The sequence below is a fragment of the Paramacrobiotus metropolitanus genome, unplaced genomic scaffold (genome assembly GCF_019649055.1).
Source record: "Paramacrobiotus metropolitanus isolate TYO unplaced genomic scaffold, Prichtersi_v1.0 Parri_scaffold0000027, whole genome shotgun sequence".
NCBI lineage: Eukaryota > Metazoa > Tardigrada > Eutardigrada > Parachela > Macrobiotidae > Paramacrobiotus > Paramacrobiotus metropolitanus.
In genome coordinates, this window is record NW_026570247.1 from 1 (window position 1) to 141459 (window position 141459).

A 141459-nucleotide genomic window follows, 5' to 3' on the forward strand; every position below is an offset into this window, starting at 1 on the left:
TAAATTACCAATTCAATTATCAATATTTATTATAATGCTGGTCTTTTCTAATAACTGATTTTATTAATTTTTTTTTATTAAGAGATTTATTAATCCAATTAAGTGATTTATTCGCTATTTATTAGTACTAAAATTATTTATCTATTTATCTAACAACAATTTTAATTAACATTTTAATTAAACTTTTAGTTAATGAAGGAGGGCACCGCCTGTCGGCCGGCGGCCAGCGACTGCGACCTGCCCGAGTACTGCAGCGGCCGCGACAGCCGCTGCCCGGTGGACGGCTTCAAGAAGAACGGCCAGTACTGCGAGGACGGGAAGAGCTACTGCTTCAACCGCACCTGCCAACACCTGGACGGGCAGTGCGCCGCCATCTGGGGCGCCGACAGCGCCATGGCCGCCCTGGACTGCTACCGCAAGTACAACGCCGAGGGCATGTTCAACGGCCACTGCGGCCTCCATCCCGACGGCACCTTCCGGGCCTGCGAGCCCGGCGACCTCCTGTGCGGCAGTGTGCAGTGCCAGGGCGGCACCGCCCACCACGACCACTTCACGGCGTCGGCCTCCGTCATCACCCACAAAGGTCACCCGCTGGAGTGCAAGACCCGCACCTCGGAGGGCGTGCAGATGGACAGCGTCGACGTCCTGCTGGCCGCCAACGGCACCAAGTGTGACGTTAACCGGGTGTGTCTCGCCGGGCGTTGCGTGGACATTGTCCCGCTGATCCAGGCCGGGACGTGTCCGGGGAGTAACGCCGTGACCTCCTGCTCCGGACACGGGCAGTGCAGTGACCTGAACCAGTGTTCCTGCGACGCCGGGTACGGCGGCGACGACTGCGCCCGGAAGACCGCCGCCCGGCAGGACAACACCTCTGCCCACTCCCGCCACGTCCCCAACGCCCCGCCCATCCGCTCCAGCCGGCTGGAGTTCAGCGAGCTCATCGACAACTTCATGATCCCCATCATCATGGCGTCGCTGATCGCCTTCTTCCTGGTCTTCTTCCTGGTGGCGCTCTTCTGCTACAAACAGCGGACCAGTGACGGGTACGACGGAACCCTCCCGGAGCCGGAGGACATCAGTCTGGTGGCGACGAAGCCGCCCCTGCGGAGTCCGGTGGCGAGCTACGCCTCCCTGAAACGCAATGACCTTTCCTCCAGCCAACTGAACCCCGAACGCCGCAGTCTCCTGTCGGACGCCGGGACCTACCGCAGCTACAATGGCAGCTTCAGCAGTCACCACCGGACCTACGCGCCGCCCTCGTCCACCTCCACCCAGCAGCTCCTCCCCATGGAGGTCCTCCGCGGGCACAAAGACGCGGCGGTGTCGCCGTTCGTCAAGCGGCGGCTCTCCAGCCGGCACAATCTCACGGTCCCGCCCTCTCCGGCGTGGGGACACGTCGCGCCGGACGAACGCCTGTCCGACGAGTGGACCTCCATCTCCGACGAGTTCAACGGCACCCACGAGTACTGCAAACCGGGTTCGCTGTACACCGAGACCGCCCTGATCACGCCTACTCGCGAGACCTACCGCGACTCCCTGCGCCGGAAGAACCGCCACAGCCCCTCCAGCACCGTCCCCCCGGAAACCCGGGAGGTGGCGCTGCAGGTCAACCTCGACGGGTTCCCCGCCGGGGAGGAGCGCCCGCTCAGCGGGTACCTCCCGCCGCTGCCGCCGGCCATGCGCGACCTCACCGTGACCCGGGTCATGAACCCCCTCCCGCGGGTGTCGGTGCAGCGGGCGGAGAGCCCCGAGGCGTTGTGGCACGCGGGAGTCTCGTCCCGTTCGCCACGCCTCCTTCACCATGTCAACTCCATCATCCTGCCGCAGCAGCACGCCCCGCGCCACGCCCCCTTGACCGGGTCGCCGCGGCGGCGCACCCCGGCGTACGTCATGCAACCGCCGCACGAGGGGCAGTGGAGCGACAGCGACGAGTCCAGTGATAGCAATCATCTGAGTGTCAACCATCTGTCGCATAACGTTCGCATGTAATGTCGTGTACGATTCGCTGGCTTCTGATTGGCTCAATAAAGTGTCGTAATAATTGATCATTAGGCGCGTCGCTTCTCATTGAGACACTGAACACGCACATTAACAACTCGCGCAACCTTTATGTACGTACAACTGTCTTGCTTCTGATTGGCTCAATAAAATATCACAATAATTAATTAATAGGCGAGTCGTTTCTCGTTGAGACAGTAAGCACAGCTAACACACACACTCCAGAAAAACTCGCGTAACATTAATTCAGAGTGAAGGAGATTGCAGAGCGGAAGATTAGCTCTACACCATCGTGTAGCGGCAATACACGCTGACCCACATTCTACCCGGCCACAGCCGCGTTTTTTTACCGACACATACCAAACAATTCTAAACACACACACACATCGGCCATAAACAACGTTGTCCTCGTGCTGCTCTGACAATCAGCGCAACAAGTCGACAATCCAACGATTATTCTACCGGTACGACGCGCTGTTCTCACGTACATGCATACATGGGAAAACCGGTTTCGCCGTGGTGCAGTTAAGCGCAGCGAATGTTTGTTGCTTGACGATGCAGCTGTCGGCGGTGAGCGCGCACGTGAAGCTGCATTTCATCTTGACGCTAGAAATCGAGACTATAGAGTTTGGAACGCCGATGTGCAGGATCGTGTAATCATAGTTTCCTTGTAAATACTTGCAACGCTGACGCAAAATTCTCTGCCTTTCATTATTATTATTATTATTATTATTATTATTATTATTATTATTATTATTATTATTATTAATTTTAATACGCCCGAAATTTTTTGGACATTGCAGTGTATCGGATTTGTCGGATATTTTTTAATAATTTATTTTCCTGTTTTGAAATACTGCAACCGCTACCACACATTCTCTTGCCTTCATTATTATTATTATTATTATTATTATTATTAGTACGCCGAAAATTTGGAGGATCTGTAGCGTATCAGATCCGCCGGATATTTTTTATACGATTTATTTCCTTATCCCGAAACTACCGTGTATATAAAGTGTCTCTGTATCTGGCAGACGGATTAATTGTGAGCCCAATACATATCATAATATTCTCCGCACTTCCTGCTGCTGGGTTTGGCGCCTATACGGCAACAGGCAAATGACCTCGTCGGGTGGCTGTGTGTTTTTTGCATAGATCGGATGCAGCGTTAGCAGTGCTACCTGCAACACTCCGGCCTTTCATTTCTCTCTCTGTCTCTCTCACTCTCTCGCGCAATTCATCAAGCCATGAAATAACAACCTTGAGCTGCCGCTGCGCCGCCACTGTAGCCGACCATTTTCTAACACACAACCCACTGATATCATTTTTATTTCCTCCATCAATTTCTCCACACCCGTGTGTGTTGATCATTCCCCGCGTTTCTCTGGATAAATATTGGGAATTACACCGGAAATGTACGCTGCCGTGTCGCCGGGATAAATTCCTCGACGGAGTCACGAGGCAGGTTTGTTTTAATCAGACAGTCGGAATCCCCTGGTCCGTGCCAGTTGTGAGTTGGCTGTTATATGCTGTATTGATTAACCTGGTTTTGGCAGCTTCGCGACCTGATTGAGGTGGCGCTCGAATGCACACTATAATATCGAAATACTGCACGTAGCGCAGCTGGGCCAGAACGTAATGGTCCGAATTTTATTTGGACGCAGAAGAGTGTTATATTCTCCCGGGTGACAGTAATGAGTGTCTCTGACAAGCGAATATAAATTGCCCATATATTCCGTGCCGGTAGAATCTTATACTCTCTTCTTTAACACATTTATTCGCTGTAATCATTATATTATGCGGACACCGCGGGAGGCGGCTACCGGCCGGCGTAAATGGCTGACCACAGGAAATAATGTTATTGATGCCGCCGCGGTGTGTAGCGAATGCATAAACAACCGCCCCATCCGAATATTATTTTGTGTAATTATATGATGCCGATAACGTTGACACCGCGGCTTGATCGAAATAATTCATTTGCGCCGGGAATGAATATTTTGTAGCGATTATGCGCAGCGTCCGAATGCTGTGCGTGTCGAGGACGAACGGTGGAAATGCAGTGTTGTCCCGGTGTTGACAAACATTGCAATTGGTTCCGCTACTGATCACCGCTATAAAATGCGTGTATTCGCTAGCATTCCACCGCGGTGCTTTCGCGGCGTTCGCGCATAGCAGGTTGCAAGTGACGGCGAGTTACAAGCGGCAATTAAGAATGTCCTGTTTGTTGACGGCGGCGCTGGTTGAGAAGCCAACCAGCAAACGTGTTAATCGAAGAATTTTATAAAATTAAAAACGAAGTCGCGCAAAAAGGTGAAATCGGCCAGTCGGTCCGCGGTTTAAAAATTGATTAATAAAATTAGAAACCGTGCGCAATATGAAAAATTCGAACCGAGATGCCCTCGTTTGAGCAATTTGTGTTAAAACGAAGCATCTACTTTTTTCGTCCGACTTCATAAATCGTTTGGCTATTTAGCGGGTTAGGGTCTCGTTCGTTATCGTAATTAACCAGACCACAACTTAGAATTAAAGAAACTGAAAAATCAACCGATCGGTCCGCGGTTTGAAAATTAATTATTAAAATAAAAAATACCGTGTGCAGCAAGCGCATAAATCGCCAGCGCCGGGTTCGAACTGCGAAGCGCTTGTTTGCGCAATGTGCGCTGAAACAACGCAGCCACGTTATTTTAACATTGATATAAATTCCTTAATATAATCGCACTACTGTAGTATTTTCATACGTGTTGATGTAAAAGCACGTCTAGCATAGTCAAAATGGGAAATAAAAATAGCAAATTAATGTGCAGCGCTTGATTGGCGCGGGACGCTGTTGGGTGCTTGTAAACCGGCTTGGCAATGGAATGCGGAATAGATATGCTAAACACGGCGTGATTAGTCCGTATTTGCCTAATCCAATAACCAACCAGCACGTACAATAATTATTAAGATTTTCCGGAGAATGTCTGTATAGTGTCGCCGGCGCAATATTAACGCTAGCGTCACGGGAGATGCTTGGCCGTGACCTGCTGCACCCGTACTCTTCCCAGCCCGCCCCCGCAGGCGGCGGCAGTAGCGACAGGTGCAGTTGCCGCGACTGCATAATCCAATTATAAACGGCTCATCGCCATGCTGACGAGTGGAGAGCAGCCACTCAAAAATCCTCATTATTTCGGCAGTGTACATGTGTTGCCGTGAGTGTGCGACATATTCCGGCGTAATGGAACCGGTTGTCAGTGCGCTGTGTAATGTGTATGCGATTGTAGTCTACATTGTTTTGATAAAGTCGCTCGTCAGTTGTCTTGTTAAGGATCGGGCATTCTGAAGTATATATCTCGGAAAAGAATGCCGCAAAGTTTAAAATTACACGTACGGAGAAAAACGCGTCAAGATGCTTTCTGCGGATGATTGATCAGCGCAACAGCAGGTTTATTTTTAAATACATCGCAACTTAGTAACTATAAAATTGCTTATACATTCTATCCACAACTTAACAAGTAATTAGTTAATCGGCAATATCACAGCCATAGTCACAACAAAGCTGCGTAACGTGCAATTGTTTTTAATCGGTTAACACGACTGACGAATACTATGGTAGAAAAAGGTTAGGATGCTGTGTCATTCAAATTGTTTTGTGTGTCTTCATGTACTTTAGCAAGGGCTTTGCTGGTTGCACGCAAATTGTTAGCCGCTGCTACGGTAGTGGCATTTCTTCAGCAGGAAGTCATTGTTGTGCACGGGGCGATAAGCAGGTCCTTTCTCTGTGTGTTGTAAGAGGAGGGCCTTATCATTTCAGCACTGATAAGCCGCGATTAGCCACAATTCCAGCATGCGCAACAGCAATTACTCGGTATACACTTCATGTACACTATAAGCAACAATTAGCTTCCGAGCTGATTGTCAGCCTACAACAGGCCCATCACATACGCGCACATCCCACCACTTTGTAACTATACTGTGTATCTGATATTTTTCTGGATAGTTGGGCGAATTTGCTAGTTTACGGGATTAATCGCCTCCAGCATCTTCAAGCTGTTCCTGTGCAGGTACAGAGTAATACAGGGAACTAGGTAGTACTGGCTTTCGCGGCCATGTACACGATTTTCTTCCGCTACACTGTATACAGTTCCTAGCATCAGTGTTTTTATTACAGTGTTGTATTAATTAAGTCTTGTTACCTGGAAGGAGAAACTACCGTAGTTTACCGTACTTTTATGTAAGGTTTTTGGATGGGGAGGGGTAAAAATAAGGGGGGTACTGGAAAAAAGAAGAGTAGCGTAGGTCTTTATTTCAGGATTCGTTTAAAGCGGTTGGGTACAAGTTACAACAGTGTACTCTACTTGATAAAAAGACGATATTACTGGAGCTCGTTAGCAAATGGTTGTTTCTCCTCTACCAGCAGCTGCTTTTTGTCGTGATAGGAAGGTACTGTCATGAGAACCCGGGACAATTAATTTGCTGCATAGATAATCAGCGTGCGGAGTTATGATTATAAGCGTGAGTCGGTGCATCGATTCAACGATCAGTCAGTCAAAATCAGCTGCAGCGGAATTCGCTCAACGCGTACGGCAAGAATATCGCGTATTAATTAATGCTACACTATCATAGCATTTCTGTTTGTAGAATGGTGATTGCCGGTTTGGTATGATCGAAGTTCACACACACACACTGAAAGCGTATTGCCCATGCTAATTCCTACCGCATAACAGACACGCACCGCGGATTATAAAGCCGTACCATGTGTCAAGCTCCAAGACTTTTCAAATTTTAAAATTCTGAACAGTTTGTATAGTTTAATATGCGTGCCATGCAGTGCTAGCACGGCGGCCGTTGATGAGGCGGACCGCAGATCAGCGCGCCGAACCGAATGAGTAAGAACAGTACACTAAGAAATTAACGGGTCCTGGCGCCGGCATCGAACGGACACTCCGCTGCCGTTGATTAATCAGCGCGCACTAATTAATACACGTATATTAACACATACGGGTATTGGCTGCAAAAACCGGCAATTTTCACCCGTTATTTTACATACTACCGGTCCAAATAACGCCGCGTTGTGAAGCCGAATAATTGCGGTCCAGAATCGCTGAATAAATTTGTCACAAGATACTTGTCGAATTGAGAATCGAGCGGTGTGCAGTTGTAGCGCGTGTAACAGTAATAAAGTGCGTTTGATGGATGGGTTCGCTCTCAATTCTTCTTCAATGTATCTTGTGATAGGCGACAACTAATGACTCACGGTCACCCGGCGCGTCTAAATGTAGGTGAAGCGCGCGGATTCTGGTCATAACGTTACTACACGCTTTACACAACAGCCACTAGATAAATATTTTTTTCTATTTTTTGTTTTTATTTGCTGAATTTTAGCGTGTTGTAGGTTGAATGCCGGTATAATTCGCGGTGGACGGCGAACGTGTGCGGAATGAGTCGCGACAACTCCTACGAAGGCCGACTGCCCCACGGGGGCGGCGGGGCGGGGGCCAGCGCGGGGGCCAGTAAGCTGGCGCTGAGCAGCATGAAGGCCAACGGGCACGGCCATCTCAACGGCCACGCCTCCCACGCCCGCCCCGCCCACAGCGCCAGCAGTGCCGGCTACTATTCCGGTACGTCCTGTGTAAATCACTTTCCTGTCCAGCATAACTAGATTTTTTAAAAAGCACTACGTTGAAAATTTCTAGTGAAATAAATCCAGAAACTTTCGCCGCTTGAAGCCATTGCAACCGCTCGGTGTGGCGGCGTAATGTGAATCTGATCTTAAATTTTTTTAAACAATTTCTGTTTTTTCCTTTTTGATTTTTGTCCGAAAATTTAACTTTCTCTGCAGGACTTTTCATATAAAAATTAAGACAAAATTACAAGTATGTTGTAAATGTGTTAAATGGAACCAGACTGATGCAAAATCGAACGTAGAGAAAAACGCGACATAAATCGAACGTGAAATAGTGCGAGTGTTAATTAGTTATGCCGTACCAAAATTGCCGGTGGATGGCTGAGTAATATAACGCGAAGATCCCCGGCCAATTGCCTATCGTAAACAAACTTGTATCGTGTGATGACAATGGTGGCTGCAGGTCAGTCCGGCAGTGAAGACGGCGCCCTCTACACCGTCGACCATCTGGCCACCTTCACCGTCGGGGAAAGTTACGGTGAGTGATGGAATGAAGCGTGAGCAAGACAACAAACAATTTCTCGTTATGGCGCTGCAGCGCAATTAAAGCCAATCATCCGGCGCGTATATGTGCGATTCGGCGCTTATACAACTCTGGTGTAGACGAGCTTATCATCATACCCAACGTATTCGAATCCTCCTTACATATAAACATATTTATGTTCATGCTTGTGCATTCAACTAAGGAAACATCTTTCGCATTACGCAACGCTACGTTTGCAGAGTTGGTGCATCCGCAGGACGGGCTACGCCGGCTGCGGCAGATGGAGAAATCCAGCGGGATCTGGACGCAGCGAATGTATCTGCGCGTGGAGCATAACTGGCTGGTCATTATCGACTACGAAAACGGGGTACAACCCTTCCCTTATTTAATGTGGAATTGTTAAAATTAAGCTAATCGGTTAAAGGACACCGTGGAGCGCTTCCCGATGGAGTTAGTGAGCCAGCCCAGCCACTTTTTAAGCCAGGATCCCAAGGAGCTGTACAACAACATCCTCTTGTTCACCGTCAAACCCGATCCGCGCTCCAAATTCAACGCCGGCATCTCGGAGATGCACTTATTCCACTGCCTCAAGACCTCCGCCCAGACCATCGCTGACAGCATCACTCTGCTCTGCCGGACTGGGCTCAACGGCGCCGACAAATCTTCCTCGTAAGTTTCGCCACCTGGGTATATATGCGCTATATAAAGAGTATAATATACGCACGTTGAATTGACCTTTCCTCGTTTATGTGTTCATATACTGTCTAAATCGTATAAGATCTGTACTAATGTACTATTGTATCTGTACTGTAATTATTGGGTTAACTTCTGCATATACATACACGGTACATAGTGCATACATATATAAATCGTACACGCATATATAGATCGTATATAAAAAAATCGTATATACGCACCTTTCTCTCTCCACATACAGTGCCAAGCGGAAAGGCGACAACGGCGTCCTAGTAGGCGCCGGCCTCCTAGCCATGTCCTCCATCCCTCCGCCGCCCGCCAACCCTCCACCCGAACCGCCGCTCCAGGGCGGTGTCAATGTTAAGGAGCGGGTCGATGTCTTTAATAACATCCTCGGTACATCCGCAATTAAAATGTTCATATAACGACGGGGGATCGATGAAAAATTGTATATAGGAGAGTCGCGTAACGGCCGGCCGATGGGACGCAGTTACCTGCTGCAGGAGGCCGACAGTGAGTCGCAGTCGCAGCGCAGCGACAGTACCAGCACGAATTACGAGCGCGACGTGGCCATCCTCAATCACTGCTTCGACGATATTGAACGTTTTATCGCGCGGCTCCAGTACGCTTCGGCGGCCTACAAGGAGCTGGAACGCCGGCGCCGGCAGCGCAAGAGCAAAAAGAAGGAAGCTGGCGGTCAGTAAACGAACAGCTGTATACAATTTAAAAAAAAAATTAATAAAAAACTTAGTAAATTTTAAATTCAAAATTTATTAAGTTTTAAATAAATAAATTGAAAATTCAAAATAAAAAATGCTTTAGAATTTGAAATTATAAGCTGTTAATCAAGGTTTTCTTCGTTCAAAACAGACGGAATGCTGTTAGTCCGCGCACGACCGCCCGCGGAAGCCGAGTTCATCGACATCCTGCAGAAATTCAAGCTCAGCTTCAACCTCCTGGTAAGTCGCCCATTCCCGCGCATTTCCCGTCTGCCGGTGATTTTTCCATGATGTTCTTCCTTAGGGCAAACTGCGCTCGCACATCCATGACCCGAACGCGCCGGAGCTGGTGCACTTCCTGTTCACGCCGCTGGCGCTGGTGGTGGACGCCAGTCTGGACGCCGAGTACGGGCCGTCGCTGGCCGGCAGTGTCGTGGCGCCGCTGCTGACGGAGGAGGCCAAGCAGCTGCTGCTCAACTGTCTGACCAGCAAGGAGAGCGACCTGTGGCTGTCGCTGGGCGAGGCCTGGAGTCAGTCGCGCGGCCACTGGCCCGGCCATGTTCCTACCTACCAGCCAGTCTTTCATGACGGATGGGAGCCCAGTATTGACCGCGACCTCACGCAGGCCGGGGCGCTGTATAATGAGCGGCTGCGCGGACGCCTGGAGCACAACTGGAAGGAGGTCCGTCGCGTCTACAACGTGCTTTTTTTCAATAAGAAAACATAAGAAAACATAAGAAAGCATAAGAAAACACCGAACACGCATTCTATATATTAGGAGCGGGATTTCGAGCAGGACAGCAACGGCGAGTATCCGCCCTACTCCGACTACCGCCACCATCTGGACTCCACGCCCTCCCCGTCACCCCGTCAATACTCCGAAAAGTACCTCGTTTATTGCCAAGAAATTATATCTAACGTTACTAACGGTTGCCTATTTGTCTGACAGGGAACGAGACCGCGACCGGCACAGCGACTTCAGCGACGGTGTCGGCTCGGAGAACGATTATGAGCGGCGCCAGCGCCGCTTCGCCGGTGACCTTTTGGAGTCCAAAGCCGCGTCCTCGGCGTCCACGGCCAAACTGGTGCAGGTGCAGCACGCCCGCGCCGGCCGCAACGACAAGGAGCTCAGTGTGCAGGAAGGCGAAATCCTGGAGGTGGGTGTGGCTCTGCCGCTAGTGTCTATGACCTTTATGGGTGCTCGACATCCGAGGTGACCTTTATGGTCCCGTCTTACGTTGCGCCTTAAGCTGCAATGACCTTTAGGGTAATATGAACTCGCGGTGACCTTTAGAAGAGGTTCCCGGGGTCCTTGAGATTTACGGTGACCCTTACGGCACCAAGGGTCTGAAGTAACTTTAAAGATGTCGTAGAAAATTTAAGGGTGCTTGGAGCCCAACGTGACCTTTAGGAGTGGTTCCAGGTGGAATTCTACTAGACGGTGCGCATATGTGTTGCAGGTGCTGAACGACAGCCGAAAGTGGTGGCAAACCCGTAACAGCCGCGGCCAGGTGGGCTACGTGCCGCACACCATCGTCCGCGCCTACGCCGGCGACACGGCCGACGACGCCTACGCCTCCGGATACCCGGGTGCCTCACCGTCGCAGCGGAGCCACCAGCGCTCCGGCGGACAGCTGAGCGGCAACCGTTCCCACCGCGACCGCCACCGCTATGATTAACGCGTTTCTTACGATCGTTATTGTCGATATGAGCGCTAGTGTCGGCGTGATGCCGGCTGAGCGTGTTTTTGTAGGTTTTTTTGCTCGGGCGTGAGCAACTGCTGACCGGTGCTTTTTTGTTTGTCTTACGCTGTGCAATATGTCGACGTGACGGGGCGTGTCACGCAGTGCCGTTTGTTCTGGTTGTAATTTATTGTTGTCCGCTGATTACAGAGAGACACCGCGCGATTTTACATAATTTTGACGGCTGTCTGTGGACGATTGCTATTGGTCTTAGTAAAAGATACTGGTTTATTTAGGGATTTGACCCGGTACATAGCACCAAATGCGTGTACATCCACGGGAACTTTCGCTGGCGCGCACTCGCAAACACGTTTTCTGCATTGCTTAACGATATTTTGTAGAGGTAGCGCATTCGAAGCTCTGGCGTTTCGTTGGGTTTCAATCGATTCCTAAGTGTAGCTACAATGTATCTGGAGTATGAATGAGTGATGAAAATAAAATTATATGCTGAAAACTATAGTACAGCATTATTTTTACTCGCGTAATCAGCTCATAATATGTCTTTGCTACTCTGTATGTACATCGCAGTAATAACCTTAAAGCTGCAATTACACAACTTACTTGAAAGCGAGTTAGTTTCACCTGATTGTTGCAGACGTTAAAGCGGATTAAATAAATAGTCAGTATAAACAATAACAACGCTACTTGCAATAAGTAATGGGTCTGTTAGTATTATAAGCAGTATATCTTATCGGCATACTGCAGACAGCGCTGCGGTGTGCCGGGCGGAAAGTAGGGAATCTCCGGGCAGCTGATGCCGTCGGCCAGTACATAGCACTCTTTGGCTTCGGCCAGGATGTGGCTGCCCCGGCATAGCAGCATCCCCGCCAGCCGGACACAGCTGCCTAGATGGTCGCCGCTGAACGGACGCCGGGGCGGATCCAGCGGCCGCTCACTGTCCTCATCATCCTGCGCCGCGGTCTCCTGATCGATCCAGTCGCGGTAGTAGCTGACTTTGGTAAAAGCGTCCGCCGTTCCCGAGTGGCACCTGCGTATAACGTACAGAATAACCACACACTGGGCTGTTACGGGAGATACTGTCCGCTTACAATTCCACTCCGTGACTGGTGATGCCGATTAAATACGGGCCGTCACGGCGCCGCTCCACCAACGGTCCGCCACTGTCGCCCTAATCAAGAACAGAAGCCATCACGCTGACACACTGCGCTACGTCTGATAAACCCAAGAAACGTTCCTTGCACCACCAGTAGCATATACATACACATTACACAACACACATATATACATATACATATATCATGTACATATACACACATTTAATTATACAAAGTGTTAATCGTAACTATACATACAGTATATAAGTACGTACATATATCGAAGTATATAATTATTATATATATCTAATCCGCAGACCGACTGGCCGATTTTCCCATTTTGCCCTACATTTGTACATACATTACACGTGCCGGACTGGGCGTTGCCCGTGCAGATCTGGCTGGTGGGGATGTCCTTGCTCAGTGCCGCACCGCAGCGCTCGCGATCCACCACCCGCAGACTGGTGCTCAGCAGCGTCGGGGAGCCGGACGCCTCCTCTTGGCCTTTCTCCGTGACGCCCCAACCGGCCGTCTGCAGCGCTGTCCCGATACGCGGGTCCGCTTCGCCGCGCGCCGGCAATCGGATCCCGGAGACGCGCGGGATGCCGGCGGCGCTGCGTTCCAAGCGCAGAAGGGCGATATCGTTGGGCACGTTACCCGCTTCGCTGAAGCGCGGGTGCACCGTGATGCGGCGAACCGCGATGAGGTTTGAGGCGCGGATGTTCGACTGCTTAGAAACGCCTACCGCCACGCGCAGGCGGCTGGCGGGCGTAGTGTAGCCTCTACAAAATAACTTTCTTGAACCTCTAAAAGATAATTTTCTTATACATGAAGATCGATTGACCGCTTTCGCTATATATTTCGAACAAAGCGAAAGGTCACCATGGCGGATGGGAATATATTAACGCCATTTTTTCCCCCGTGTAAAGTCCTCACTCTTACCGCTGCTGCACACAATGCGCGGCCGTTACCACCGTCTGTAGATCCATCAGCAGCGATCCGCCGCAGTTGTGCTCGTAAGTCCCCTCGAAATTCTGTTGCACACTGACGATAAAGTCGAAGGCGTTGGCCGCCGCAGGCGTCCCGCCTATGGCATAAAAAAGGCTCTACCGAATCCATCAACATGAGAGTTGAATCGTATACCTAATTACTGGAATTAAGTAATCGGTTACCATAATTATGGTTAATACAGACCGTATTGCAATTAAACAACCGAAGAAATAATATAATTACTAAGAAACCTAAATTGTTGGTCTTATTGTATAAGAAACGGTGCTGGCAGCCCGTTTTTTAAGTAGAGACACCACGTGACCAAAATGAACGGGACGGTAATGTACCGATAATCCGTTGGGAGCTGCTGCGGAAGCCGGAGCGGCGTGTGGCATTAACCGGCGCTGCCGGACGCGCGTAGGAAAACTTGACGGCACCGCCGGCGGCCGGGCGGACATCCTCCCGTATCCGCGATGGACTGCCTGCAATCATCCTGGCTGGCTTAAAACAATTAGCCTGTTAAGAGGACAAACGTACCGTGACAGACAACCAGCAGGCATCCACCCAGCAGCCCGGCCCATCTCCACCACGCCGTAATCTCCAACATTGTAAATTCGTTATGTGCGTAAAGAAAGACTGACCGTGAGATTTGACCGCTTTTTCTGGCTTTATATTGCTTTGTTTATGGGCGTTTGTGACGACACATGCGTAAGCTTTCCGATGGCTATCTTGGTGGAAATCACGCAAGGCCCGTCCGGATGGGTGATGTCATGCCGGTTCGTCAACGGCGAACAGCCGGCGCGCGACTGCGTCATTGCACAGCCACAGCCACAGACGACACAACGCGGTACAATTTGTCCAGTTTATAATAAAAATACAGTTGATGTACAGCTTACAAAGCGGTGATCATGATACAGTTCTTCGCCTACAAATATTCCTTCAGTGATTAGTATCGCTGCATATATACCAAGCAGCACTTTGCGCTAGGGTACCATCGTGACCGGAAGTCACGATGCACTTCATGCAGGCTCGTATATTGTACTCTTAACAGCCTAACCAACGTCTGGGTGCTTTAATATCAAAACTATTACAACGTAGACTGAAACGCTACGCACTGGATTGCCTTTCCGGCGGCCCAGTCGCCAAACTATCCGTAACTGTAATCAACTATGATGGTGTAGAAATAACGAGGATAAGGGAACGCAGGAACAACGGCTTTGGGCGGTAGTTTAATAACGTTCGGTCGATCGTTCGTTCGTTAGAAGTCGTAAGAACGGAATCCAATGGATCCCGTAAACAGTAACAGACTGCCATTTTATAAGCGAAGAAACATGAGTGTTTGGGTAAGGCTAATTGAGATGGGATAGGTTTCTTTGATTTAAGATTACATTCACATTTTACTCATACAACAAGTACACACTCGCACATTATTAGTTACACAAGACATTAACGCTATACTGTCCATAACGGACGCTAGAGATTTGCGACAGATTTATTTATATAAAGTACAACCATTTTCAGTTCCAGATTATTTATACAGCCATTATTTCGTACTTCCTTTTTCTCATATTTCGGTCAGTTCAAAGTTCAAGTGTAGAGTTTCATTTTTCAGTCACCTGATGTTAAAATTTCCTGGCAAACAAAGAAACCTAAATGAAAAGTTTTCACAGTAAAAACTTTGCGCATGAATTTCGAAGCACAAACTTAATACGATTTCCAAAAAAAGCATTTGAACGAGAACCGGAATTCGACGGGGTGCAGTGTAAAGAACCGCTCGTCCACGTTTGCAAATATTACACAATTCAAACCACTACATTTTCAATTTTGTTTTCGTGACTAGAGTAGTCTACCGACCAGTGAAAAACAAATCCAAAGATCACGTTGTGCGATTAGCAGCTAGCGGTTCATATAGCGCGCCATTTGGGTGGTGTAAAACTGACCGGTGACCAAAATATGAAACCATAGGCTTAAAGTGACCGAAATCCGCGAACAATTCTGGATGATCATCATCAGCTGATCGTGTACACTGTTCACGGCTGATTTCTTGTAGTAATTTAATTCCCGGTAAAGCTAGTAAAAAAGCGCGTTTTGCATATGTGTTTGTCTGAGCATTATCTCCTTGCACAAAACCGAGGATGATTTTCCACAACATTTCTCATGATCAACAGTGTAGCTGGCACGCTGGACTGCCGCCGAATGCCGCACCACAACAATGCGTGTTGACAGCTGGTGGAAGGCGTGTATGTTGACACAAATGAATCGGCACAAAACGCCGGTATAGGTAGGCGCTGTTCTGCCGCGTGTACCGTGCATGCGTGGCAGTGTTGGCAAACAAGCGGAACCGAGTCAACAGGAGATACCTGGAGCTGCTAATCCACCGCAGTTGTTCCTCTGCCGCGTCAGCACAACATCCATTGATGGGCATGGGGGAACGGTGCGGTGTTGACACTATTCATTTTACTATATAAACCATCATTGACGCGCCAGCTCCTTATTACCCAGGAACACAGTCTGCAATAGCAAAATACTGTTCAGTTCGCAGCTTTAACGCTCCGACATGGCTGTCGCTCGTCTCCTCTTTCTGCTGGCCGTGCTGGCCAGTATGATGGTCTTCCAGCTGGTATCCGGTAAGTGTGACCTTTTGGCTGTATGCATTAACCGTCGGGGAAGGTGTGCGTTAAAGCCGTCTTGATGGCATGCAGGTCAGTACTACGGCAGCTACTATCCGTACACCTACAGCTACGGCTACTATCCCTACAGCAGCTACTCGGCCTACACCTACCCCTACTACAACTACTACAGCTACTACCCGTACGCGGGACGATAGACGGTCGGACGCCATGGAACAACGTGGAGAACCGACGATTAATGTATATATTCAAGCCTGATTTATGCACGTACATCAGACTATCGCTGCCATAGGGGCGTGTAAGAAAACGCTAAAGGTCACTTATGCTACTGCCGTAAATTACACATGTGTATCGCGGGTTTATAGCGGTGTAGTGTGCCATGGTCTACGTACTGCGTACGTGCGTTTTAATGTCGTTGTGTTTTATAAACGCCAGCAAATTAACGGCCGATATACCGTTCCTGTATACGAATAAAGTAATCATACCGTGACCTTTTTGTACCGTAGTAAGCATTCTCTTTGTGCGTACATAGACAATACTGCTGCTGTATACACAGCAGCAGTATGCTATCATAATATCTTCAAAGAGTCCACAAGGCGGTTTTTTTTAATCGGTGTATATATCTGTACATCATTCGTCTCAACGCGAGCAATCACACTAAGAATACTAAGAATACTTGCATATTGCACAGCAACAGGCACACTGAATTGTCAACCACCGCAATTTCTCCGCATCACTGTCAGACGCACTTCCGCTGAGCAAGGACAAGACGACCAACGAGTTGCTTATCGCTTGCCGAATCCGTAATAGGGATAGCCGTATCCATAGCTGTACCCGTACGGGTACCCATAGCCTCCGTACCCGCCGTAGCCGTAACTGTACGGATACCCGTACCCACCGTATAATCCGCCAAAAAACTGCCCTAAAATTTTTCCAATGAATATTAACAACCAACGCTAATTCAGCGGCATTTTCTAAAGGTCAACGTACCGGTCACCGGGGAAACTAAGAATACACTGGCTAGGAAGAGAGCGGCAACAAGGAGAAGCAGGATACTTGTGCTACGCGATGCCATTCTTGCCGGTTTGAAAAACACTGCGTACAAGGTGTGCACAGAGAATTAATGGAATTGTTAGCGGTGATTGTATGCATAATGTATGTGTTCCCCTGTGCATATATACTAGCGGCGCGTTAATACGCTGATTGCTCTCTACACCGAATGACCACGATGTGTTGACGCGGCGTTTCGCGGTCCAAGCCGTCGCGGTGCGTCGCTGCCAGATCGTTGCTCGGCATAAGTGCGTCGGCTTAGGAGATTACTTAACGCCGCAAAACCTCTTAATGCCACAACGGTAACCACAATGCCGGGAATCCTGATGCCGACGTTTTAAGTATCCACAATATATTGTGTTCTACAGAATTTACGCCAAGCCGCGCTGCATTGACCGCTCATTTTATAACACGCTTGTTTTAACTGTGCCAAAAATTACATACAACAAATTCCCCACGTTTTTCTCTTCAGAATTTTCCATTTTTATAACTGTTTTTACACAACGAAAAATGCAAATAAAAGCCAAACAACATAAAAACAAAATAAAGCTAAAATAAACAAAAATAAACAAAATAAAATGAAAATAAAATAAGAACAAAATAAACTGGAACAAAGACTACAACCAAAAATAAATCTATTAAAATGTAAATAGACACAGAGACCATAGAAATACTCGTACATAAAAAATAATTGAACCAATCAGAATTAATTGCAAATTATTTGGATTAAATTAAAATAATATAATTATAATGGACAATATTCTACCGGATGCCGGTAAGGAGATTGTTAAATAAAATGAAGCGTAATAAACGGGAATTTAAGACGCTGGGGCGCTCTTGGACTCTGTCTCCCCCGCGCTGCTATTTGCCGCCGCCGAGCCCGAGGGCGGGCGGTTAGAGTGGGCCGTGACCTGGGAGGCTTTGGAGGCGCTGTTGCCTTTGCCGTGCGTGATACGGTGGAGGTAGACCGTCATCCAGGGACTCAGCGTGCAGCCTGCAATACAACACCCAATATAGTATTACACAGCATTGATTTGGTATCCCGTGGCAGGGCAATCGGGGTCATGTGTCGGTTGCACACAATCGCCGATTGTCCATACAAATATCCCCTTGCATTTCCACGTCATGTCGACGGCACACATCGCCGGTAAACACACAATTCCCAGCACTACTTCTGTACTAATTAGTAATTACTACGGTAAACCGAAATATTATATTACTGCAACGTTGCGGTTAAAAACAATATTAGTGGTCCTAACCGCGGGAAAAATATTCAGAAAATTGGTTCAAAATTAACAGGATCAACAGAGATTTATATCAAATTAACCAGGATTTATATAACCAAAAGGAAAAGAAAACGCTCTATGAATGTGAACACGTGCCGCAGCAATGTACCGATATAAAGAGTGCGTAGAAAAATCGACAATAAATTCTTTATTTAATAAAAATTACTTAATCAATTTTGACCAGTTTTCATGTCATCAATCCTGGTATACATATTTATAGTTATTTATAGATGCATGTTAAGGACTAGCATATAAAGTACTGACTAAATAAAAAAATATTTTGATAATTTAGATAAATTTCAATACTACTCTGGTAAATTAATCAACTAGTTAATCAATCACGTTTTATTTTTATATTAGGTTACTGAATATTTAAACATTTTGGCGCGTAAAGAAATAAACGAATAACCATAGTTTATTAAATAAAATAATTACTACGTAACGACGCCGTACTGACCGAGCCAGTTGAGGATGCCCATGGCGTTGCTCAATTGCGAGTACATCTCCTCGTAGCGCTGGATGAAGAGCGTGCGGACGGTGACCGGGAGGTAGCAGGCGGAAAAGGTCACGCAGGCCACGAAGGCCACCTTGGTCAGCTTCATCTCCAGCCAGGCGTTCTTCAGGCGCCACAGCGTCTTCTTCCGGCGCGGCGCCGCGGCCCCGCCCTCCGGCACCACCGTGGAGGTGGCGGTGCGGATGAAGCGCGCCCGGACGCGGAAGACCCGGCAGCAGATGGCCGCGTAGCTGACCAGCATCAGCGGGAAGGCCAGCGCCGGCGTGGCCATGCGCACGAACACATGGTAGCCCGGCGAGTGGGTGGCCGCCAGCATGCAGCGGTCCGTCATGCAGTTGTACCTGTACACGTGTAACGGTTCAAATAATGCCGAATTATATGACCGTCGAAGCGTTTAAATTAGACCAACACCGTTTATTAATATCAGCCGTGTAATGGTTAATCACATAATAACGCGCTTAACGCCCATTTCATGATATGCTCATTTTTTAATAACGCTCTGATTAATTATTGTCATATCCAGTTCTTGTACTTATTAATACTTTGATGCAGTCTGAATCTGGTAGATTATATTAGATAATTTAGAGTGAAAATTAACTAATAAATAAAAATTAACCACCAATAATAAACAATTGTGTAAATAAATAAGAGATAAACAAATCACTTGTTACTTGTTAGTAATAAGTACAGAGGAACTAATAATAAATAAATCTATACAATAAAAACAAAACAATTCTTTATCAGTAAATAAACCGATATCCAACAAACTTAGTTATTTAATATTGCCGTTAACTAATTCAAATTTGTAAAATCGAGACAGACCAACGATAGATCAGCAGAAAACTGAGGATTAATAATAAATTAATACTAAATAAATTAAATAAGCAGTCAGGAATATTGTTTTTAAATTAAGCAATAAAATGAACAAGTTATTAGTAAAAAAGAAAATAACAAGTAACAAAAAAGCAAATAATATTTTAAAAATTAAAACAGCGTATGAAATAATAAATTAATAATACATTCAATTATTTAATATACATACATACGGACATACCCCAATTCCGCGCCGATATGCGCCAACGGCCAGAGATTAAACAGCACAGCCTCCGCCCACGGGGCGACCGCCAGCGCCACCAGCACCGCCCGGGACTTCAGTACCGGCCGCCGCGGCGCCAGGACGACGATAAACAACCGGTGCAGCGCGATGACGGCGTGGTACGTCACCGCCGCCTGGGTGGTCACCAGCAGGAGAAACCCGATGGCTTTACACAGCGGCTGATACGCCGGCGTCGCCAGGATATTCCGCGGCCCGGTCAACGTCGTATAAATGTGAAAGGGCAGGACGCCGGCGGACAGGAGGAAGCTGAGGAGCGACATGCCGTCAAACAGGATGTCCATGGATAACGACAGCGACGGTTGCCGGTTGCGGCGCAGGGTGTACGCGCACACCCCGCTGCCGAGTAATCCGCTAAAGGTCACCGGTAACAGCATGAACCCCGTGGTGTAGAAACGCGGGGGGACGCCGGGGGGCGGTAGTGGGCAGAGGTAGGTGGTGTTGTTCATCGTCGAACAAAATCGTATAATGATTGCTCGATAGTCGGCAAAAACGGGAAGTGGGAATATGGGAGCAGGTGGCGCGTAAGGCGAGTCGAGAATGAATTACCGGAACCGTTATATCGGGCGTTTTTTTTTGTTCCGCTGACACCGCTGGATCAGGATACGCTGCCGCGTTTAAGCGGGAAGATAACCCGCGGATTAATGGTACCGGGAAAACCGCAGTGTACAATATGAGCGGGCGTGGGCGGGGCTTACCGACAAGTATAATTCGGGATGACGCGCTACTTTAAACCCGCGTCTTTAATTACGCCGAGTGCAAGTGTACAACTACGTACGTTGACTACAACAACGTCCAATGTATCCAGATTAATTACCGAATCTATTCACTGCAAACTTAGCAAGTCTAATAATTACATAAATTATTAATCATGTCAATCATATACTAAATAAAATATTAAAATATATTTAATTAAGGTATTTATTTTATTAAATACTAATTATTATAATTAGAATCTGCAATATAAAGGGACTATTTAAAATAATTTTTATACATATAAAATGATTAAGTAAATTAAATATTTATTTGTATAACAATATTACGAGGGCGTCATAGAGGGGGTGTCAACCGGCAATTTTTCGGAGTTTGACTCCCCCTGTTTTTCAAAACCGATTGCCCCCCGTCAAAATTTAGAAGAGAACAGACAGAGTAATACTGAAGACAGCAGACAGAGTATGTTTTTCAAAACCGATTGCCCCCGTCAGATTTTGCCCCCCCCCCCGTCAAAATTTGACACCCCCCTTTTGCCGAACCTGTGACGCCCTGACAATATCATTCATATTAAAAAGCTATTATTATCACTATAGGGTTCAGTTCGGTTACTGAGTGTGTGGCTAATCGCTAAATAAACCCCGGCATACAGAATGCATAAGTACTTCCGGTGCATTTGCCACGCAATGCCTGCGTCGTAATATTAGCCACGGTGAGCCGGTGCATCTTATGATTAAGTGGAAACTGACGCGCTGTGACAACTGATAACCAGGACACACAAAGCCCGCATCCACGCCAGCGCGCATTGTCCGCCGGCAAACAATTTGAGCGAATCGGGAATCGGCACACACCGTACTTAACTGATAACACCGCGCTGACGCATCTAAACACACCGGTACTGTTTATCCACCGTACATACATCATCCGCACGTAAAATATCCGTAAAACGAATTATTCCACCGTGATATACACGACGATGCCGATGACTGCGTTATACGCGCATAATTATTACAGCCTAACTGGAACCTTATTTTATCGCCGGTTAATATTACTATCAGTACAGTGCCAGCCCGGCTAATCGGCCGGAAACTGCCGTGCGTTGTTCGCGTATGATAAGCGATACGTTATCTTTATGGTGTAGTAATCATTAATTCTTTCAAGGACAAAAACATATCCGATATACAGCACGCAAGTATTTCACCTGTATACGCAGGCAGCGGTGTGCGCGCTCCACTTCGCCACACATCCGCCGCGTTTACCAGCGTCTCCGTCGTTCGCTTATACAACCGGAAATCCGTGGTTTTTCCTACGTTTATTTTTTACCATTGGTGCGACAAAATGTAACGGACATTCGGCGATTACTTCTCTGGATATTTAATTAATGAATTATTCATTCGGAATTAATCGGCCGCTTAATTATTGTGCTACGTCAGAATGGGCGCGGAGCACCGGAAGGACTCGTTGCATTCCCATTCCGACGCGTCCAGCCATAATGGCTCGCTCGGGCCGAAGACCGGCGATATCCGCATGAAGCGTTTGAACGGTACGATAATTATCATATTTTTTTCAGATTTATTAATGACTTGTGTGGTTCGTCGTTGCGCTGTAATTTCAGCAGAAATATTTCCTTATCGGTGGAATTGTTAAGCAGTCCGATAAGGCGCTCATTAACGGGGCAGCTGATACAGCATTACATTTTACAAGCATCAACAAGTGTGAGCACGTGTGTACAGGCTGTGGCGTGTTTGCAGGCCCGAAAGGCATCGACAACCAGAATTTCCTGGACGATGAGGGCCGCGTCAATGGGCATGTACCGCGGGTGTCGGTGGTCAGCAGCGAGATCGAGGTGGTCCCACCGGAACAGGGCCGCGACGAGGTGGACGCCTGGGAGAAGATGCCGGCGGCGCAGGATGAGGAGGACGGTCCGCCCTGGTCAAGTGCGTATATATGTACAGTGGTATAATTAAAAAAATTAATAAATAGTTCTGTTACACACTTTATATTAAATGACATATTATTACACTTCTATTACATATAATTACATAACTAATAAATCTTTACTTAAACTAAAGATACATCTGTATGTATATGTAATTATATATAGCTTTATATTTATCAGGGATAGGGTATTCTCTGCGTTGTCCCACGTTAGAAAATGTAAAACTTTTTATTTATCCAGTGTACAAGCTTGTATAAAACGATAATTATCAAGTAAATCGTTATCACATTTTCGAGTATGTGCCATGTGGCACAACGCGGGAAATACCGAGTCCCTGGCGTTCGGTACGCGAAATCCATATAGTGAAAATGTTGGGAAAGCGAAAAACGTCGAAATATTTTTGAATAACTCGTACATATGTATTGTACATATACAGACGCTTATATTATTAAGTTAATTATAATATATATAAATGCGAATTAAAAGTAGATATTTACAAATAAGAATAAGTACATTTCCCGAGACCATCAGATATCTTTTAGCAGTATTGTACGGAAGTCGGTACAATTACAAAGTAAGCTCAGTATCCCCGTATGCGCATGTATAATTAAGCGCCATTTGCGCGGAGAAATAAAATTAATACAGTTCCACATTAACATACAATACTTAAACCGTATTTCATCTGTACCCGTATTTATGGATCTGTCTCTATGTACGGCATTTAAATGGCCAGTTTACTGTAACTGTATGCAGATTATATAGGTCTGTTGACGTAGGTTTAACGCCGAAGGAGAAAGCCCTGCGCATCCTACTCAACCTGGCCAAATTCGTCGGCCTCCTGGGTCTCCTGTACTTCTTCATCTGCTCCCTGGATCTTCTAGGCTCCGCCTTCCGTCTGATGGCCGGCCGCGCCGCCGGCGACATCTTCCGCGAGAGCGAACTGCTGGCCAACCCCGTGACGGGTCTGATGATCGGCATTCTGGTCACCGTGCTGCTGCAGAGCTCCTCCACGTCCACCTCCATCGTCGTGGCCATGGTCAGCAGTAAAAGTATGACGACAGTGCATTCTCCTCTGTCTATATGCGCCGTTACGTAACGCTTGCGCCTGGTGATAGTTCTGCGCGTGGAGCAGGCCATCTTCATCATCATGGGCGCCAACATCGGCACCTCCGTCACCTCCACCATCGTGGCCATGAGCCAGGCCGGCGACCGCGACTGCTTCCGACGGGCCTTCGCCGGCGGCACCGTGCACGACATGTTCAACTGGCTGACGGTGCTGGTGCTGGTGCCGGTGGAGTGGGGCACGCACTATCTCTACTACCTCACCGAGGCCATCACCGACACCATGGGCAACAGCAGTGATGTGCAGGTGGGCGAGCTGCAATTCCTGCAGGCCGCCACGCGGCCCTTCACCGACCTCATCGTGCAGGTGCGTTGAACAGCGCTTTCATATCAGGATCAGTTGTATCCTCATATTCCGTGTATACTAACGGGAAATGTAATGTTCAGGTGGATGAAGGGGCGCTGGAGCATTTCGCCGCCGGCAACACCGATGGCCGGGTGCTCAAGACGGAGTGTGGCCTCGAGAACGTCACGCTGTCCAACGGCACTTCAATCAACCAGATCATTCCTTGTACGTACGGCGCTCTGGCGCGGTTAATAAACTTAATATTGTACTGGTCAACTGCACTGTAGTTTAATTGGCTGGCTTGTCGTACAGCTTTAATTATACATGTGCTGATGTACTGATTAAATTATTGTTGTACTAGGCTTTACTGATCAGTGATTGCGTAGTACGTACATCCTGTACGTACTTGCTGAAAAGTAGAGCCGTGCATATCCGCTAACAATGAGCTGTACGAAAAGCAGACAGCCGCATTCGACGCTGTATTAATTAATGCGACATTCGTCGCAACCAATCAGCACATTGCACTCGCATTATTAATCTCGTGGGCTTTCAAACTGAATAGCTGTAGACAACAACGTATGTATGGATTATTTCGCTGTATTTGTCATGATAAATGTCAAGATGTCCGTGGTATGCCGCATTCATGCAGTTAAAATATGAAACCACACTATTTGCAGGTACACACCTGTTCATGGACTCGGGTCTGGAGGACCTGCACATCGGGCTGATCATGCTCTTCCTCTCCCTCTTCATCATCTGCACCTCCCTGGTCCTCCTGGTCAAACTCCTCAGCAGCGTCCTAAAGGGCGCCGTCGCCAAAGCCATCAAAAAGACCGTGAACTACCGACTACCCAAACCCTTCGGCTTCCTCACCGGCTACATCGCCATCCTAGTCGGCGCCGGATTAACCGTCATCGTCCAAAGCTCCTCCGTCTTCACCTCCACCCTGACGCCGCTCGTCGGTCTCGGAGTCATCGAGATCGAGCGCATGTACCCGCTGGTCCTCGGGTCCAACCTGGGCACCACCGCCACCAGCGTCCTGGCCGCGCTGGCCTCCAGCCCCGCCACCTTCCACCAGGCGCTGCAGACGGCGCTGGTGCATCTGTTCTTCAACCTCTCCGGCGTCCTGCTCTGGTACTCCATCCCCTTTATGCGCAAGGCCCCCATCGGGGCCGCCAAGGTCCTGGGCAACACCACGGCGAAGTACCGCTGGTTCGCCATCATGTACATTATCCTCATGTTCCTCGTGGTACCGGGGGTGGTGTTTGGGTTGAGTATGGCGGGGTTCATCTATCTGGGCGTGTTCGGCGGGTTGTTTCTGCTGATTTTCATCGTGGTGATCGTGATCAATATCCTGCAGAGGAAGAAACCCAAATGGTTGCCGCGCTGGCTGCGCCACTGGGATTGGCTGCCGTTGTGGATGCACTCGCTGGAGCCGCTGGACCGGGTCATCCGCGCCATCTTCTCCGTGTGCGGCTGCTGCCGAAATGTTCTCAATCCCGCTGTACAGTAGATTATACAAACCGCGTCTCTTTCCCTGTATCCCATTCACAGCCAATCAAACCGGCCGATTCACCCGGTTGACAAATTCTTTTTTTATCATATAAATGTCTATTATATATTTCCCATTTTTATTAAGATTTTTTTATATGGCATCCGAAAAAAAGAAACAATCGCTCGATGATCGGCGCTATTTGCTTAATACGAAAGGTCACGGCTGAAGTGGATCATCCGTAATCCTCACATCACTGTCCTTAATCCTTAAACCACAGACATTATTGTCCCGCTTAAAAGTGTAACCAGATCCGTATCGAAACCGGTTTTAGTACGTACGCCGTTTCTCATTGCTGATTCGTCATTTTCTAGCGCAACATCGCGCGCGCGTACGCATCGTCAATCATCCATTAAAGCTGTCATAGTGTCATTGAAATTGCTCTTCTCGGCGTACTCTCAACCGGAACCTGAGACGCTTGTTTACCTAAATCCAGCTACGAGCCACTTGTACCCGTACAACATGCACAGCGGGTACAATTAATGCAGCGCAATGCACAACCGGCACATTGCGAATCTGCGCCTGTCTCTCCTGTTCTTTTGGCGGTTCCCCTCTTAAATATTTAACCGCCGGCATGATTGTATACACAACCGGAGATGTACTGCACGTGCATCTCCCATCGACAATCGATTACCTTCGCGTCTTTTGTCCCTTCTCACACAATCCCCGGTACATATAATCGGCTAATGCGTTTGTCAGCGGAAGTTGATTGTATCCCTTGTAGCCGCACAATATCGTCTTGTGATGCTGTTATATATATATATGCACATGTGCGTAACGCTGTTGTCCTTCAACAATCCGCTATTCTCCCACCCTTACAAAACACGCATCGGTATTCACAACATTTTCCCCTGCTCGCGGCTTGTGATGCGTCTGTCAGCGTTTTGTAATTGGCGTTTTTATGCTGCATCGGGAATTAATTAAGCATCGCGTTGCCGTCGTTTATTTAGACATTTCTGCGCCTCGAAAAATAATGCGACGGTTATTTATGTTGTGCCGGCTGAGTATGCAGTTATTTTATCAACCCATCAGTGATTCGGTTTAACTAAGTTTGTCGTCTAGAACGCGGTAAAGTTCAGCTATAACCGGGTTTAATTATGCTGTGGTAATCATTCTATCCATCGATTAATCGATTAACCGGCATTTACACTATGATCCGACTGATGATGCGCAGCTGCTGCCGTTCCCAGCATCACACCACCGTGCGATTTTGAAGGGATACCCTTTAATCCCTCCACCATCTAGCCTCCTGCGCCCACCAGAAGTCGACCTGATGTATGTTGTTACATACTCGTAGTGCAAGACTACCGATTCCTAATGAGACTTTACTTCCAAGTTGTTTCTAAGTCGAACGAATCGTCGTGATTTTGCAAGAACATACCAGCTATGAAATATGCATCAGAAATCATCTTTGAATTGGTCTGTTGCATAAGGTACTCGTGATTACCCATCACACAGCAAAAATGCCGGTCTTATTCATGCTGGCGGCCAACCGCACCAACACCACCCTCCCCGGCCCCGTCGACAGCGTGACCCGGGAGGTGGTGACCCTCCTGATCGGGGCGGCGATTTCCCTGTCCAACGCCTTCAGCCTGGCCGTCTTCTGCCGCACCCTGCACCGCCATCCCACCGTTCTGTGGTTCCTGTCGCTCTGCTGCTCTGACCTCCTCTTCGGCCTGTGCTGTCTCGTCCACCTCCCGGCGCTGCTGGTGCTCGGCCGGCCCTTCCCGCCCATCACCTACCCCACCGTCCTCCTGGCCACCGTGACGGCCAACATCTCCCCCTGCAGTCTGGCGGTGCTGAGCGCCGACCGGTGGGCGGCGGTGGAATTCCCCCGGGGGTATCTGCAGCATCTGGCGGGGCCCGGTCCGCACCGGGCGCTGTGCGCCGGGCTGTGGGGGTACTTTGCCGTCGGGGCGGTCATCTGTGTGACGTGTATGCCGGTGGTGTTCGTCCATCTCCCGGCTATCAACAGGTTGGCCAACTTTTATCTCAAAAAATCAAACCAAAGAACTAGTCGTATATAAAATTTTATATAGAACTATGTAAGTTTGACTCTAACAAAGATTCCAATATCCTGGTGAAATATCTCCGCTGATGAAGTTTGATTATTCTCTTGTACCTAATAATAATAACTTTTCCATTTATTGTTTAATAAGATACATGGCACCAAATCGTGTACTGGCCCACATTCGTGTACTGCACACGTGCGTTTTGCTTTCTCGCAGAGCCTTTTTTGTATATTGATTTGATTCATTGATTTGATTTGTTGTTTTGCTTTATATCATTCTGTTGCCATATGGTTTGTAAACATTGCCGTAAACACTCTTTGGGCACGCATCATCTCGTTGACGGTTTATAAGTAAAATAAGTTACCAGAAAATTTAAACGCATTCAGGTGTACTAGTGCCAAACGTACCTTCAAATTTTCACATAATTATACGCACAAGTCGTAGTCGTAGTCGCACGCACAAGTCGTTTCACATTTACATACGAAGTTTGAATGCCTTTTCTACATCGAACCAGAATTACTTACCTTAAAATGGATTTAACAGTGATTTCTGAACCTCTGTAGAAAATTTGCAGCAAATCCTGGTTCGGTGTAAAAGCAGTTCACGTACAATCGGTGTCTGGCCAAATGTACGAGTACACAAATCATCTGGCTACAGAATGTCATCAAAACAGTTGTTATCAAAAATGTTTCGGTAGTACTAATAATAACTGCAAATGCAGCACCTTCCTGGCGACCTGGTCGACGTGGTACTCGGACTGGTTCTTCGCATTACCAGTACCGCTGGCCAGCGGCGTACTACTGGTCACCCAGCTGCGGCTGGGCTATCTCGCCGGCAAATGGAAATACCAGCGCCTGCTGCGCCGGAAACGCTCGGCCTCGTTGCTGCTGAAACTGCAGGCGGCGCATCCCCACATCACCATCATCTCGCATCGATCCCGGCTGACAACCGGCACCGGCAGCTCGTCCGCGGAGAGCACTCTCGTCGTGGCGCTGACGGATGCGGAGCGGGAGCACGGTGAGGCGCGTGCCTGGGTGTACACGGCCGGCGAGGGAACACCGGCGGGGAAGGGCGCTCTTTCCGGTAAGCGGCTGTCAAGGGCCGTTAGAAGCGGCACTTGCGGCCTGTTCACTGTAATGACGGCGTCTTCATTTCGGTAATCCCGTCAAGCGCCGTTTAATGCATTTTGCCGGTGTCTCGCTCAATGCAGCTGCGCTCTATAGAGCGCATCGTCAAAAAAAAAATTTACATCTGCCTGGTTTCGAGTATATAGCTATATACTCGAAACCAGGCAGATGTAATTACGTTCGATTCCATATATGTATTTTTTATCAAAATTTCGATGCGCTATGCTTTAAAGTCGATCGTCGCCTGTCATTTTTATACGCAAAACTTCCGTACAGCACAGATTTATATCGAACAATAATTATGAATTATAGAATATTAACTTTACCTGCATTTGAATTAATTTCCTTGAACACTGAGAGGAGTGAATTTGTCATTGTGGGTGGCGCAGTGTAGTATCATGCTAAGCGCAAATTTGGCGCTAAATTACTACGTGCTACGAGTAATTTACGTTAGAAATGACGGGACCAGCTTGTAGACTGTTATTTCTAATACCGTACAAATAAATAATCTGAAATAGAGTATAACTGGGACGATGTAGGCATGCGGACGATGTGGCAGCTGCGGCGCACGGTGGTGGTGGTGTCGGCGAACGTGCTGATCTACCTGCTGAGCCAGCTGCCCATGTTCATCGTGCTGCGGCTGGAGCCCTCCCCCGGACCGGGTCCCTACCGGGTGCTGCTGCAGCTGGCCACCTACCTGACCATCGCCAGCCACCTCTGGCCGCCCTTCATCACCTACTCCACCTCGCTGCTCTACCGCCAGCAGGCCCACCAGCTCCTGGCCAGCGTCCTCCTCCACCGGCGGAATAACACGTAAACCCTACTTTAACCGGGTAAATCGGCTCGGTGGCATGCGTGGAATTGGCGTCCAGCTAATGTACGGTCCTCCGTACGCGTTGCCAAGACGGGTACCCAGGCACATTGTTCAATACGGCGTCGAACCCTTTAATTTTGTATTCGTGATTGATCTCCTTTAATTGATTAGCTCTATTTAGAACGCGATCGATCTTGTGGCGGCAGTTGAAATAACGGCACTTAATACTGGTTTGTGTACGTACGTTACAGCAAGCATCACAAATCTGCATATCTTAATTACGGCTAATTTATTGCGTATCCTTCATGATCATTATTTTTTTATGCACGATCGACTCAGTTTATACAAGTACTTATCTGCAGTGATTCTGCACGAACACGACTATATATAGATATGCATCTGTACTTTAAGTATAGCGATAAATTCATATGTAATAACATTCTTTGTTTTCCTGAAAATATCTCCTAATTCGCGACCAACCGCTACGGTGTTACCATTCTCGGGTATTACGCGCATAGTACAGCCACATTTTTCTCTTTGCTTCCCAGTGACTTCACAACTTCACACCGTGGTCCAGGTTATGCTGGATACCGAAAACTTTTTATCGTTTATATTCATGCGTTTATGCAATGTTTTCGTTAATAATGTACCGTTATACAAAATTTACACGGTACACAGAACATGTACAATCACTTACCTGTTAGTTTCGCTTAATTTGCGCACGATATTTAACCGACACCGTATTTACGTATTGCTGCGTCATTTTTGGGAAAGAGCCATCTTTGCAGATTTTGTAAACATTTGACTGGAACATTCGTTGTCCAAAAATTGTTAATCCTACCAATCCTACGTAATAATTGTGGTGCCTCATCACCGCGTGTTGCATGTACGTTGCATGCGGCACGCACAGGACCGGAAATAGATTATAATACGGTATATATTATCAACTGTATAATCCTTATAATTATCACGGTGCTTCGACTGAAATCATAAAAATGTAGATATAATAATTATAATATTATCTATACGATCCTGCATGTTGTATTCTGCAAATCACAGACAACACATACAAGTACAAACTTGTACGATACTTGTATATTGATGCTAACTGTAAGTGTCAGTCATACTGTACACAGTACAGATACATGTATCTGTATACTTAATTTAGAATGAAATTATTATTTCCATAAAATTTGTGTACACCATACCTGTCGATAATACCATATTCGTATTAATAATCCTTTTATTATTAGATAACTTACAATTAATAGATCTGAACTACGTATCAGGCAGCTGCATGGGCACAAAAAGCCGTAGATTGAAATGTTGTAGATTTTAATATGCAATCAGTGCTTCCCTAATAAATTGCACTTATTTATAACTATATAGATACAATGATAAAATTCCTCTTTATATAGTTAGAATCCACATGTATTGCGCTTACTATACAGTATAGAGCCAGTACAGATCCTTAAAAATAACTGACAATACCATGTACTGTAATATATAACAATAGTACTGCATGATTGCATCCATGTAAAAAGGTAAAGGCGCTGCGTAAAATAAAATTATTACAAAATTGACAAAATAATAGAGATATGTATGTACTTAATTACGAAGCTAGAAGTGCGTAGTGCATGACAGTGATGACATGATGACAGTATCTGCCAGAAATATGAGAAAAATTCGCTTTGACAGATTTTTTCCATAAATGATTTTAATTTTCAGAGTGGCGGTACGAGTACCAAACATTCAAAAGTTATAACAGCTGTAAAAGCAATACTGCAGAGTAACCCTGCACTTGACAGCTTTTTCGTACGATATGAGCTATACGGCACTGTAGTACTGACAAACGTTCAGCTGGCTCAGAGCCGACTGCACTGCTCTCACATGTGCTGCCTGCCTAGTCACAGGCAACACATGTGAATGGTGAATGTGCTCGTACAACGTACGTCTCTCTGGGCTGTAAAAAAAGCTGTCAAGTGCAGGGTTAAGGCCTATTTATACTTCACTTCAGTCACGTTTTTCTTTACGTCCGTCAGAAATGCATTTTATGTACGTCCTAATGAACGTACGAAAGAAAACATGGACATAACATAAAACGGTGCTAAGATCCGGCTTATGTCACGGGCATTCAAGAAGCGGCTTTCTGGTTATACTCCAGAAGTCACGTTCGTCAAAAACTCAAATTTTGTGCCAAAATTAAATTTCTGAAAATTTCAAATCGTTTTGGTATCCTGAACTTTTTCCTGCTTGGAGCAAAAATGGTTGCCTATGATGCCACTGTTTTCAAAATTCTTTCCTGGTTTTGGGAATTGCGTTTCTCTTAGCCCGAAGGCGTTCTCGATCGAAAAGCGAAGGTTACCGAGACGACTGTATATGCGAAAATTTTACAAAGAGCGAGCTGCAAAACTGAACTGAATACCATGGTAAACGACCTGCGTTCTGATGATCCCGAACTTCATTATGAGCATTTTCGGATGACCAAGGAACGTTATCAGCATTTGTTACAACTGGTGGAGAAAGATTTGACCCGGAAAAAAACCCATCTAGTACCAATTACTCCTGACGAGCGGCTTGGGCTTACACTAAGGTTTGTCTGTGGTTCTTTAACACACTTGATGAGCGTACTTATTTCCTTTTTTTCGCAGCATTTTAGTTGATGGTGTTCCGCAAAGTAGTATTGCGCGGCGATATCGAATGTCTAAAAGCTCTGTCAACATTATTTTCGCGAAACCTGCAAAGCGATTTGGGATAATCTGGTTGAGGAATATGTGTCACCTCCAACAACGCATTTATGGGGAGAAATTGCTGTGCGCTTCTGGAACAAGTGGCAGTTCCCGAACTGTGTTGGAGCGATCGATGGCAAACATGTCGAAATCACAGTGAGTTTAGTAGGCCATTATGCTAGTATATAAAACTATATAATATATTAAGTACTATTTACAACAGTAAAAAATCGTCACTACAATACGATATATATAATTATATATATCATATATACTACATCTGTACAAGTGAAATGTTGTTACAGGCGCCAAATAATTCCGGATCGAAGTTTTCAATTACAAGGAGTACTTCTCTATCGTATTACTGGCATGCGTAGATGCTGATTATTGTTTTCAAATTGTGGATATCGGCGGCTACGGTCGGCAGAGTGATGGTGGTACTTTTGCTGCTTCGGCTTTGGGCAAAGCTCTGGACGCCGGCGAGCTTGGTCTCCCTCCTCCGCAGCCACTTCCTGGAACAGAAGTCCCAACACCGCACTTATTTGTAGCGGATGCTGCATTTCCACTAAAAGAAAATCTAATGCGCCCATACCCGGAAAAGAATCTGGACGATGCCAGCCGAATATACAATTACCGGCTAAGCCGAGCAAGACGCATCCTAGAAAATGCCTTTGGCATTTTGGTGAATCGTTGGCGCATTCTGGCTTGTCCACTCCAGTGTGACCCCGAAACTGTTGATATTATTATCAAAGCTACCGTGGCACTACATAACTATTTGATACGCACAGAGCAGACTGCTGCCGTAACTAGCCGGAAATACAACCCTCCCATGTATTCGGATCTCATACAGGAGGATGGGTCAATTTCGGAGGAGCCTGGAGACAGGGAATAAACCCGGACCAATCTTTGTTTCGACCACAGACGTCAAACTATTCGAATCGTGCCGCAACTTTACCCTTCAAATTCGTGATTGTTTGCGAGATTATTTTTAAGCGAGCAGGGTAAAGTCTCCTGGCAAGAACGTATGGCACTTGGGCGGAAAAAGTAATACACCATGGTTTCTGAGTTTTTTACTAGCAACGACATCAAGGTTGGTTGTAAATAAGCCACGAAACATTTGCAATTACTTATTATCCTACTTACGGCTACCTGTGCAATGTATATCAGCGTGCTAATACTGTACTTATTAAAGATAGAAACCATAACAACAAATGCACATTTAAACTTTTAACGATAAGCAATAACCAACAAATTATTTGTTAAAGCCCACCTCCATCTACCTTTGTTAAACTCCATCTACCTTCTACTGGCGTAATTAGTATAAGAGAAAAGTCGAAATGAAATTAGTCATCCAGTTCTGACATTTGGTACTCGTGGAGCAAGTCCAACACCCTTTTTTTAAGCTCCAGTTGATTGCGAGGGCGCAGTTTGACAACTGATGCCTTTACTAAATCACCTAAAAACAAAATTTTTTTAACATGATGTGTCCGCTTTTATGATTATTATAGTTTTTTACATCACTTTGCCTACTTACACCAGCTATTCGTTTCCGAGTCGGTGTTCTTGTTTGAGTCCAAATGTGTCCCCAGTTTATCGACATAGCTTAGAAATGCAGCTTCCAGCTTATCTTCAGTTGCCACCTTAGACAGTTCGTTTCGGGACTTTTCGGCGTTGGGGTAGATGCTGGTTGCGATGAAACGTTCTCTTCGCCGACTGGAGTGTTTGCTATAAAGCTGGTAGCTTCCAGAACCGTTGTGTCTGAGCTTTCCGGTTCATTTTCCAGGCGCCGTTTAAGATTGGTTGTGGTTCTGAATAAAATTTAAATAATATTATATTAAAAATTCAAATAACGCAAGATATGTACAAAAATAAATATGCCGTACTGTATAACTAAACCAATGTAAATAAAAAATGTTTGTATGCTTACTTGCGGGTTTCTTTTACCGGTCTCAGGAATTCCATTTCTTGAAAATACTGCCAGGCTGGTTCTTTCTTTTTCTTCCCTTTTTGGTTTGCTGCAGATCCGGTCGGGAGCTTTACCGGCTTCGCCATTTCTTTCAGCAGCTTCGTATAGTAGTCCGTAAGCTGCGTCCATAGTTTTTTGCAAACCTCAGCTACGACAAAATCAATAAAAGAGATCAAGATAACATGCTTAATATTATAAAACATGGAATTAAAATAAGATTACTTTAGATTATGAATGATTGTCATAATGTGGTCACAATAATCATGTATAATAACCGTATATCATTAAAAGTCCCGTTTAAAATAATACGGAAACCGTTTTACCTGGATCTCCAATGGCCGCTGACACCTCCTCCCACAACAGCTTTTTCATACTCCTCGTGATTTGTATTCAGCGTGCGAAGTATCCCAAAGAGCAGGTCGTTTACGCACTTCTTTGATCAAGAACTCCCTTTTCATATCGTCGTCGGCTGCTTTCATTTCTTCTCGTTGTTGCTCCTCATCAAAATCTTCGTCGCCCAGCGTGGTCATTTTTCAGAAGTTGTGAAAACGTGTTATAAAAGCGTGTTATATAAAAGTCGATGTTTTAAATATAAAGTCGATCGAAATACCTAATACAAAAGCCGGCATAAACTGCGCTGCGAGTACTTGCAAACTTTCGGAACCTTCGCGAATCTTTTGCGAGAATAAAGAAAGACGTGTGCAGAAAAACAGAATTTGACGTCCGTCAACTTGAAAAAATAGAACCAGTTCTATTTTCGAATTTTGACGGACGAAACCGGATTTTGACGTCCGTAAAGTTGACGGAACTAATTTCCGGACACTGTCCGGTTATGTGTTTATACTTCCCAACCCAGTCACGTGCACTGTGACGGAGATGTGAAAGTGTGTATACTCGTGAAAGTTTATCAGTTCCGTGAGATGTGACGGCCTTACACCCAAGTATAAATAGGCCTTTACTCTACAGTACTGTACATGTACGAGGTACATAAACAGAAAACATCCATCACGCGGCTCAGTCTCACTGGGCGCCCGCACCGGGTGGCCGGTGTCGCCGTGCCACCGCATGTAACCGCTCGGCTCACTACACCACCAGTGAAAACTGGGTCTGCGTCGTCTGCAGACTGCAGTGCACGTTGTTTACCAGTTTCCAGTTTTATCGACTTTTTCACTGACAGTCTCCCCGTTTTCTGACGTTTCCCAGTTCCTGATCTTTCTTACTCCTTGTTGTAAACGTTGAGGAGTGCAAGTGTTCCCAGTGCAAACGGCACGGGAATCCCGTCGGGTGATTGTTTTTACGGAGAATCCACGAACTGATCAGTACTGCAGTATGGCGACGGTGCTGTACTGTGTGTGCCGTAGTGCTGCGTCGGATCGCTTCATGATGTAAGTGGCCCGTCTGAGCGGGGCCCCCCTGCCCTGTTTCGCCCCTTCTCCGCGTTGACGGCGGTGTGTTGCGTGGTTGCAGACAGTGCGACAAGTGCGAGGAATGGTTCCACGGGGATTGTGTGCGCGTCACGCAGACGGAGGGGAATCGCATCAACAACTACTTCTGCGCCACCTGCCAGGGTTCGTGCCTCAAACCTATATCTGCCATTTCACTTTCCAGTGCTTTTGATTTAGTTGGCAATTTATTTCAACAATTATTCCCGTGTAGCAGTTTGCATACGGGTCTTTGCTGTGGTATTTGACTGTGTAGTTGATTTTCTAAGTTTTTGATTTCAGATTTAGCGTTTTTAGCAGGGTTCTTCGATTCTACGAGCTGTTGTTTATTTTTTTACTGGTTTCTAACCTGGAATGCGGCTGCTTGTTTAATTCGAATTAATTTTATTTTTAAATCGCAGGTGAGGTTTACTGGAGAGGATTTACTGTTTAAATGATTAATTTTCGAATAAATTTTTATTTTGAAGGATTTAATTTTTTTAAAAAGCCACTGGTTTTCGGGTATTTTTATGTTAATTTTGAGAAGCCCGTTAAGGAATTTTTTCCTGCAAGTTTGGTTGAAAAATTTAAGAGCGTATCCGACTATCCGTACATGAATCGATTGAAGATGAAAAATATGCGTACTGCCGTAGCGCTGTAGCGCGCCCCTAATATTTACGTACTGCATAGTGCATATCGATATAGCCGATAAATCCGATTGCGTGTGCATGTATAGCCGACATATCCGGTTGCGTGGGTGTTCGTTGACATCGCTGCCGCGCTTTATCCGTTGTGCACTGCACAGATAGCATCTCCATTGTTTCGCTGAAATAATTTAAATCCTCTTGTAAATTCCAAGAATACTAACGGATAACGCTGCTATCGAAAATCACTGAATTCACTGCTTTAAATTTAGCTAGATAAATCTAGAAATTTGTGTAAAAAGGCCAAAAATACCCCATGCAAAGTTGGCGTGTGGTGAATATTTTCTTTGTAAAATTGTCGTTTTTTTATGGCAAAAATGCCTCCATTTCGGTCGTCGCGTAATAAAAGCCATATTTCACTAGAAAAAGACCCCTCCCTGAAGATCACCTACAAAGCGACGAAGAAGCGCAGCTCGGAGAAGAAACCGCGCAAATCCTCCTCCAAGAAGGAGCCCAAGCGCACGGCCGCCTCGCCCCCCGCCGACGCCGCCGCGCCGCGCCCCGCCCCCGAGGCCGGGCAGCCGGGGGCGGCGGGCGGACCGGGGAACGGGCCGGCCAGCACCTCCGTCTCCGCGTCGGACGCCGAGGACGACGGGGACTGGGAAGCGGCCGGGGCGGGGCCCCCCGCCGGCGCCCCGCGGAAGGGCCGCGCCTCCGTGGAGCACAACGGCGCCGTCGCGGTGCGCCGTCCCGCCAAGGCCCGCAGCAAGACGCCCAAGGGGAAGGGCAGTCCCGCCGGCAGTCCCGCCAAACCCGCCGGGGGGAGGAAGACGCCGGCCAAGGCGGCCGCCATCGCCCGGCAGTCCTTTGAGAATACCAAGCAGTCGCGGAATTTGGCGGTAAGTCGAATTGTAGAATTAAAACTGATTTAAATAATAGTTTATCCGTATCGTAGAAAATTGCTGGATAAATTTGCAGTATAGATTTATAAAAGATTAGGGCATTCGGACGTGCTTGTGCAACTGAGCAGGGAAAAAATGCAATAAACATAGCGTAGAAGTTAAAAATATAACAAAATATACGGAACAGTATAGCAGAATCGAAATATGTGTTTTAGTGCTATTTTATAGGAAGTGTAAGATTTATTTAAGTAATAACTATCAAAAAACCGAAATGAATTGAATAGGAGTTAAAAATAAATATCAGTAAAAATTTATAGAAATTAGGCAACTGGAAAATAAATTCAGAAAATAAATTGAAACTGAAAAACAGAAATAAATAGCAATAAAATAAAAATTTTAGTTAATGATTTTGATGGTCTGAAGAAGAAAATGCGTTTTTTTGACAGTGTGTGGAAAAAAGTCAACCGTTTGTTTTTAGAACAGAACAGAAAAAATTCAAAACAAACAATTCCGATTAGAAAATAGATACTGTAATTTAGGAAGCATAGAAATACATGGATAAATAATGTAGGAAGCATGGAAATACGTGCGTAATGCATAAATAATCCGCATGAACAATTCAGCCATCAAGAAAATACGTGACAAAAAATAGCAAAAATAGTAGGAAAAATATCCCCGGCACCGTGAACGGCAAAAATAACAAGCGAAAACTGTGGGTGCGTGGTGGTGTGTGGGGCGGGGCCGGGCTAGACGGGTGTGAGTTGAAGCAACCAACCGTAACCTTGACTGCAGGAAGTGGAGAACGCCCTGGCGCACGGGATCCCGCCGCCGCTGCCGGTGCCGCCCGAGGTGGGCGCCATCGAGCAGGCCGCCTTCGCCGGACCGGACCACCCCAACTGCAAGGTGGGGGGCGCGCTCACGGGCACGCTGCTCGCGCTGTCTTGTCAAACTCTTATTCTCGCTCTCACTTTTCTCTCACCGCTCGCACCCCCCGTCTTGTCCTTGCACGTGACGAGTGAACTAACTGTGCATGCCTCACGCTTGTCTGGTTGTGGTTATGATGGTAATAATTGGAGTGCGGGTGTGGCGGTGTGTGTTGCAGAAGAAGGGCGCCGGGAAGAAGGCCAAGGCCCCCGTGAAGGCCGTCACGCCGCCGCAGGCCGCCGTGGTGGCGGGCGCGGCGGCGGGGGCGGGGCATGCCGAGGAGGAGGAGGGACGGGAGTTTGCCGGGTTCGACCGGAAGAACATGAAGCAGTGTCTCGGACCCAAGTGCTGCTTTGCCGCCGCGCCCAACTCCAAGTACTGCTCCGAGGAGTGCGGACGATCGCTGGCCGCCAAGTAAGCTTTTCTCATTTTGCAAGTTATGTATTAAATCAATTTCGTTTGAATTAAACTGAATTTCTGTTCCATTTAAAATGATTTTCCATTAAATTTCCCGTTTTTTTTTGAATTTTATTTCTGTACTGTTTGCCGAGGAATGCCGACGATCACTGGCGGCCAAGTAAGCTTTGCGAATGTTGCAGATTATATTTTTATTTTATTCAGTAAATTTTGATTGAATTACAACTGATTTTAAAAATTTAAACACTTTCAGTTAAGTTTCCGTTTTTTTTATTTTATTGCTTTACTGTTTGCCGAAGAGTGCGGACGATCCCTGGCGGCCAAGTAGGCGTTACGTCGTTTTTTTTTAAAAATCGGCTAAATTAATTTTTTAATTCAGCTTGAATTTTATTCGCTTTAAATTGTGAGTCAATTAAATTTTCATTAAATTTCCCATTATTCCATTTCAGCGCTTACTGTATATTTCTAATGGCTTCGTAATTTCTTGATTTGGTTTGATTTGAAAGTTTTCAATTTGACTAACCGCAGAAAAATTCTGATTTGATTAGATTAAAATAAATTTGCTCTAATTGAACTCTGATGAAATTTGAATGAAATTAAATCCATGTAATTTCATTAAATTTGAATAAATTAAACTTCAAGTTAAAAAATAAACCAGTAAATTAACCAGTTAATTTTGACTTCATTTATTGTTTATTTGCACGGTGCAGTCTTTAATCGAAATTAATTGAAAAATAAATTTCAACATGGCGTTTAATTCTGGTTTTCTTTTGTAAATTTTCTTTGCTGTTTGTTTCTTCCGTGCAGCACAATGTGATGGGAAATTATTAATTAATTATTTCCCACAATGTGATGGGAAAATAGCGATTAAATGATGGGAAATAATTACTGGGATAATTATGTGGTTCATTGGCAGGCGTCTGATGACGATCATGCCGCAGCGTCTGGAGCAGTTCGGTCAGCACACGTACGCAGCCACCCTGCTGAACCAGAAGGACATGGACGGGATCCGCAAGAAGCTGGCCGACTGCAAGGTGATGCTGGAGAAGCTGCAGGCGCGCAAGGCCCACCTGGAGGCTGACATGCGATTAGGGAAGCGCACCCCGCCCGCCGCCGACCAGGAGGCCGAGGAGGACGCCGTCAAGGACACGCAGGACACCTCCCTCATCTGCATCACCTGCGGCCGTCTCGTCTCCATCCGCACCGCCCTCAAGCACTTTGAGGGCTGCTCCAACAAGGTAACCTGTACTTTGGAATATCCTCGTATTTATTGCCATTGATTTTAGCGTTAATGTCGTAGTGTAGTGGCTAAACGTATATTTTGTCTGATTATTCTTATCTCTGGTGAGGCTAATCTTTGGAATATTTTCGTGTTTATTACTGTTGATTTTAGTGTTAATTTCGTAGTGTAGTGGCTAAACGTATATTTTGTCTGATTTTTTCTTGTCTATGGTGAGGCTAATAATTAGTCAGTAATTCTTTATGGTGCAGGAGCGCTGCCGGTCCCAAGAATATTTTATCGGAATTGTAATTTTTAATGCTGAATTTACGTAGTAGCATCTATTTCAGAGTTGACTAGTTATTATTCTGTTTTTTTTTTCGCGGTTCATCATGTAATAATTGTGGATTTATTATTGCGCAATCGTAGCGTTGGTTGAATTTGTAACCGTATGCGCTGCAATAATTAATATTATTTTTTGGGGTAATTTGAAGCGGTTTATCGGTTGCTGGTTTCTTGTTACGGAGCCAATAATTGTGAAAGAAAATCAAAATAATAAAAAATTCAGTGAAAATAATGAAATAAAAATAAAATCAATAAGTGTGAAAAATTTAATAAAATCAATAATTGCGAAATAAAATCAAAATAATAAAAAAAATCAGTCAGAATGCTAAAAGAAAACTAAAATCAAAAAGTGCGAAATAAATTCCGAATAAGAAAAAATCCAATAAAATACTGGAATAAAAATGTAATAAAATGCGTAATAATTAAAATCCGCGTGTGTAAGAGAATGTGTAATAAAATGTGATTGATTGGCGTGAACAGTTGGAGAACCAGACGTCGTACGGGTCGGCCTTCATCACGGCCACCTCGTCCAACATCTTCTGCGACACCCTGAACCCCAAGACGATGACGTACTGCAAACGGCTGAAGGTCATCTGTCCGGAGCACTACAAGGAGGCCGTGGACGAGCACGAGGTGTGCGGCTTCCCGCTGACCGCCGGCGACGAGGAGGCCGGCGGGGAGCGCCGTTTCTGCTCGCTCTTCAAGAAGAACTGCCCCAAGCATCCCTCCTGGGAGCGCATCAAGCAGGCCGAGATCGATCTGGAGACGCTGCGCACGGTAGGCAACGGGATAGGGCGGCTGCACTGGCGACACTACTTGTTGTTATTTATTATCCTGTAAAAACTAGAAAATATTAGTGAAAAATGGGAATTAATGAGCAGGCGTCAGTGAAGAAATTTCCAGGTTAACAGATTTTAAATGTTCATAATTGGAAAATGTCGGTAAAAAATAGGAAAATGTGGAGAAAGACAAAGTTATAAACAAAAACACAGGTAACAGTAAATAAAAAAGGTGTACTGTAAATTGGTAAAAAATGAACAAATGTAAATGTGGGTAAATAGAAAGGTCATTTTAAAATTTAAAAGTGTTAAATGAAGCAATAAGTAAATGGGGAAAATTCAGTAAAAGAGTGCATTAATAAATGAAAAATGCAAAAACAGTAAAAATCAAAATAAATTAGAAATCAAAATAAAAATCAAAATAAATTAAAAATCAAAATAAAATAAAAATCAAAATAAATTAACAGTACTGGTAAATAAGAAAAAATTAAGAAAGAAGTAAGTTATTAATTGGTGGATTTTGTTGTGTGTAGTGGATAAAAATGGACGAGCTGGTGGAGCAGGAGCGCATGATCATGGTGGCCATTCAGTCGCGCGGCGGCATCTTCCACTGCATGAGCAACTACACCCTGCCCGTCCGCCCGCCGCACCCCGCCCCCGCCGCCGCCCCCCTGCCCCTGGAGCGGGGGGAGGGGCCGCGCGAGCGCAAGGCCTCCCGGGGCCACAAGAGTCCCGCCAAGGCCCTCAAGGCCGCCCCCTGAAGGCGGGCGACGGGCAGCGACAGTATTGGGCCGTTTCCTCGTTCGTGTGGTGCTAAGCGGGTGTATAAGTGTGTACCGTTTCATCTTCGCTTTATTTACTCGGGTTTGCTTGCTGTGCAAGTGATGGTTGAGTTCTTTTTTATTTCTGTGCCACCCACTGGCTAAACATTTTGCTGCGGTGTATGGGGGTATTTTTTGACATGAACTTTTTATCTTCTCTTATCGCTGTATTACTGTACTGTATCTGACCATAAACGGGAAAAAAATAAACGGGTATCAACAAAACTGAAAACGATGAGACACGGATTTGTGATTTTGCAGTGAAATCCTATTATTTACTAGGCGTATGGCACAGAAAAATTAAAATGACAGTACACTGACACAATGAGATCAATATCTTATAAATTTTACATCAATTAATTTGCGGTTCACAACTTCACATCGATGTTATTTTGCCAATAATAATTTTTGATTATATTTTTACTGTTATTCGGCAATAGCCACTTCATAGAATAAAAAGCCAGCGCTGGTACTTACATACTAAATAAAACGATAGAAATTTAACCGTTAAAAAAACACCATGATCATTGTTGTTGTTGATTATACTTAATATTACATAAATAATCACTTCCAGATCGTACCGTATCGCGAGGTGAATGACCAGCCATTTAACATGCAAGTAAGCAATTCCGCAGATTGCCCAGGGCTTTTGATTTCGTTTGCCTGCCCAGGGTAGCTGGGCTGCTGAATTGTGCAATGCCGCACGTGGCAGAGCAATGGCCGCATTCCAACATATGCGAGTCGGATTTTTCTGAGAACAGCTGATCAAAATTCATAAGGGGTAAGTACTGTACTCAGTGTACTGTTTTTACCAGCCTTGTGATTGGTCGCGACTGTTCAATTCCTGTGCCGCTGTGCTTGTACGTACAAGCAAAGTCGCGTACAGCGCGGCTGCGGCGCGCTGTACGCGTGCGCATACGCTCGTACAGCGACTTCCGTGCGGATATGCGCAGCGGCGACCGTGCAGCGTGTACACATCGCTGCGTACACTATCGCGCAACACCCGGGGCAATTTATCCGCCCGCGTGCAGCCGACCGAGTTGCCTCGTTGCGGCTGCGAGACGCCAATCATCAGCACACCGCATTTCATTTTCATCCAAGCAACTGAACCGAAAATCTTTGGGCTGTCTGAGCCTGTCTCATCGGGAGAAGCCAGTTCGTCGTGTTTCGTGCGGGTTTTTGGGGTTTTGGCAGCGTCCATCGGGCTGCTTCGTGGTTTTCCGTGATTCTTGTGTGTGTAAAGTTTCGGTTTTCTTCCTAGTCCATCTCAGGTACGTGGATTTGAAGTTTGTAGAATTATTTTGTGGTAGATTGCTGCGTAGAGAGCCGCGGTGATCCGTCTGGGTCCTCCGCGGAAAACCGGTTTCCTCGCTGCTGTTTCGACTTTTTCCCGTTGATTTTGTAATAGAAAATTCACAGACTGTTTATAGGTAATTAATCAGCAAAATTTTTCCGTGTAACTGCTAGTGATTTTGCGAAAATTCAATTTGAAATGAATAGGAAGATTACGGCTTGGGTCGCCGCCGTATAATGGGATTTCCCCAATGTTTTTTCTTTTCCCTGTTCTTTTTTCAATTTAACTGCGATGTGATCAGCATGTTGATAGTGTGGAACATGGACAAGAGCGACAGCAGCGGCAGTTCCGATGGCGAAGTAGTCCATGTCGGCGGCGTCATCCAGGTGCCACCAAAGTGGAACGGTGTGGGCTTCCGTGTGTTAGTCCGCGGTATCCCGGTCGGGGTCAGTGACCACCAGGTCACCCAGGCCTTGAATACCTTCCCGAAGGTGGGCAACGTCAAGGAACTGTGGATGTCGACCAACAGCGACTCGCCGCGCTTCGGCTTTGTGGTCTTCGAGGTTAAACGGGATGCGGAGAAAGCCGTCGACGAAGGGCTGGCTGTGGGCGGCACACCGCTGGATGTTTCATGGTCCACAGTTCGGATTATAATCGGAATTGGTAAGTAAATGTTTATTACCATAAATCACACGATTTTTCTTTAATAAATAATAAATCGCAGATTTTCTGGTTTTTAATAATTTTTTTTTCTTCGAATGTTTCTGGTAATTTAATTCTTTGACTTTTTATTATTTTATAATTTGTGTTTAGCTTTTATTACGCCGCTTATTTTCATGTCGGTTTCTCTTTTTATTGGTGTGGTTCGAAAGTGTAAATGGTAGGCTATTTTTTTGCCGCTTAACTTCCGTTAATTTTTGAATAATAATGTCCGTTTTGCGCTTTATTTTCGAGCTGAAGAATTCCTCTCCGTAGTAGCGTAGCATGGCATGTTTTTTTGTTACGTAATTTCGTAATTTTCCGGCCTTGACTAAAAAAGAGAAATATTCTTCTCTCTGCGGTGGGTGGGAACGTGTTTCTCACACAAATAATTTTTAGTAATATTATTTGGGCAACCTTTTTTTTGCAGCTGCGGACAACTTCGATAAGTTCAAGGGTCTGGCTGAGTTCTTGAGACGAAATCCGGCACCACTGGCCAAGAAGCTCCTACAGCAGCTCGCCGCGTGGGAGTATTACAAGAAGTACATCAATAAGTATGTACGACCCGATGTGGACCACGTAGGAGGAGAGTTCGTTTTTTACGGCACGCGGGCACGTCGAAGCCTGCCGCGAAGGCTGAATCGTAAGTACTTGACTTTCCACATCATTCCCATCTTCAGCCCTGATTTGTACCACTTTGTTTTCAACTGCAGTTAGGACGTACGTGCAGGCTAACATTTTAGTGTTTCATTTGTCTTTGGTTTCGTTTGGTAAATAAAAGTGATTTTCAACGTCGGTTTTGCGAGTACCAGGCCATCTCCAACCAGCTTAGTACAACATTAGTGCTCTAAGCCATTTTCCCATTCATCGCACTTTGTGTATGGCAAATTAAAATTTCTAATATTTTTAGGGATTACATGAAATCACTGGGAGACCTGGAGAAGTTCGTTCGTGTGAAGGTTCCAGCCGTGTGTGACAGCCCGCAGAAGCGCGGTAGTGGCAGCCCGCAGAAGCGCGGTAAGTCGCTGAATTTTTTTATTAGTGTCTATCACCGTTGGCGTGAAATGTTAATTGGTTATTGTCCGAATAAAATATAATTCTTATTTTATTTATTTTGATGCATTCAGTTAATTCAGTTTTTTAATTCTGTAATTTTCGTAGAATTTTATCGATAGGCAGTACCTTTACGGTAGGAATAACTGATTTCTAATTTATCCTAATGAAAAGCCGGTGTTTTACTGAATTTTTTCTCGTTTTTTTGTATTTTTAAATTTTGTAATTTTGTCCCTCAAATTTTTTAAAATCGATTTTAATAAGTAGTTTAATTGATGATTTTCTTCGGTAGAAATATTTTTTTTGAATTTACTGAAAATAAATCCAGGATTTTCGTTTTTTTATTAGTGTAATTGAGAGTGCTTTTTCGGTGGGAAATATTTATAATCTTGAATAATGTTTTTAATATTTTCGTTACATCGACGAAAAATTGACTGCTAAATAATGTCAGGCATAAGCGGAAAATTCAGCCACAATCGTTAACCTGCCGTTTTCATGAATGTGTGTGTGTATCTTGTGCAGGCGGCGTAGGAGGAAGCGGCGGCGACCGCGCGTGAGGCCACTCCCCGCAACTGTCCGGAGAACGACGGCGGCGGCCGTGGCGGTTATTAGGAGGCCCTCCCCCCTTCATCCAGGCATCCTCCCCCATCGTATCATCCGTGTTTAAGCTCGTGGGTCGTTTTTTAACTTCCATTATATTTTTTTGATAATAATGTCCGTTTAGCGCTTTATTTTCGAGCTGAAGAATTCCTCTCGTAGTACGTGTGCGTGTTTGTACGAAGCCGCACCGGTTGTTTGTTACGTATAGAATGTCGTTTTCCCGGCCTTGACCAAAAAAGAGAAATCTCCTCTCTTCGCGGTGGGTGAGAGACGGGTTTCCGATGCTTATCTTTCTGATCTTGAACTTGATGTTACTAGTTTTTTTGTGATAATTTTATGATGAAATCGTTGGTGATGGATTTATTTTCTGCAGTTAGATCTCACAGATAAAAAAAATCTCCAAAGTTACCCGATATTAAGGACACTCGTAGGGAATTTCTGTATTTTTCGGGATGCATTTGCAAAATAAAGCAATAAAAGCGTAGGAATTTAATGGCCGAAAAATTGCAATTTCTGTATTTTTCGGGATGCATTTGTAAAATAAGGCAAAAAAAGCGTAGGAATTTGATTGCCGAAAAATTTGTAAATAATTTATTTTAAATTGGGGGAAGTTGGAATTTGCTGATCTGCAATTAATCAATTGGAACTACTTGTGCTTTAAGAAATTAAAAACTGAATTTGCCGTTTTTTTGCGGATAATTGCAGTACTGTACATGATTTCAGATAAATAATGGTAAAAATAAGCAACAACGAAACCCGAAAATAAACAATTTATTTGTGATGAAAAAATTAAAAGTGCGGCATTTTAGCGCATCATTCGGGATTGAATTTTATGCACAACGCACATTTGAAAAGTAGTACCTCACGAAAAATGATTGAAAAATTATTTACTGCATATTTTTTGCGCTTCATTGTTTATTTTATCAGCAATTCTCATTTTTCAGATTTTTCTGCTTTCGCGAGCAAATAAAATCGGTAAATACAGGTAAAATTAAAGCGGCGCATACAATGAATGTCCAGTACGTAACACTGCAAACCGAAGGCTGGCAACAGAGAACAGCGTGGGAAGAGTCCCATTAAAGCCCCTTGACAGCGCTGAAATCAGTTCAGAAATTATGTTTTGGTTTTAACATTTTATTCCGATTTAATTTAAAATTAAAATCGTGGATTGTAGCCCAAAATAATTATTATCACTAAATCGAGAATGAATTTCCATTTTTTATTCCTGCGCATCAAAAAAGTAAGGGGCAAACAAAAGCAGCGCATGTAGCGAATTCACCGTACACAACTTCCGGCTGCCATCGTCAGTGTGAAGGTGCACAACGGAGACAGCACGGCCCGCGCAGCGTTTACCCCACTTGTGCACTGGCCGAACGCAAACACGTTCGCCGTTCTGCCAGTCTTTGTTGTTGTCCGACGCGGTTGGCTCGTTTCCAGTTTGTCTCCGTAGATTCCGCCGTATATTCCCGTTTAAAATCTCTATCTTTTAGTTTTAAGTTTTTATTCCGGATTGCCCCGATGCCCGCCGTGGCCCGTGCCGCTGGTGTCAATGGCCCGTCTGCTGACGCTGCTCGGCAGCAGCAGAGCAATGGACGCAGCGTATCCGGTAAATCCCCTGTTTGACTGTGTAGCTGAGCGCATTATTTACGAGAATCTTGTGTGTTTGTGGAGCGTCCTCCCGGCCGCGTTTTGGCCCGGACCCGCAGCGCGATGGCCGCGCGGTGGTTGAGACAGGGGAGTCGTTGGCCTGGACGCCGTCTGCGTCGTCAGCGCTGTCGGCCAGCAGGATCGCTGAACTGCGGCGCTCGCTGTTCATTCCCTGTCTGCCCGACGAGATCGAGCTGAACGAGCTGGTCGCGCGTCTCACGCTGCTCGGGAATATTCAGGAGATTATTATCAAGAGGAATCAGCGGGTAAGTTTTGCCCAAGACGGATTTATCATTTTTTTGTAGATTTTAAAAAATTATTCTGCGTGAAAAAATGTGGGGAAGTAATTCAGTTATTGATTTAATTAGTCATTTTTTATTCGGTCGAATTTCGTCGCCATTTTCCGTTCTCGACTTTGCGTGATGTGGTGTTGCCATAGCTTTTCGCTTTTCTTGTCAATTTCGAGATGCGGTTGTTCTCATGGTAAATGACCGTAATTTTCTTGGGAATTTGCTACAATTATGGTAACATGCGCAGCACCGCAAATAATTTTTTTGCCAAACATTTTAATTATTTTATTATTTTCGTACGGTACGTACCAATTAGCAATTCAAATTTTGCTCCGAAAATACGATTTTTATTACAGCATTATTTTTGGTCGGCTTTCGTTGAATGTTCAGTTTTTGGTAAATCCTATTTTTAATTAGGAAATAATTTTTACTCGCTGAAAGCGGATTGTGGTAAATTGAGGCGTATTTTTGCAGGTGTTTTTCTTCGATTAAATTGAAAAAGCGATTAATAATTATTGATCAGTTGATTTGCAAATTATGAATCAATTATTAAGCAAATGCAGTCGATTATTCGGTGCATTTTTTGTTGGTCGGTTTATCTGTTTTCATATATTTTTGAAATTATTCTTGTAGTCGCGCTTGGCTTGCTGATAAATTAATTGTGATTTGTGAAGTGAAATGACATGGCACGACGCATTAATTTTGCGTGTGTGGGGTTTATTCCAGACGGATCAAACCGAATCCATTTTTCAACCATTAATAATTTAATTCTTAAAAATTGCCAAAGATGTGTTAGTACTTGTTCGGTTTTTCTGGTTCGTTTACGGATTAAAGAGTGCTTGTGAAATTATTTTTGTACCGATTTCTTGTTTGTAGAAGTGACTCGCATTTGTACTAATTTAAACACATTTGTAATAATTTTGTGTATTTGCTAGATTAATCACGCAGCAGCTAAAATTCGAAACAGATCGAACCGAATTATTTTTTCAACCATTAATAATTTATTTCTGAAAATTGCCGAACACTATCCGCTCCATTTTCGAATCGCCGAATCGGACCAATTTGTACAAAGCGTGCCGTGTCGTCTTTATTGGGTTATTCGAGTGAACATTGAATAGAAACAAAATTACGCGTCACATCATTTCAGTACATAATACACTTCATCCAATCTCTTACCAATACAGAACGTTTCCTGAACACAAGCAGCATTACCCCGCATCAAAGCTATACTGATTCTCTGCTTCAGGAATAGAGTGGACCGTTTCTCCTGTGTCCTCTCATAAAGCATCTTACCGAGCGTAGACATCTTACATTTAGATTCTTTACTCCACACGCCCATTGTTTCAAAAACCAAAGCAGAGAAAATAAAGTTAGCCCGTAGATATGCGTGCTTATTGTTTTTCTTTGCCTCTGCCATCGTGGCGGCCGCGCCGGCTTCCTGGGACGTCTTGGCAATGTAAGAAGTAGCCATGGTATCCGGGCACGTTACATCCCAAACCCAAGATCTGCCCTGGCTAAAGGGGACTGAGGTCATACCGTCCGGTCGTTTCAGGGTATCGCGGTACAGTCCTGGCGGCTCCAGAACCGAAGGGAGGCTGGCCGAGCCACACGCGCGATGGATAACATCTCTGATTTCGTTGTGACGGGAAATCTTCGCTTTAAGGCGCTTGCATCCCAAACCGTGATATCCCCACATCAACAATGCTGCCGCATTTGCACCGGTGTTCGACACATACTGGAGCGCCGATGCGCTGCGCAATCGATATTCTCACTTCGGTATTTGACAACAAGGTACCAAGGCTTGCCACTGGAACCGCGTTGAGCCACAGTCCAGATTCGGGCTGGGACACGGCTAGCAGCCGGGCTTTCTGATTAACGGAGTTGGTTTGACGTAATACTGCTTCTTTCTGCATGAGAACAACCGGTGTGTCCCAAGCACGCTGAGAGGCACGCAAGTTTTCTGCAGGAAGTTCCGTCACCCCCATTGCTTTCCAAGCTTGTGCCGTGCCGTGTGGAAATTGTAAATACAATGTAAGACTAAATGGTCGCATAGCCCCATACCCAGCATTCTGTACGCAAGCGGTGCAGTGCACTTGTACGAAACGGATATTTTGAACTCAGTCGTACAGTGCACTGCGCTGCATTCGTACTGAATGTGGAGATGTTGGGTATGCGACCATTTTGTCCTAAGCTGTACTCTGCGTAAAACGCAGCCAGAATTAATTGATTTAATTTTGGAATGATGTAATTTATTTGTCTGCGACCTGGCGCTGCGCCGATAAGAATCCCGTTGCACATAAATCATAATTATATAATTGGCAGGCGGTGCGCTTCGGCATCGTCGTCTTCGTGGAGGAGGAAGCGGCGTTCGACGCGCTGCAGGCCGGCCTCGTGGTGCAGGAGCAGCGCGTGGCCATGGAGCCGCGCCGGTCGCCGGACGGGCGGCCGCACCCGCCGCGGCTGCCCCGCGACACGCCCACGCCCCTCATCGTCCAGCGCGCCCCCGGGGGCCGCGGCGTCCCCCTTGTCCGTGCTGCCGGCGGGCGTGCCGGTCCTCAGCGAAGACGAGGCCGACGAGCACCACCGCACGGGACGGCCCCCGGGGGCGGTGGCCTTCCGCGCCCCCGTCCTCCACAGCTGGCTGGAGTTGGTGGAGAAGAGGCAGCTTTTTTTAATTCTTAACTGTGCAATGATGGCCGTAGTTAATGGAACTATGACTGTAATGTCGCGATTTGAAAATTAAACCAAAACCACTTTTAAAAAAGAGGCAGCTGGCCGTGCCCGTGGTCCCGCTGTCTGGGGAAGCGGTTAAGAGGAAGAAGGCGCTCCACCACAAGGTCTCCTTTCTCACCGAGACGGAGGCCAGGGTCAAAAAGAGGGAGGAATTTTGAGAGGGAGGAATTTCTGCGTGGTCAAAAAGAGGGAGGAATTTTTGAAGCGAGGGAGGGAGGAATTTTGAAATGGTCAAAAAGAGGGAGGAATTTTTTCGAAGTTCAAATGAAGTACTTAGGGACCTCGAACCCAGGTCTCCGATGTCGCCCCCAAGATTCTCTCATTATATACACAGTTTGAAGGGCTGAGTTGAACGGAAGTACTCGGGGACCTCGAACCCGGGACCGCGAGGTCGCCACCCAGATTTCCTTACCAAGAGGAATCGTTTGGCTCGTCCTCGTGCCGAATTCAAGACATGTTGAGGGTTCGATGAAACAGAAACACCAGTGACCTTTAGGTCGCCAAGTGAACTTTGGGTCGCCACCGATTTTCATAGTGATTCCTATACAGTTTGACATGCTGAGTCGAACTCAAGTACTCGGGGACCTCGAATTGGGTCCCGAGGTCGTTATTACGACATGTACCACATATACACAGATTGCTGTGCTGAGTCAAACTGACGTGCTGGGGTTCTCGGACCCGCGTCCCCCAAGTCGCCACCACGATATAAATTTTATATGCATAGTTTGATGTGCTTTATCAAGCCACTGCTGGGGGACGTAGAAACCGGGAACATTTCTCAATATTTTTAAATGTTTCTAAAAATTACTGAATGTTTCTAAATATTTTCACTAATATTTCTTGTTATATTTCTACATATTCCTAAATATATTTTTAAATATTCTAGATATTTTTAGACATATCTTTAACTATATTTCAACATATTTTTTGATAGTTTTAAATATATCTGTAATTATGTCTTAACACATTATGTATATACTTTTGATTAATCTAGAATTAAGTTTTCTGATATTTCTGTACAGATGCATATCTGTACAATTTCTAAATATTTCTCAATATTTCTGGATGTCTCCAAGTACGGGCTAATACATTAATAAGTATTACCGTTTTACGACTAGTCAGTACAAGATAACAACTAAATGAGAAGTACAACATCTAAATCGCAGCAACAGGGAATAACGGACAGGTGCTAAGTCATCCTTTGTATCGTGGCTTTCATGATATGCCAATAATCTCGTGATATGCAAATATACCACAATTTCTAAATACTTTAACTATTTGGTAATTTTTCTCAATATATATCGATATTTTTTTCAATTTTTCTCATGATTTCTGTGAATATTTTTTATTATATTTCTACATTTTTCTAAATATATTTGTTTTAGATTTTAAATATATTTCTAGATATCTTTGAATATACTTAGTGGTATTTTTCGATACGTTCAAATATAATAAGTTATTTCTTGATACATTTCTGAATATATTTTGAAGATTCTAAATATTTTTTTAATCTGAAAAATATTTAATATTAATAAAGAATCTGAAAAATATTTAATATTAATAATTTAATATTATTTAATATTAATAAAGATTCTAAATATTTTTTTAATCTAGTATATCTGAAAAATAAAATACCGTAAATTTAAAACTGTTGAATAAAACAAGGTTTTTAAGAACTGGCATTTTACTTTAAAATACTTAAGTATCAAAATACTTAACATGCCGAATTTTATTTAACTATAACCTCTACGTTTTTATCTCTGCTGATTATGTTCTAATCAAATTACTTTATGTAACGCTACTGTAGAGATAAATTCGAACACTACTTTCAAATCAAATTTCTTAACGGTTACTTCAAGCTTTGGATCATAAATTCAATTCCGAAAGGTGCAACGGAATGGGAATTTTGGCACTGCCATGATTAAGCGAGCACAATAAGGGCTCAGTATGTCGCAGCGCAAAGGTCTTTACCACGCCTGCTTTGGATGCCATATCGCAAACCAGTCGCCGGTATGGTCAGCAGCGTCTTCGACTGAGCGCGACAAGCTAGCAGGACTGCAACGTAAAGCTCTGAAAACCATCACTGATTACAAGATGCCGGTAACTCCGGAACTGTATCAGAAGTTGGGTTTTCTTCACATATTCGACCGATGGCGTCAGAGCGATGCGGTGTGGCTGTTCAAGTTCAGGAACAAAGATCAGTTCTCGCTTCCGGCCTACCTCCTGGACATGATTCAAGTAAAAGATAATGCCATGAGCTACAATTTGCGGAAGCCGGCCCGGATCAATGCTATGCGGGCAAAGAAAGTTATCGGAGGGTGGACTATGGAAATGCGACTAAAGCGTCTTCTTGATAAAATTCTTGCTGTTAATCCTAAAATTCTCGAAGCTAGTTCTGTACCTCCTTTTAAATTTGTACTCAAACCTGTTGAGCTGTCCTAGATGTTTTTGTTAGCAGAAAAATGTTTTTGTTCGACCAGACTTGAAGTCCCGTTGGGTTGTCTACTCTTGCGCCGTAATAATAATAATAATAATAATATGATATTTTGATATAACCTTTTATATTTTATCTTTGTTTGGATTCTAAAATTGTAGTGGGAATTCGACGTCTTTGTAGAACGGCATTAAATATTTGAAACACTGATTTTTTAAAGCAAATCTACAACGCATTTCTTTTATCTGCCGATGACACATTGCAGCTCAACGTCACATGACACAATGTTTCGTAACGAGACTTTTTGATGTACTGGTTTCTTACAAAACGTTCGCGCTCATTTAATGTACGGATAGCCTCTAATTTCCACGATTTTTTAAAATTATTTTAAAGAATTATGGAAAAACGATTAACATCTCATTGTATAATTTCAGTACACAGCATCATCAAAGTTTTGTTCTCGGAGTTTCGCATACATCGTAGTTTCTTCCCAGCATCGCTAGTTTCTACCGGGTGGCCGAACAAAATGGCGGTCTGCTTTACCTGAGTGCCGCTGGTCTGTCAGATGCTTGACTGACATCGTTCTAGTGTCATTTGAAAGAGCATCTTTACTGCATACAAAAGTTAAAATAAACCGACATTGTAAATAGGTTTATATTTTTTATGAATTCTTTTATGCATTTCGGTTTTTAGCAGAGCCAGAGACTCCGCATATTTTTCGTATATTTTTCGACGCATGCAGCATCTGCGGTATATGGTGCACACTCCGAATAGAACGTCCATTTTATTCCTCGTGTTTGTCTCGCATTCGTTCCTTATAGCGGAATCAGACTTAAGCCCAGACTTGGGCGCCTTTTTGCGGAGCGGAGAAATTCTCAGCGGTAAAATTGAATTTACCGAAGATCAGAGAAAAACATGAACACTGTTTTCAAAACCACATCTACGTACATCTGGAAATGTGGTTTCTGCCATAAACGGAAGAAACATAAAAAGCACCGAAAAAACTTATGCCTATATTTAATATGTATTTGGCGGGTGGCGGAAGATTAGGCAATGGCGGGCGGAGCCGCTGCGGAAGTGCGAATTTTTTTTGTTGCGGCGGGGCGGAAAATTTTTAGTAAGAGCGGGGAGTGCGGAAAGCGGAGATCTCGAGGGCGGCCCAAGTCTGACCGGGATATGTAGGTCTACTACGTATTCATTGCATTACTATTGATTAATGAATAACCCAGATGCAGAATTATTATCCAAAAAATAATACACAATTTATTTTAATTTCTGTTTTGAAAATTAACTGCGTAGCGCTTTTAAAATAACTGTTTTTAAGTTAAACAGAAAAATTTAGGAATCCATTCGAAAGTGCAAATTTAAATTTGAATTGAACGTGTAAATAAATTTTTTTTAAACAAAATTTTAGTTAAAATGATTTTGCTTTGGGCGGTAATTGGCAGGTTAATAGAAATAATTTAATATCCGTTTGAAAATTCATGAATTACTTTAAAATTTCGGATTTTTAAAATAAAAAATAATTAAGCAGCCAAAAGATTTTAAAAGTTGTTTTTTTTTTCAATTCGACTGAGATTTATCTCATGTTTTATTCAGCACTTAACACAGGCAGTTAAATTGTGTGGCGAATCGCTTTTCATCATTGGATAAGTCATCCTGTGCAGATGTATGTATACGAAAGTCGAAATATATAGAAAAATAAATTCATTGGAACTAATGTATCCGTGTTTTGCGCAAAATTTTTGTTAACCAAATTGATTCCTCAGATAATATTCGTTCTGAGTTTTGGCTATTGTACCCGACCAGTGCTGAAGTGGATTTCGGGTAACTACTTAGATTTAACTTTAGATAATGTGCTTTCTTATGGATTTCAGATGGTAGTATCTATTGGTAAATCGAGATTAGGGTAATTTGGCATCTGTTTTGAATTGTTCAGATGTCTTCGTTTTTAGCTGTTTTGATATTTGTTGAGCACCGACCTTGATATTCTGGTGTTCCAAGATTCATTTATCTATGTAGCTGTTAAGTTGTTTTGTTGTTTAATAGGTTTTTAAAATTTAATAGGTTTTAAAAAATTTAGAATTAGTTAGAAATTGTAGAGATATGTACAGAAAGATCAAAACACGCAATTTTAGAATAATCAAAAATATATTCAGAAATGTGTTGAAACAGAACAGAATAGATTCGAAGGACGCGGTTCCGAGGCCCCGGAGCATTTCAACAGCAAACTGCGCATATATGCTATACACCGTGGTGGCGACCTCAAGACCCGGTTTCGATGGTCCCCGAGTACTGTAGTTCGTCTCAGCACATCAATTTATGCATATAAAATGTATATCGTGGTGGCGACTTGGGGGACGCGGGTCCGAGAACCCAAGCACTTCAGTTCGACTCAGCACAGCATACTATGTATATGTGGTACATATGTATGTATATGTATGTCGTAATAATATATGTATGTCGTCGTAATAATATAATATATGTCTATGTATATGTATGTCGTAATAACGACCTCGGGACCCAGTTCGAGGTCCCCGAGTACTTGAGTTCGACTCAGCATGTCAAACTGTATAGGAATCACTATGAAAATCGGTGGCGACCCAAAGTTCACTTGGCGACCTAAAGGTCACTGGTGTTTCTGTTTCATCGAACCCTCAACATGTCTTGAATTCGGCACGAGGACGAGCCAAACGATTCCTCTTGGTAAGGAAATCTGGGTGGCGACCTCGCGGTCCCGGGTTCGAGGTCCCCGAGTACTTCCGTTCAACTCAGCCCTTCAAACTGTGTATATAATGAGAGAATCTTGGGGGCGACATCGGAGACCTGGGTTCGAGGTCACTAAGTACTTCATTTGAACTTCGAAAAAATTCCTCCCTCTTTCTGACCATTTCAAAATTCCTCCCTCCCTCGCTTCAAAAATTCCTCCCTCTTTTTGACCACGCAGAAATTCCTCCCTCTCAAAATTCCTCCCTCTTTTTGACCCTGGCCGAGACGGATGATGTAAGTAGAATGCGGATGTATATTTTCGCCGGTTTTCAGTTTGTACAGCGGATTTTGTATAAATTTTTCTGAATTTTTGTGAATTTTTTATGGAATTTTGCGGATTTTAAAGTTCATCCAAATACTGTATCGATTTTGCATTAATATTCACAGATGAATTTATTTTAGGTTTTATTTGATTTATTTATGCTCATTTTCCTTTTTTTATTTTGCTGGGAATATTTTGGGTTTTTTCTTTATTTTTTCTTGATTTATGAGTTCGTATTTTGGGTATGTTCAGATTTATTAATTATGGAATTTTCGAAATTTCTTGTAATAATTGTTTTGCCGATGAATTTCCATGCTTTTTCTCGGAGGGCTTTTGGCGAATTTAAAATTTTTTTAATTTTTTTGTGTGTCAAAAAAACAGCCAAATCAAGCACAATACAGTTCTCGAAAAATGCTGCCCGGTTTTTCATTTCATCGGATGATTTCCATTTTTTCTGCATCTTACCGGAAAACTCGCATTATTATTAACGAGATAACGGCCCCGCCCGCTGACTGTAAGGTAACCCTTTAATGCTACCATTTTCTGATATTATGTGGTCAATTTTTAATGTTATTTGAGTGTTTGATTTTTCATATTTTTCATTATTTACTTGATTTTATTTCACCGTAATATACAGTGCAAAAATGATTACAGTTATGTTGCAGCCGTGTCAGCAGATGCGCTTGTTGATGGAGCGGTCGCAGTTGAGTGCGGAGGAGCGCGATGCCCGGGAGAACGTGCGCCGCCAGCTGGAAGCCACGTTCCGGCGCATTTTCCGCCGGTGCACGGTGCGATTATATGGATCCTCCGTCAACACCTTCGGCGTCCGCGGATCCGACATCGACAGCTTCCTCGATCTGCACTTGGACGAGATAACGGCCCCGCCCGCTGACTGTAAGGTAACCCATTTAAGTACTTCTACCATTTTCTGATGTTATCTAGTCAATTTTTAATGTTGTTTGAGTTTTTAATTTTCATAATTTGCGCATTCACAAGGGTGTTAATAATTCGCTGTTAAATTTTACTGGTTTAATTCCACAGTTAAACGCGGTGAAATCACTACATAATATGATTATTATTAATTTAACTACAGCGCCTTAGGCGAAAATTAATGGATTATTTCAGTGTTCTGTAATTAATTGAAGTGGTTCAAATTGAGGCTTTGCTATTCGGTTTAATTAATTTTTTATTTAATTTGGCAGTTTAGCTTTTCTTACTTTTAGCATTAATAAATATCGGATAATTATTACAAAGTAATTTGAAAATTATTCGGGAATGTCGTTTGCTTTCTTTGGTGCAGAGTTTTTTTATATTTTAATTGCTAATAATTTGCCGTTAATTAATAGTTATGTTTACGTGATAATTACCTGATAATTGGCGATTTAGCAGTTATTCGGGAATGTGGTGTATTAATTATTTTGGTGTAATGTAATTTTTTTGCGGTGTTTTGTTGTTTATAGCCCCGCGAGCAGCCGATGAGCTATTATTTTTCCAACGTGACGCAGCTGTTCCAGTGCCCGTACGAGCCGTGGGAGCTGGCTGGGGAGTCGCCGAAAGACATCCTGCGCTTGATGGAGAAGCTGCTGCGCTACCTGGCCAAGAGCGAGAACTACGAGGACGTGCTGGCCATTCCCGCGGCCCGCACGCCCATCCTCAAGCTGCGCCATCCCGCCGCGCACCTCAGCGTCGACGTCTCCTTCACCAGCAAGTACGCACCCGCGCTCGACGCTCAGAATAAATCGTAGTTATTTCTGGAATTAATCCAGAAAAATTACAAAATTAATTTGGACTTCTATAGATATACAAACAATTTAAGAAAATAATAAGAAATTATTTTTCGGTATCGTAATTGTGTTTCAAATATAAACAAGAATGGTTTAAGCAATAATTGGGAGTTCTGTAGAGTTTTAAATTCATTTAGATTAAAATAATATGAATTATTACCGGAAATAATATTTATTTTTGACGTTGCAGTGATATGGAATAATGTGCGAAATCAGTTGAAAATCGCTGTAAAATAATAAAAATAATCACGACAATAATAATTATTTTGGAAGATGGTGTAAAAGTTTTGGTGTTTTTAATACGTTATTTCACTTATTTGATGGTTGACTCTACGATAAATCATAAAAGTCTGATTGAATGCCGTAAATTGGGATGTGTAAAAAATGACTGCAGAACATCTCTGTAAATTTGCACAGGATCGTAGTGCAGTGGCGCAGCTCTTCACCACTTATAACATTTGTCTTATCGGATTTCTGGTTTTATTTTTCCGTATGCGTCAGGTTGCTTACCGTAATTTATCAGGTTAAATGACTATTTTAACGGGTGGTCAGTGACCTCAAAAATTGATTTTCCAGATAATTTTGCACACAGTTTTTGTCTGTTATAACTGTTTCTAACAAGAAAATAAATTAATTCTCAGGGACGTTGAAGAAATGGCATAATAAACTGCAGGTTGGTGTTGGAGAACACGGGCCTGCTGATTCTGTACAGCCATCCGGCTGCGAATTAGAAATAAATTTCCAGAAATAAATTTTAGAAATTACATTTTGATTTCTGTAAATAAACTTCAGTAAGGGGAGTATAACGTTTTGCAAATAAACCATAGTAAAAATGTTTAATCCAAATATGTACCTTTTAATAGACGAATGTCGGTAACAAATAAGCTTAAAATAATAATAAGTCCTAATCGCAGGTCAGTGTTTGAGAACACGGGCATGTTGATTCTTCAATTCTTCACAGCCATGCCGATGTCCGGCTGCAAATTAGAAATAAATTTCAGAAATATATTTTAGAAACTAAATCTCTGTAAATAAATTGCAGTAAGGTGAGTAAAAATTTTGGCAAATAAACTATAGTAAAAATGTTTAATCCAAATATGTACCTTTTAATAGACGAATTTTGGGTAGCTTAAATAAGCTTAAATAATATAATCATAATTGCAGGTTAGTGTTCGAGAACACGGGCCTGTTGATTTTGTACAGCCACCTGGAGCCCCGACTGCGTCCGCTGGTGTTGACGCTGCGGCAGTGGGCGGACGCCAAGGAGCTGACGGGCAGCGAGGACTGACCAAGTACGCCCTGACGCTGCTCCTCGTCTTCTTCCTCCACACCCAGGAACCCCCGTCCTCCCGCCGCCCGACGAGATCCACCGCCATGTCGTGAATAATCCCCGTCTGACGCTTTTTTTGACGCTTCACGCTCTCATCCTCCCGCCGCCCGACGAGATCCACCGCCATGTCGTGAATAATCCCCGTCTGACGCGACTTCAGCTTCGATCTGAGAGGAAATTGGCCGACTTGGCCAAGGAGTTGCCGCCCTCGAGGAACACGAAAACGGAAGGTATGTTAATTTTTGTATTGAGTGTCGCTGGTTTTTTTTCGCACTTTGTCTCTCATATTTTCCACAATTTATTACTTTATAATACTGTTGTAAATTAATGTTAATAAATTCAGATTTCAGTCTTATTGAGATGAAATATTCGGGTTTGGGAAAACGATGCATTTATTCTGTAATTACGCACTATTTTACCGTGGGTACTACAACTGTTGCTCCGAATTAAATTATTTTTAATTTTTAATAAATTCTTTATGGGTTAAAAAATAAAAAAGTGCCGTATTTAGTTTTTTTATTAAGTACCGTAAGTACTAAAAACGAATAGGCTACGTTTAATTTATCTTTAAGTTTTTGGAAAATATTTAACGGATTGCGAAATAAAGGCCGATAAAATCACAGCTTCAAACCAGTTAAAAGGAAACAGAATATTGACGTTGTTTTATTTCAACGCGTTGTATAATTACTGTGCTAACGTTAATACTTTTAATTTGATTATTGCGTTATTTTGACCTTTGTAATTGTTGATAATTCGTTGGTGTACTGAAAAATAAAAACCGCTGAAAATAGACCTTTTGGTTGAACTTGATAAATCTCCTTCGCATCAGGTCTGTTGTGGGGAAATATTAGAATTAACATTTAAAAAAATACAGTAATACGTTGCACTAGTGTACCTTCATGTTGCTTCTGAAATTGGCATTTTTTTACCCATATTAAACGTTTGAATTTATATTAATTAGGATTATTTATACCTTTCGCTGTATTGCAGCGGATTTATTGGTGGATTTTTTTATATTATTAATCACAACATATACATACAAGTAATTATACGTTTAATTAAAAATTCTTAGTTATTTAATAATTATACACTTCGCTGTGTTGCAGCGGAATTATTGTTGGATTTTTTCGAGTATTACTCCACCTTCTCCTTCCCCACGACGGTGATGCGGGGCTGGAGCGGCGAAGTGGTCCCGCTGAGCGATTTCCGCGATTCCCTGCCGCCCACGGGCGACCTTCAAACTGCGCTACGTGAACCTGCAGGACCCTTCGATCTCTCGCACAACGTCGCCAAGAGCGTCTCGCTGACCACCTTCGTGGCGCTGCAGCGCTGGCTCCAAGAGGAGGTGGCCGTCTTCCGCCGGCGCGCGCTGAACCTCCTCCCGCTGCTGGAAACCGACCGCGAAGACGTGGCGCCGCCGCCCGTCATGCTGCAGCTCTCGGCCGTTCAGGCTGCGATCCCTTTTGACCAATGGGCGCCCCGCGTCCCGGAGCTGCTGCGCCGGATGCTGGTCGAGTTCTTCAAGTGTGACTGCCCGCTGCCGGCGGCCAACGGTGAGTTGGCAGTTTTTTTCTCCATTAATTGATTTTCTGAACTGATTTATTTGCATTTATTTCTGGATGCTGTATTTCTAGTCATTTTCTTAGAAATTGTTTTTAATAATTAATGTTTCGTTATTAGTATACCTTATTTTTGTAAATTGTTGCTATTATTGGGTGCAGATTTGCAGATGTGGCTGTGAAATGTAATTTTGACCATCGTTTTTCTTCAACGCTTTTCTGCATATTTTATAATGTTTTAATAGTTAGTTTATTTGCTGGCTGTTTTTCGATTTGTGCAAGTTCTGGGTTTTATTGAAAAATATTGTTTTAATAATTTTATTACAGTGTGAATTTTCTGAACCTTTTTTTATTTATTTTTGAATAAATAAATGGCCTTTCGTGGAAATAAATCGCAAAAAGTTGTAATTTGGCTTGGATGTTGTTTCAGCAGATGGCAACCATGTTTTTTTGGTAAATATAAAATGTTGCGGTATTATGCATGAATTCCTAAATTTCTCGTATATGTTCTTGAGATTGCTCTATTTTCTGGATTTATTTTTTATTTTTATTGGATTTATTTTTTCTTAGGAATTTGATGAATAAAATAGTTCGATTAATTGGATAATATTTTGAGCGGGCTGTTGAGGGTGTGTTTTCTGAGCAGGGGGCGTGGCCAGCGGCAGTGGCGAGACGCGGCGTTTCCGGCAGATCGGGCGGATCGTGGCGGAATTGGAGTGCCGCCTGCAGCAGCGCACCTGGCTGAACCGGCGCACCTACCGCAAGGCCGTGCTGCAGAAGCGGCCGGGGACGCTGCTGGGTCTGGAGGAGCAGTGGCGGCTGGAGTGCCAGGTGGCCGAGCGAATCGCCGAGACTGCCGGGCGGCCGGTGGACCTGCACTTCCGCCTCACGCTCCTCCACAACGCCGTCGAGACGGAGCGGCTCTGCGTCTTCCTCGCCGCCGACGAGTCCTCCACTGATCTCCAGTAAGGACGCTTTTTCAACTGTTTATCACAACAGAATACAGATACGCGGAAGATTTCACTTTACTGTAGAATTAATTTTTTTTCTTGAATTTTTATCACGTACTTACATTAAGTACGTATTAATTTTATGTCTTGCGTTTAAAATTAATGTAACAATTAAATCTTTACGACGCAGTAAATCTAATTTTTATTGCGCAGTAATCAGACGTAGTAGCAAATAATAATTTAAAAAACGATTAATTAATAAATATCTCTGCACAATTTTTCTAAAATAAATAACATACCAAATGCGTAATAAATGGAGTAAAATGTTGTGGTGACTGGTAAGGGTTGGAGTGGCAGTAATTTTGTTGGGAATTTTTTTGAATTTTTGCGGCCTTTTTTAGTTAATTGAAAAGGCTTTAATTCGGTGTTTAATTGAGTTTGATCGCTTTTTATTGCGCAATAAACAGACGAAGTAGCCAATAATGATAAAGAAATGAATGAATACTAATTAATAAATATTTCTGCATAATTTTTGTAAAATCAAAATACTAAATACGTAATAAATGAATTGAAACGTTGTGGTAAGGGTTAATGTAGTATACTGAGTTCACGTGTTTATTGTCCTTCTAATACTTTCCTATTTCTGTCCTTTGTCCTTGTCTTCTTAGCAACTTCTCTTGTGTTTTCCCGGTTCTCTAGTTACGATTCCTCAGTTTCCTTTCAGTTGTTTTCCTGACCATTACGATACAATAAAGATACGATTCCTACACATGACAATACATGACAATGGCGTGAAGCTTGTGTAATACTGTAGATCTCTATCATTGAAGTGTGAGTTCTTTATATACGGCTTAACAGCGCTAGTTCGCTTCTTAATTCGTTCGAATATGGCGACACAGAAACTCATCCCATCCTACGGTTTAATCGAGTCGATGCAGTGGGATATGTGGAAAGAAAACCTCCACAGCTATATCAGATTCGCCGACATCCCGTGGAGAAGCAGAAAGGGCTGCTTCTGAACTCGCTGGAGGTCAAGCCATTCGAGATGCTTGTCTCGATGTGCAGGCCGACTGCCATCACGGACAAGAAACTCACCATAGAAATGCTGCTGGCCAAATTGGATACAGTGTACAACAAGTACACATTCAAGGTCGCGGAGTGGGCACACCTGTTCCGAACTGTCAAGGGAAGGACGAATCGCTGGCGGCATACTCCAGCAGGTTACGGTACAGGAGTACCGTATGCAAGTTCTCCCGCCTGACATCATCGACCCGATGCTCAGCGCCGTCTTCATAAACGGCATCCAGTCGGATTCCGTCCGCCGTCACCTACTGATAAACGAATACCAGACCCACGAAGAGACCTGAACGCCGCCAGGAAGATGGAAACCGGCATTGAAGAAGCTACGGCCAGTACGTCCAGCCAAGACCGTGAAACTGTGATGAAAGTCACAGCCAGCAGAAGGTCAACGGTTGTCAAGCAAAAAGACATCCAATTCCAGTGGTCAATCCAGTGCAAATGGAAGCCACAAGCCACCCACCAGCAATCAAAACGAGTCCGATTCCGATTCCAGTTCCCTAAGCGAAGATGCGATTCCTGTGGATCAACCGATCACATGCGCGAGCGCTGTTTCTACAGGAAACACGTATGCCATAACTGTGGGAAGAAAGGTCATATAGCAAAGGCATGCCGCTCACAGAAGAAATCCGACGTCGCTACGAATAACTACATTACGGATTACGCACCGCGTCCTCCATACGACATACTGTGATTCCAGTTCCGGTTCCTACGACGCTTCGTCTCAGTGGTTCAGAGTTCACTAACTATATGGTTCTGTTGCCGTGGTTCTTGTTGCTATGGTTCTATGGTTTGTATGCTGCTAAATATATGGTTCTGATGCAATGGTTCAACCCAGCTCTTTTTGGGCGAGGGAAGGGAATGTAGTATACTGAGTTCACGTGTTTATTGTCCTTCTAATACTTTCCTATTTCTGTCCTTTGTCCTTGTCTTCTTAGCAACTTCTCTTGTGTTTTCCCGGTTCTCTAGTTACGATTCCTCAGTTTCCTTTCAGTTGTTTTCCTGACCATTACGATACAATAAAGATACGATTCCTACACATGACAATACATGACAGTTAAGGAGCCGGTAATGTTTTGTTTAGGAATTTGATTGAGTTTCTGCGGCGTTTCCTGCGTCTGGGACAGAGCGCGGAGCTGGAGAACGGGCGGGATTCGGCGGAGGACGCCGCAGCGGCACCGGCACACCGCGTGGACTGAACGGATCGCGCTGGCCGGAGTCCCGCAGCGGGGCCAAGGGCGCCGCTAGTCGTTGTTGTTGTTGTTGTGTTTCCGGCTGTGTTTACTCGCCATTGACTGGGAAGCGGTGCGCGGCGCGCTGTGGATGCACGGGAATGGGTTGTTGATTAATGACTTGTTGAGGTGAAGTGTTTCTGCATAGATTCCGGGATGGTTGGGGCTTGTGTTTGTTACGGTGATGCGGTTGTTCTGGCTGGGAGCGCCAGTGTACGCACGCTGCTGGGTTGTGCGCCGCATTGGGCGGATGAAAATACGAGTATTAATGATGAAAGTGCATTAATACAGAATAAAATCAGGAAGATAGTAGTCGATAACTGACGGAAAATTCTGTAAAAGAATGTATTCATTGACACTTATTTATTTACGAAAACCAATCCACAAATGAATATTTAAGTAAATAATTCACGGATAAAAAACACATTATAACATATATACACAATAGTTATTGTTACGCATTATAAAATAAACTAACTGATGGTAAATCGGCAGTAGAATTATATTTATGGACAGTTGCTGGTTGACGGATTAAAATCCACAAATGCCGTAAATAAGTAAAATATTCGCGGATAATCTACGCATAATAAAATGCAATACCCGACGGAGATGTCTACAACAGAACATATCTCTATGAACTGGCAATGCAATGATCATTTTGGGAATATTGCACGTACATCGCGTCATGCGTCTCGTTTCGCTCCTGACATGCTGCGATCTTCACGGAGCCCTTCCTGCACTGCCCGGGACCGTCCAGGCTGTTTATCCAGCGCTGGTATAGTACGTGAACAACTATAGTCTAAAGGTCATCGCTCACCGCGGCGGTCAGTGGGCGTGGACGGCGCACTTACAACGGCTGACCCTGCAGGGCGGTGCAGTGAAAGGTCACGCGGGTCCTCAGGCAGGGGTATGCAGTTGCACACGCAACAGCAGCTGACCTTTTATTAGGCTGTTGGGCCTGGCAATCCCGGTGGGTGCGGGAGAACGGGCGCGGCAGACGGTTAAAGGCGGCGTTGCGCGGACTGCAGTGCATCGGTGACTACGGGGTCGGTCCCGCCCGACGCTCCCGGCCAGACGGCAACCGCACCGGCCGTCATCGGGCGCACGGCCCATTTCGCCGGCAGGACGGCCGCCGGGACGCTAAGACAGACGAAGGGGCTACCGTCCGGCCTGAGACGGCCCGCTTCTTCAGCTGCGGCTCCTCGGCACCAGGGACACGCCGGGCACGAAAGATCTTCTAGGCAGGCACTCCCGTGCGATACGCGACGGATGACCTCGTACATCCCGATACAGCTGACCGTACACAAACACTCGTCCCTCTCTGTTCCCCGGGATTCATGCAGGTTTCTTTTACCAGCCTGTCGACAGATGGAGCAGCAACAAATACAACGATTCATTCATGGTCTGTGTATAATAGTCCGAATTCCTGTATGAAATTACTAAAATCCCAGCGTTACGAAAATTTAAGCGGTGGTGCGCGCCCAAGCGAGTGAAATTTGCCTGTGGACTTACCTTACCTGGTAACCTGATAAGCGACAATTTCCAACACTAACTGCAGATGCATGCAATAATATTAAATAACAAGTATCGGTCGCGCTAGCGCGCGACCAGTTGTGTTCAAGGTATGGAAGAATGATAGAAATTACAAAATATACTTCGTACAGCAATAAAATATTTCAAATATAAAACCCCAACGAGGCCAGCCACGAAAATATTTTAAACACGTAGAAATGCGGACAGCTTTCAAGCTTTCCGGTTAAAATCGATCAGTTTACAAAAATTGTAATAATCTCCGTAATTTTTTTTGTCTTTTTCATGTTTTTAATGTAACTTTATATTGCTGATCTGGCCAACTCAAAACTTGAATTTTTTAGTACGACAGGTAGTATTTAAACGGTGATAAAATGGATGGCGTGGGATCACTTACACGATGCCCATAAATAATAAAACACCATTCAGCCGGTATTTCAGCGCAGAATTAATGGAAACTTGTAGGAAACAATTAATAGTTGCTCAAAGTAACCTCGCAGACTGCATCTTTAGCTACTAATTGCAAGATTTTCAGCCAATCAGCCAGCTGTTCAGTATTTAATAAAATAAATTAAATACATGTTTATTAGATTTTAGGTTATTGAATACCAAAGCTGTCACCAGTATTACAAAGTAACGTAGGTTTGTGAATGCCCAAGCTACCACCAGTACCACAGGGCACAGAGCCGCTACGTTAGTGAATACAGTAAACGGGCCGCGGGCCGGCTCTTCGATATTTAGGGATTAGATACTCGTATAAATTAGACACTTCAGACCGTAAGATATTGAGGTACTCAGATTTCTAGATATTTTTAAAATTTAGAAACTCTGGAGACTAAAAATATTTAGAGGTAACGGCCCCGCTGCGCGGGGCCGAGTCGATATATTTAGAAATTCTTGAAATAAAAAAGCTATAAAGCCGACTTTGAAGAATTTATAATTATTCTAAGGTAATCGAACTGATTTAAGAACGTGTTAAAGGTTTCAAGAATTAGAAAAATTAAAATCATGTCTGATGTAACTGGCAATTTTAAATAACAATTGTTTAGGTTGCGAAGTTGCGAACTCTCTAGAAGTAGTAAAAGGCGTCCCGCAAAGCGATTTTGGATTTTGTCACGTCCAGATTGCAGTTTATGACGTCACAAATATAGTCTAAAATACCAATGCATTTATCGCAACCAAGTGTCTTAGTTTACACACTAGTTAATTACACTAATTAATTAATTAAGGTTTTAGTCAATCTTACAAGCACCTACCAGAAATGAACTTGTTATAGCTAATTTTTTTCAGAAAAAACGCTGAGCTGAGTGATATTTGAACCATGTGAATTTGAGGTCACGTGACCAAGGTATAAGTTTTTATGTTACTTTGTTGAAATTCAGCAATTATTTGCTAATGGCTACTAAAATGTGTGACACATGACTTTTTAACGTCATAAATACAATGCAAAAATTCCATAAAAATAACCAAATTCAGACCCTAGTTTGTATTATCAATTGCATAGATTAGAGGATTATCGTAATCATACACGCACATACTAGCTTTCGTGCACGCACTAAGTTGCTGGAAACAACTGTTACATTTATCGCACAATAAAAGTACAGTTATAAAAGTGGGCAGTTCATGGTGCAGCCATACCTGTTTGTCCATTAATAAATAAGTATAATCCTCCAACTGTAGAAATAATAATGCTATTTTTAACTGAATGGAATTTCAACGCGCCAGTAGCGTCATAATTATAGTGCTCCACCATGCCAGAAAAAATGTATACACAGGATCATGCTGAACAGCCAAATATAGTTAGAATAAGTCTTCCAGTAGTGTACAGTGTACTTCATAAGGCGCAATTCACGTACGCGTAAATGTACAATATTTTGTTACAAACTGCAGTGACTTTTTAAAAGTTAATGTAATTGCATTGTCTTGCAACTACGCATATGTATTGTACATGAGTACCATAGTGTTAAATAGTTTGTTATTCCTGCCGCTCGGGCTGTATGGCATTATTGGCGAGGTAGTCGCGCTGATGTTCGAGCGCTGTTCCACGCCGCAAAAGAATGTAAACAACTTGTTGTGTGACCGGGAACTCATCATAGTACGATGAGCAAAGTATACAATAACGTACACCATACAGCATTATACGTAAACAGTATACAACTTTGAGCTGAACAGCTAATACATTGTAACCCACAAGCATTGAATTATTAATAAATAAATTCTTTAAATACTTGAGACATACCATTCTATGTAGAAAAATCGGCTTTACAAAGTACTATTTTTAAAACGGAGTACATACTCGTATTATCATTTTATTGTAATGGTTAGACAAACAGTACACAAAGCGTTCCACGCCGTGCCCAGGCGCACATTAGGCACGCCACCCATCGGCGCATCAGAGATACGGTTCTTCGCTCATCCATGAGCGCTATCCTGCCTTCGCCGCAGCTACGTTAGCGACTAAAAAGTTTCGATTTGCATTCAGATAGTGCGCTGAAGGGTTTATTTTTTACGCGCAATTGAGGTAAAGCATCATTAAGTAGTAATTTTATGACTTTGTAAAACCAAAATCAAAAATCATGCTGTAGTAAGACGTGTACAGTATACAACCGCTCACGCTGAATAGAACATTCATCTGCCAAACTGATATGATGAGCGCGCGTATGTGTAACGGAATGCTTTGCAATACTAAGTTTACATAGTTATTACAAAAGAATGATAATGCTAAGCCTGTTAAAAAAATGTACTTTGTATAGCGAGTTTCTTCTCTACAGAATGGTATGCTCAAAGTATTTACAAAAATATATTCTCATCAAATTAATGCTTTTCGATTACAAACCGGATTAAAAATATGGGTTGCTTAAAGGTACAGGTGGATTGCAATGAGCGCTGGGTTGGCGCTTGCCGTCATAGCCACTGCACTGCATATAATCGTTGTCAAAATAATAGACTTATTAACTGCAGCACTACAAATAAATTACTACGCTATTACATTAAACAAAAGAATGAGTAGATAACTGTAATTGAAATATTTCGCGTGCGCTAGCTTTGTTCAGTTTTTGAAACGCTAAGATAGTGTGGCATGACAAGCCATTGTAAGTAAGAGGCAGTTTATCGGACCTGACTACTTGCTACTTGCTACCATTTTCGCAGGCGTGGTCTCCCGTAGCCGTTTTGGTAGCAAGTAGTTTCACAAAATGAGTTTATGCTGGCTGACTACTGCTACGTAGCTGGCTATGTAGCACCGACTATGTAGCGCGAATGCCTGCATAAACAGACGATGCTACTAGTAGTCGTGACTAGATTGCTAGCTCGTAAGGACAATGGTTAAGCCATGTAGTAACCTCTTGAGGTTGCTAATCCATATACGAACTTCGCAGATAATGCGGAAAAATTCGATACAGTACACAATAACCATTAAAAAGTTTGAAACCAAGTTCGAATTAACAAACACTTTCATGTAATGAAACTTTTTAAATTTAAACTTCGATTTTTTTAACTTTTAAATTAAATTTGAAATTTAAATTGTATTTTTTTTAAAGTTCAAATTTGAACTTAAATTTTTTTTAAATTTCAACTTACAACTAAACTTGAAATTTCAAAAATAAAAGTTTCAAAGATTTCAGTTTAGCTTTTGAAAATGTAATCTTGAAACAAATCAAATAAAAAAAATGTTTTGTATGTACAACAAATTGAAAAGTTAAAAGCGGATTAAAATAATTTCCAGAAAATAGCAATAATACGAGTACGCCTAATATCGGCTTGCCATAATGTATTTAATGTCGGCTTGCCATGTACCTAATGTCGGCTTGCCATAAGCCTAATATCGGCTTGCCATAGTCAAGTAACCCGCCACCATAGGAGGTTGTCCGCTGCCGTAGCGGTGGGCGGGCGCTGCTGTTGCTACCTGCCGTTACCGTGGGCGGTTGCCTTCTACAGTCACACCGGGCGGGTGCCGTCTAGTCGTAGCAGGCCGCTGTGAACTGGCTACTTTCTTGCTATCAGCTAGAGGGGTAGCAAGCTGGCGACGAGTTTATGCGAACAGACTAGCATTTGTACATCGGGGGAGGAGATAGCACGTAGCCACAAAGTTGTAGCAACCGCTATAAACTCCCTCGAAATCACAAGCAAGCATGAGGACCCAGTTGTCTTTTGATTTCAGGCAGGTGCTTAGGCTTAAAATAAGCTTAGAACATACTCTATTTTATTCCGTTTTTGCAGTTTCACTGATATCAAGGATACGATTCAAAATGTACTCAAAATTATTAGAGAGCTGGGATGCACTATGGTAATCCGTTTATCTTGGTGCATCATGTTAACTCTTCTGAATGTTGGTTCTCATTGAAAACACAAACATAGTGTTCAAAATCCAAAAGCAATGTTCGAAAACCGAATACGATGCTCGAATACGAAAGCATAATGCTTGTGCTTCGTGTTTATAAGCGCAGACATGAGCATCATCCGCTGAGACAAACCGTTATTAAAGTGCATTTTAGCTCTCTAATAAACTTTTGAGTGGTTTTTAATCTTATCTTTTATATCAGTGGGGTAGCAAAAAATAAAATGAAATGCAATTTACTCCAAGCTTTACTTTAAGCCTAAACACCAGTCTGGACACCAAAGGCAACTGGGTTTCTATGCTTGTTAGGGTAACCTCTTAATGTGTAATGCTTACTGTTCTTTTACTCAAACCATATGAAATCTGGCTTGTCTTATCAGTTTTTTGTTTAAACAAAAAATTGGTTCCAGAAAGGAAACAGAAAAAATGACTTTGCAAATTAAACCGCAAAATAAATCTTATTCATCAGTACTGATTTAAAAGTACGAATTGCAAGATAGCCGTTAATGCTTTTTGCATAATGCATGGTGCTCTCGAAACGTATGCAATCACAGTAGAATTAAAAATTGTACTCAAAAGGCTAACTGGTATTTGAGTTTGTCAACAAAACTAAAATTTTATCAAAATTACAAACTGGTAACTACTCTGATTATGTAAAAACTGATAAATAAAAGCATAAAAACGTTTTTTCTTTGCCAAACCTAGCAGTGATAACCAATTTATTATTGTTGCTAGCATACATTTCTGTTCCACAAAACGAAGGGTAACGAACGTTGACTACTATAGCAGAATTATTTTGCCAATGATTTTGCAACAAGTATATACTTCCTGCGAGATGAGTTGTTTACCGTAGCTCTTTGCGAAATCTTACGCATCTAGAACTGTATAGATACAATTAGTTTAAAAATAAAATGTATCTTTAAGCCGAAATTGCAAGACAAAAATTTTTTTTTCATAAATTTTCGAAAAATGCCAAAAAGAGGGGGTGCATGAATCACGCATCAGAAAAAAGTGGTAGTCGGGCGTTCGAAAACATCTGGATTATAACGCTACCACGCTAGTATTTTTCATACGGTAAAAGAGTGCACTACTGTCATGCTTCACTGCTAAGGCGGCACGTATCACTTCCGAAAGTCTGTACTGTATGATATAGCGTTTGTTGAGGTTTGATATTGGAGAAGTACGTTTATCAGCCTTCGTTGGCCGATAAGTTGGTACAGTAAGCGATTATCAAGTTCAAAGCTTAACAAAAGTCATCGGAAACAAATTCTGCAATTTTGTCAGTTAGGACAATATGTTGACATTGCAAGATATGGCAATTTTGCAGCAATAGTTAAGAAGCAGAAATATTAAAGGCTATATCTAGCAAAACGTTCAAAAATTGCCAAAATTTTAAAAAAATGTAAAGAAACCCGAAACGCTTAGCTAACGCATGATTCTATTCTGTCGTTTGCTGAAATTTCTGTAAGAAGTATAGTATAACGAAGTTTTTGGTGCACTTATGGAGCATGGTTTAGTAAAAATTTACAATAAACAGTTTTTTTTGCGCCAATCACAAATTTGACGGACGACTACGCTGCCATAATTGTACAAAATTAGAAAAAAATCTGTAATTGTTTTTCTTAATGTTTTGGAAAATTAGTGTTAAAATTTTTTAACAATACTCGTTCGTTTTACGAAGTACCTACTTTCAAAAACCCTAGTAATTCATACGTGCATTACTCATATGGTCGTTTAACTGGCTGCAGTATGTGAACGGGTGACGGTTGTTGAAAGAGGTCATCAGGTATTGCTGATTCTCAAAACCGATTTCCTTCCGCGTTTTTCCTTACTCATTTCAACATAGCGTACTGTATGCGCAATACCTATAATTTTTTAAAATTTGGAACGGTTTCCTTGCGATAACGTCTTTAAAAAAACGTGATGAACTACACGCCATGCCACCCGATCCACTGCACTCCACCAGTGTTACCACCACATTTATGCGGCTGCAAAAAAAGTTGATCATTCACTTAAATTTAATTGAATAAGGCTATTTTTCTTTCAAAATTGTTCCTTAGGTTGATTTTGATTCATTGTGCACATTTACCGCTTGCACAACCACAACGCAGCCGTACCTGTATGGCGGTGACTGCCGTTTTATGGTGTAATTCGGTGACTCAAACGGCGTGGCAAAATGTTGCCTTCTCATTGCTTTTTTAGCGATGTATTTGAAAAAACGGTTTAAAATATTTTAAAAATTTGAGACACTGTGTATAACATTTGCTGTGCTGAATTGAGTCCAGGAAAGGAAATTGGTTTGTGGAAGTAGTATTAGTAGTATATGATGGCTACGATGGACATCCACCAAGCTTGATTTGCTGTAGGTGCCCATTTAGGTGGTCATTTAGCGACCAAAAGGGAAGAAAAAAACATGTCACTGAATTGCTGTGGGTTAAAATTAGCACGAAGCTACATCATACACAAGAACGCAGTCACAGAGCAACCACATTAGTTTCACTCTGACGCGATTCATCACCAAAGTTGCGGCCCATTAGTACTTCGCTTTAGGGGTTTGTAGTGGTGAGTTGATCTAGGTAGGACTCGTATTGACCACAGGCATTACTGTAACGAGCACACCGCTCCGCACGGTTAGCGTTGATACAGGCTGTCGACTATACACATTGCCATTGGGGGGCCGTGCATGATTTGCACGGATGTATGAAGCAAAGAAGCAGTCCAATCAGCTTCAGAGGTGCATAATGGGCTAGTGTTGCGCATTCGGATATGTGCTTCAAGTGGATCTCACACCCTAATTGACCAGTGGTAATAACATAATTTTTCTACGCCGTTGAGCCAGCTGGCAAGTCTTGCTTTCGAAAGTATTGTTTGTGCTTGCGTGGTTAGAACTTTGCACTTAGGACAACCAAGTTCTTTGAAGCTGATGATTTTCAGGGAAATATGCTCCGGAAGCGCTGCTTTCCAAATTTAATTTGTGTAAAATGTCAGTTGCACTGAGCGTTCTTCAATTTTTACTAAAAAATTCTGAATTGCTCACCACACAAACCCATGAGAGTGTCAAGACTGACTGAATGTTGGCTCGGTAACGATTAAGGTTTGCAGGAATGGTAAACCAGTAACAATAGCCTAGGCCAGTGCCACAATCACACGCTCTTATTTGCTTAATAAACTTGTTCGATTTAGCCATAAACGAGTCAATATCCACAACAACCTTTGGCTCGCACTCTGACATTTTTACTCTTATTTTCAAAATATTTGCCTTGGAGAGCAAGCCTCGGTTTTCCAGAGGTCATGTAGCAAAACTGCATAAAAGTGAACTGTTGGTCAATAATTTGTCGAGTAAGAAGTTGTGATAATTATCGTGCGTCAGGTCAGGAAATTGTCATTAAGCAAAGCAAAGACTAGTAAATTGCTTCCATAAAAAATGAGCATGTGTTCACAATTTTACCTTTAAAAGGTTTAAAAATTTGGTTTTACATCAACTGTTGTTAGGTTGCTCGTGGTTTCTTAATTCGCTGGCACGATAGTTACTGCCATATGCGCTCTTAAAGATTACATTTACTTATTGATAGTTTTTGACCAAACATTTTCAATCATACTTGCCGCTGGTACTCGACACTCGACACTAGTTTTGCTCGACGCTAAACATGGTCAGCATCTATCTCTTTAGTGGGTTGGCACATAGAAATTAGCCTACGGCCTGGATAAAGTTGGACGAAGTGTAGGAAATTTCAGCTACAGTCATGTTTCCATTTGCAGGTAATAAATTGCATTTTTATAAATGCTAATACAAATAGGCTTGCAGAGGTTACTTATTAATCTACTAGTTCAATAGACAGACTCGCATGCCAACTACTCGTAATAACCAAAATGGAATTACAACTAGTAAGTATATATCGCAAAAAACGAAAAGTGATCTTTCTAGAAGTTCAGCATTGGTCAGTCTGTATTCAGAATTTTGCGTAACTGTTTTTCCTATAAACGCACCCCAGCCCGTGTTGTTTTGCTAAATGACTAACAGTATAAAAAACCGGAATGGGAAAGAAAACAGCTCCCAGCTCTGGTACCCTGCTGTTACGTTGTTCTTATTGCATTCTGCAAGTTACAAACATGTCTTATTTTTTGGTTGAGTATTTATTGCTAATATTGGTACATCAGCCCACTTTATTATCTAGGATAACTAAAAACACAATGGAGATTTAATTTAGCCAACTCTTTTTATGGAAGCAATTTACTAGTCTTTGCTTTGCTTAATGACAATTTCCTGACCTGACGCACGATAATTATCACAACTTCTTACTCGACAAATTATTGACCAACAGTTCACTTTTATGCAGTTTTGCTACATGACCTCTGGAAAACCGAGGCTTGCTCTCCAAGGCAAATATTTTGAAAATAAGAGTAAAAATGTCAGAGTGCGAGCCAAAGGTTGTTGTGGATATTGACTCGTTTATGGCTAAATCGAACAAGTTTATTAAGCAAATAAGAGCGTGTGATTGTGGCACTGGCCTAGGCTATTGTTACTGGTTTACCATTCCTGCAAACCTTAATCGTTACCGAGCCAACATTCAGTCAGTCTTGACACTCTCATGGGTTTGTGTGGTGAGCAATTCAGAATTTTTTAGTAAAAATTGAAGAACGCTCAGTGCAACTGACATTTTACACAAATTAAATTTGGAAAGCAGCGCTTCCGGAGCATATTTCCCTGAAGTCATCAGCTTCAAAGAACTTGGTTGTCCTAAGTGCAAAGTTCTAACCACGCAAGCACAAACAATACTTTCGAAAGCAAGACTTGCCAGCTGGCTCAACGGCGTAGAAAAATTATGTTATTACCACTGGTCAATTAGGGTGTGAGATCCACTTGAAGCACATATCCGAATGCGCAACACTAGCCCATTATGCACCTCTGAAGCTGATTGGACTGCTTCTTTGCTTCATACATCCGTGCAAATCATGCACGGCCCCCCAATGGCAATGTGTGTAGTCGACAGCCTGTATCAACGCTAACCGTGCGGAGCGGTGTGCTCGTTACAGTAATGCCTGTGGTCAATACGAGTCCTACCTAGATCAACTCACCACTACAAACCCCTAAAGCGAAGTACTAATGGGCCGCAACTTTGGTGATGAATCGCGTCAGAGTGAAACTAATGTGGTTGCTCTGTGACTGCGTTCTTGTGTATGATGTAGCTTCGTGCTAATTTTAACCCACAGCAATTCAGTGACATGTTTTTTCTTCCCTTCGCCCTAAATGGGCACCTACAGCAATCAAGCTATGTCCATCGTAGCCATAATACTACGGACTCAGTGTTATACACCGCAAATACATACAATGGTTTTGCCACGCCGTTTGAGTCTTACACCATAAAACGCAGTCACCGCCATGTGGTTGTGCAAGCGGTAAATGTGCACAATGAATCAAAATCAACCTAAGGAACAATTTTGAAAGAAAAATAGCCTTATTCAATTAAATTTAAGTGAATGATCAACTTTTTTTGCAGCCGCATAAATGTGGTGGTAACACTGGTGGAGTGCAGTGGATCGGGTGGCATGGCGTGTAGTTCATCACGTTTTTTTAAAGACGTTATCGCAAGGAAACCGTTCCAAATTTTAAAAAATTATAGGTATTGCGCATACAGTACGCTATGTTGAAATGAGTAAGGAAAAACGCGGAAGGAAATCGGTTTTGAGAATCAGCAATACCTGATGACCTCTTTCAACAACCGTCACCCGTTCACATACTGCAGCCAGTTAAACGACCATATGAGTAATGCACGTATGAATTACTAGGGTTTTTGAAAGTAGGTACTTCGTAAAACGAACGAGTATTGTTAAAAAATTTTAACACTAATTTTCCAAAACATTAAGAAAAACAATTACAGATTTTTTCTAATTTTGTACAATTATGGCAGCGTAGTCGTCCGTCAAATTTGTGATTGGCGCAAAAAAACTGTTTATTGTAAATTTTACTAAACCATGCTCCATAAGTGCACCAAAACTTCGTTATACTATACTTCTTACAGAAATTTCAGCAAACGACAGAATAGAATCATGCGTTAGCTAAGCGTTTCGGGTTTCTTTACATTTTTTAAAATTTTGGCAATTTTTGAACGTTTTGCTAGATATAGCCTTTAATATTTCTGCTTCAACCATTGGCTGCAAAATTGCCATATCTTGCAATGTCAACATATTGTCCTAACTGACAAAATTGCAGAATTTGTTTCCGATGACTTTTGTTAAGCTTTGAACTTGATAATCGCTTACTGTACCAACTTATCGGCCAACGAAGGCTGATAAACGTACTTCAACATCAAACCTCAACAAACGCTATATCATACAGTACAGACTTTCGGAAGTGATACGTGCCGCCTTAGCAGTGAAGCATGACAGTAGTGCACTCTTTTACCGTATGAAAAATACTAGCGTGGTAGCGTTATAATCCAGATGTTTTCGAACGCCCGACTACCACTTTTTTCTGATGCGTGATTCATGCACCCCTTTTTTGGCATTTTTCGAAAATTTATGAAAAAAATTTTGTCTTGCAATTTCGGCTTAAAGATACATTTTATTTTAAACTAATTGTATCTATACAGTTCTAGATGCGTAAGATTTCGCAAAGAGCTACGGTAAACAACTCATCTCGCAGGAAGTATATACTTGTTGCAAAATCATTGGCAAAATAATTCTGCTATAGTAGTCAACGTTCGTTACCCTTCGTTTTGTGGAACAGAAATGTATGCTAGCAACAATAATAAATTGGTTATCACTGCTAGGTTTGGCAAAGAAAAAACGTTTTTATGCTTTTATTTATCAGTTTTTACATAATCAGAGTAGTTACCAGTTTGTAATTTTGATAAAATTTTAGTTTTGTTGACAAACTCAAATACCAGTTAGCCTTTGTGTACAATTTTTAATTCTACTGTGATTGCATACGTTTCGAGAGCACCATGCATTATGCAAAAGCATTAACGGCTATCTTGCAATTGTACTTTTAAATCAGTACTGATGAATAAGATTTATTTTGCGGTTTAATTTGCAAAGTCATTTTTTCTGTTTCCTTTTCTGGAACCAATTTTTTGTTTAAACAAAAAACTGATAAGACAAGCCAGATTTCATATGGTTTGAGTAAAAGAACAGTAAGCATTACACATTAAGAGGTTACCTAACAAGCATAGAAACCCAGTTGCCTTTGGTGTCCAGACTGGTGTTTAGGCTTAAAGTAAAGCTTGGAGTAAATTGCATTTCATTTTATTTTTTGCTACCCCACTGATATAAAAGATAAGATTAAAAACCACTCAAAAGTTTATTAGAGAGCTAAAATGCACTTTAATAACGGTTTGTCTCAGCGGATGATGCTCATGTCTGCGCTTATAAACACGAAGCACAAGCATTATGCTTTCGTATTCGAGCATCGTATTCGGTTTTCGAACATTGCTTTTGGATTTTGAACACTATGTTTGTGTTTTCAATGAGAACCAACATTCAGAAGAGTTAACATGATGCACCAAGATAAACGGATTACCATAGTGCATCCCAGCTCTCTAATAATTTTGAGTACATTTTGAATCGTATCCTTGATATCAGTGAAACTGCAAAAACGGAATAAAATAGAGTATGTTCTAAGCTTATTTTAAGCCTAAGCACCTGCCTGGAATCAAAAGACAACTGGGTCCTCATGCTTGCTTGTGATTTACTTACAATGGCTTGTCATGCCACACTATCTTAGCGCTTCAAAATAGTAAACGGATTTCCGAGCGAACAATTTCACGCACTCCAGCTACATTGCAACAGTTCCGAAATACAATTATTCCTTTATTCTGTCAACTGTTGTTAAATTTGGAGATATCTTCGGGAATAGTGATAGAATAGACCGAATAGTGGAGCTGAAGGATTTTTAAGCCGTGGGAAATGGAATATCCTGTAATATAAGCACGGAGCCAGTGGCGTTCTGGCACACTTATCAGGACAATATATCCAAAATAGCGAGAATCCGGAGAAGACCACAGAATGTACTTAGATCTTAATAATTAATAGCAGTGCGATCAGTATTAGGAAGTTTAAGCAGAAACGTTTTATTCAAAATATGCGTTACAATAAACGCAGACGACAACGGAGAACTCAGTTTATGCGTATGAACGAGATGAACTACGACTGTACGACACTACTGTACTGAAGTGCATTGCTGTTACCGTATTGAAGTGCATTGCTGTTTGTGGCTGCACCGCTGCAGTGGTAAGTACTGCCAGACCCAGTCGACTTCTTTACGCGTTCTCTCTGTCCCCTTACCGAACTTAAGGTGCAAAAATCTCATTAGCAGACGTTCGGCCAGTGGACTTGGAGCTGGTGGCACTTATGCACTGTCCACCGGTAGAGCAGCACTCTTACAATTGAGTTATTTCTGATCGCAGACAGCGTGCATTGTTTAACACTCGAGTGTATGATTCTCCCTAGAGGAGTCTATTAATTGTTTTCGTTGAATAGCATCATTCTTGTGCTATAATTACAAAATCTGCACAAGTTGACAAACGCAACCTCAGAAATGCATTAGTTGCTTAAACGTTATGTAATATGCTTAAGCAACATGGCTTTATCTTTCACAAAATAGCCCTGATTCTAACACCGGGTTTTATTAATATCGCAGTTAACTATACTTGGTATAATATCTTGGTATAATTGATCCCCGCCTTCGATGTTGTAGCATGGATTCACCAATCCTTTAGGCCGTTTTGGGGTAGATTTATTATGGCATTTCAGCGTTTCTTTTTTATCACTTTTTAAATTAATTATGGAAGCCAGCGAGAACGTTCGCCACATTTTTGATGGGAAGCGATTCCGGAAATTATGCACGACGGATTCATGCTTGAGTTTAGCAAAAGTTGGCGACAAGTGCAGAAAGCATCGTCGGATTTGGCATAACGAACAAGCTACCATAATAACGCCTTTAGTTTATCTTCCTGCCTCCGCCGCTGCCGGTGCTGTACTATATCCCTACTTCCGCCGCTGCCGGTGCTGTAGTTTATCTTCTCACCTCCGCCGCTGGCGAGTGTTGTACTATATCCCTGCTTACTAATTTATTATTATTTATGTTAATTTAATAATAATTCAATAATAATTCAACAATAAAACATTAACAATAAAACAAAAATTCAACAATAAAACAATACATTCGTCTCTTTGTTGTTTTTCAGCTGCGTTAACGTGAATCGGAGCGATTTTGATGTGTTCTTGCTGCCATCGGCATTGATCAGCGAAGTTCAGTTGTTTAGGAATATTAAAACCGAAATGTTTTGTTGATTCGTTTGTTTTGTTGATTGTGAGTTTGACAAGCGTTCGATTTTGCGTAGTTATTTTAATTGCGGGCAATAATAATTATTATTGTAACTGTGTGCAGTATGTAGTATAATTATACAATATATAATAAGCTGTGTGTCCCTGGTACAGTATGTGTACTGTGAGTGTGAACACTGGACATTCACTTGCGCCAAGCGCATATCAAACAGGTTCAATGTGCGTGTTAACTTTGCCACCGCCATAAAAGTCCATTTGCTCGAGGTGTTTAGTTTACATAAGGATTGAAGTTAATCGGCTACGCTAAAGAGTAGGTTCACTGAAAAGACATTATATATCTCTTTACACTATGGTACTGCCTACGCGGATCTAACGACGTAGCCGGGGTTCGATTCCCCTATCGGCGCATTTCTCGGCCGTTTCTCAGTTTCCCTCGGATGGCGCCCTGCTGAGAACTGCTAAATTTTTGACTACTGCTAAATACAAATTTATATAAAAAAAATTTTTTATCAGTAGTCAATAATCATGGCTATACCCCTATAGTACAGTCACAGAGAATAGTATAAAATATAAATACAAGCAAACCTGGTGCAGATGGCGCTCAGGCGGGCAGTTGATTCAGGTGAATGGTTTTGTTGCTTAAAGCGCCCTCTACAATTTGGCGTTCCGAGGCCTTGGTTATTTTGAGTCGTTCGCCTTATTCGGATTCCTGTTCAAAACGGAACTGACAGAAATGGCTGCGGTGTTTAGACTTTACATATCGGAATTTGCGATAAGCAAGCGTCCAGTACCCATGTGGCCATGTATAGCCTGTACCTCTGTCAGACAGGTAAATCTGTACCTTCGTCTGTCCTCTAATCAGCTAGACTACGATGCAGCACCGTATTTACTATTTAGCTTCGCTACAGAGCAAAAATGGAACACTGTTTGGTGCTTGCCGCCAACATGCAGACTGCAGTACAGGGCATGGGGCCACAGGCTACGCATACGCAGGCTAAACTGGGCTCGCTTTCGGTTTCATGTATCGAATCTCTAGCTTTGGCTGTGTATTACGTATCACGTAGTGCATTATATAGTACTTAGTACTTACGTAACTCACGTTCGATCGCATATCGCACTGTTCACCAGTTTTTTTGTGCTTTTTAATTTCTATGTTCGAGGTTTGTTAAAAGAATTCTTGTGTTGGCTGTTTTTTATGCCATCATTCTAGTTAATTCCCCGAAGTGGCCATGCGCAGGAATTTCATCCTGCGGTGCTGTACTGTACATCCGCATCGTACGTCACATTACTCACATAGTAACCCATTGCCGCTCTACAATAATTGTATAGGCTACTGTATATTGCGAACTATCCGACGACACCTGTAAAAATGTTGATGGACCGTTTCGGAATCGTTCCCCTATTTACCCGTTGGAAGCACCAGGAGGCTATTTGGCTGTACAAGATCAAACATCCTGTGCCGTTCAACGTGCCGAACTACATAATGGATTTGGTAAAGTACGAGGAAAGGAAGCCATACCACCTGCGTAACGCCGATAAATCTACCATCAGAACGAAGGCGGCGTCAAAATGTGGGGAAACCACATTGGCATGGCGACTGAGCAAGCTACTGGATAAGATCAACTTTTGTGGCAGTGATATTCTTGAATTACGTTCTCTTGGGTGTTTTAGAAGTCCACTATGCACTGCGGGCCTTTTTTAAACTACTGTTGGGTATTGTTTTCTCCCTAGTTATGTTTCGTGTGTGATTATGCCCTTCTAACTTTGACTTCGATGTTTTTGTCCTTAGCATCTACCAGCCAGGTTTAAAATCCCAGGCTAGACTGTCATCCTAGCCGGAAATGGGCTGCTCATACGTCTGATCCCCCTGATTTTGCTGGTTTTCCTTTCGATGCCTTTCCGATAGAAGAATCAAATGACGATTCAACTGTTCTGGCTCCAGTTTGTACTACGGCATATGTTAATGGTGTGGCCGTGCCTGCTGTGATTGACACCGGCTCCGCTGTAACGATTATGAGTGTGCACTGTGCACAGATGTTAGATCTATGTATTCAGTCATATACCGGGCGGCCCGTTAAAGGTGTTAGTGGCAAATTAATATCGCCTATCGGCACTGTTTGTGTCGACGTGTTATTGGCAAACTGTTCGCACCAAATTAACGTGCTTGTGCTAGACACGTACGACCGTGAATTATTGGTCGGTAATGATTTTCTAATGCGAACAGATCTAGTAATTGATTATGCCGGTCGTACTATACGGCGCTTTGATGAACGTGATGGCGAAAAGTTCAGGCCATGGAAAGCGCGGAATCTTGTTGCATGTCGCAAAGTGCACATTCCCGCTGGTCACGTAGCTTGGGTGAAATGTCAACTAAACCGTAATCTATTTCCTGGCCGTGTCAAACCAAAAAATATGGAGTTTATAGTTTCCCCAAATGCTAACACGTTCGCTCAAAAAGGGTTACGTACATCAAACGCGCTCGTCAAAATTGTCAACAGTGTGTGTTATTTGGCGTGTGCAAATTTCTCTCGCGTGGCCCAAACAATCGGTAAGGGTCAAAATATTGCGTCTGCGACACCAATGTATGTTGACCGCGTTCCAGAGTGCTCGGTGGTTGAAACGTGTGAACTCCCAGAAATTCAGTGTGGTGCAAATTTAACTGACGTTCAAACTGAACAGTTGCACGCTGTGTTGCGCAAACACATAAGCGTGTTTCCCACTGCTGATCGCCCTATTGGCGAAGTACAAGGAGTTTCGCATGTAATAGACACAGACAGTGCATTGCCAGTGTCCCAACCTCCTTACCGGCGCTCGCGGGCCGAGCGTATTGTCATTCGTACAGAAGTTGATAAAATGCCCCGCCAAGGCATTGTGACCCCATCCTGTAGCCCGTGGTCGTCTCCCATTGTACTCGTACACAAGCGAGACGGCACAACGCGGTTTTGTGTTGATTATCGCCGGGTCAATGCTGTTACCAAGAAGGACGTGTACCCAATGCCCCGCTTGGACGACGCGCTTGATCAGTTAGGTGGGTGCGCTTCTTTTACTTCCTTAGATATGGCGTGGGGATACTGGCAGATCCCCGTAGCGGAGTTCAGCAAGGACCGTACCGCTTTTGTGACGCCTGACGGCTTATATGAATTCAGCCGGATACCTTTCGGCTTATGTAACGCCGGGGCGACCTTTCAGAGGTCAATGGACAAAATACTGAATGAATTCAGATGGCAGTTTGTTATAGTGTACATAGATGATATACTCGTGTGCGTCAACGCTACTTTTGGCCGCGCATGCGTGATCATGTGCGTAAGTACATACGCGGCTGTCGACAATGTCAACTTCGTAAAGTCCCAACTGATAAACCCGGTGGTTTTATTGAAAAAATTCCGGTGGGCACTGCATTCGAGATGGTGGGAGTGGATGTTTTTGGTCCTGTTCCCCATACCGCTAAAGGCAACCGGTATGTCATAGTCTGTACTGACTATCTGACAAAATATGTGGAAACAAAAGCTATTCCGGCGCAGACGGCTATTGCAGTTGCTAATTTCTTGGTGCATCAAGTAATATTGCGTCACGGTGCGCCGTCAAGAATTTTGAGTGACCAAGGTGGTCCATTTCTATCTGACGTAGTTCAGGAAGTTCTAGTGCTATGTCAAACGCGGCATCTGAACACAACAGCGTACAATCCACAGTGTAATGGATTGACTGAGCGGTTCAATAAAACTTTAGCCGTTATGCTAAGCCTGTATGTCAGTGATAATCAAAAAGATTGGGACCTACATCTCCCATATGTGACTACAGCTTATAACACCAGCAAGCAAGCCTCGACAAATAAAACACCATTTTATTTGTTGTACGGGCGCGAGTGCCGTTCCGTCATGGACGCACAGCTTGGTGCACTTCCGAATAACAATTTAATTAACATGCACGAATACAGTCAGGCTCTCGTTGAGCGTCTTAAACTGGCTAGTGATGTCGCAAAAGCTAATATTGAGAATGTCCAAGCTGGTTATATGTTGACCAACAATATCAAAAGAGAACCGCGTGAATTCCAGATCGGTGATTTGGTGTTATTGTACACGCCGGTAACTCCTGTTGGTTTGTCTCCGAGATTAATCGCACATTACTTTGGACCGTATAAAGTCGTTAGCCGTAAATCAAAGCTTAACTACGAGATCCAGTCTGTGCGTACTAAAAAACGTGGTAAAAACACTCTTGTTGTCCACGTAAAGAGACTAAAACTGTTCACGGAACCTCTGTCTGATTTGGATTTAATGGGTGACACTGATTCACAGTGGGACATTCCCGTCGAGGACGTGGATCCCGAGCTGCGCGTGGAAATTGAGCGGGACTGCGTCACCAAACCTCGTCGTCCTGCCAAGAAACCGGACGAGCTCGTCGACGAAACCGATCGCCCCGTTATCCGGACACTTCGTAACCGGACACTACGGGAACCCTCGCCGTAATGCCTTGCCTTAACGCTTGCTACTCTTCTTTTCATGTAACTTTTATATAGCGTTTTCCTTCATTACGGTCATCACATCGTTCACGTTTTGTTCCGTTCCTCAAAGTGATTGGTTTTCGCCGTGCTTCAAACTTAAGAACGGGAGTGCTGTGTGACGCATAGTCATGTATACAGTGTTGCTCTTCGGCGTAATCCGGCGTTTATGCAATTGTTGTGAACTATCTTCACGTAGCTATCTGTGTCTAAAGACGTCTGTTTTCTATGCTGATTTCTCAGCGCCATGATGAAGTTGTGATTGAGCAAATCATTATCTATCGTGTGCGGCTACAGTAAAGATCATTGATGGGATTTGGCGGTATTCTCCGTTACGTATAGTGTAGGAGAAACGATCATATATTATATTTATCTAACATTTTTGCCAATAATAAAAAAAACGTGACTTCGATTTTATAGCAAAACGTAAAAAATAATTTTTGAAGAAATTCAAGTGCTACCTTGGTGGACTTCGACCGAAATCGCTCGCCGGTGGTTTGTTTGTTTCCCGAATTTTGCCAAAACATAATTGCCCGCTTTTACAGTCATACCAACGGCAGCAAATGCCGGATCCGCTTTGACATTGCTCATGGGTTCTACACTCACGGCAGGTGAAGGATCTTCGAACCAGTAGATAATCCCGTAAAAGCTGGATTTATCAGACGGTTTTGCCATTGCGATTGTACGGTTAGGCAACAAAACGAAGTAATTGTGCAGAACCGCAAAATAAATTTGCTGAATGCTGTCTTTCGGCCAAGGTAATTCGGCGGCATTAAACCGTTTAGTACAGAGAGGCAGTGCGAGAGGGAGGCGGCACATAATTGCGGAGAAGGTGCACACAGACATCCATGGCGGATAAGTGAACGTGCTGACCAGTGCCATGATCAAACGGAGCTGCCCAGCAGAATTGCGTCTTTCTCTTGATACAGGTTGCTTAAAGACAAGGTACGTTTTCGGTAATGGTTAACGAATGAGGGAAGATTTTTCTCATCATCTGATTCTGTGAGACAAAGGTTAACCGGGTCAATCGCTGCAGCCTTTTCGTACGGCTCCAAAACCGTTGTGAATAGCGAAGCCTTTTCCTGCAAGTAAAAGTTAATTAATAGGCTTATTCCGGTAAAAATAAGAATTCTGGAGTAAGTCACCTGAAATGTAGTAATTTTTACGACTTTTTTGTTCTTCTGTTTGACAACGATAACCTCGATGGAATAGCTAACAATCGTGCTATGCGAGCAACCCATTTTTAAAACAAGCAGATGATCATAAGGAAATGCATGCTATAAATATTTGTGGCTCACGTTTTCAGTCCATTATTGTGGCGCGATCAACCACTGATAATACCGCGTTTTCTCCTTCCAAAATCACCACGAAAGGCTTGATCGATAACAGTTCCCCATACCCAAACATAAACGAACTGAAAAAACCATATATTTTCCTTAACGGCCTATCCCAGACTCATTATCAAAGTTTGTCATAATGCGATACGTGCCGGCAGTCTTCTTCGCTACATATCGTATATCCACTTCTTCATTCTCTCACAGTCAAAATATTTCCCCACACACACAGGTGCAGGCAGGGTTGGCACACAATTAGGCGCTTGATATGTATAAAATGTCCGGCGCCACTGGACACATTAGTATAAAAATACTCTGCGCTTCTACGTGTGGATTTTTTATACTCTGCGGTCCAAACACTGACTGTGCCGATTTCCGCGGTGTCCGTTGTGAACAACTGCGGCTCAGAGCAATCGTGCGCTGTGTCCAACTCTTCGTCGTACTTTTGTAATACAGAGTAAGCTTTCCATTTTGTGTTCCCAATTCCATATTCCACAAAGGTCACTTATAGGTAACCGTCTAAAAATATTTCCGCGCCCTACCGCCCGTCTAACCGCGCCCTACCGCGTGTCCGGGCACTCAAAAAATAACTCGCTAAATGTATATAAACCGGGTATGTATTATTTTAAAAAAAGGTATACCTCCTTCCGGTCATCATGCTTAGCAGTCTTTGTTCTTGCGGACCCGGCAGCATATTATGCAGCCGTCTCAGATTTTGCGAAACAAGAAGCTGTTGCATTAATGGAGCTATCACACTGCTTGTTCCATGACAATGGTTGCGGATCCACCCGTTTTTGTTCTCGAAACAGAACAGGCAGTAAGCCCATAATGGACCCCAGCTGTTGACCTTGTCGACAAGATGTGTAAGATAATGAAAATTTATTCCACAAATGTTTTCGCCTAATAAAAACAAGAAAATTACGTAAAATGTATCATTGTAGTTATTACTTATTCATACGAGTATAATGTTGTTGCCGCTAACATTCCAGGTTTTGTAAACTAGAAGAGTTTAAAATTTTAAAATTTACTTAACGTTCTTACCGTACAACTCTCTGGTGTCACTCACAAACTGATTCAACTGCACCTTAACAGGGTCCAGTTCAGCAACTGATATGCTCGTGCTGTTTAGTATTTTGTATGACAACACCAGCTTTTTAAAATGTTCATAACGCAAATCTGGCAGGATTCCTTTCAAACAGTAAATGGCATAGTGTTCCAAAAACATTTTGTATTCATTTGACTTCCATCTGTGGACGTCAATTTTTCGAGGCAGTCTACCAACATTGGGGGGAGGTTTAAACTGCAGAAGCTTGCTTTCTATCGCGGCAACCTATAAAAGGCATAATTGAAAAATGCATCTTTTTTATTGCTAAGAATTAATCAAGAAATGGTGCCGGTGGGTGGTTGAATTATATACTTGTGACTGGTGTTATTCAAAAGTATTCAAGTTTGTTAAATATTATTGAAACGTAAAAGCGCTTTTACGATAAAAATTTGTATACAGGAAATTGTCGGCAAAAATTTATCAGTTGTTGCAGAAGAAAATTGGCGGGCTGGTAGAGCCTGTTAGACAGTTCCGTCAAGACTATACTCATAAGGCATTCTTGTATACGTACTTTCAGTTTACCTAAGTTATACTTTACCAGCTCCTTTCAAATTGATGAGGTTTAATTAAACGTATTTGCGCTAGCTAGTACGTGCCTTTTCATCGCTCAGGTTATAAGAACATCCAGTGCCTTCGACCTGAATTGTCATTAGCTTTTTCACAACACCCGACGCTATGGCATGCATTTCGTCTATAAGAAATGCTCTTCCTAGATCGATTCCAGGAAGGCAAGCCAGCGGCGGATAGCCTTTCATGCCTTTTTCCTGTACAGTAAAATAAACCATTTATTTTCGTTGACCTGCTGAGCGACGAAATAATTCCCTTCGATCGTATTACCGGTATATTTTTTTCAATCGCTATTTTTGCGCACTCCATGATTTCGTCGTGGGTCCTTGGAGAAGGCTCTTCATCTTTTTTTGGCAAATAGCAGCGGCACTTTCCACCCCCAGCAGTGTCAACAGAGTATCCAGAAAGGTCACATAACGAAGAGGCGTTAAATCCCCCTGTTGACTTTAAATTCATAGCCGCGCTTTTGGCTGGTATATCAGCTGAAATTGCCGGGCAGTAAATGAAACACTTCTTTTTCCCATTTTTTTGTTGCTATTTCTAACCCTGCAAAAACTCAACGCGCAAATCTGTGACATTAAAAGCTTTTGTAGTGACAAAAATTTTTAATCAAAATATAACTTAATTATATATAGCAAATCGACTGAATATTGATATGGCTACAGAGTACCGCGGATCGCCCATAGCGCACAATATTCCTTCAAGTGTAGCGCTGGAGTACAGTTATGCAATTTTAAATTTATTATTCATTTGCCAATAAACATAGCAAAATAATTAATTTTAGATAGTGCAAATACCGTTAACGTTTATATCAATGATTTTGGCTGCCAGCTTTGCGATGATTGAATCTAAAGGTGGCTTTCCTTTTCCTTTCCATAAGGCGTAATTAATGATTTTATCGTTTTAGTACCGCCGATGAGCAGGAAGTTCGGCAATAACACCAAATACCGGCCAGGCAGATTTAGTTGCGCAGTTGAAAAAATCAATTCCGTCCGTATTAAGTATCAACGTCAGCAGCAGCGCGCTATTATCGATGTTTCTCTGCGCCCTAAATCGTTTATGGCATTCTTGGTAAGCAAGCCCGTCATGGATATCAGTTATGCGGTGTCGATAAATGGGCTCATCTGAATGCTCCGTCAAATTTTCCCCTTAATTAAGAGCACTTAACTGACTTGTTTTAATAAAATTTACATTACTTTTACTTTGCAGAATCACTTCCAGTTGTTTGTGCAACGGTGCTGTGACAAAAATTTCTTTTTCCGCGCTAGTGCTGAATAAAAACCATGTTGTGGTAGGACTGCTGGTAGGGCTAACTTGAAAACAAACTGTAGAACTGGTAAATTATAAATCATAATTCATATAACGAATTTTTAAATTAAAAGTCAAGGACATCAAATTATAGTAAATTTTTGTTTATAATAAAAATTGGCAATTCGTAAAAATTAATTAAGACATAAAATATTTAGTAATTTGCTTATTTAGATTACAAAATATTACGCGAAAAAAATTATTTTAAAAGTTTAAAAAAATCAAAATGAAAGGAGAAGTAAAATTAAGTTACCAGAATTCCGGGCACTTTTCGCCGTGAGAATTATTAACGCCACACGGTATGCATTTTATGTGGAGCACTGCATCTGAGATTCTGAAGTGGCTAAAGACTTCATTACTTTCTTCACGCTTTTTAATGGGGTGAAGTCTATTCCCATTTTAAGCAATTCCAAAATAACAGTCATTTGCCGCTCCGACAGCGAAAGGTGGATGAATAGCAGGCCCAGTAAAAGAGAAGCGATAGATGTATCGTTACATGTGGGCGGGTCTGCGCTCACATCTTTTCAAAATCGACATCCGGCATCTCACCAGAAATAAATTGGGAGTAATCGATCGGTGGCTCCATATCTGTAATATACAGCAAAACTGAACTACATGTATGTAATTCAAAATTTTTTCTGTTTCTTTAATTTTTAGTTAATTATTAACAGTAAGAATAAAACGTTGTATAAGCATAATGCAACTCTGTAAGCATAGGATATTCTACCCAAATGATATGCTATTGTGCATTGCTGTCTGACTGTACCTTCAGTGGACGGATGAGTTTAGTTAAGGCATACTAAAGAGCGCTATTTAAATTTTATTCTCCTTTTTGTAACAATTCGCAGATTTTCGATTTTATTGAACATACCTTCGCCAACCTCATTTGTAGCCGTTTCGGGGTGTGTGGTCAAATGAAAAGATCTTACATGCTTTCTAGCCACTTTCAACCGATGTTCTGAAGAGAATTCTTTAAAACACTGCTTGCAAGTGATCGCAAAGGCGGTCTTATTTAACAGTTTGTGACTTCATCGAAGTCATCTCGCGGTTTACACATGGGATGATCCATTGCCTGCATGATAATTTTGAAACCAGAAATAACAAATCGGATGGATGAAAGTAGGGAATTTCCACTGCTATAATATGATGTATTTATTAAAATCAAAGTTATGGCTTTCCAATGTCTGTCAGTAAGCCGGCATTACCGTGCTATGAAGTGAATAAATCTGAATGCGTTTCAAGTATGTCTACACAGACCAAATACTCAGGGTTTCTCTAATGCGGACACACAGCCAAATATTTCTAGGTCAAGAAAAGTGCAGAGAATGGCCAAGAATAAAAGCCCTTACATTTACTGTTTCACTGAAGCACTTGATTTTCACTTTTTCTTAGGCTCTTAATTTCCAGTTCATTTACAGCGCTAGTACGCACATACTATGCGCGTGTAACGTTCGTTCATAAGAACTCCCTTTTTCGGTGCATCGCCTTTCGCGACGGGTGGACAGTGCAGGGATCTAAGGGCGGGACGCTCCGCCTTCCTGAGTAGCTGATTTGCTGTTTCTGGGGATTTCCACCCCATTCACTTTCCTGCTGTTCTGACGGATCTGCAGTACAGTTGCACTGGCTGCAGATTCCGATTTCACCAGTTGGTGGTTTTGTGGTGTGGCGGCAACATCGCCGATAAAGTCGATGTTTCCGGGTCGTCTGTCGAGGATACGCGTGGCGCCCATACGGTCCCGCGTTATACCATTTACAATTACAGTTCGTTTGCGCCCGGAATTACGCAGTATTTGATATAATGAAATTTGAAGTGGAAGAAGATAACGTTGACTTCCGTTGGCAATCACAAATTGAATTAATGAACAAATTATGATTATGACTGCTGGCAGCGTCCCAAAGCTCCTTTCCGAAGAAGCCACATTCCTTGTGCCAGTCGCAGGAGAAAGAGCGGACGACTCCGCGCTGCTGACGACCGTGTGGCCGCTGTGCCATTCCAACAGTCTCCGTTGTCCGGAGGAATCCCGCATTCGTGGTTCGTCGCGGGGCTGGTGACGGTGACCGACGCGGTGCTGGGCGACGTGGGCGCCCACACGGGGACCAGCTGCGGGGCACTGGCATATACTGGGTTTGTTTAACAGCTCCTTTATCTGCAGGTCCCTGTCCGTATCCGGCCCCGAGGGCAGCGGCAGGACGCCCACGCTCACCAGGTCTACATTGCACAGACAGTTAATAGCGTACAGATCCACCACCGGCGCCGAGGCATTGGGTCTCGGTCGGTAGTTGACATTGCTGCAGACGAACGTCGGTTCACCGAAACCAGCCGGTCCGACGCTAATGGTCAGCCGCGAGGAGATACTGCGCGACTCGTCGGTCTGCGGGAGGGCCTGGTAATAGACGGACTGGTTGGCGGGCGAGCGGTGGTGCCCTGGCGGTAACAGTTGCCGAAGCGGTCCCGCCCCACGACACTGCCGTTGAGGTAGGGCCCCAGGTAGACTCAAGTGGTTGTTCGCGGCGCACAAGCAACGGCTGATCCATTGCAAGCTTTGGATGGCGTAACATCGCCGCCCGTTTGTCCTACGGCTGCAAACTGCTAATTTTTTACTATAAATTGTTCGCGTGATAAATAAAATGCCTTTTCCGTCGAAAAGGCCCTGCGATGAAATGTCTCGCTGCGTGATGCCCTGTCAGCTCAAATTCTCCGCGCTGCGAGATGACCTTGTCTGCGACCACATGTCCAGTGATTGTTGTTCACAGTGAAACGTGGCTGCTGATCAGTTTGAAGTTGACTGTTGTCGTCAACGTCGCTTGACAGAAATTGCTTTATTTGTATAAAAGCAAAAAGCTAAAAAAGAAAACCAAAAGGCGGGAACGAGAACATTACACGATACTCCGAGTAGCAAGCGACGCAATGATGCAAACCTTAAAGAAAACCGTACAAAAACTTGTAATCCATGCATAAGATTCAAGAAGATCACGTGATATGTTTTCACAGAAATGTTATATCGAGACATGGAGTTACATTCATAGTTGCAGTTTGACACTGTTCGCGCTAGAAGTATTCCGCGTTAAGATTCAGTTTTTAAATACGGCAGAAAATTTTATCCACAGCAGAGCGTGATGGTCGACAAAGGACGTGCTGCTGGTCTCACACAGCGAACACTTCGTTGATGCCGTAGATGGCCAGTTTGCTCAGCGTGGAAACATCAACGGCCCGTAAGTCAATATCCTCCCACGATCGCGGGCTGCCGTCGGCATGGAAGCCACTGAACCTGCAAAGCATGGGCGAATTTCACCTTACGAAGAAACGGATCAGCTGGCGATTTAAACTGATGTGCGGATGCACTGAATAAAGCCAACGTACACGAGAAGATAGTTGCGAACGGGCTGCCACTCTTCCGGGTAGGCCAGAGTCACCACCCAACGCGCATGCACCGCCGCGACCTTTGCCAGCATCTCCGCGGTGACCGGCGGAAAGCAGTCGTTGACGGCGCACATGAAGCGACTGGCCATGTGCATTCGGCCGTCGCTGCATCGCAGAAGGAGCCGCGGAATGCGGATCTCCAGCTTGTCGATGGCCAGTTCGTGCGACTCCCATGTCAGGTCCTTCATGAATCTTAGTTCGTGTTCGGGCAGGCAGCGCAGGACACCTTGAAAGTTTAAGTACCGGAACAACCGAAACGTTGGCAGGCCGAACAGTCTGGACACTTTCCAGTTGTACAGCGCCACGACTTCGCAGACGTGCTTGCACTCCGTTGGGACATAGGTTGCCGGGTGCTTCAGCCGGTGCTCCCTCTGTCCCGCCATCGTTACGTCTCCGGAGACGATCTGGCCTTTGAAAACGATCAACGGCAGTCGGATTTTCATGATTTTTAGCAACGGCCTAATAAATAGCCCGTACAACGGGGGAAAAACGTTGAGGAAGGTGAGGCTGATCGTGGTGGAATGGATCGAGCGGCAGAGCAGCGCCGCCAGTTTGAAGCAGTGGTTGCTGTGCTCTTGCAGCCGGTAGCAGTTTTCCATGTTGATGCTGATGTGCAGTGTCATCTGCGCACTGCTCAGCAGCAACTGCCACAGAGCGCACACCCTGCGGAGGAGCGACGGTGTTAGACAACAAACCGGACACAATCAGAACAACCACCGCGCTTTTTTTCCGACTTCAGTCATTGCCGGACGGTCTCGCCCGGTCAAATGGCGCACAAGAGTTCTTCCCACAAGTTGACTATGGATGCCCTCATTGCGCGAATTAGTTGAACCGAAGACAAAGCTTTTCGGCAGCTCGGCAGAACTAAACAAGCCCTCCAACAATGCTTACCGTTTGGCCGTCATTTGTGATTGCAGATCCAGATGTGCCAGGACGCCGCTCATGAGCCACGGCGTCAGCTGACCGATGTGGGCGGCCGACTGCATCGCATCGTTTTCCCAACCTGCAGAACGATCACAGCATCACAGCTAAACTGCGAATCATTAACTATTAATTGAATTATTCATTAACTTGTTGAACAATATTCGGAGGATAACTCTCGGCAAAACGTTAAGCAGTGTTCTTGTCAGTATTAGATAACCGGCCGTTACTATTTGGGCACATTCTACACGCCCATATGCCCGACCTCCTCATAAGTCATAACACTGTGACGGGCCTGAACGCGATCACGTTGCAATTGCACGTACGTTAGCGCCCTGAAACAACAGAACAACACTCTAACTCCAACCCGTTGCGGTTTAAGTTCTCCAGCCCGGAATCCCCGACAGCTTTATGAGGAAGTGCAAACATGTACAGACTGTAAGGGCTAAGTGCCGGTAATGTAGTACTCTTCGGCTTAGCAGCTGAAACAGAATGCATCTAGCACCTGTCGTGCAGCAGTGGGCGAAGCAGACCAAGGGCTAAGTGCCGGTAATGTAGTACTCTTCGGCTTAACAGCTGAAACAGAATGCATCTAGCACCTGTCGTGCAGCAGTGGGCGAAGCAGACCAAGGGCTAAGTGCCGGTAATGTAGTACTCTTCGGCTTAACAGCTGAAACAGAATGCATCTAGCACCTGTCGTGCAGCAGTGGGCGAAGCAGACCAGAAGTGAGCCTCCGACTGACAACGCCAGAAAGTTTCAGACCGCATGGGATCGTCCGGCGATCCCATGCGGTCTGCGACTAGCCGCAACCACCGAAACGAATAAAGCAGTGCTGCTGGCTGCCTTAAACCGGGACTCTGGCGCTTGGCTTAATGCTCTCCCTGCACCAAGTCTCCATACATTCTTACGTGACGATGAAGATAGAATCAGCGTCGCACTACGGTTCGGCCTTCATGTTGTTGAGGAGCACAACTGTTTGAATTGTGCCAGTCACGTGGAAACTAATGGCCACCATGGGCTGTCATGTTCAAGCAGCAAAGAACGATAGTCCCGGCATCTCGAGTTGAATAACGAAACGAAACGTGTCTGGGAAACCGCGGGTTTTCCTTGCCAGATGGAGCCATCCGGATTGTCAGACAAGACTAATCAGCGCCCGGACGGCATGACGCTGATACCCGTGCGTGATGGGAAAGCGGTAGTCTGGGATGCTACCTGTTGGGACACCGTGGCTATGTCGCACGTGAAAGCCAGCTCGAAGAAATCAGGCAGCGTGGCACAGCTAGCAGAAGACTTTAAGCGGCGGAAGTACGGATTGGTAGAGGATATGGGATGCATGTTCTACCCTCTCGCAATAGAAACGTTTGGAACATTCTGGGCCTGCCTTTGCTGAGATGATACGCTTCGTCGGTGGGAAAATCCGCGATTTAACCGGCGAATCTCGATCCACTGTCTTCCTTAGACGACGTTTCAGTCTCGCTGTTGTTAGAGGAAATGCGGCCGCTGTCTTGGGTACATTAAATGCACGATCGAAAGTTGGAAATGACAGTAATGATTTTGATTGTTTCTTCAATGTGTAAATTCGGAATCTTTAATAGTATCGACCAGCGCAGCCTTGCTGTTCTGTTAATAGGCTATTGCCCGAATAAAGGAAAAAAACAGAATGATAGCTGTTATACTCGTAGTACGAGTCCCCGTACTGGCCGTACTTATCATAAGGTTATTACAGCCCTATGGCGCTATAAGGTTTCTTACTTACCTACCTGTTTGATGCCCAGAGGGCGAAACGAAGCATAATCATTAAATTCGGAATCTGAACGGATCACTTACAAATAGGTATACAAAATTGTTAGCGCCGTTAGCTGGTCCAGTAAGCGGGTACCAACTGATCTCATTCGTAACAGGAAGTATTCATCGACTGTCTACACCCGACTGTACTCGGCAGCTCGCATCAGGCAAAAAAAAAATTTCTGACAAGTTAGTCGAGAGAGCCAAGTTTGTCCGCGTCCTACGTTTTAGCACCGCTTCGGTCCTTTTCACTATTATTGACGCCGGTGTCGCCTGCGAGCACGGAGGATGCGCTACGACGGGGTTTGCGTGTGGAAGCCGACTACTGTACGATACTTCTTGAACATGTTGTACAAGCTTGTCCGGTAATTTACAATCATCGTAAAGGTACCGCTAGCGCAAAGTTGCGTTAATGACGATGTCCACTTCACTACATTCGTCAAAATTTCCTAAATGCGCTTCGCACTCCGCCGTTAGATTGTCGTTTACTGCACCGAACATTTTCCAGCCACCTTCCGCCAGGCATTTACTATTATTCTCGTTAACTTATCTGGCGTGCACCAAGCCACCAACCAGCCAGCGAAAAGCATGCTATGTGTTAGTCAGTGTAGCGTGGCGCACCGTACTACGTAGTACGTAGTGAAAATGAATGTGTTTTAGGTTGTCCCGATTTCAAAGTGAATCTTTATCTCGCTATGGTACGGTTGATCAACCGCACGATGTGGCTGTATGCAGTGGACACGCCTACAGATACGGTATGCGAAGCCGCCTCGCGAGGTGGAGTTGCTGTATCGCAACGAGATTCGCTACGAATTCGGGACGAGGCCTTAGTCTGTATATGCGTTTCTTAGTACTCGACTATTATACCAATTTCCTTAAGTAATAATACAATGGCACAATGCATATAGCTCAGCTGTAAGTACAAGCTTACTTTGTTGTGTTTGCACATGCTTTCGTCTCAGTTATTATTGAAATTTGCATGAATATCTCCTGTCGGAAATATCCTAAATGTATCACAGACACAGCAAGTAGCGCGTAAATTCACGTAAAAATTATATGTTCTGAAATTCTTGCGTTTTCCGCAACGAAATTTCGAGCATAAACTACGTAAAAACTAGAAACCGAAGGTCGTTTTTGCTCGCTTCCGCGATATAAATCGAAGCTTAGTGCCGGCTTTTGTTACGCGGCCTTCTACTAAAGGGAAATGGCCCGGTACATAGCGTAGAAACTGGGATACATACACTCAAACTTTCGATTTCGCGCACTCCGAATCACTTTTTTGCATTACTTCTACAGTACTTTACGTCATTCCAAAGCTACATGATTCGCGTACATTGTTCTGAAAACGGTTTGCGCGCGCAACACCCGGTTGCCGAGATTTTTTTAACTATTTTACTATTTTTTTACTATTTAGAAGGACTGCAACTCCGAGATGAGCGTCCCACGTAAAGTATTTAAGGGATTTAGCCCGGTACATGGTATCAGATTCGTACATGCACGAAAACTTTCATTTTTGCGCACTCCGAAACACTTCTTTGCCTTGTTTTATGACATTCTGTAGCCAGATAATTTGTATACATAGGCGTAAAAGCCGTTTGCGCGTGCAACATCCGGTTCGGGAGTGATGGCTATTCGAAAATTCCAAAAAGTTTAAATGCATTCAGGTGTACCTAAAGTCCCATTATGGACCGATCTCCTTTAAATGTTGTACATAAGTGCACATATCCATGGAGATCGTTTTGTTACCGAACCACAGTTCTAGCATGTTTTTCAAATTTTAAAACGAATTTTATTATACTTGTATTTGAAATTCATTTTTATACAGCGGGGCCGTATGGGTGCCACGCGTATCCTCGACAGCGAAACAGCGGTGAACCCGGATGAGGCTTTAATGCCGAATCTGACATGCGCACCGTGGCGCAGCACACACCAGACTAACAAGGAAGGACTCTGCAGCCAGTGCAACTGTGCTGCAGATCCGTCAAAACAGCGCATAAATGTGCGGGGTGGAAATCCCCAGAAACAGCGAACTGCTACTCAGGAGGGCGGAGCGTCCCGCCCTTGCATTTTAAAATTTGAAAAAAATGGTGCAACTCTGGTTCGGTGCCAAAACGATCTCCATGGATATGTGCATTTATGTGCAAAATTTAAAGGAGATCGGTCTATAATGAGACTTTTGGTACACCTGAATGCATTTAAACTTTCTGGAATTTTATAACAAACAGCCATAACTCCCGAACCGGATGTTGCGGGCGCAAACGGGTTCGCGCCTGTGCATACAAATCACCTAGCTATATAATTTCATAAAACAAAACAACAATGTGTTTGGGAGTGCGCGAAAGTTAATGTTTTCGTGCATGTGCCCAAATTCGGTACCGGGCCAAAGCCCTTAACGCCTCTGTGATTCTTTTTGCGGTACATTGCGCAGGCGGTGAAGCAGAATGTGACCTTTCAGAATTCTGTATGTCGACTCTTACTTACGCACTTAGTAATCTGTTAACCCTTTATATGAGGATTGACTACCTATATACTGAAAACATTTTAAAGAATTATGCAGTTGAAACATCGCTTATTAAATGTGCCACATTTTATGCGGCATCTGCCAAATTTTATCGTTTGCCAGGCGCCAGTATCTCCAGGTTTTATCGCTCGTTATGTCACTGACAGTGCTACTGACAGATGCTAGTGCCACGTTTTACTCCCCTCGCTATTAACTACTGCTTCATTGGAGCCATGGCACCTGGGCCATGGCACCTTGACACTTGGGCCACCTATGGATTCCGAAGAAATTCCAAGAAAACCTATGGATTCTGAAGAAATTTCAAAAAAAACCTACGGAGCCTAAAAACTAGGAAGCCCAAGAAACCCATAATCCAAGAAACCGAAATGCATGGTGGCCCAAAATGTCCGAAGTGACAGGACACCCTTTCATCGCATGAGTCGCCGCATGATGGCATTTGCCATTCCCACGCTTGAGAGAACTACTGACGCACTGCCGCAGATACTCCTAAACACTGCGAAATGCTATGCTAGGATTCTGTTTGTATACCACCAGCAATAAAACAATTGCAGTTTTCTGTTTTTTTGCTGGCACCCACAGATTCGTTTTGCTCTTTGCATCTGTTTGCTTTTGAATGTAACTAACCGTCTGCGCAGGAGATATCCTCGCTGGCTCGAAACTGTCCGCAACCGATGGCCGGTAGAGTATCCCGACTGGCCAGATGCGTGTCCAGCACTTGCAACAGGGCCGGCGCCGTGATCCCCGGCGGGTCCCAACGCTGTTGGGCGACGTTGATGGTGATGAACATACAGCCATCCCGCTCGATGCGCAGATGAAAGCGACAACGGTCGGTCAGATCAAGCAACCCATCGTTGCTATCAAAAGCATTGCGGAAGTGTTTGATGATGCGGAATTTATCGGAGGCATCGCGCAGGGCACTGGATGCGCGGGCGAAGGGAATAAAGTATTTGGAATAGATAATCCCGCTACGGCGCTCCAGCAGGGGCGGATCACTGGGCGGCAAGCAAAAGGCCACTTGACCCATCTCCACAACTTCCACCGAAGCGGCTGTTGCTTGGACACTGCTGATGGGCGCCGCGGATTTGATGCAGAACATGTCACAGTTGTTGCAGCTAGTAAGGTGACCCAAGAGGACGGTCGCGCGGAAGCGCAACGGGCCGTCGTCTTCATCGCGCAGTGCCACGTACGCCGGGACGTTCTCGGAACCGTTCTCTTCGGGCTCCTCGTCATAGAACGGCAGCGGCCAGACGCTGCCCATGTGTATCCATCGCGCGTTGGCCTTTGTGGAGTCGAAATGGATGAAGGCGCGGTCGCCGTCCATATCCTGAATATATCCCAGCCACCACGAGCCATCGGGATTACGGACGACGACCGTGTTCTGGTAGCTCATCTGGTTGGCATCCACCAGCAACGGCCGATACCGCGGCATCGATCCCTGAGGCGAATCCATACTGACCTATAAGTCATTGATTATATGTTATAACTTCACATCAATCCGTGGGGATAAGCCCTCTATTTACTGAGTATTATTATTGTGTTTCATACGATGAGGCGCACAGTAGTATTTCCTTGTTTTATTATCAACCCTACGGGGCGGACGGGCAGACCGACTCCTAGCCTTGATTTGTACTGAATCGAACTGCACAGTTTGAAGTGTTCATGGTTAAAATGACCGAATCGCATAATGCGGGCTACACTAGATCAGTTTATTAAGTGCTATTATTAAGTGTGAGTATTAAGTACCGGGCCAAATCCCTTAATGGTGCACTGGAGTCCCACCTCCCACCGGAGAGAGAAGACGGATAAATGGCATTCCGGGCCAGCTGGCGCGAAAAACGGGACTAACGTTGCACGCTGAAAATTACAATAAAAAGTGTAGAAAAGTGGCTTTTTTAAATTACGTTTTTACGATTTTCCTAGAATTACATATACACCTTTTCCGACTTGGTCGGCGCAACTGACGCCAGGCTGTGCGCCACTCCCCGCGAAAAAGCTGAAGACGGACCTTCCTATATTTGTAAATTCCAAGGAATAATTTGTATCCAGATATTTTGGCTCAGATGGTAAATTCGCGAACGAACATTGTCAACGCAAAAAGAACGCAAAAAAACGGAAAGAAAAAAATAATTTTTCAATCACTTTGGTGATATCTAAAAGCTTCGTGTTTATGTATTTATGCGTTAATGAATTGATGCAAGATCGCAAAATGAAGCTATATGCCGTTTTTTGCTTCGCATTCATTTATTTATGCAAATTAACCCTTCGGATACTATGCACGGTCCTATAAAAGCTTTATTTATGCCTTATGCAGTAGCAGTTCGCACCTGGCCGCACAGGTAGGTATCTGCAACCATTTCTTCTCGTTAGAAAACGAAAGAAATTGTTCCATAAACATTTTTTTAAAAATTACTATTTTTAAAGTTCCCTTCGCTAGTCTGCGACGGACTGTTTTCGCTGACTGCCAAACAGCCAAGGAAAAGCCATTAAATTTTATTTTTTTACCAGTTTGAGCAGTGTGCACAGCCGAAGTTCAGGTCTGGATTGAGCCGACTTACTGGTTTATTAATAGTCAATTTTAGAACAGCCTTTCCAGAATCACCCGTCTAATGAATATTTTTTAGCACCAGGACGGGGATAACCCAATGCATTCCTCGTGCTCCTTCACTCGTCCGTTTCATTCGAATTTCCAACATCAGAAAAATTAACGACAAGCAATGAGAAACGGGTTTTGTGATTCAAACAATTCAACGCAGTTCAGTAACACTTCCGAAATTAATGAATCCTTAGTCTGTGATTAAAAGAGAAAGGTATCTCGGTGAGAGTAAGCTGTAAAACCGAAGGATTTATTTAGCCGTTCGGGTATTCGGTATTCGGAAATACTTGCCCGAACTACCTATCCAAAATATTTATAATTCCATGAAACCCAGAGAAAATACAAGTACTCACTCAATTCTAATTATAGCGTGCGATGATAATCAAGAAACTTTCAAAAAAATGTCTGCTTCCAAAAACGCAAACGGCTTGGAAGAACTTGAAAAAGTCGCGATATAAAATAACTCGTGCGATCAGTGATCATGTGTAAATCTTACACTAGAAAGGGTAGCGCATCGCATGATAATTATGTACACAGTATATTATTGATTTATACGCACACGAAGAGACTAAATAAGATAAATTATATTATACAGGAATGCTAAGGGAGACATGGTGTATTCGGATGCACTAGTGCTGTTTCCTATTAAAATCACTGAGCTACGGCAGCATTGGAGTGCTCAGTGTCAGAGAGATAGAGCGTACAGCACGGAGAGCACGAGGTAGAGTTTACCCGTAACGCCATTTGCGTAACGCGCTGTGCGGCTGCGGGTGGCCTGCGTTAGTAAGATGTTTTGCCGTAGACCGCGGTTTTGCATTGTGACATAATTATGTATTACTGTAGCTGTATCAAATTATGAGATCTTAGTGAAGTTATACTGCAGAATGTGAACATTTCACTGGTGCTAGTGAAACGGGACACATCTGAATGTGTACTTTTACGAATTTTCCAGTCTTAACCGCGATTTTCCAGTTGTATATCAGTATAGTCAGTTTAAAACGTGCCGGGACAAACCCTTGCTGTTATGGGCCTACGATGACTTCCCGGCGCACCTTAGGCGCACGGCTGCCAACCGCCACAAAGTACCATCCTGGCGAGAATCGTCAATGACTTTAATAATCGTCAATGACTTTAGTAATCGTCAATTAACCCACGCACTCCACTAGCGACAGCTTACCAGTAAAGTCGAAATCAGCGCAAAGTATTGACCAAAATACGAGACTATACCACCTTGTAGTATAAAATCTGTAGTATTAAATTTTGGAGAAATTTTTTATTTTCCGGTAAGTATTACTAGTTTTGTGAAATAATCATCCAAAGTAAGTATGGGAGTAAGTCGTTGTAATATACTGCGTAGTACGTACTAATATCTGGAAAGTACAAGGATATTATAGGAGCAGCAGGTCCTGCTAGTAGGCATACGAGTATAGTAGGTCATACATAATCGCTGGCACAGATAACTGATGCTACCTGATATCAGTTTTACATAACTGAACAATATTTTTCTTGTGTATCAACTTAGCTCGTACGCCATTGTTATATAACATAACCAGTAATTACGATTATTATGTGAGTAGCATTCAGTGGTTCTACCAGTTTCTAGCAAACAGAAGCGCATATCGGCAAGCAAATAGCGTAAACTATTGTCTTTGGACCAAGGAGCAGGTGCACTGATTTCAATTTTTACCTTTGTCAATCTGATGTAATTTTAAGATGCTACATATTTACAGCTGAATATAGTTTATCTGGAACATATTGTGTGTGGTTTTGTAATGTGGTAACCGTTAATATATTGTGGCGAGTTGCAACTTGCAAGCCGGCAAAAAATAACCGAATAAAAAACAATTATCGTTTTTTATTCGGCTATTTCTAAAACGTTTTTGCTTGTGTAAACAGGAATACTGGTGGAATGGCAAAAATTAACAATTGTTTCACTTATTTTATCAACAATTTCACTTTTTTGTAATAAATTTTTAACAGATTCTGTGGTTCTCTGCGCTCAAAAGTAATTAAAAAACCAGCTTAAATTTTCATCTAAGGAAAGCTGATTCTGAAAGGGGATGAACTGCTTAATGACTACGGTAGTCATTACATTAGCCTATTGCGTTCAGTTCCAAAGAGCATATTATCACAGTACAGAGCCGTATGGTTTCAAAGGAATGGCAGTATTGGATGCTGGTCAGGTAAAGGGTAAAGGGTGAGTTGTCGTTGGCTCACGTTGTAGCGATTGTATTTGCAATAGCGTGCAACCATTTCAAAGACTCGTTGCGCTCTACCGTGACTAGTTCGTGAGTATCGAAACGCAGCGGAACTCCTTGAACGTCCAGATTAACTGCCGCCTTTACCTGAGATCGGTGTGCGTCTTACTGTTAGGCTTTGGGCCGCTAATTGGCTAGACGAAAATACCGGCGACCAAAGACCAAATCACCAAGTAAAGACACTGCTTATTTCAATGGGGTGCCCCGTCAGTTTTATGTTGCATCATATTTATTAATTTGGACTACTTCTATAGAACTATGTTTGCTCAGGCTAACCAATTGGTTACTTTTTATACAGCGGAATATGTTAAGATTTCAAGTTACGAAAATTAACAGCAATAAGTTACAACGCGTCTCGTTGCGATAACCTTTTGTACAGCGTTTGGCATTTACAATACAAACAAAAATCTTTGGAAATGCGTTTCGTAGTTTAGCGTAAGCCGAGAAAAGAGCGTAACGTAACCCTGTTTCCTATGGGATATGTGAAATTCCGCTCATCGATTCTGTTTCTAGTGGTACTGGAAATGCGTGAAAGTTCTCAAGGGACTACTGCTCGCGCTCGGTGAAATTATGTACATACGCTGCTACGGTGCGTGTAATCTGTAACGAAGACTTTGTAGCAGCACCTCGCGGCGCGCGCTTCGCGCTCGGTGCAAATAATTTTCTGTAATAAATTATTTTCTATAATTGAAATAATGAAAGTAAGGCCGACCCTTAATTACAACGCATGGGGATCTTAATGACCGACCAGCGCGCTAAACGATAGTGTTGTCGCAAGCCGCTTTTCGGGAGGCTTTTCCTGCTGGTTTCCGCCGTTAACTCACTTAGTAGGACGGGGATAACAAATGACTCCAGAAAAACTGATGGATTCATCCTCTTTAACAGTACCCTCAGGCCACAGCAAACGCTGGAATGGCACCTACGGCACAACTCAGAAATGAGAATGACTAGGAACAAAATCTGGATATAAGTATCCGTATTTCTGTCAATTGACCTGGTGCCCGGTGGATGTTGAGCGCGACACCGTGGGCAACATCTGTAACCGACCGGCAGCGGCAGTGGCTACTTGTCAGCAGCACTTTTACATTACACCAGCCGTGTTCTTTTTGATATTGTACGCTGCTTCCGCGGTAGGAAAAACACGCTTATGGTCATGCAGCTACCTAAACCTTTGCGCACGGAACATTAATGCCACACAACTCCCTGTCTCCAGTACCGCGGCATGTTATATAGTATGACGCCCCCAATACCCAAAGGGTCGCGTAGAGCCTGACGTGTCATGCGCGAAACGTTAACATCCGAACCCGTACAATTCTTAACAACCGAAATGATTATACTACACACCTTAACCGCTTAACGAGAGAAAAAAATGTTTTATGAAATAAACAAAAAAACACGATGTTTTTCACCCCAAATTTTCGAAATGTAATGGCAAATTTCATTGATTTTCTAAAAATTAAAGTCCTGCGTAGAAGTGGGTATGTGTTCTTACACTGTACTAACTACTACGTAGGACCCACATACCGTCATTGTGTGTTCGGTCATAACGAACTGAAAGAAGTCTTGTTTGGACAGAGCAACAGTGGCGCTCCACCTGACACGGTGATGTTTACTCGGTGTGACTGAACACCTAGGCACAATCAGGGGTCTGTCATGTCGACAGTGTGTGTAGTCGGTCCGTGTATTCGGTCGGAAACCTTTCGGCGCCTTGTACCCGGGTACTTGAGTTGGGACACCGTGGACGCTGCAACCGCGACCGCGTGTCCCGATCAAATCGGTAAATGCCGAGCTGCGGCGTAAGCGAAGCAAGCGGGGAGCAGCCAGCATACAGTCTCCACGTAATAGTTCCCGTTTTTAAAAGGGCTAGAAGCGGAGGAAGAAACACGACGAAGTGCTTTTGTCCTTATTCATTTGCAGTGGTTTGACTGTGTTCTGTGGTCAAAGCATTAAGCGAATATCTCGTTGATTCCGTAGATGGCTAGTTTGCTCAGTGTCGCCACATCCACTTGCCGCAGGTCCACCTCCTCCCACATTCGCGGACTGCCGTCGGCATTGAAGCCGCTGAACCTGGATGACAAAGGATAGCGAGAGCGGAATGTTTACTGGCACGAAATAAGTGCGGGCTGGTCAAGTCGGCTTACACTAAAAGATATTTGCGTTCCCGTTTGGTGCGCACATTAAGCGACTGGTCATGTGCATGCTGCCGTCGCTGCAGCGCAGCAGCAGTCGCCGAATGCCGATCCACATGTCGTCGATGGCCAGAGCGTGGGACTCTATGGAGAGGGGCTTCGTCAGCATCTGCTCGTGTGCCGGCAGACGACAGACTGTCCCATCGCACTCTAACCCATGAAACACTTCGCACGCTGGGAAGCCAAACAAACCGGCCACCTGCCAGTTGTACAGCGCCACGAATCGGCAGTGGTCGTCGTACCATGTGGGCACCATGGCCGCGGTGTGCTGCAGACGGTGCTGCTTTTGTCCCGTTAAGCTCTTGTGTTGGGAGAGGCTCTGGTCTTTGAAAACGAGCAACGGCAGCCTCATCTCCATGAATTCCAGCAAGAATGTCAAAAAGAATATTAGTCATCTGTATGAACTTCGTTTTGTCAGGAAATTTAACTACATGGTGATCGGAAATCGGAATATGAAACCATACACTCAAAGTGTCCGGAATATAAGCAAAAACTAAGTACTGAACTTCAACGCAAAAGCACAGTCTGCTAAACTTTTCATCAGCACAAGCCAATTACAGTGAGGAAAAACAGGATTACAAGAACAAAATTTCTTCTAATTTGTCTCCTCATTTATTTATTGATTTATTCATTTATTTATTCATTTATTCATTTATTTGACTGGGAGGCTGTAAAAAATGCTTTTGTTTCGGTTGCAGGCTGTCAGCATCAAATCGCACAGCAAAACTGATGCATGCAAGCGATCTCCGCAGAAGTCTTTACGGGGTATCTCTGGCTTATGACCTATCCTCCTTTGTAAAAGTAATATATGTAATAGATAATGGTAATATATCGATACTTGAACCTCCTTGGCGTGGCAGTTTAAAGAAGAAATGTTTGCTCTGGACCAAACATTCCGCACTGCAGTAGAGGCCATAACAAGCGTCAGAATGGACCATCCGACGTGGTTACAGGCTCTTTACCCGTTCGACTGGGGGGTTTGGGGATACGACGCACTGAGGAGCTAGCTCCCTCCGTCTACCTAGCATCGGCTTCCTTGCTGCGTCCGCTTATCTCCAAACTGTGTCCAACACAGCTCCAACCGATGTGACCACCGCAACAATGGCCTGGAAGGCATTGACCGGCTCTGATGATACGCCTGCCGAATCCATGCGTAGCATCCAAAAAGCATGGAATCATCCTGCCACTTTACGCGCCCTATCACACCTTTCTGCACTTCGTACATCCGCCATAGAAGTAGCGAATTTAAAGGCCATGTCAACACCTGAATCCGGCTACTGGATCCACGCAATACCGGCGTCCTGTTTGGGTAACCTGCTGGAAAATATCGACTTTCAAACCAGCGTAGCACTGCGGCTACGCGCTCCAATCGTAACTCTTCAATTCTGCAAATGCGGCGAATGGGTAGGCGAGTACGGTAGACATGGGACACGGTGTAAGCGATCTGCTGGACGGCTACCTTGACACGATGGCATTAGCGGTGAATTTGCACGCGGTCTAACGACGGTGGTTTTTCTGCTAGGATGGAGCCAAAAGGATTGTCCATATCACATAGCAAAAGGCCGGACGTTGTTACGCTGATCCCGTGGGAACGGGGCAAGCCACTGGCTATAGACGTGACCTGTGTGGACACTCTAGCCGACACTTACATTGGCCGAACCTCTCTCAATGTCGGCGCGGCAGCAGAACTGGCCGAAACGAAAAAGCTTGCGAAACACGAGTGGCTTCAGTCGAGGTACAATTTCATTGCTGCAGCTTTTGAAATATACGGAACCTGGGGAGACGGTGCCAAAAAGCTGGTTGATAAAATTTTAATTGGACACCTTATAGCAGCCACCACAGGGCAACCCCGCGCGAAAGAATTCTTCCGGTACACGGAAACTTTCATTGTAGCGCAGTCCGGACTATCTTTTGCACCGTTTCATAACGTTTTGTAGCCAGTCAGTTTGTAGATACAAGCTTGAAGACTGCATAGTGCGCGCATTATCCGGTTGGAAAATTATGGGGGAATTCGAAATCCAAAAGGTTTAAATTGGATACAAAGAAACAGTATACCGGTGAAAATGTCTGTAATTTGGACCACAGAACTGCAACGCCTGGGATGGAAAAGCTGACAATCAACTGTTTAAACAATATGTATGAATGCCAGTGCAAATGCTTTAGGGACACCAACAGCATAAAAATATGTAAGAACAATTTGAATACGGTACGTACGTGGTCGAAAGCGCCAAAATAAACGTAAGAAAACAAAATAAAAAAGGGCAACTTAACAAGGTGATTTTAAGAAGACAGGAAGTTGCCTCCAATAACGCAAATTCAGTTCCTTCATCCAGTACAGAAAGCGTCAGCATGATTATCACTATTATAGCATGCATAAGACGGAGGTTGGAAAAACGCTTCACACACGGAATACTGCGTTGATGCCGTAGATGGCCAGTTTGCTGAGGGAGGTCACATCCAGCAGCCGCAGATCCTCCGTGTCCCACGTGTGCAGTGTCCCGTCCGCGTGAAAACCGCTGAACCTGAAAGCAGAGAAATACGCACTTAGAAGCCAGCCTGACTTCCCGCGTTAGCATTCATTCATTTATGCATTCATTCGACCGAACGTATGCTGACAACCGTGGCAGGATGCCAGTACGTACTCACAGTAAAAGGCAGTAGCGAATGGAGTGCCAGTCATCCGGATAATCCAGTGTGCGCACCCAGCGCGCATGCACCGCCGTGGCCTTGGCCAGCATGTCGGCGCTAACCGGCGGGAAGTGCTCATTGACGGCGTGCATGAACCGCGCCGCCATGCGCTTGCGCCGGTCGCGCGGTAGCAACAGCCGCGGAATGGTGATCTGCAGTTTGTCAGTGTCCACGGCGTGCGACTCCCGCGTGAGGTGCGCCATCATCTCCCCCTCCTTGTCACGCAGGCGACGCTGGGGTGGATGCAGCGGATTCCCCGTCTCGAAGACATCGAACATGGTCCGACCGAAGAGCTCGCTGACGCTCCAATTGTGCAGCACCATCATATCGCAGAAGCCTTTATATAACAGTGGCTTCTCCGCTGCCGGATGTATGGGATCCTCCCCTTCTTTGAAGTTCCACGCCACATATGCCGGTGGGTCGCTCGTAATGTCTTTGAAGTGGAGCCGTGGCACTGGCGCGTCGATGTCCAAGTGCAGTGAGATAGCGTCCAGCCAGTTGAACAGGAAGAGGCGATTGGGCGGGAGAAACTGCAGCAGGGTCAGGCTTTGGGTGGCGGCGCTGATGGAGCGGTTCAGGAGGGTGACGGCTTTGAAGCAGTTGTCGCTGTCGGACTGCAGCTGCCAACAGCTTTCGAAGGATATCCTGATATGTTCCGCCATGCGGGCGTCGTTCAACAGCAGCTGCCACAGCGCGCACACCCTGTCGCAACAAGGACAATACTTAAGTACAGTCCATTTCCTAGTTCTTGGTTCAGAGGTGAAAACAAGTCATGTGGCTACCCACCCTTCAAGAAAATGAGAATGCTTCGGCTCTGCGTATTCATGCAGCGGTAGTACAGCCAATACAGTGCGCATACAGCCACGTTCAGTACTCCTACAGTAATAAGTCTAAACCGAAAATTAGGAAAAGGATTATATGAATATTTTTAAACAAAATATCACAAGGTCACTGATGCAGTATTGTAACTGTGATTAGCTCCAGACCGAGTTTATCGGATGCCACTGTTCGTGTTCAGCTCTCGTAGCCTTATCTCTTACCGCTTGCATCTCATTTGGGAGTGAATATCCAGATAGGACAAGATATCGCTGTGGAGCCACGGCGTCAGTTGGCCGATTCGTGCAGTCGTCAGGACTGTGTCACTCCCCGGATCTGAAGCCATCAATCACCGTTTCAATCTTTAATTCAGGAAGACAACACCAATTTCAGTATGTTCTACGGCCCGTTTACTAACCGTCTTCCTGTGGGCGGAGGTTACGGTATCGGACGGATGGCAGATTGTCCCGGTTGGCTAAATGTGTCCGCAGCACGCCCAACAACGCCCCCTCCGTCGCCTGCAACGTCTCCGCGTCCCGGGCGTAACCGGCGATTACAAACAGGCAGCCATCCTGCTGGACGCGCAGATGAAAACGACAACGGTCAAACGAATTAGACCAATCGGATGACCGCTTGACAGTGTCGCGCACATGCTTGATGATGCGGAACTTGTCGGAGACGTCGCTTAGAACACTCTCCGCCTCGGGAAAGGGGATAAAGTGCCGGGTGTAGAGCAGACCGCTGTCCCGCTCCAACAGCGGCGGACCCGGCGGCGGCCACTCTCCCATCGTTTGACCGCGGTCCACCGTCTCGCGGCAAGTAACGGGTGTGTGGGCGTGGCCGGGAACATCCAGCCGCTGCGTCGTGACGCTAAATATGCGACAGGAGGCGTGACAACCATCGAGCTTGTACAGCATGGTGGCTTGTCGGAAGCGGAAGGGTCCGCCGTCTTCATCACGCAGTGCCACGTAGAAATCCTCGCGACTGCCGGAATATCCACCAGGCTCCCCGAAGGACGGCAGCGACCAGACACTGCCCATGGGGATCCACTGCGGTGCGACCGTTGTGGAGGCGAAGTGGATGAAGGCCTGGTCGCCGTTAATATCCTGAATGAATCCCAGCCACCACGTGTCGTCAGCGTTGCGGACGGCCACCGTGTTCTGGTAGCTCAACTGGTTGGCATCCACCAGGAACGGCCGATACTGCGGCATCGCTCCACACGGCGAACCTGCCATGATCTACGAAACCATCGGCTTTTTATTATTATTATTATTATTATTACGGCACAAGAGCAGACAACCCCGAGGGGACTTTAAGTCTGGTCGAAGAAAAAACAATTTTAAATGCAAAGTACAGAATTAAGACGGATCCACAGATTTGAATAGATATTTAAAGGCAGGAATCGAGAATTCACGTTGCCAGCAAGAATTATGTCCAGTATCAGTGGAACTGTGGAAATAATATCAACTAGACGAAATTTCAAAATTACCTTTCGCCGCTCACTCTTAAAGTGACTTTAAGGTAAAGTGCGATTCCGATTCAAAAACCTAACCAATAGATTTGAATTGTAAAGTGCTCTTTAAGTACAGTAAAAGAAACCCTTTGAGCTCCGATAAGATAAAGAACCCCCAGTCGCAAACTGCAAGCTGGAAACACAAAGCTTTGTAAGTTAGCAGAGCACTTAATTAAGGCTTGCGGCGAACAAACACACTTGTACCCGGTTGTCTAGCCCCAGTGGTAAAATCACATCTGAACGAGCGGACATAAATGTACCACCTGGGTCAAAATATCCGGATACACACCTGCAGACCTGCTATATCTCATGCAGCATTTTGCGGATACACGTCTACAAACTAGGCCAATAAACGCCCGGATACAAATTTACTAAAATGCTCTCTCTCGAACTTACCATCCGGCAACAAGTACATGATTCCATCGTCCGGTAAAACCGTCCGGGTGAGAATCTTCATCAGCAAATCGAAAATTGGGCAGGCAAAATTTACGGCGGATGTTTCTAGAGCCGGCGGTTGCCGGCTTATAGGCGAAAGGTCACCTATGGCCAATCAAAGCCTCGCGCAACTGAGCCAAGCGACTGAGCCCGATTCCTTCGCACGAACCACAACTGCGTTCTCCCGGTGGTGTGGCGCGCCGTACTATCGTCAATGGCTAAAAGTTTTCCGGATTTCGGTGTTATTGTCTTCACCCGTCTCTGAGACGGACTTGCATTAGTCTACAAAGGCGTATGTAACGCCGTTGTCTTCACCGGTTGACCGTCAGCGACTTCCTCGACCAAACAGTGTATTACGCATTCGAGTGTGCCAGGTATCGTAGGCCTGGTCCTTCGGCGCGTCCACTGTATGCACAGCGGAGCTGACGCAGAACCCCACGCGAGACTGACAAGAATCACCGCGCATTAAAACTTAATAAACTGCATATTAGCATTCCGAGGCTGCTTCTGAAATGCACCGCAGCCGGAACGAGCACCTTCCACACTCGTTGTGCACGCCCTGAACGACAACTTCCTCGGTCACCCAGGAGGCGCTTGTAACCGGCAGGAATGTGGATTGGTGGATGCGATTTCATTTGGACGTTCACCATTAACAAGGTCACAGACGCTAGCAAAGGTCACGGCTGTTTCAGCGCGCTGGGGCTGCAACTGTGACCTACAAAGCCGATCCCGAGGATTGGGAGGCCCGTCGCAGTTAGGTTTCTTTGTGAGTGCCGGACACTTAATAGCGATTGTCGCGGACGAAAATCAGATTTGCATCTGCTACGCTTTGCAGGGTTCTGTTCGGATGGCACACGGCGTATGTTCCGTAAAATGTCGTCGCCGCAGCAACAAATTATCAAAGAAATGCCCTAAAGCGTTCGGCAGCAGTTCAGTTTTCTTTCAAATCGTTCTAATGTACAGAAATGGTTTCTATGTGGCTGTTGTCAGAAAAAAATTCGAAAACTTGAAAAAACCGAAATAGAAAGAAAACGCTAGGAAACAATTAATAAAAAACATGACATGGTAATCCGAGTAGGAGTAGCCCATGAATGATGCAGACTCTGAATATATAGGCGTAACTATCATATATTCCCACAAAAATGTTTTATGTTGAGATAACATCGGCCGCGATCAAAATAATCCGCGCAAAGAATCAATTTGCTTTGTTTTGTCCTTTTGCGTTACACAGCGAATACTTCGTTGATGCCGTAGATGGCCAGTTTGCTCAGTGTGGAAACATCAACGACCCGCAAGTCAATACCCTCGGACGTCCGCGGGCTGCCGTCGGCATTGAACCCGCTAAACCTACAAAGCATGGGCGAAATTCACTTCAATAAGAAACGGATTCGTGAGCAATTTGGGCTGATAGTTGTATGCACAGAACATAGACAACGTACACGAGAAGATAGTTGCGAACGGTCCGCCACTCCTCCGGATAGCCCAGAGTCCGCACCCAGCGTGCATGCACCGCCGTGACCGTCCAACTCGTGTTCTGGCAGACTGCGCAGGACACCGTCGAACATCAGACCGCCCCGAAACAACTGGTACATGGCTAGGCCGAACAGCTCGGACACTTTCCAGTGGTACAGCGCCAAGAATTTACAGCGGTGCTTGCACTCAGTGGGTACCCGGATGGCCGGGTGCTTCAGCCGGTGCTCCTTTGGTCCACCCATGTTCTCCGGCTGACAGACGATCTGGCCTTTGAAGACGATCATCGGAAGCCGGATCTCCATGAGTTCCAGCAGTTGTGCTATAAATACCCCATACATCGGAAGGAAGGCGCCGGAGAAGGTGAGGCTGACTGTGGAGGAATTGATTGAGCGGTTGAGCAGCACTGCCAGTGTGAAGCAGTTGCTGATGTCCGCCTGCAGCCGCCAGCAGGCGTCCACGTTGATGCTGATGTGTTCCGCCATGCTCGCACTGCTCAGCAGCAACTGCCACAAAGCGCACACCCTGCGCAACAATGACACGGTAAAGAACTGCCATATTCACATCCACTACAGCTGCACTCTGATTTGCCCTATATTGCGGTCATTTTAAGGTTACGGTTTCATATTTTAATCACCGGTCGTGTACACCACCCCCAATGTGAAGCGCTACATACTGCTGATAGCATAACGTTCTTTTTGATACGTTCTTCACTGGCCTGTAGTCATGTGTCCACAGAGTTGACGATGACCAGCGCTTACTGTTTGGCCTGCATCTGCGATTGCAGGTCCAGATTAGCTAAAAGTTCGCCCAAGAGCCAAGGTGCCAGCTGACCGATGCGGGTACCCGGCTCGCCGGCTCGGGCTGCAGCGTATCACTTTCCAAATCTGCGCAACGATAAGTCGATTACTCGCGTAGACAAAACTAAATAACTAAATTCAGAGTCAGGTATCTAACCGTTTTCACCTGCACGAATTCGTGGCAAGCCGACGGCCGGTAGACTGGTCCGGCCAGCCAAATGTGTGGCGAGCACTTGCGACAGCGCCGCCGTCGTGATCTGCGCGATGCCCGCCTTGGCAATATTGATGGTGATGAACAGGCAGCCATCCCGCTCGATGCGCAGATGAAAGCGACAATCCCACAAACTCAGCAGCTCCCAATCGCGTGAAAAGGCGTCGCGCACGTGCTTGATGATGCGGAATTTATCGGAGGCATCGCCCAGGATGCTCTGCGCCCCGGCACAGGAGACAAAGTGCTTCATGTACAGCGCACCGCTACGGCGCTCCAGCAACGGCGGATCACCCGGCGGCAAATTCACGACCACTTGCCCAAGATCCACCAATTCGGCGGGGGCGGGGTCTGTCCCGTGGGCGGTGAGCGTAAAGGATTTAATGTAGAAAATTTCAGGTTTCCGGCTAACCATAATGCAACCCAACAAGACGGCGGCGCGGAAGCGCAGCGAGCCGTCGTCTTCGTCGCGCAGTGCCACGTACGTTGTCGCAACCACGGTTCCCAGATTCGGTAAAGTAAAACGGCGGCAACCAGACGCTGCCCATGTGGATCCATCGCGCGTTGGCCTTTTTGGAGTCGAAGTGGATGAAGGCGCGGTCGCCGTCCATGTCCTGGATATAGCCCAGCCACCACGATTCATCGGGATTGCGGACTACGACCGTGTTCTGGAAGTTCAGTACTACGGCGTACAAGGCTACGGAACTCTTGCGAAAAGCATGTGCGCAAATTCGGATATCCGATTTTATGAAGCGATCGCAAAGTTTGTTTAGGTTATTTAAGCGCAGCGGCGAAGTTTGTGCTGATGTCATTCCCCTTTATGAGATTTCGGTCTTGAATTAAAGAGAATCTGGCCCGTAGTCGGGATTTCTGGTGCTTCTATCCTCCTTGTTCTAACAGAATGTAAGGAAATATGGACCTGCTTATCCAGCTACGCTACACTAGTATTGGGGTCGATCGAAAGCAAAACGGTCCGTCGTCTTCGTCACGCAGTGCCACGCAAGATGTGGGTGCCAGAATGTGGACCGTTCTCCCAGTCCAGTAGAAGGGAAGTAGCCAGACGCTGCCCATGTGGGCATTCCATCCAAGTTTAAATGATCATTAATTTTGTACATTGTAGGATAATTCTGCATTTCTGCTGCGTATAACTGGTCGCGATTACAAATGAATACCGTTAGTTACGTACATATAGATAGATTTTTGCAATTATTTTGTTCATTTGCATTTTCTAAACTTGTTGTTACAACTGATTTGATTCCTGCGTCTGATTTGTGCTTATTAATATTGCCCCTGAATGGCAAATTTCCCGCCGTTCAGTATGAAGGGTGGCTACGGGACCTGAGTCTGGTAGACTGGGGTTCGCCAGAGGCTGTGCGGTGGTAGCTGTCCCGCAGACATTCAGCGACCACCAACGGAGACCCATTAAGCACTCCCACTGTTTCTTTTTCAATGGTTCCTGGACACGGACTGCCGCTTTTTCTTTCATTTTATTCTCATGGCGACAAGGGGTCAACCTCAGTTACGGTGAAAAAAGGATGGTTCTTTGGACATGCGTTTCAAAGCCTCCAAGGACCACGTCGCCAGTCAAGATGGGCAGAACGCCCCCAAACAACCCCCCTTGTGACTGGCCTTCAAGAACTGCTAACGCGACCACGTGTGAAGATATTTGCTAGGATCCCCCCCAGTACCTAAGCACCTTTGAACGGCAGAATTTTTGAAAAGAGTCTGTCGCTGTATGCAGCAGAATGATGTGGCGTCCTGGTGCGCAGTGCTTGGTTTTTCTAGGTTCGCCCTGGCACTGCCCGAGTCGAATACCCTTCGGAAGGATTCTTTGAGAGTATTGTCAAAAAGAATTTGCATGCGATGGAAGAGGGTAATACAGACACCGACCGCACCAATAGTCGTTCAACTCGCAAAGCGCCACAGGGGAACAAGGGTAAGTGAACGGACGACACAGAGCAGCTTCGTAAACGCGTGGATCAGATGTTTCAAAATGGGCAGGCTAATGACATCGTGAAATTTCTTTCGTCCGAAGAAACCATAGCGGAAATGAATGATGAAACCGTAGCTGCATTAAGAGATAAGCATCCCAAGCGGTCGGCCGATGGGATTTTTCCCACTCTTGCCGCAGTGCCACTAACAATACCGCGTGTCACTCCTGCTGAGTTACTGGACGCCATTTTTAATATGCCTGCTAGCTCTGCTGGGGGTTTTACGGGAATGAAGTCGCAGCACTTAAACGATATGCTGAACCGCCGGGACGACGTGGAAAGTGAGCTGTGTCTGGCAATGACGAGTCTAATGGACATTGTACTCAATGGTAAAGTTCCAACTGAAGTGCGACCGTTTCTGTTTGGAGCTAATTTAGTCCCATTAAGAAAACCTACGGGAGGAATCCGCCCCATCGCAGTTGGCGAGGTGTTACGCAGAGTAGCTTCGAAAATTGTCAGCGCATGAATGCGCAGGATGTGGCTTCCAGGTGACTCCTGATGGTCATCATGGATTGTCTTGCCTGTACAGCAAAGGTAGATGGAGCCAATAAAGAATTGAACAGTATACTGGAACGAGGATGCGTAGCAGCGGGCTTTCCCTGCGAGTTGGAACCCGTAGGATTATCCAGGGACAACGGAAAGCGTCCAGACGGATTGACATTGGTGCCGGTTCGAGAGGGAAAGCAGCTTGTATGGGACGCCACCTTTGTGGACACGTTAGCACTATCTTAGCTTAAACGGTTAGCAAAAGCGCAGCGCAGCGGCTCATCAAGCAGAAATCCGTAAACGCGGCCTGGGCGAACAGTACTGGATTTATCCGTTTGCTGTAGAAACGCTCGGAGTGCTCGGCGAAAGAGCCAGAGGAATGGTCAGCTTCTTTGGTCGGAAAGTCAAGGAGAGATCCGGAGAAGGCAGATCCACGGCTTTTTTAAAACAGCGCATTAGCCTTGCAATTACCGTAATTATCGAATTTGAAGCCCCCCAAAATACAAGCCCCCCCCGTAATTAGAGCCCACCCCTAAGGTCATTTGAAAGTTATAAGCCCCCGCCCCCCGAAATAGAAGCCCATGGGCTTAATTAAATACCATAAAGCCCATATTAAAAAATGCCAAAAACCTGGTTTGAAAAATTGAAGCCCCCCCCTAAATACAAGCCCATGCCCGTAATTGGAGCCCACCCCGTGGGTCATTAGAAATTTTTGTAACCCTGGGCTTCTAATTCGATAAATACGGTATTAAAGGTAATGCGGCTGCGGTTTTAGGAACTTTGCCGGGAAAGAATAAAGTTGTTGAAAATTGTGATTTTGGTTGTTTTTTTAATTCTTGATTGTGCAGTAATGGCTGTAGTGGAATGATTGACTGTTACGTCGCAGTAAAAATCGGTATTAAAGAATTTTTTTTGATGAATACCGTAATGAATTTGAGAAAATATTCGAAACGGATAGCCTAAAGGTATATTCATACTTCGTTGTTAGAGGCACGACAGCCTGCGTGATAGATACGCCACTTTGCGTATGCGTATCACTGCACACATGCTGATTCGCCCTCTCTTGTACGTACGTGAGCGGCTGCACTGCACTCTCCGCCTAGCGGATCCACACCGAGGGCGCACTCACTGAGCAAACTTGCTCTCTCGCTCCTCTCTCTCGCTGTATGACTCAGCGCTTATACGCTCGCGTTGGATACGAGTCCAGTCTGAGCACTCACATTCCAGGTGTCTGGCCAGCGTGACGCCGTTGCCGCCAGCACTTTATTCTCTACAATTCATTACGCGCTAGAACTCGCTCGCAGCAACTTGACTTGCTGATTTCTGCCAGACATTGGCTTTGTGGTGTTTTTTCTCCCGCAATCACGCGGTATCTTTGCTCCCTTTATTTGTACAATAAAGATCACTGTGAGCCTCCTGCATTTGTCTGTCATATCGTATAGGCGCGTATAAAATACAGAAACTTACGAGAGACAAAACTTCCAAATAATATATATTTACACACGTATCGGAGTTAAAGGCAAGTTTGCGCAGATACGTATAGGCAAAAATTATTAGACAGAACTCCACAAAAGACTGACACTGTAAAAGGCCAAAGAAAATACTGTTCAGTAAGTACCAATATAGCCCTAGCGTGTCATCAGCGCATCGCTATAATCAGACTATCCCAAAACTAGCGGCTTTCTGCACTTTATTCTACCGAACAGCTCCCAAAAAACGCTGTTTCGACAGCGCTCGCACAACCATAAGTTTTTGGCGAAGAATCGGGAACGATTAGTGAACTGAAGTAAGGCTCTACTTCTAAGCCTTTCAAGTCTGCGTGACGCTTTCAGCTTTCATGTTACCATATTGTTTACTCACTATACTGTGCTCGGCACTCTACAGGACACTGCACGAGACGAGAACTCTGGTCCAGTGGACCAGTGGTTTTGACCACACACCACGTGTCCGGGCCATGAGCGTCTAGCCGGCGCCCTGTGACACGCTAAGTTTTCTACCTCCCTGTGCTTTTATAAGTAAAATGAATGGCACTGTAATATTTTCGTAGCGCATCTGAGGAGACTTTTTTGCTTTACGTAACCTCTACGCAGTCTGGTGCATAGGCATATAATGAGCTATCCGCTGTCGTTTGCGTTTATTGCCATGCATTTCGGAATAGTTTCCTTATACTAACCGCACGCTTCAATCCCCGTCCAAAGTAAGTACATTCTGTGGTCTTCGGGTTTGCTGTTTTGAATATAAAGCAGTGATGATAGGCAGTCGGACAGTGCGCTAAAATCTTAAGAAGATTTAATAATGCAGCCGGTGTAGATCAGTGGTAAGTCGGACCGCTACAGACGCAGCTGGCACGGGTTTGATTCCCGTCATCGGCAGATTTTTATTTCTTCAGTATCTGTGGTAAATTCAGAAATTTACATTTAAATTTCATTTATAAAATCAGCAGTGTTCTCCTGTCGCAGGCATCCGCCCTTCTAAGAGTGACAAATTTTCCGTTGCAGAACACCACTGGCTTCCGAAGTTCGATTATTCTTGCGTGAAGGTTGGCTCGGAAATCAGTTTCTGATAAGTATTATTGTTGTTTGGAATCTACACTCATGGCCAGTGCAATACTTGTACGGATCTGTATCTGCGACTGGTGAGTGCTTATGGCTTTGATATCGGTGTTATTCCTTTCCCGACCTCGTGCCAAAAAAAACATCCATAAGACTAATGACAGAAAAGCGTTTTGTTAAAAGCTACATTACATTTAGCTTCAAGCAGCTACCTTAGCATTTGTATCAATAAATTAAATAAATGGCTTCTACACACTCAGATAAAAATATGAATTCGCCTTGGAGATTGATGCCGCAGTATCGGCCGTTGTTGACGGATGCCAACCAGATGAGTTACCAAAACACGGTGGTTGTCACAACTCTGACGACACGTGGTGGCTGGGATATATCCAGGATATCAACGGCGACCGCGCCTTCATCCACTTTGACTCTAAAAAGGCCAACGCTCGGTGGATCCATATGGGCAGCGTCTGGCCGCTGCCGTTGTATTGGGACGATTCGGTAGGCCGAGGCGGCCACAACGCCCCCGCGTACGTGGCATTCCGTGACGAAGACGGCGGCCCTTTGCGCTTTCGACCGGCCGTCCTACTGGGCTGGCTCATGGGCTGCCATACATGTGAAATGTTCTTTATCCGAACCACGGAGTCAACCGCCGCTGCTCCGGCCGAAGTGGTGCAGATCTGGCAAATGGCCGCGCAGCTGCCGCCGCGTGGTCCGCCCCTGCTGGAGCGCCGCAGCGGCACAAGCTATACCAAGCACTTTGTTCCCTGTGCTGGAGCGCAGACCGTCCTGCGCGATGCTTCCGACCCATTCCGCCTCATCAAACATCTTCGCGATGCTCTGCGGCGCAGGCTGGAATTCTCGTCCCTGGCGTACTGCTGTCGCTTTCATTTGCGCATCGAACGGGATGGCTGCATGTTTATTACGGAGACGATTGTCGACGCCGAGGTGACGCAATGGATAGCGACGGCGCTGTCGCAAGCGCTGGACACACATCTGGCCAGCCGGGTCAATCTACCGGCCATTGGGTTTGAGCGATTTCGTGGATGCGCGACCACCTCTTGCCAAGCCGATTAGTTTATTTCGCTAGCCATCGAAATGCAGCAGGCGGGTAGAACAAACAGTAAACTTGAATAATAAACTTAAATAACTTACTATCTAGGGATATATTGTGGGGTACGTCATAGAGGTCCCCTAGCTTTCCCCTCATACATTACGGGAAATCTTGTGTTCCCCGCACAGCCGCCGCTTATATGATGCCGCGTAGAGTGGATCCTATAGTTTAGAACCGGTTTTAAACTGTAGTCACCTTTAAACGGCACTATATGATTTCCCGTAATGTATGAAGGGTAAACAGAAGTCCCCTCTGAAGTACCAGTAGCGCATTCTGCACCTATCCTGTACTGCTCCAGTCATCCGACTGAAGCAGCACAGAAGGTTCTGAAGTACAGTTCGCCATTCTGAAATGGTATTGGTCAAGGTTAATTTGGGATTTTGGGGTCACCTTGGAATGAGCAACGACCAGTTGTTGAAAGGTTTACTGTCCAGTGGTGTTCTCCTGGTGCTTCTACCAGGGAAGGCTGCCGAAACAGCCTGCTAAACGTTAGAGTATTTCTAATTAACGAAGTGCTGAAATTCGAGACCAGATAAGTAGCAATTTAACTGTCAGAATATTATCGTTGCGAAGGCTGGGAAAGCGATGCCCTGCAGCCGGTGGTTGGCATTGGCCATCTACCGCCTTTCCTCCTGAGCGCCATTCTAGCCCACCTGGACCTGCACTCACAAATGACGGCCAAACGGTAAGCGCTGCGTTTGCAGCCTCCTTAATGCTGTTCAGGTGCCAAAGAGGTTCTTGTTGAGTCAATCAAGCGCGGCGAAACAAACGTCATTAATAGTTGGTTCTTCGAAGTTAATGCCGCGCGCGACTTAGTCTGACCATAAAACCCGTAAAGTGTTAAAGAACGAGAAAATATGGACTTGTTGAACCGTAGTTGTTGTCAAATGTCAATACAGTGATCTCACGGCACCGCTGTTCCACAGGGTGTGCGCTCTGTGGCAGTTGCTGCTGAGCAGTCCGCGCATGGCCGAACACGTCAGCATCAACATGGAAAGCTGCTGGCAGCTGCAGGCGGACAGCCACAACTGCTACAAACTGGCGGCGCTGCTCAGCCGCTCAATCAATTCCACCACCGTCAGCCTCACCTTCCTCCGCGTCTTCCCCACGGACCACCCGTCCTTCTTAACATTCTTGCTTGCCCTCATGGAGATTAGGCTGCCGTTGCTCGTCTTCAAAGACCAAAGCCTCTCCACACGCAAGAGCTTAACGGGACAAAAGCAGCACCGTCTGCAGCACACCGCGGCCATGGTGCCCACATGGTACGACGACCACTGCCGATTCGTGGCGCTGTACAACTGGCAGGTGGCCGGTTTGTTTGGCTTCCCCGCGTACGAAGTGTTTCATGGGTTGGAGTGCGATGGGGCAGTGTGTCGTCTGCCGGCACACGAGCAGATGTTGATGAAGCCCCTCTCCAGAGAGTCCCACGCACTGGCCATCGACGACATGCGGATCGGCATTCGGCGACTGCTGCTGCGCTGCAGCGACGGCAGCATGCACATGACCAGTCGCTTCATGTGCGCACTGAACGAGAGCGCCCCGCCTGTCACTGCCGAAATGCTCGCAAAGGTCACGGCGGTCTACGCGCGGTGGGTGCGCAGTCTGGCGTATCCGGAGGAATGGGAGACCATTCGCAAATATCTTTTAGTGTACGCCGACTTGACCAACGCGCATTCATTTCGTGCCAGTAAAAATTCCGGTATCGGTATCCTTTGTCATCCTTTGCAGGTTCAGCGGCTTCAATGCCGACGGCAGTCCGCGAATGTGGGAGGATGTGGACTTGCGGCGAGTAGATGTGGCAGCACTGAGCAAACTGGCCATCTACGGAATCAACGAGATATTCGCTTTGTGAGGCATAGAAAGACCTGTTCATCGCCTTCCAGTATATACATGCAGCGGTTATTAGAGTGCACCGTGAAAGCGCCTTGTTCTGGTGCGAGGTATTTTTGTTGCGAGCTGGTTTATGTTTTTTCAGCCTGACTTATTCCGGCATATTGTTTCCTGCCATGTCTTCTTTTTCTGTTGTTTTCTTATCGTTGTTGGATCAGTTTAACGCCCTCAGTAATCTGGAATTTCCTGCATAAGATTGTGCGAGCTGGTTACCACGCAAGAAGTGGCCTTTCGTATCCGAGAAAGCTTTGCACGCCAGGAACACGATCGGCTTTCTCAAAATATTTGACCTTTGTTACAAATATGTGTGCTTATTGAAATATGTGTGCTCGAGCCTCGAAGTATGATTCGCCATCCAATAGAAAAGCAGCATAATTATGTTTTACCCCTAGTTACCACTTTCCGGGCTGCTTAGACAGGGCGGAAAACTAGAACGTTTCATTGTGCCAGATTTGTAGTGTACTGTGTAGGCTATAGCGTCAGCTACGCGTCGCTTCACATATCCAGAATCGTGGTCGCCTTTGGTCTAAATTGCATAGGTACTTGTATTCGGTAATTCGCAGAAATGCAGCATCAGTGGTCAATCCCACAATTTACAAAATCAAATGGTCTCTCTAATTTGGATGGAATGCTCATATTAGCGGTAAACATTCGGAATTCGGATTTTAATTAGTACTGCCGAATACCGATTCGTAGGAAGGTAAAACACTGGTAGCTGTTGAACTGTTTGGAACACAAATCCAAGCAGTTCAACGCCGTTCAGTTCGGTATCCGCAGTTGACAATCCGGTCACGGCCAACGTCCATTATGCGCGTAAGGTATATCTAGAAATACATTACTTCGTATTACGTACCATTTCACACGGCGCCGGCAAAACGCTCATGACCCGGACACATTGTGGTGTTTGATAAAAAACGACTAGACCAGGTCACCAGGCTACCCTAATTCCTATCTAGTGCAAAGCACATTAACACATTTTATGGTAACTCGAAAGCAAAATTGAAAGGCTTCCATTACGACAAGCGACAAGTCATACGGCAAAGCCCTGGCTTAGTTAACTATCATTTCGGTTTCGTCGCCAAAATCTAGACTTTGTGCGCTGTCGAGACGTTGTAAGGGGTCCGATGTGCGAACTGTAGTGTAGGGCAATCTAAAGAACAGGAATTCGCCATTTCTGGGTTGGTCACATGATAACGATGGCACTCTAGATCCACAGACATACTTCTGTAGGTGATTATTTAACAGTATTTGAGTTGAGGTTTTATGATAACAGTTCTTTACTGAGTTCTTTTTATTTTGACTGAGCGTATGCTGGCACTTGGTTGTGTGTTACTTTTAACGAGGATACGTGCCCGTAATGAATGATCCGCCACGGCTTAATAGCCGGATCCTCCAGTATCCTTTATCAGAATCCCTTCAAATTTCTTGTCAGATAGAAGAGTTCGTTCAAATCGAGACCGTTGATTCACAACTGCAGTAAACTGCACTGCCATTCTTCGCATCCCAAATCCGTTACTCCTATGGAATTTCAGTAAGACTCAGTGGTACGTGGGATTGACGAATTCAGGTTCATATGCCGATTTAAAAGGAATACATAATTGTGATTGCCTCTTGACCCTGCTCCATTCTACTAAGTACTCGAATTCAATCATAAGAAAATCAATAATAGACATGTCGAGACAGTTTACTTCGGTCGAGATTTTTGACGGCGTCTACACGAATGGAAAAGCATCAAGTTTTCTAATTATTGTCTCGTTAGAGCTCCTTTACTGATCATTATGGATTCGCCTTGGGGAGCGATGCCGCGGTATCGGCCGCTGTTAGCGACCGCCAACGAGATTAGGAGTTCTTCCATCAGGTAACTGATTTTCATCAAGGTCACCTCCGTCACTCCGTCTTCCGCCGCAGTGCAGGCGGAGGAAAGGAAATTCGCATTGTACTCGTAGCTTGAGGGTCGGTACAGTTTCGTACCTATCGCCTTTGAAACTTTAGGCCCGTGGGGCCCTTTGGCCCTGACTGTTTTCGACAAATTTCTAGAATTTGATTACGGTAAGTAACATAGCTCTTGTAATAATATTAACACCCCGAATAATGACATAGTATATTATTATTCCGGATATTGCGAGGTACCTGTCAATTCCACATTGCGTTAATTTCACGTTAGGGCGTTACTTGTTAATTTTGTTTGGCATAGGGTGATGTTTCGTTGACTGATACGGATTGTTCGCTGGGTGCGATGCCGCGCTATGAGAAACTCTTGACGGATCGCGAGACGATGAGCTGCCAGAATGCCTTCATACGCTTTGACTCCACAAAGGTCATTACGCGCTGGATACACATTTGGAGCGTCTGACTGTGCCCCTTCTCTGCGAGGACGACGGTCGTGTTCTCAATGCTGCAGTGCAGGTAACAAGAACGTCCTCGTTCGTATGACTTTCCGCAGTGAAGACGACAGAACCTTTTGCTTGCGACTGAAAGTTATCTTGGCTCTTAATACGTGTGGTAGAAACTTGCCTGCAATGTTCTGCACCCGAACCGACGCTTCCCTGACCAAGGCGCCCACCACGAGCTCGTCTTAAATTGGTCGACAGCGGCCAGGCTGTCAGTCAGTGACCCCCCACGGAATCGACGTGGCTGGAGCGCCGCAATTGTGTCTATGCAACACCCAACATGTCATGCCGTTGGCCAGCGCACAAGCGGCACGTTTGTGCGCGACCCTTCCGACTAACTCTGGATCATGCGGCATCTTGGCAGGTGATTTTGGGAATCATGGCAGCGATGTTAGAGTAGCACGGTAGCCCTGGTTTTTTTGTTATCATTAACCTGAAATCTGAATAACCATCGGCTGAAGCCCAGTATTAAACTTTCTACTGGGCAGTATTACAAGTTGTAGGAACGCAGCGCCAGCAGAAGCTCATGCGGATTCGCGACACAGCAAACGTTCGTTAGCAAACTACGAGGTATTATCGGTGTCCAGTCCGCTGATTTTCATAAACTTCTGGCTCTGCTTGATAATGATCTTTGGAGAAAACTTCGGTAAAACAACCGTCAAGTCCGTCATTACAAATTTACAGTAGTAATTACTTTACAAACATCGATGTATAAATTCCTATGTACGACACTTTATTACGCTTATTTAACTCAAACGATGATATTATTTTTAGAAGGAAAAATAGCCCGGTACGTTAGTACAGTACTTATCTAATTTGTTCACATTCAAATGTATACGATACAAATAATTAGATAACAATGTTTGGCAGTCCGCGAAAACTTCCGTCTTCGCAGACTGCCAAACATTATTTCTGCATTGTTTTTATCATCCATTGCCTTCATCGCCCTGCCTTTGTTTGGGTCACTCATCGCCGCCCCACTGCTTATCTCTGCAGCATCCGCATTTCCGGTGACCTGATCTCGATGACCCACCCGCCACTGGTCGCATTAAGAAGTTTCTCCATATTGGAAGGCAAAGGATGGATCGGGGAAAGCGCTTCGTACCCAATACGTACAACCTCGTCACCGCCAAGACCTGAATTCTGAATCGCCATGAAGACTCATGACCAGCGAATGTCCGCTGTTGCAGATTGCGCGATTGTTTCTCGCTTTTATTGGCGCGTCAGAACGCTTACAGCCCCTCGGGACTCGTCAGCTACGTTTTCTATAATCCGGGTGGTGCAATTCCAGATGAGAGCTAGGCGGTAAGTGATAGATAATATTTCCCAGCGCTTGCATGATTGATGCTTAATCAAGTATTGAGAGCTGTTTGCGACAGGGTGTATGCATTGTGGCGGCAGTTGCTGCGTGTCGTCGACATGACGGAGGGGGTCAGCATCTCCTCTTGACAGCTGTTGGCAACTTAAATCCGACAGCGATTACTGCATCAAAGCGGCCACTCTTATGAGGCAGCACAATGCTTCCCTTCCACCACCATCAGTGTGATCGGGCTGCGATTCCTTCCTCCCAAGCACGTAGGCTTTATATTTTACCGGCTGGACGCAGAAAAACCACCAATTTGTCTGCCATCTCTTGCATTGAAACCTGAGACACAACCAGTGCAAAACCGGGATTTTTTTCCAACACTTCCATGGCACAACGCAGCGCCTTCAAAACATCCGGCAACAGTCGGCACCGACATATGGAACAGTTCTGCCTCTACGTGCAACTAAGCCGTTTTCATGCACCTGGGATGACCACTAAGGCAGTGGCGTCGCTTCACTGCGACTCCCTTGACGGAATCGGGTACATTTACTAGTATGAGCTGCAGTGATATCACCACAAGCATTCCCGCCGGCTCTATCCTCAAATATCGCTGCCGACTCAATGTCGCTGTCACGACTTGAAGGTGGCGTAATATCTTTGATGTCTATAATCCGCCACTAAGGGCGCGCAAATCCAACTGATCGTTGTCAAGAGGACGAACAATGGCACACTGCTACCGCACTTCCCGGAGTTACCGTGCTAGATAAACGACTCACAGAGGTCACTAAAGGACAAGACATTTTCGTGACACCAGTGTCATTGCACTACGCCACAGACACCTTGATGCAGATGCAATACTCCGTGTTATGGCAGCAACCGCAGAACACAATGGAAGGTCAGCTATGCAGAACGATCACAATCAGCTAGCGGAACAAGCAGGAATAATCTGTAGCTCTGTGGTTGCTCCCGTTAGCCGCAAATGGCTTGCAGTGCGCGGGTTTTATTACGGTATACAGAATCGTCCTTCCCTTTTCAACAGACAGATGTCGTGTTCAGCGATAGGGAGGGAGAATTTTAATGTCCGTCAAGAAGCGACAGCCCAGCTACAAGCACTGCCTTTGTTGTGGCCGACCGAGCATCCAACAGCACGCCACCGCCCGAGTCAACCACTCTAACCCAACTGCCTACTGCGGCTGCCGCCACCACGCCGGCAAGAAGCGACAGCCTGGCCACAACCACTGACTTTGTCGCGGAAGTGGATGAAAATGGTGTGTTTTGGTTCTGCACATTTGCGCTGTTTTGCCGGTGTGACTCTTTAAGAGCGCTGTTATCACTAATCAGAGTAATTAATTTTCAGGTGTCATCTCCGATGACGTTTAATGATACGTCGCTCCTACGGAATTTTTAGGTTGTGAAGCCGCTTCTTTTTGTATCGTAGCCTACCACGCTGTCTACGCATGTTTGTGCTCGTACGAAATCTGGAGAGAATGCCTGCAGGCTGCATTAGATGTTAAAATTAAAGGATAACTTGCACTGCAAGTTATCCTTTAATGCATCCAGTGAGATGTGGAAGGAATGCATCTAATTAAATGTGAAAGTGGTGAAGTAATGTTTTAAATTAAAGATACGGCCCTTCAAAGTTCAGGTGGTTACAAAAAGTTTTTTCAAGATTTAAAAATGAGGTCTAAAAGTTTTTTTGAAAACGGTTCCTTAACAGAGTTCGCTTAGGTTATTTTAAATGCTGTCAGCGCTCTAGACAGCCGCATTCTTTGGCAGCTGCCTGTTAACATACAAGCCTATGGAACGTGCGTATAGCTTTGAGGTCACATTCCCTTAAGCACTGCTGGCTCCAAACTCACATATCAAAAATATATGTTTTGATACTGTTATTTCCAAGAAAAAAGGTTACACTGGACAAGTACTAAACTGAAACCAAAATACAGTGGAAATCTTGAAATTACGTATGGGTCTGAAAGGAAAGTGGTGACTTAACAACCAACTCAGTCACGTCTGCAGTTATTCATTCAGTGATGTCTACAAGATAAACGTTCTGTCCAACACTGGTTTATATAGCACACTTGGTAACTTCCCGTATACTTTGTACATTGGTCAGCACTTAACCCAGAAGTCTGATCATCATTAGGGATCGGTGTACAGCACTGGGTGGGACGTTACACTGATCAGCTGTGAAAATAGTACACTTATAGATCAGTTATTAGAATGATAACGCACACCGGCACACGTAATACATTACTGGTAGATTTACAAAACTGCCCGAACTTGGCGCGACGCCCTTGGATGGACGATTTCAACGATACTCATGAAAAAAATGCTCTTTTGCCACTCTTCTACGTATCTGTACTGTATACATAATGTTATTCATATATGCTATCCGATATCCGGCTGTTTTTCTTTTTCAATTTTTCCTTTTGTTCTGTGTTCAGATTTCGGGAAGTTTTTCGGGCTTAATTCAGGTTTAATATGGTTCGGGCTGGCGGGCGGGCTAAATCTAGCTCCGTCTAGCCAGCAAAGTTTTTCCATCTTCCTTCTTGCAAAATAAAGTAAAAGTACCTTTTTTCTATCGTAAAATGTTCAGCATTTTTTTCTGAATCTTTTAAGTGTAACCTCTAAAGAAAGTGCTTTGAATTGTCGATATGGTTGACCAAAAAACGCTGTGGTCTGTCATCTGTGGCTTATTACCATCTGAATATACAGGGCATTAATAATCGTAATTCAACTAAGCATGATTTGGCTGAACGTATTTTTCTCTCTGACGATAATTTTTCAAAAATTTTCTGTATTTCGGAATCTCATCTGTCATCCTCGGATCCTGATCAATTATATGAAGTCCTTGGTTATAAGCTGTTTAGGAAAGATCGCAGTAAGACCACCGTAAGGTCCGCGGTGGAGGTCTTCTGTGCTATGTTCCTAATTACATCACCTGCAAGCTTGTTGATTCAAAAGAAACTTACGCCCATTGTGAGACCTTGTGGTTATACACGCGTCTCTAACACAAAAACAAAGAAAAACAACGTGAATTCTCTAAGCTGCACTAAAATTGATACTATGCTGTGCTCCCCACCTTCCCTTTACTCCAGCATGCCCGCTATCGATGTCAGTTTTTCTGATCACCGTCTATGTCGTACTGTTGCACAGTATAAGACCACAATTCCCATACATAAGACCATCCAATTTCGGTTGTGGCGCCACACGGATGACAGTGAGTTTTTGGATGAAGTAAGGGAAGTTGTTAATCGTTTCGAACAGTATGATGAGCAACATGTTGTGAATGAAGTTGTGGAAAGATTTGTGCAAGATCTCTCAGCCGTGGTTGATAAATGTTTCCCTGTTCGCACCCGCCGTGTAAAGCGCGCATCTCCACCTTGGATGAATGACGATATAAAAAATCTTATAAAAATAAAGGACGAATTGTATGAGCAGAAATGCAAGTTGCGTAGTACACCGGCCTATGATCAGCATGCGCGAGAGTACAAACGTGTTAAACTCGAAGTAACAGCAGCTATTTTAAACGCTAAGGAGGCATTCTTCAAAGAAAATCAGCGCGGAACGGATGTTGTATGGAAAGAAATTGGCATAACGTTGAAAAAAGAAGCGAATCCTAGTGCAATTGCAGCTAATTTGAACGAAATTAATCGTCATTTCGTGACAATGGGCCAGCACGGATGCCCGCACGAACCTCCATTGCAGCCGCCCCTGGGTGAGGGCGATAACGCTTTGTTTTCTAGGTTCACGCTCGTTGAAACAGCATTGGTGGCTGGGATACTGCACCAGATGGGTTCAAAGAAGAAAAGTCCTGAGCCGCAAGGAATGCCACCAAAACTGCTGCAGAAGATCGCACCGCAGGTCGCTCCAGTCTTAACACAGATGATAAACCAATCCCTGAAAGAAGGAGTGTTTCCTTCTGTCTTTAAACAAGCTGACGTTTATACTTTGCCAAAGAGCAGCAGCCCGCAGTGTGCTGACGACTTCCGTCCGATTTCGTTGCTCTGTAATTTCTCGAAAGTGTTTGAAAAATGTCTGCAACTGCAATTGGCGCGCTTTTTAAAAGATCAAAATATCCCGTCCCCAAATCAATCTGGATTCAGAAACGGCCATTCCTGTGAAACTTTACTACTGAGAACAACGGAAAAATGGAAGAAAACATTGGACAGCACTAGTGTAACGGCAGTGTGTTTTCTAGACCTGAAAAAGGCATTCGACAGTGTAAGCCATGCACGTTTGCTTGAAAAGATGAAGCAGATCGGAGCCGGGGACATCGTAGTGAAGTGGCTATACAGTTATCTCACTGGTCGAGTGCAAAGAGTGCGAGATGGCAAGCGAACATCTGACTGGTTGCCATTAACTTCTGGTGTGCCGCAAGGAACAGTGCTGGGGCCAATTCTTTTTACTATTTACATGAATGACGTGCTTACTGTTGACGCGGGCGGTTGCGATGTTGACTGTTTTGCAGATGACACGATTGTGCATGCCACTGGCAAAACAAAAACTATTGCTGCACCGAAACTGAACGGTGGATTAGCTCGGGTTGGCAGGATTATGGAAGAAAATCTGCTGCACGTAAATGGAAAAAAGTGCCAGGCTATGTATATATGTTCTGACCGAAACACACAACCGGATCCGGACATCGTCATCAATGGGTCGGTTGTCGGCATTGCTACTTGTGTTCGTTATCTCGGCGTTGAGATTGATAACCACTTGAAGTGGAGCGAGCAGTTCAGAAAGGTACAACGGAAAGGGAATTTTGGCACTGCCACGATTAAGCGCGCACAACAAGGGCTCAGTATTTCACAGCGCAAAGGTCTTTATCACGCCTGCTTCGGATGCCATATCGCGCACCAATCGCCGGTATGGTCTGCAGCGTCTTCGACTGAGCGCGACAAGCTAGCCGGACTGGGCGTCGGGAGTAGCCGTTCTGGCGTCGTGCGCCACCAGCACGTCATGGGCAATAAAATCCAGTATAATGACCGGGCAAAAGCGGAATGGGCCGTCTTGCTCGTCGCGCAGCGCTGCTAGTGCTGGCGTACCGAGTCTACCGATATACCCAGGGAACTCTAACGGCCATACCCGTCCCGCATGAATCCAACTGGCGGGGACCTTTCCGCAGGCAAAGTGGATGAAAGCGCGGTCCCCCACGATGTCCTGAAGGTGGCCCAGCCAGTATGCTCCGTCCTCGTTGCTCACCGCCACGGTGCTCTGGTAGCTCAGTTGGTCGGCATCCACCAGCACAACGTAAAGCTCTGAAAACCATTACTGACTACAAGATGCCGGTTACTCCGGAACTGTATCAGAAGTTGGGTATTCTTCACATATTCGACCGATGGCGTCAGAGCGATGCGGTGTGGCTGTTTAAGATCTGGAACAAAAATCAATTCCCGCTTCCGGCCTACCTCCTGGATATGGTCCAAGTAAAAGATAACACCATGCGCTATAATTTGCGGAAGCCGGCACGGATCGAAGTTGCCCGGGCCAAGGAAGTAATCGGAGGGTGGACTATGGAAATGCGTTTAAAACGTCTGCTTGATAAATTTATTGCTGTTAACCCTAAATTCTTGATGCCAGTTCTGTACCTGTCTTTAAGTTTGTGATATTAAGTCTGTGGATCTCTCTTAACTCTTTACATTGCATTTAAAATGTTTTTGTTCGACCAGACTTGAAGTCCCCTTGGGGTTGTCTGCTCTTCCGCAGGGTGTGTGCTCTATGGCAGTTGCTGCTGAGCCGTCCGCGCATTGCAGAACACGTCAGCATCAACATGGAAAGCTGCTGGCAGCTGCAGGCGGACAGCCACAACTGCTTCAAACTGGCGACGCTGCTCAGCCGCTCAATCAATTCCACCACGACCAGCCTCACTTTCCTCGAAACCTTGCCCCCGATGCACTACCTATTTATAGGGAGATTGCTAAAAAGCATGAAAATCCGACTGCCGTTGATCGTCTTCAAAGGCCAGATCGTCTCCGACGGTGTAACGATAGCGGGAGATGAAGAGCAGCGACTGAAGCACCCGGCAATCTATGAGCCGACACTGTGCAAGCACGACTGCGACTTCGTGGCGCTGTACAACTGGAAAGTGACCGGACTGTTTGGCCTGCCAATGTACGAATTGTTTCGCTTCTTAAAATTCGCCGATGTCATTCGCTGCTTGCCAGAACACGAGCTGAGCTTCACAAAGCACCTCTCATGGGAGTCCCACGAACTAGACATCGACAAAGTGCCCATCCGCATTCCGCGGCTCCTTCTGCGATGCAGCGACAGCCGAATGCACATGGCCAGTCGCTTCATGTGCGCCGTGAACAACTGCTTCCCGCCGGTCACCGCGGAGATGCTGGCAAAGGTCACGGCGATGCATGCGCGCTGGGTTCGGACTCTGGCCTACCCGGAAGAGTGGCAGACCGTTCGCAACTATCTTCTGGTGTACGTTGACCCAGTGCATACATGATACAATCATCAGCCTAGACTGCACACTGATGATTGATCCGTTTCGTCGTAAAGTGAAATTTGCCCGCGCTTTGTAGGTTAGTAGCTTTAATGCCGACGGCAGCCCGCGAGTGTGGGAGGATGTGGACTTGCGGCTCGTGGACATATCCACGCTGAGCAAACTGGCTATCTATGGAATCAATGAAGTGTTCGCTGTATGAGACCGGCATGCATGGTTTACAAGGTGGACCCCATAATAATGGTTTTTACTTTTATTTGAGGTCTGCATGGCTGCATCGTGCGCTTCATGATTATCGTTTAATTTATCCGGTTTTCGTTTTTTTTTCTGGTTTTCTTCTTTTAGTTTCTCACCGTATAAAGACAAAACTATTTCAGACACTAATAGACAATAATTAAAACAGTCTAACTACATCAAATTAATCAGCAGCGCCACCTTTCCCTGAGAGCAATTTTCCCGAGGCCGTCGAGAATCCCGACCGAAGTAAACTATGTCTCGACATATCTACCATTCACTTTCTCATCTTAACATAGGTCTTATGACTGAATTCGAGTACTAGAATGGAACTCGAATTCAGTCATAGTACATGGTACATGGTACTATAGTACGATTTACTATTAACTTGTATTGCACTCCATTACACAGTATGGGATAGTATGTAAACTTTTAATTGTTATCTGGCCACGCCCCCTAGACGATGGCAGATGAAAATAATTTTTTAAGCATACTACAATAGTATACTACCTTTTTACAAAAAATGAAAATTTTCTGAATTTTGAGGATGCCTGTGTTCCCTGGTGAGTTCTCCGGGGTCGTACGTGTTGAATAAATCCTTCAGCATCACTATTCCCGCAGATAGCTATTAACGACACTCGACCGATAAAGGAATAAAGTATTTGAATTTCGGGACTGTTGCTGTACGCACTCCAGTGCGTGAAATTGTTCGGCTCGAAAATCCGTTTCCGGTTATTAGTTATTGTTATTTCCTAGAATATACATTTCGTCTTGCAAGTCTTGGCGTACCAGGTCAGTCAAGTACGGGTACAGATCCAGTGATGCGATATTTATTCCGCGTTAAGAGTAACAAGCTAATCAAAAATAACTTCAATAAATCAAAATAACTTCTATTATCTATAACTATAACTATAACTTCAAAATAACTTCTTCTTCTATAACTTCTTCTTCAATTAATCAAAATAACTTCTATTATTATTGATGATGTAATGTTTATATAAAATACAATAATTGTAGAATATCCGGGTTGCTGCTCAGACTGTTTCTTTGCAGTTCGGCGGCGCCTGCGGCCCCGTCCTCTGTTGTAGGAGTACCTTAGGAAAAGTGAATTTGTCCAGTGAAGTGAAGTTGCTTTTCATAGAAGCTACATCTGGTTGAGCGGGACTTCCTATCGGTCTGAAATAACCTATAGGCTAAAGGCCTATGGGCGGGGGGCGGGTTACCTTGCTGGTGAGAAACGATTCGTGCGTACATTCGGTTAAGTCGGGCGCGACACGTCAAGTACATAAGCTCCATGTTCAGCCACAACGTAAAAGCAGCGGAAGAAGGAAACTGTTTGAGTAAAGGTAATGCGCTTTTTTCCTTTTTATACGTTTATAACAGTCTGATTCACTGCCTGAGCAACAACGTCGCCCCTTTAAAGTTCCACTGGTGCCGTGTTGTTTTAACGACCAGGTGAGTGGGGTGACTGTGTGAAGCTAATAAGGGCATTATGCAGAAGCCAGGAAGAGTTTCTCAGTCAAGTAGGAACGTCCCAACGGAACTACACAGGCATCAATGGTCCCTGTGCTTAACTTTATACATTGCAGGTCCTGGGTGTTGCGAATCGATGTTACCAAAAGTTCAATCGATAGAACAGGCAATCCGCACATCCACATATCCGGCCAGTGCATCTCGGCTACGGCCAACCCATACCAGTGTCAGAGACCGCTCACTCGAGGCGGTAGACACCTCTCGTGGCTTTGCTCTGTCGCCCGCCCGCACATGGCTACTCCATTTGTGCCGCGCTATTACGCTGCTTACTCAGCGTATACTTTGTCTACGCTGACCAATCAGCGCATTTCCCTGCACTCTTGGGGGTGGAGCCCTGCGCCTACGGGCGATTCCATGCTTTGCAGCATCAGCTGTTGCATACCCGCAGCACGCGGAATCATTATCACGATTCTGACGAGCGCGCTTGCAGCCACTTTTTTCCACAGCTTTTCCTATCGGGTTTTCTGTTGGTTTTTGTGTTGTTGCTTTATTGTTATCACAATAAAGGCTATTTGCCCCATTTTTCCATCTGCTTCTGTGTCATATCTGACATGGTAGCAGTATCGTTCGGTTTTCCTTCCTGTGAAACCTCTGATTCCCAGTGAAGGCATCATCGGTCGAACTACGCTGATTGCCTAAAAGTAGGCCAGCCATTCCGCGACCACCATCTTTCCTGCATTATACAGGCTTCACTGGAAGCCTGCTGCGCGACGGACTAATCATACGGGTCGGCGCCTATAAGTAGGTCCCCGCAGCTTTGGCTCCCGCGCAAAAACTGCGTTGGGTACGATCCAGTTGTCCAAATAAGCACCCTACCGGGTTGCGTTGATACGGGTCGGCGCCTATAAGTAGGTCCCCCGCAGCTTTGGCTCCCGGCGCAAAAACTGCGTTCGGTACGGTCCTGCTACACCTTAACGCCCTATCGGGTGCGCTGCGGCCCTCACGGTAGAAGAGGGTGAAGTGGACGACGGAGCAGCACTGTCTGGATCGAAAAACGACCGGTAAGACCTGCTGTGGCGTCGTAGGTTTTCGTAGAACTCTTGAAAAATTCGAGGTTTTCACGGAGAACCTAAGTTTAAAATTAATAACTTTCGAACCTTTATCCGATCTGCATAGAAGTTGCTTTTTCGGAATCCTCAAGAAATTCTGCACTAGAAAAGTGTAACAGAACTCTCGTAAAATTTTTCCTAATTGTTGGTGAATTTCCGGCGAAAACAGCCGCCATTTTGTCCAGCCGAAATTTTCGCGAAAAAAGTCGCATGACGTCATAATGGCTCATTTCCGTATAAAATCGACCAATCAGAATAAGTGGAAAATTCCCCATATTGTAGGCCCGTAATGAGTCATACTTGTTTTTGCATTTTTGCTCACGGCACGCTATTCGTGACGTAGGCAGTTAATTGCAAAGTAATCTTATGTGACGTCACGCTGGTTAGTACAGTAGTATAGGACCATAGGTAGGATAACATACTACCTGAGTTCCAGCACAGTACGCCAGCACCCACCATCGATCCTGACCAGATCCTGACCTGATCCATCGTCCAAGAAAGAAGTTCCTGGACCGGACCGTAAACACCCCACAACGTGGTGGTAGTTCACCGTAGCTCCGTACAATGGGCAAAGTCCAAATGGCTGGGGCCCGGGTGATATCAACCACTAGCCAAAGGCATCTCAACGAGATGGTAGCCAGCCGGACCAGCGCACAGAGAAGCTGTACGCCAGTCCTATTTGGACCCATCAAACCGCAGGCGACGGACATACGGTCCAACTTGCCGGTCTCAGTGGGTCAGAGCCAACGGCACTTGGCCCAGTTTGGCCAACCCAGGTGACGCGCCTACGGCGAATCTCACCGGTTGTCCCAGATGCGGACGACAATGGCCACGCGGACATCCACGACCAAAGCCACGTGGTACCGTCCAACACTGACCGGATCCAACGGCCAAGCCATAACGGTGCGGACCTGATCCGGAGACCGACTGTGACATACCTGTCGCGAGTCGGATACGGTGAACCGTTTGGTGCCGCTACGCGGACCCAAATGGTGAACGGAGCCGAGGATCTGGTCCACGTCCCACCTTACTTGGACGCGGTAAGCCAGATCCAATACACCACACCAACGGTCGTGGCTGATCGGCAGACGCCGAACACCTGTCCTATCGGTCAGGCGCCGAATCCACCAGCCAGACCCGGAACCATGCCAGACCTGTGTCCCATCGGACCAGGCGGCACTCTTTCGCTGCAACCGGCACAACGTGCAGTGGTACAGCCAATGCACCCGGACCACTTGGTCCAGACCGGACCCAAGTGGGACCACTTGGCCCAGACCGGACTAAAGTTGGACGAGTTGGCTCAAACCCGAGCCATGTCCAACCATGACTGGCCCAGATGTTATAGCCCAGCCAGACCTAGTGGTCCTGCTCAAACTGAGCAGCTCTGGAGAAACATGCACCAAAGCGACCAGGACGGCAGCCACCAGGACCAACGGTTTCTGGTGGCGGAGCGACGCGACCAACCAGCGCCAATCGATCAGCAGATTGCTGGTCTCGCTGTCCTGCTGCAGAAGAACCACAACGAAACTCTGCTGGCCGTCGACGCCGTACACCGACGGAACTCCCAACTGGAGCAACAGCAGCTAGAATTTCTGCTGGTGGTCGACAGATTGACGAAGCGGATCTCTCAATTGGAGCATCAGTGGTCTGGACCGTCCACACCGGACCCGGGCCAACAGCCAGTCCATAGCATGGACACTTTGCGAGACGTGGTCCAACGGCCCGTCCCGTACTCGGAGACTTTCCGAGACCATGGCCAACGGCCAGTCCATAGCATGGACACCTTACGAGACGCGGTCCAACGGCCCGTCCAATACTCGGATACTACTCGAGATCAGGGCCAACGGCCCGTCCATAACATGGACACCTTACGAGACGTGGTCCAACGGCCCGTCCCGTGCTCGGACACTATCCGAGACCATGGCCAACGGCCAGTCCATAACTTGGACATCTTTCAGGACGTGGTCCAACGGCCCGTCCATCTCTTAGAAATCTTCCGAGGCCCGGGCCAACCGCTCGTTGGTCACTCGAATTCCTTCCAAGCCCCAGATGTATTGCGCGGAAGCCAGACATATGGACTGGGATTGGTACCACCCGCCATGGACCAGGGCGGACATCCGGCTCCTACAAGAGCCAAAACTGACTCAAACCAGCCCAACCTAGTGGGACCGGTGTTCCTGATCGGAGCACCGCCACAAGGCCAGGCAGTGGCAGGACATGTTGGGCGCCTACGGCGTCGCCGCATGGTCCAACTGGCCCACTCAACTCAGTGGCGCCACCTGGTCACTCATCACCGAACCAAGGCCAGAACTCGCCACAGCCTACCGGGAGCCCGCATAACCCAGCGGTGCCGCCCGGACCAGGGATTCAGCTTAACTTGGGCCCAAACGGGTTCCATCTGATCCCATCACCAGGTGAATGGAGAGTGACCAACGGCGCGATCCAGCCCCCACCTGACCCACTGATGAATCCTCAAGTGGGACCTCAGCCACACCAGGCTCAGTTGGCTCAACAGCCACCGCAGCCAAACCAGGGAGCCCAACCAGGCCAGCCCGTATTGGCTCAACAGCCACCGCAGCCAAACCAGGGAGCCCAACCAGGCCAGCCCGTATTGGCTCAACAGCCACCGCAGCCAGACCAGGGAGCCCAACCGGGCCAACCCGTATTAGCGCAGGGACCGCCACAGATTGTGACTGTTGCCCAAGAAGTGGTAAAGTCACTTGTGAATGGCCTGACCATCCACCAAATTGAGCTGCCATTCTTTGACGGCGACCGGACCCATTTTGATTTCTGGATTAACACTACCAGACGTATCCTCAGGCAGAGCGCCGACCTGAACCAGGAAAACGCAAATGTCATGAGTACAATAAGAGCAAGCCTTACAGGCCAGGCTCTCGATTGGTATCAAGGTCAAACGGCACTTGAACCAGAAGAAGGCTGGACCGTCAACGAATGGCTCAACAAATTCGCCATACGATTTACCGAGAATAACAAAGCGGTAAAGGCCATGACCGAAATTATTAACCGAAGGTTCAAGCATGGACAGGAAACACCCGAAGAATTTTACGATGCCGTCATGCTTCTCGCTCTAAAGGCGCAAATGTCGGACGGCATAGCCCTGCATTTCCTGAACACCCACATGGTGGAACCAGAACTGCGTTCGGCCCTAAGCATCACAATGCCGAAAAACACGGCTGAGTGGCTGAAATTTGTACGGGAATTTTCCGCAGGCAAAGCGACCTATGAAGCCAAGAATAGGGAAACACCTGGCGTCTACGGCGCCAGCCCAATGGCCAAACCGCATAACCAGAACGGTGGCTACAGCGGAAGGCGTAGCGGCGGTCTAACCTATAACCAGGCTGGAGGCCCTGGCCAGAACGGTCAGAGGTCGTCATCTGGCCCTACCCAAGCCCAACGGAACCTGGACGCCTATATCGACAGACAAGAAGGCCTGTTCGAACAGTGGACGTTCCAGAATGCGATTACTTGCAGCAATTGCTGGTGGGGAAACCACAGTAACCGCAACTGCCTGTACGCAACCACTGACCCCGCCAGCAACCCAAACCGGCGCTGGTATATGGACTGGCGCTTGAGATATAGCTCTCGAGGCCCTGTTGGAGCAGCAAACCCATACCGCAATGAACTCATCGTGGCTGGCAAACCACGCGCACACGGCGCCAATCGGTCACGTTCGGGCGGATTATGGGGACATCAAGATTTCGTCCATGAGGGACGGCATCTCCCACCTCTGCCCACTGAATGCCTCGGAGCGTACCCAGATTATCATACGGGAAACGCATATGGTCAGTGAGCACCGGTGGCTCGGCTGACCAAACCTTTTCACCAGAACCACCGGATAACGGAAGTAGCAATGTTGCGTCGCTACGCGGCGCAGCTGTGACAAGAAGTGTCGCGATAAAAGTGTCGCAAGAAAAGCTGCAGTGGGAACCACCTCGACGGTCCAACGGCCGGTCCGAGGATCTCTGTCCGATAATAACATCGGACCACGCGGTGTCAAGAGCGACACCGTGCAATCCGGAGCTAGAACAGCGATCGGATCGTCTGCCGGCAATAACGTCGCCAGACCGGCTGGTGGCAATAACGTCGCCAAGCCGCCCGGACCTGCTGACGTCACTAACGGCGCCACGGTAACCGGCCATCGTGGTCAAGCGAGACGTCGCACCACGAACTCTCAGGATGCAAGAACGTGTCCTGAAACGCCCACCGCATGCGCAGCGGATGGACGTCCCGTCAAGAGAACGGAAGGATCCACCCCAAAAACTAAAGGTGGATCATCCGCTAAGGATGCGGACGGGGTAATCTCCACCTACGAGCTCAAGGATGGAGTCCCCACCTTGGCAGCAACTAACGCCAAAAGATCAGAAACCAGTGTCCATGTACATCTCGGCGGACTCGCGACCCGTCGGGTGGCACGGAGCATGGATTACGACCCTCTACAGACCAACAGTCGTGTAGAGCCGTCGCAGAAATGCATCCTCTCGACCAACATAGTGGCAGAAGGTTCCACTCACCAGACTCCAAGACCATCCATACCGGTGGTGCAGTCTATCCCGATACCAGAGGCATCGGGCAGTGCAGGCCATAAAGCTCGGATAAACCGGACTGATCACCCGACATCCAAGCCCACAACCTACGAGGATAGCCCGCCCTTCGACACGGCAACGGGAGTCCGAGATGCAAAACCAGTGCTGCCACACCGCAGAAGCGCTGTCGCACGGGATAGCAAACGCTATCCCGATACCAGAGGCACCGGCCCAACGGAGCCGGGCGCCTTGCAATGAGCAGCTCATCCGAAAGGAATCGTTACCAGGCACAGGGTCGACTTGTCCTATAGCTGGTAAGGACTTTTGGGATCGTTGGAGACATGGGCTGATCCGTTCGAGAGGCAACTGGAACTTACCCGCGGTCTAAGAACCTGAGAATCAAGAACGCGGAATTTACTGGAAATCGAAACCTTACTGGCGGCTTCAAACCAAACCGGGTCAGAAGGACCAGTCGCCAAACATGGTCAGAAGGACCAGCCTGAAACCGAAGGACCAGCAACAATGTGTTCGGACCAGAACGGCACCCGAACCTGAAAACAATGAGCCCCACGGGCTCAAATAAACTCTGTGGACCAGAAACGTCCACACCTGAACCAGATGAATCATCCTCCAACTGGACCAGACCTGGTAACCAGTTGGACCTCGACCGTTCATGTTCTCTCGCGGCCAACCGGCGCAGAAAGAAAGTTTCAAGCAGGTTCACCGGGCCCGCTAACTGAACTTGGCACCTATAACCTAGGCCTGCCAGACGGATCCTTAAACATAGGACTGTCTTTGAAGCTCTCTTTCGGCAAACCGCCGGTAAGATGGTCTTTTAATCGACTCAACGAGTCGTAAAATTTCGGACCTATCCGGACGGACTTTGGACCACCCTACGGGTCGGTCCAAATGAGATGATCCGTACCCGGAAGTCCAACCCGGAAGTTCCAACCCAGACGCCCACATCTTGGACGTCCACTCACCAGCACTTGCCTTCACGATCTAAAAGTCATTGAAGGGCACCTGGACCTGGAACATCGATCCTGGACGTGCTTTGGACCGCCCTACGGGTAGGTCCAAACCACGAAGTCCTGGCCAATCCGATGGTCCCGTGAGATCCAGCCACCAGTTGGGTTCGGGCCACTACAGGGCTCCGACCACCGTTTACTTCATGGCTGAAGTCTCAGGGAAATTGCGCAACCAACGCGCCTACTCGAGGCCTACGGCCTTCGAGATGGACCAAAATAGATTCTACGAGTCTTCAAATATTGGCCCGCCATATACTTTGGCTCGCCTTAATATCGTTAACGTTGGCCCGCCATATACCTTGGCGCGCCTTATTACCTTCACCATTTGCCCGCCATGTATAGAAGTTACGTTGGTGCGCCCAAACATATTCAGCATAGCACTGGTGCGTCCTAATATCCTGGAATTGGATAGTCCCAACCGGACCAGTCCGCGCAAGCAGGATCACCGCACCAGCCCAGAGCTCACCCAGAGACCGCTCTAACGGGACCGGTCCACCATGAATTAATATGGACGCGCATTATTGTCGCGCTTACGAGCTTATAACATAGGCTCGTCTTAAAGTAGGCCCTACGGGTTTACAACATTGGCCCGCCAATAACATTGGATCGCCACCAACTTTGGGCCGCCAACAACTTTGGCTCACCAAACAACACTGACCAGTCATCCACGTTGGCTCGCCAATAACATTGACCCGCTAACTACAACGGCTCCGCCAGGCACATACTCTGCAGTGGCGCACTTGGACAAATGGAACCTGGACCGTCCAGCGGCGGATCCACCCAGGAGCACCACTCCTACTTGAACGACCAAGAGCCATAAAGCTAAGACGGCTTCAAGATGCTTGGTCACTTGGAAGGATATGGACCACCCTAACGGGGCCGGTCCTCCACAATCCAAAAACCAAGTCCAAAATCCGGAAGTCCAAACCAGGAAGTCTGGACCCGGAAGTCCAAACTAGGAAGTCCAAACTAGGAAGTCCAAACCAGGAAGTCCTAACCCAGAAGTCCAAACCCGGAAGTCCAAACCAGGAAGTCCAAACCAGGAAGTCCATAACATGGACGTCCGTGGCCTTCAGCAACCCTTGTCCAGCACCCAGCTTGTCGTCAAAAGCTCTCGGGACCAGAACTTACGGTTGTGGATGGACATTGAACGGCCAGAACTTGGCCGGACCTAATAGCAAGCCCGAGCCATTAACGCCAAGCCATGACCAGAATCGCAAATCGCCATCAGCTTAGCAATAGCCGTAGTGAACATTTAAAGTTATCTACGGATTTGGCGTATGGTAGTTAGTAGAATTCTAACACCGCCTAACTGTCTTCTCCGACCACAGAACGATGGAAAGAGAACAACCATCCAGCGGATCTAACCGAAGCAACCGGACACATCTGCACAGCAGACCGGACTTAAGATCCGGATCAAATCCCATACTACGGACAGCGTCATCATCCACCTTGCAAGCATTCAACCAGCCACCAAATCTGGCCATCAATCTAACAGCAACGTCTGGTTTGCACAGCTCTGGACAGGGATGGCCATCAGTCCCACCTACGGTGCGGACGCCATCAGGAACCCAGACACAAAGTGCGGCACCTGGACAGAACGTTCCAGTGACGCCATATGGACCACCAATGATGCCTGGACCAACGTCCCAGCACAGTTCATGGATGAGCCCGTACCAGAACCCGTACTGGCAATACCAACCACCACCGTGGCTTTGGTACCCACCATATGGCTATCCGCCACCATACGGTTACCAGACACCGTACCTACAAGGACCAGTGAATCCCTACCCAGCACCAAACTCGTCACCAGCACCAAGGCCCACCCACCTGGCTGGCCTTACGGCGCGACCAACGAATCCAGTGTCATCGGCACTACTGCCATTAGCGGCCCAACCGGCTGTTACAACGGCATCGGCACACGCTTCCTCCACACGCAAGACGCCGACAGAACCGCGGACAGCAGCCACACCAGATCTCCCGGCAGCACCGACGGTCGCTACAACATCAAAAACCCATTTGGCCCTTCCGCAGGACAAAGCCCCAACAACTTCTTCGATGAAACCATCGGTTACCGTCCCCTTACCAGTCCCTCCCAACTCAAGTCCAGTTACGGAACCACTAACTGGTGTCCAAGGACATGCACCATCAGGCATCCCACTTACGAATCCTCAGCCTACGGCTGATCCATTGGAGGAGTGGATGGACGAACTAATGCAAATAAAGGACGGGATCGACGGCCCAACTTGTTCCTTAACCCATCTTGACATCTCGGGCATTGTGAACGATTTGCTCGAATCATCACTGGACCTTCCCAGCGAGATGAGTCCAGTGAAAACAACAAGCCCGGCCGGACCCAACAGAGCAGCACTCGGCTTACAAACCAGCGCAGCCTTGGCGACTGAAAAGCTAAGTCCACCCGGCCAGCAACGTAGGCCGGTACCTGATCAAGCATCTACATCGTCCGGACCAGCCGCACCCACGGTGCCGGCTGGACCCCCTGAGCTGCCTGGATCGGTCTTAAGAACCACAGGATGCGCACCTAAGGCCCTGCCTATAACCGCACCGTCCAACTACGTTGGGACCGGCACCGAAAACCACTATCGTGGCTCCGGGAGCTACTTTAGTTACTTTGGATGTTCCACTTGGTAACAAACCGGGTTTACCGAGTGCCGAAGTTCCTGATTACGTCGATCGGAGGAATTGGAAAACAAAGAGGACCATCAGCCGCCCTCTTCCACCCAGAATGATAATAGCCTCCGCCGCCCCTCGACAAGAACAACTAAGAAGAACGGAACACAAGAAAACGAAAAGACCAGTACGAACGGCTTCTCTGCCAGAAATACCACTTGGACCTGGACCCTTGATTCCAACATCACCTCAAATTGCATCGTCGGTGGCTCTAACGGTGGCCCGACAGAACCCTCAAGACGGCCCAGATGCGGTGATTCTCCCAACGGAGCAATACACTGATTCCGACAAAGAGTCAAGTTCAGACCAGACTACGTCTGGATCCCAACCCGAAGAATCCGGGCCAAAGAAGAATCCTTACCAACTAGAGAAGCCAGCAAAGCGGCACTGACCAAAGCGTAGAATTCGCAGAGGTCTAGGGGGTGATCCCGAAATAATTCACCGGGCAAGAAAAGCCTAGTTAACAAATAACATTTAGAACCATAGGACGTAAACTGATAGGATTTTTAAAACATAGGGACCAGTTTGCGAAGCAAATTTAACCTTGACTTCGGGATTTAACCACAGAACATGGCAAAGACACCGGAGCAAGCGTTTAACCGGGAATGCGAATCATGCGTCAGCAACAGCCCGTATCAAGAAAGGCGGCTTCCGTGCTATTCATGTTTCTTTGCTGAAGCAGTGCCACACGACGGTGACGAGTACGCCATCGGCATAGCTTTGGTCAACGAAATCAAACGAGGCAATCCGGCCGTGTACAAACAGGTGGTCGAAACCATCTGCCAAAACGAAGACAACGATCTGGGCAAAACGACGGACCGTCTTGCCTTTCTACGGGAGGCTTTCCTGGGAGGAATTCTGTTTGCGTCGGCAACACAGCCATACATCCCATCAGCGGCTGTCTCTACCGGGACAGCTCAGCAAAACGGTCAGTCACAGCCTTACCTGGCCCAGCACGGACTTCGGGAACCCGCACCCACGGTGCTGTCCCAACATCACGGCACACTGAGAACAACCACTACCGTGGCGGCTCAGCCGTCAGCTTTACCAGTACACTCCCTGCGACCTGGGAAAGCAAACCGCGCCACTCACCGCCCAAATAATGGCCAACGCTGGAATCGTCACGAGCAGCGCTCAGTAAACGCTCAACACCCACGGTCTATCCACGATAGAACCGATGTCGGTGTCCAGAACTGGACACAAGCCCAGCGACACGACCATCGCGAACCGCGTACTTT

General features: G+C 45.4%; 11 protein-coding genes, 1 long non-coding RNA gene and 1 pseudogene across 22 annotated transcripts; 9 read left to right on the top strand and 4 right to left on the bottom strand.

Moving 5' to 3' along the window:
- The first annotated feature begins 192 nt into the window (after nucleotides 1–192).
- On the top strand, nucleotides 193–1989 carry LOC129588020 (disintegrin and metalloproteinase domain-containing protein 22-like). Its single transcript, XM_055482018.1, has one exon. The coding sequence runs from the start codon at nucleotides 193–195 to the stop codon at nucleotides 1987–1989; it is 1797 nt and encodes a 598-aa protein (XP_055337993.1).
- A 652-nt stretch (nucleotides 1990–2641) lies between these two features.
- Nucleotides 2642–11534, top strand: LOC129587969 (epidermal growth factor receptor kinase substrate 8-like). Of its 4 annotated transcripts, none has more exons than XM_055481952.1 (12): nucleotides 2642–3463; nucleotides 7370–7595; nucleotides 8064–8138; nucleotides 8384–8511; nucleotides 8569–8813; nucleotides 9082–9236; nucleotides 9297–9536; nucleotides 9711–9799; nucleotides 9864–10241; nucleotides 10338–10444; nucleotides 10509–10716; nucleotides 11020–11534. In XM_055481952.1, the coding sequence occupies exons 2-12, from the start codon at nucleotides 7415–7417 to the stop codon at nucleotides 11236–11238; spliced, it is 2025 nt and encodes a 674-aa protein (XP_055337927.1). In that variant the 5' UTR covers nucleotides 2642–3463; nucleotides 7370–7414; the 3' UTR covers nucleotides 11239–11534. The 4 variants fall into 4 exon arrangements, with proteins under 4 accessions (XP_055337927.1, XP_055337926.1, XP_055337924.1 ...); XM_055481951.1 differs by having other exon boundaries at nucleotides 2642–3459; XM_055481949.1 differs by lacking the exon at nucleotides 2642–3463 and adding an exon at nucleotides 5867–6062.
- A 237-nt stretch (nucleotides 11535–11771) lies between these two features.
- On the bottom strand, nucleotides 11772–13977 carry LOC129587993 (trypsin-1-like). Its single transcript, XM_055481985.1, has 6 exons — nucleotides 13884–13977; nucleotides 13694–13828; nucleotides 13299–13443; nucleotides 12718–13138; nucleotides 12351–12430; nucleotides 11772–12289 (listed from the first exon to the last, which is right to left on the bottom strand). The coding sequence occupies exons 1-6, from the start codon at nucleotides 13951–13953 to the stop codon at nucleotides 11974–11976; spliced, it is 1167 nt and encodes a 388-aa protein (XP_055337960.1). The 5' UTR covers nucleotides 13954–13977; the 3' UTR covers nucleotides 11772–11973.
- A 1780-nt stretch (nucleotides 13978–15757) lies between these two features.
- Nucleotides 15758–16466, top strand: LOC129588010 (uncharacterized). The gene is made up of 2 exons (XR_008690426.1): nucleotides 15758–15973; nucleotides 16049–16466. It is a non-coding gene; the product is annotated as an uncharacterized LOC129588010 (long non-coding RNA).
- Nucleotides 16467–17637: 1171 nt separating this feature from the next.
- On the bottom strand, nucleotides 17638–21054 carry LOC129588003 (uncharacterized). Of its 2 annotated transcripts, none has more exons than XM_055481996.1 (3): nucleotides 19881–21054; nucleotides 18770–19167; nucleotides 17638–18020 (listed from the first exon to the last, which is right to left on the bottom strand). In XM_055481996.1, exons 1-3 carry the CDS (start codon nucleotides 20387–20389, stop codon nucleotides 17845–17847), a joined length of 1083 nt encoding a protein of 360 aa, XP_055337971.1. In that variant the 5' UTR covers nucleotides 20390–21054; the 3' UTR covers nucleotides 17638–17844. The 2 variants fall into 2 exon arrangements, with proteins under 2 accessions (XP_055337971.1, XP_055337970.1); XM_055481995.1 differs by having other exon boundaries at nucleotides 19869–21054.
- Nucleotides 21055–21728: 674 nt separating this feature from the next.
- LOC129587910 (sodium-dependent phosphate transport protein 2B-like) lies at nucleotides 21729–25682 on the top strand. The gene is made up of 6 exons (XM_055481863.1): nucleotides 21729–22194; nucleotides 22403–22588; nucleotides 23367–23639; nucleotides 23706–24019; nucleotides 24100–24223; nucleotides 24676–25682. The coding sequence occupies exons 1-6, from the start codon at nucleotides 22086–22088 to the stop codon at nucleotides 25509–25511; spliced, it is 1842 nt and encodes a 613-aa protein (XP_055337838.1). The 5' UTR covers nucleotides 21729–22085; the 3' UTR covers nucleotides 25512–25682.
- Nucleotides 25683–26111: 429 nt separating this feature from the next.
- Nucleotides 26112–29827, top strand: LOC129587983 (uncharacterized). Its single transcript, XM_055481971.1, has 4 exons — nucleotides 26112–26825; nucleotides 26984–27525; nucleotides 28284–28645; nucleotides 29229–29827. The coding sequence occupies exons 2-4, from the start codon at nucleotides 27014–27016 to the stop codon at nucleotides 29504–29506; spliced, it is 1152 nt and encodes a 383-aa protein (XP_055337946.1). The 5' UTR covers nucleotides 26112–26825; nucleotides 26984–27013; the 3' UTR covers nucleotides 29507–29827.
- Nucleotides 29828–35322: 5495 nt separating this feature from the next.
- LOC129587918 (CXXC-type zinc finger protein 1-like) lies at nucleotides 35323–41884 on the top strand. 2 transcript variants are annotated; one of them, XM_055481875.1, is made up of 8 exons: nucleotides 35323–35583; nucleotides 35666–35766; nucleotides 36687–37162; nucleotides 37958–38068; nucleotides 38268–38503; nucleotides 39423–39744; nucleotides 40551–40847; nucleotides 41383–41884. In XM_055481875.1, exons 1-8 carry the CDS (start codon nucleotides 35528–35530, stop codon nucleotides 41608–41610), a joined length of 1827 nt encoding a protein of 608 aa, XP_055337850.1. In that variant the 5' UTR covers nucleotides 35323–35527; the 3' UTR covers nucleotides 41611–41884. The 2 variants fall into 2 exon arrangements, with proteins under 2 accessions (XP_055337850.1, XP_055337851.1); XM_055481876.1 differs by lacking the exon at nucleotides 37958–38068.
- An 827-nt stretch (nucleotides 41885–42711) lies between these two features.
- Nucleotides 42712–45730, top strand: LOC129587979 (uncharacterized). Its single transcript, XM_055481965.1, has 5 exons — nucleotides 42712–42941; nucleotides 43266–43627; nucleotides 44094–44306; nucleotides 44574–44680; nucleotides 45239–45730. Exons 2-4 carry the CDS (start codon nucleotides 43267–43269, stop codon nucleotides 44582–44584), a joined length of 585 nt encoding a protein of 194 aa, XP_055337940.1. The 5' UTR covers nucleotides 42712–42941; nucleotide 43266; the 3' UTR covers nucleotides 44585–44680; nucleotides 45239–45730.
- Nucleotides 45731–46720: 990 nt separating this feature from the next.
- Nucleotides 46721–58553, top strand: LOC129587931 (speckle targeted PIP5K1A-regulated poly(A) polymerase-like). The gene is made up of 5 exons (XM_055481906.1): nucleotides 46721–46922; nucleotides 46988–47229; nucleotides 56117–56350; nucleotides 56912–57159; nucleotides 58400–58553. Exons 1-5 carry the CDS (start codon nucleotides 46835–46837, stop codon nucleotides 58521–58523), a joined length of 936 nt encoding a protein of 311 aa, XP_055337881.1. The 5' UTR covers nucleotides 46721–46834; the 3' UTR covers nucleotides 58524–58553.
- Nucleotides 58554–59835: 1282 nt separating this feature from the next.
- LOC129587988 (uncharacterized) lies at nucleotides 59836–63663 on the top strand. Its single transcript, XM_055481981.1, has 3 exons — nucleotides 59836–60118; nucleotides 60771–61089; nucleotides 63236–63663. Exons 1-3 carry the CDS (start codon nucleotides 59992–59994, stop codon nucleotides 63348–63350), a joined length of 561 nt encoding a protein of 186 aa, XP_055337956.1. The 5' UTR covers nucleotides 59836–59991; the 3' UTR covers nucleotides 63351–63663.
- Nucleotides 63664–84052: 20389 nt separating this feature from the next.
- LOC129587939 (uncharacterized) lies at nucleotides 84053–87876 on the bottom strand (annotated as a pseudogene).
- Nucleotides 87877–90210: 2334 nt separating this feature from the next.
- LOC129587925 (uncharacterized) lies at nucleotides 90211–99217 on the bottom strand. Of its 6 annotated transcripts, XM_055481895.1 has the most exons (8): nucleotides 98548–99217; nucleotides 98317–98336; nucleotides 97927–98001; nucleotides 97736–97846; nucleotides 96617–97448; nucleotides 91656–91767; nucleotides 90705–91427; nucleotides 90211–90612 (listed from the first exon to the last, which is right to left on the bottom strand). In XM_055481895.1, the coding sequence occupies exons 5-8, from the start codon at nucleotides 97440–97442 to the stop codon at nucleotides 90489–90491; spliced, it is 1785 nt and encodes a 594-aa protein (XP_055337870.1). In that variant the 5' UTR covers nucleotides 97443–97448; nucleotides 97736–97846; nucleotides 97927–98001; nucleotides 98317–98336; nucleotides 98548–99217; the 3' UTR covers nucleotides 90211–90488. The 6 variants fall into 6 exon arrangements, with proteins under 6 accessions (XP_055337870.1, XP_055337873.1, XP_055337868.1 ...); XM_055481898.1 differs by lacking the exon at nucleotides 98317–98336 and having other exon boundaries at nucleotides 98939–99217; XM_055481893.1 differs by lacking the exon at nucleotides 98317–98336.
- Between the last annotated feature and the right edge of the window lie 42242 nt (nucleotides 99218–141459).

Coding starts and splice junctions, on each gene's coding strand:
- LOC129588020 (XM_055482018.1), top strand. CDS start 193: ATGAAGGAGGGCACCGCCTGTCGGCCGGCGGCCAGCGACTGCGACCTG.
- LOC129587969 (XM_055481952.1), top strand. CDS start 7,415: ATGAGTCGCGACAACTCCTACGAAGGCCGACTGCCCCACGGGGGCGGC. Junction 8,814..9,081: donor GGCGCCGACAAATCTTCCTC/GTAAGTTTCGCC, acceptor CTCCACATACAG/TGCCAAGCGGAAAGGCGACA. Junction 9,800..9,863: donor AGCTCAGCTTCAACCTCCTG/GTAAGTCGCCCA, acceptor GTTCTTCCTTAG/GGCAAACTGCGCTCGCACAT.
- LOC129587993 (XM_055481985.1), bottom strand. CDS start 13,953: ATGTTGGAGATTACGGCGTGGTGGAGATGGGCCGGGCTGCTGGGTGGA. Junction 13,139..13,298: donor GCGCATTGTGTGCAGCAGCG/GTAAGAGTGAGG, acceptor GTTATTTTGTAG/AGGCTACACTACGCCCGCCA. Junction 12,431..12,717: donor CCCAGTCCGGCACGTGTAAT/GTATGTACAAAT, acceptor GTTCTTGATTAG/GGCGACAGTGGCGGACCGTT.
- LOC129588003 (XM_055481995.1), bottom strand. CDS start 20,389: ATGAACAACACCACCTACCTCTGCCCACTACCGCCCCCCGGCGTCCCC. Junction 19,168..19,868: donor GAATTGGGGTATGTCCGTAT/GTATGTATATTA, acceptor ACACGTGTACAG/GTACAACTGCATGACGGACC. Junction 18,021..18,769: donor GGGCATCCTCAACTGGCTCG/GTCAGTACGGCG, acceptor GTTGTATTGCAG/GCTGCACGCTGAGTCCCTGG.
- LOC129587910 (XM_055481863.1), top strand. CDS start 22,086: ATGGGCGCGGAGCACCGGAAGGACTCGTTGCATTCCCATTCCGACGCG. Junction 23,640..23,705: donor GGCCATGGTCAGCAGTAAAA/GTATGACGACAG, acceptor GCCTGGTGATAG/TTCTGCGCGTGGAGCAGGCC. Junction 24,020..24,099: donor TCACCGACCTCATCGTGCAG/GTGCGTTGAACA, acceptor TGTAATGTTCAG/GTGGATGAAGGGGCGCTGGA.
- LOC129587983 (XM_055481971.1), top strand. CDS start 27,014: ATGCCGGTCTTATTCATGCTGGCGGCCAACCGCACCAACACCACCCTC. Junction 27,526..28,283: donor CATCTCCCGGCTATCAACAG/GTTGGCCAACTT, acceptor CTGCAAATGCAG/CACCTTCCTGGCGACCTGGT. Junction 28,646..29,228: donor GGGGAAGGGCGCTCTTTCCG/GTAAGCGGCTGT, acceptor GGGACGATGTAG/GCATGCGGACGATGTGGCAG.
- LOC129587918 (XM_055481875.1), top strand. CDS start 35,528: ATGGCGACGGTGCTGTACTGTGTGTGCCGTAGTGCTGCGTCGGATCGC. Junction 39,745..40,550: donor TTGAGGGCTGCTCCAACAAG/GTAACCTGTACT, acceptor TGGCGTGAACAG/TTGGAGAACCAGACGTCGTA. Junction 40,848..41,382: donor ATCTGGAGACGCTGCGCACG/GTAGGCAACGGG, acceptor TGTTGTGTGTAG/TGGATAAAAATGGACGAGCT.
- LOC129587979 (XM_055481965.1), top strand. CDS start 43,267: ATGTTGATAGTGTGGAACATGGACAAGAGCGACAGCAGCGGCAGTTCC. Junction 43,628..44,093: donor TCGGATTATAATCGGAATTG/GTAAGTAAATGT, acceptor TTTTTTTTGCAG/CTGCGGACAACTTCGATAAG.
- LOC129587931 (XM_055481906.1), top strand. CDS start 46,835: ATGCCCGCCGTGGCCCGTGCCGCTGGTGTCAATGGCCCGTCTGCTGAC. Junction 56,351..56,911: donor CCCCGCCCGCTGACTGTAAG/GTAACCCATTTA, acceptor TGTTGTTTATAG/CCCCGCGAGCAGCCGATGAG. Junction 57,160..58,399: donor GACGTCTCCTTCACCAGCAA/GTACGCACCCGC, acceptor TCATAATTGCAG/GTTAGTGTTCGAGAACACGG.
- LOC129587988 (XM_055481981.1), top strand. CDS start 59,992: ATGCTGCAGCTCTCGGCCGTTCAGGCTGCGATCCCTTTTGACCAATGG. Junction 60,119..60,770: donor CCCGCTGCCGGCGGCCAACG/GTGAGTTGGCAG, acceptor TTTTCTGAGCAG/GGGGCGTGGCCAGCGGCAGT. Junction 61,090..63,235: donor GAGTCCTCCACTGATCTCCA/GTAAGGACGCTT, acceptor TGTTTTGTTTAG/GAATTTGATTGAGTTTCTGC.
- LOC129587925 (XM_055481899.1), bottom strand. CDS start 97,442: ATGGATTCGCCTCAGGGATCGATGCCGCGGTATCGGCCGTTGCTGGTG. Junction 91,768..96,616: donor GGATATCTCCTGCGCAGACG/GTTAGTTACATT, acceptor ATCGTTCTGCAG/GTTGGGAAAACGATGCGATG. Junction 90,613..90,704: donor GTTCGCAACTATCTTCTCGT/GTACGTTGGCTT, acceptor CATGCTTTGCAG/GTTCAGTGGCTTCCATGCCG.